General features: G+C 37.5%; 1 protein-coding gene across 2 annotated transcripts; it reads right to left on the bottom strand.

The window, feature by feature from the left end:
- Nucleotides 1-49,028: 49,028 nt before the first annotated feature.
- Nucleotides 49,029-105,026, bottom strand: KITLG (KIT ligand). 2 transcript variants are annotated; one of them, XM_005519410.3, is made up of 10 exons: nt 104,796-105,026; nt 79,373-79,486; nt 70,354-70,416; nt 65,729-65,908; nt 63,755-63,917; nt 62,794-62,889; nt 56,209-56,318; nt 55,624-55,700; nt 54,120-54,204; nt 49,029-52,940 (listed from the first exon to the last, which is right to left on the bottom strand). In XM_005519410.3, the coding sequence occupies exons 1-9, from the start codon at nt 104,808-104,810 to the stop codon at nt 54,165-54,167; spliced, it is 858 nt and encodes a 285-aa protein (XP_005519467.1). In that variant the 5' UTR covers nt 104,811-105,026; the 3' UTR covers nt 49,029-52,940; nt 54,120-54,164. The 2 variants fall into 2 exon arrangements, with proteins under 2 accessions (XP_005519467.1, XP_014104560.1); XM_014249085.2 differs by lacking the exon at nt 62,794-62,889.
- Nucleotides 105,027-144,179: the final 39,153 nt, after the last annotated feature.

The following is a 144,179-nucleotide window of genomic DNA, read 5'->3' as shown; positions in this document are numbered from 1 at the left end:
TTTAGAGTACAGAATAACGCAATATATTTTGGAATTTCAGTAGTGCCTTTCTACCACTGTTACTACTAAAAATGTTCTTCAAGGAAAACAAAATTTCTTCTCCCTTCTCTGTTACTCTGCTGTGTCTGAATCCAGTCTTGTTTCTGGAGATGTCTCAAGTCATGTGAATGCTTTTTTTTTGTAGTCATGGCTGCTCTTACACCCTGATCTTATCTTTCTCTGATTAATTCATGTTCTTAGAGTATTGAATTACTAACTATGAGTAGAAGAATAGCAATCATTTCTTTTTTTGAATTAACACTGAAAAGTATAAAATTGTACACCAAAACCAGACTATCAATAGAAGTCTGGTATTTCAGTGTACTTCCTTATCATATCTCAATTTAATTTCTGTTGCCTAAGTTTAAGAATTACAGATTAAGGGGAAATTCATCCCAAGTTTGCATAAGTTTTTTTTAAATTTCTTCCAATATTAAAACTAAAAACTAGAACTTAAATAGTTGAAATTATAGAGTAGTTCATTGGATGTGTCATATTAGCTAATATCTGAATAAGATGATGTGCAGTTGACTTAGAACTTCTATAGAGCAATACTAATACACTGATATTCCTAAATCAGGAACAAAATAGTTTCTACAAAATCATAGGCAAGTTAAAGAGGTTGGAAGACACTTAAAGAGGTCTTTCTTAAAACAGGGTCAGACCACATTGTTGAGGGTCTTTAACCAGTCTAGGTTGAAAATCTGAAGAATGAGGCTACACAAGCTTCTCTGGGAAACCTGCTCCAGTGCTTGACTATCCTCATGGTGAAAAGATTTGGCCTTATACCTATTTGGAGCCTTTTTTTGTTTCAAGACTTGATTGAAAACTGATTTGAGCCTTTGGATAGATGGCAGCATTACACATAAACTATCACACTGTTATTTATTCATATGAAAGGACTTAAATTGCTACCTCAACATAAGTAATCAAGCTGTGACAGATGTCATCAAGTTTTATTATAAAATGTGGGTTTCCACTTCTTAACTGAATAACTTAGCAGAAACAGCAGTTTCCAAAAATCTGTAAGTAGCTATGAGCATACCCTACAGTTCTACTGATCACATCTGCCATAAGAAACCTGCCAAAAATTCTAGAAATCAATGGATCTGTCAAGAATGGAGAACTGCTTTTTCAATCCTTTATTTATAACCAAGTAAAGCATTTGACTATAGCCTTCTCCCTGCTGGGATCTTCTGTCACTAGAAAAAATCTGCAGCTGACCTTTAAGCCTCTGTCTGATGAAAAGGCCATATTATGCCTTACTGATATGCTAGCAGATGAGCCCACTGAAAAATGCTTGAGCTGAAGGACATCTCTGCTTTTTGAGAGCTATCACAGAGCAAAATGAGGAATTTTCATCTGAGATACAGATTTGTTATGCCATTCAATCAAACATTTCTTTCCCACTTAACAATATGGAAAAAGAATGTCAAATACAGGATATTTTGCAGAACTATTGAATATAACTTTCCTAAATCATTATGCAGCTAGAATGAAACACAAAAACAGAAACTTGAAGACTGAGAAATTTTCCCATATTCTGAAATACAGCATTTTGGAATATCTACAATTAAAGGACAAACTATTGTATTTGATCCAAGTACAAATGTCACTTGCAGCAAAGATCAGCATTGCTAATCCCTACTTATTTTTGTCAATTCATTTAGACAGAGAAAAACTGGAAACATCTGTGAAAACTTGGTCTTTTTATTCTATCAAAGTAATGGTAAAAGGATATGGTACAGAGAACCCTTCAGCTATCCATAAGAAAGGTGAAATCTCTTAGTAATATCAATTTATTTTTTTTAAATAAAGAAATGATAAGAGATCTCAATGAAGATTGAGTGGGAACATAGTTAAATTGTAAGTTTAAATGACTAACATACAAATAAAATAAAATGAAAGGGCAGTCATCCAGATATTACACAAGTTTCTGAAGTGACTAGGAAGTTTGGAAAAAAAACCAAAAAAACCCCAAAGATGGGATACACACCCATACTCTCTTTTAGTTGTTTTATTCTCTGAAAAAATTACTGTATAAACACATAATCAACTCCCTTGTAAAATATTTTTATGGATGTTTTCTGGAAGCTTGCATCCAAGGCAGAAAACCTCTGGCTGATAAAGCAGCATTTAGATCCAGAAAAGTTTATAAAAACAAGAATTTATTATTCATGCTTTATATAAGAACTGCTCCAAATCATATAAGGCTAAAATAAGATTAAACAGTTTTGTCTGAAGACAGGCCTTAGATAGAATCACTTAGTATGACCAAATTTTTTTTATTTGTAACCTATAGACTCCACAAGAAGCAGTATACACACACACACACACACACACACACACACACACATATATATATATGTATACAGACTTTGAGGCATTGGATGCTTTGCGTTATTGCAACACTATCTGGAGAACATGAAGAACAGCAGATAAAACAAACAAATTCAAATCAATTACTAAAATACGACATAGAAGAATAATTTAATCTAGAAATCTTAGAAAAAAGAATTGGGAATAGTCAGAGCTCTGAATAGTGTAAAAAAATAAATCTGTTTTAGTTTGATGCAAAATGTTTGATTTTGAAATTTGCATATTGAAAAAAAATGAGCTATTAAGAAGTCAACGTTTTCACACTGAAATATTGTGAAAGGCTACTATATGTTATCCTTGTATAAGGTATGACTAATGAGAAGAAAATATTCCATATTTACCATAACAGGAGATATTGTGAATTAAATCAGAGCAGACAGAGAAAACTTCAGTTTCAAATCTTATATGTCAGGTGGGGCAGATTTTGAAGTGATGATGTGCAGGGAATAATGCCAAATACGCCAGAGGTTAGGGAACATGTGGTAGCTGTGGTTTAATGATGGCTGATGGATGTGGTATGTGACTTATTTAGCAGCCTGTGTAACTCCTAGTAAAAATGCAGTAAGGTTTGCCTTACTTGTACTTTCTTGTATTTGCATGCTATTGGCATCAATTGGCATGCTATTCCAGAGTTTTTTTGCAGTACAATGCAAAATGTTTAGTAGTTTAGACAATTCAAGTAATGCAATGTAAGTATTTTTTGGTTTATATTTCTATATCTATATCTATATCTATCTATATTTATGTGCACATTGGTCTGTAATGAGAGTCTGTGAGTTCATCAGCATTTTCATTTATTTTCTATGACAGGTTGTGTGTCTCTTCTAGAAGCTTGAAGTCTGACCAGCCTCTTAAGAAATTCATCATAAATACACCTTTTGTTTTTGTTCAGACAGATGGATCTTTCCTAAAACCATATTAAAGAAGTAACATTAGCTTTTCTGTTGCCTGTGTAACTGGTCCAACTTTGGGATGATCAGCTTTGGTGGATGTACACATGCTAATTTAAAAGCTCGTTTATGCAGTTAAACGCCATAGACATGGCATGCATTCACTTACATGGGCTTTATACAGTGTCAGGCTCCACAGTTTGAAAAACTTGTGATTTTATTTTACAGGGAATGACAGCAAGAAAGGATACATGTATTTTACCTCAGCTCTTTTTAGAATTATGGAAAAGATTAATCCACAGTTCTCTAGTCCTCCAATAGGATGAATATTTGAATATTTCAGACCCTGATTTCAGGTGTCAGGACTAGAGGAAATGCTTTTTATTTTTATAAAGCCCTCCTGAGGGCTGGATGTTAAGTTGGCAATAGAAATTGTCACACCTTCATCAGCTGAACCATTTTGCGTCTGAGAAAATTTTGATGTCTCTAAGCCTTAAAAAAATTCTGCTGCAATAACAGCTGAAATTACAAATTTGCCTAATCTGAGGAAGAAGGAATTGGTGTTTTACTTAAGGTGTTAAATCTTTCATTCTGTATATTTGAACATGGTTGCAGACATGTTTGTTCTCAGGTATGGATAGTAGTTTAACAGTCCTTGAAAGAAATCATAGATCTCTTGCAAAAAAACAGTCAGTTTGAACCATGTCAGTTTTGTTTACATGCAGAAAAGCAACATTCAAATTAACATTTCTCAGAGTTAGGACCACCCTGCCTCCTCCAATAGAAGCCAGTGACATGTTGTTTCTTTCATTTTTATAGATTTATGATTAAAATAGCCTCTGGAAATAAATATTGAATTCTCTTCTAATTCTGCAGGGTTGTACTAATTCAGGCTGGGATGGAGCGATTTTCCCTATGGCACCCTCATTTTTCCAGGGTGTGTGTTGGTGCTGGAGAGGTGTTGATAACACACCAGTGTTTGTCTACTGCTGAGAGGTGCTGGAGCAGCACCAAAGCTGTCTGTGCAGCACTGTCCCCCCTCCAAAGGACAGTAGGCTGAGTCATGGGCAAGAGATTGGGAAGGAGCACAGCCAGAACACCTGATCCAAGATGAGCAAAGGGATATTCCATACCATATGGCACCTGTTCAGCAATAAAAGCTGCATTTGTCTTCTGGAATACTAAAACCCTACTTGCCAGGATGTGGCTGGTCATCACCTGCTGGTGGGAAGTAGTGAATAAAATCACTGGGTTTACCTCTGCTTCCATGCACAACCTTTGCTGTATCTTTATTAAACTGCTTTCACTTTGACCCACAAGTTCTTTTTTCATCTTTTTTTCTCCCCGCCCATGCTGCTGAGGAGTGATAAAGCAGCTTGGTGGGCCCTTGGTTGTCAGCCAAGGTCAACTACCACAAGGGATAAAGAATGATCTAATGTGTTCCAGCTGGAGCAATCTCATCACGATCAGTAGAGAAAGTGAACTGAAAAGAGGATGATTTTCCTTTCTTTGTGCCACTACCCTCCCCCTCCCCCCCAATAAACCTCTTCTTTTGGAAATCACAGAAAACAGAACCTTATATTTTCCAAGTTACCTACTAGACAAAACTATTTCCCAAAACATAAACTCTTCTCCTCACACCCACATAACACAGTCACCATCCAAAACATATCTTCTCTTTTAACACCTTGATTAGGTAGGATAAATGAACTCTTCCTTAGTCCTAGTGTTTTTTGGGAGATCCTCTTTAGCCACACCTCAGCAATTTCTTACGACTTAGTTAAGGACTTAGTTTAGTCCTTAGTTTAAGGACTTAGAGTTAACTTAGATATCATCACATAGTTTTCTCTTGTAGTTCTGTCTTGCAGTACTTAACCATATTCTCTAATAAACAACTTCACAAATTATTTTTCTTCTTTTGTGTACACGTGTCTGTCACGTTTTGATATCCCACATTTCAGCTGTAGAACCTGCAAAACCCCAAAGTGAATGTAAATATTAACCCTTGTAATTCAGGAGTTAGATTTCTTAAATCTTCATGCATGCCTGCATCAAAGTACCTTGTGCAGTAAGGCAGGGATGATATATTGATAAAATTTGCTCTGTATTATAAAATATAGACATCTATGGAGTTAGACATATGGAAAAATGGTGTAGTAACAATTTCATGAGGAAAAAAATCCTGAACACTTTTCTTGATATTTTTGTGATTGTCAGCTGTTTCTTTGGAAATAGTACCAATAGTACTATAGTACTATAATACTATAATAGTACTACCAGTACTGTAATACCTCTGAAAAGTGGAATGCTGAATTCACTTTGAAAATATGATAACCCTTGACAGCATGGACTGTACAGCTATCAGTATAAAACCTCTATGAAAGAAAACACATTTTCTTCTACTTCATTGTAATCCGCATATAGAAAGTTAAAACATCTTATTAGTTTTGATTCTGACATGTCCTTTTCCCTTACGTCTGAATACTGCTTCAGCTTTACATTTTCAAAGGGCTTGCTCTGAAGGTACAATTTTGTCATCAGCTATGCTCTCTGAGTTCAGCCTACTAATAGAGAAATGCTTTGATCCACAGAGATGACAACAGGCTTTACTCTTCTAGCCCATAAATTCAGAAAGTTCCAAGTCTACAAGCAGTCATAAATTAGATGCACATTTTAGTGTTTATGTAGGGAAGCTATTGTGTTTAGAGAATGAGACTAAGCAGAATGGTCACAGAAAACTGAATAGTATATCCCATGCTCCCAGGAAAGCCCTAGATCTCTAAGACATGAAAACAGCAATCTGCCCAAAGCGGGGCTGTATTGAAGGTAAGAAATAATACCGCATGTTTTTTGGTAAAATATCATGTTTATAATACTAAATTACCCTAGTGAGCTACTCAGTGGATTCTTCCTCTAAGTTCACATCTTCATTTTTCACAGTACTCAAAATTTATATATGCAAAAAGATAATCCCATCTACTTTGTTGGAAACAGAAAGAAAATGTCAATACAGGGTTCAACTAATGAGACATATTTAACAAAGTAGATCTGTGTTTATATGTAAAGACAACATTTTAAAAGCTGAGTCTTTCCTATAAAAGTAAGAATGCATTAAAAGGGTTAAATTTATAGCTATTATTGTCAGGATTTGATTCTTAAGAATTTGATCTGAAATAAGATTTACAGGACCCCTACTCTATTGAAAGAAGGAGAACATACTGCAATTCTATTTATGAAACAAATTTCAGGAGCACAGAAGAACAGAAGTTCCTAATTGCTTAGTTACTGTTAGTTGTCAGCTTAGGTATTCTGGCCAGAAAATTTTATAATACAGCAAAAGTAATTGCTGTACTGATAGGCCCAATTTAAATGATTGTTTCTAGTTTTGAACATAATCTCATTACCTGCTAGTCGTATAGAAAGTTTTTATACAAAAGCACAAATATATTGATTTGGATTGTTGAACTTAATTATAACTATATTATTTGACTAATGAAAAGGAATAATTTTTATAAAAATGATAAAAAGTTAAATAGTAAATAGCTAATATGCTATTTAAGTATCTCCTACTCCTAGGAAGAACAGTTTTGTTGGTTCTGCCTTGCCTAAAATTGTTCTTCTGTCAGAATATGATCATGTTCTGTCTGAGACTGAAGTGGACAATGTATCATAGAATCATAGAACATCCTTGGTTGGCACCCACAGTGGTCATCAAAGCCCAACTCCTGTCCCTGTACAGGACACACCATATTCCTGAGGCTGTTATCCAAACCCTTCTGGAACTCTGTCAGGGTTAGTGCTGTGACCACTTCCCTGGGGAGCTTGTGCCAGTCCCCAGCCATCCTCTGGGGAAAGAACCTTTTCCTGATATCCAACCTAAGCTTCCCCTGAGATGATTTCAGACCATTCCCTCGGCCTGTCACTGGTCACCGCAGAGAAGAGATGAGTGCCTACACCTGCTCTTCCTCTCATGAGGAAGTTGCAGACTCCAATGAGGAGTCTCCTGTCTCCTTCAGGCTGAACAGACCAAGTGACCTCAGTGACTGCTTGTATGGCTTCCTCTCAAGGCCCTTCATCACGCTCATGTACCTCCTTTGGAAACTCTTTAATAGCTTGATATCTTTTTTATATTGTGGCACCCAAAGCTGCCCCCAGCACTGGAGGTGAGGCTGCCCCAGCTCAGAGCAGAGCAGGACAATCCCCTCCATTGCCCAGCTGGCCATGCTGTGCCTGGTGGCCCCCAGGACAGGGCTGTTCCTCCTGGCTGCCAGGGCACTGCTGGCTCATGTTCAACTTGCTGTCAAACATAAGCCCCAGGTCTCTTTCCACAGCTCTGCTCTCCATGATTGAATTCTCCAGCCTGTCTGCTCATCCAGAGTTGCCCTCTCCCAGGTACAGAATCCAGCCATAGGAAAAGCCAGATGAAGGTGGTACTAAACTACATTTGTTTTCAGATTTTCAAATATATATGAACCACAGCAAAAGATGTAATCTTAGGTTATTTATACCAAAAGTATTCTACATTTCTCAACAATTAGAATAAAAATAGCTGCTTACAGCAACTTAGAGGATCTGACCCTGGTTCCACAGTTAATTTAATCATGCTTCTGGCAACCTAACATGGTCAAGTGCAAACAGATGTTCCACAGCAGTGAGATGCAGTTCAAAACTTGGACACATCAGTGTGGGTTCTGCCCAAGCTAATTAGCTGTGGTGAGAAAAAATTCAGTATTTTATTAAAGCCACATGTTTTTAATTCTTATATCAAGAATTTTAAAGAACAAACTGAATGCCATAAGCAGTGAACAAGGTATAGTAAAGAGTTTTATTAGAATATGATCCATGGCATTTCACTACCTGGAAAGGCAAATGCTGTAGGTCATATATGCAGACACAGCTTTTTCTCTTAAGTGTACCTACCTGTGCTTAGGATCTGAGCCCTCACCTAAGACAAAACCCATCTGGAGCAAAACATGAGGATGTTCCAACCAAACATTAGATCATTAATGAATAAAATAAATTGTTTGTTGTCATTTATTTTTATTTACTTTTGCTTTCTAATAATTGAGGATACTTCAAAGTGCGTATGAAAGGGATATTTTGATAGCATGAAAATCATTGTTTTACCTTTTTGGTATATTTTATCTGTAAGTAACTAAGATATTTGATATTGATGGGACTAATTGTATGCAGCTTTACTTTGGGGTATAAATCTTGATAAGCTTTGCCCCTTACTATCTTAGATAATCAGACTCATAAATTATAGAAATAAAAGGCTAGAAGGAATTAGCTTTCTTGTAGCAATCTCTGATTGCCACCAACCCTTTAGCCTATTTGCTATTAATTTTTAAATTTTTAAAGATGTTTTGCTTTTTGCTTATTTATTTTTAGATTTTTGCTGTTCCTTTCAGTGGATATTATAACATATGATGTTCAGCTGCAAATCATCTACCTGCTCAAATCCTGTCTCCAAACCTCTAGTTGTAGACTAACAAAGTTATTACTGATTACTTTAATAGCATACGGCTGATGAACACTACTGACAGAGCAGTACTGACTGTTTAAATACTGTATAAATACAGAGAAAAACATTGGCAACTTCTGAAGGCGGTGCCCAAAAACAGAAGAGCAGAGATATGAGTTCAGCACTGACAAATGAGTGGTGACGTAGACGTCAATGTAAAGGAGAGTTTTAAAGAGGAATTTAAAGGGAAAAAGAAATTGGTTTTGTGAGTAGTTATGGAGACCCCAGGTTGGTCTTACTGCGCTAAATCAGTAAGAACTGATCTTCTAGGAGTAAATGAGATAAGAGGAAGGGTAAAGACAATCATGGTCTTGATTTTATAGCTTTTATATAGTCATACAAGTAGCTACTTCTAATGAGATTAAAGAGGGAGAAGGTGGAAGGATACAGAGTTGCAAAAAGAACTGAGAAATGGACCAAGAAAATTATCTTTGAATTAGCATTTTGCTTCATTTGTTTTGATCAACTCAAGCTGTTTGTTATAAAGAAAAGCCATTGAGATGATTAAAAAAATTATTCTTAACCCAGCTGTATCCTCTGAGTTGATGCTATTTGTTAATAATAATTTTTAATAGGAATTTTGTTAATATTCCTACTGAAATCTCTGGAAATACTCTGACTGATACTCCTCAGAAAGGGGTTTCTCCAAGCAAGTAAGACAGTATTAGCTTAATCACACTTCCTCTAGACCTCTTCTTAGGTAAACTATCCTTTCACATGATTAACCCTATAAAGGCACATGAATGTAAAAAGAAACTCATAGAGTTTGAAAATATTTTAAATATATCTTCTTACTTTAGACAACATATATAAGAATACCCCCCCCATGAAAATATAGGAAAGATAAAATGCACTTTTGTATCTCATTTTTCTAAACAATACTGAACAATGCACTAGTCAAGCTACCCTGAAAACAGTATTTCATGCATATTATAAGACTTCTTAATAGAAAGTTCCACTTCTACCTCTAATCTTACATCCCAGTGGCTTTGACAAGAGGACCTTTGTAGCAGGATTCTTCATTTATTTTGTATATCAAATATTTTTTTTCTGTCAACGACTATTAGAAACATCTCCTCAGATTCAAATTTCTCTTTTTTTATAACTTAGTTAGCCTTCTATCTTCCTAATAAACTCTCCTGTTGTTGTTTGAAGAAGTCAGTGCTTTTGGAGTTTTATTTTGTTCTTTGTAAATGACTTTCTAAGAAAATAGGCTGCAGTGTGAGGCACCTTCCTCAAACCATTTACTGAACCATAATGCCTCACTATGAATGCTAATAGCATTCAATCTCTCAAATATAGTAAGAGTAAAATCATCCACCCACTAAAAATACCAAAATTCATAATAGCCTATCTCTCACTGGCTAACTTTCCAGACAGCAGTAAGATCTTACAGGCTGAAGCAATTTTTTGCCCTTCCTCTAGAGATGTACTCTGAGTGACTTGGCATAATACATTGAATTTAGGCAGGTATTTCAAAGGCTGAGACAGGGAAAAAGAAACTTGAGTTTCCATTTGATTGGTGTTTTTGAAAAGCCACCTTCCCACAATCACTGAAGAAGGAAGAACTGTTACTTTTCCGCTGAGGTGCATTTCCTGTAACTTCCAGCTTTACTTTAGAAAAAAGAGTAGAAGAAAACTCAACATTACCCTATAATTTTTATTGAGGTTAGGAGTGACTAATTGCATAAATGCAGTAATGATGGGCATTACTACTGAGAAGACATTATAGTCATCTGAACACTGGTTTGAACTCATATGTGCTACCTCTTGATCACAGTACTGCTGGTACCTTTAAGTAATAAATCTCACATCTAATCAGTTCAGTTCTGTTTTCTGTATTGGGACTAACTAGCCTTATTCATGAGAGAATTTACATTAAATTTTCTTGATGCTAGAAAGTACACTTTTAAATCTGATCAGCAAGGGTCAGGATTTACCCCAAAACTTAGTTTAGATTCTTCTAGATACTTGCAGTCTCTCTGGTATCAATAAAGCTGCAGGCTGTAAAATAGCTTTGATATATTTTCTAATCATGGTTTATTTGCTTCCTTCATTTTTTGAAGGAGGAAAGTTCCTGATATAACTTTTGGGAACCTACTGCAACAAGTGTATGCCTATGACAAGTACATGATCAAAGGCATTATATTATCAATTGTCACTGTGGGGGTATTGCAAGAGATATCAATCACTCTGATCCCCGTAGTTATCATTGCTTGAGGCATTTCAAAAGGACAAAATCTAGCAATTAGGTGATTTACATTTGGTATTAGAACCTGCTGTGTAAAAAGATAACAAAATGCTAGAAATCTCCTTTATTAATTTTGTGTTTCCATTGCTTTCCTGTTATTCTTTTATTATATACTGTTTTCTACTACTTCTATCTCATCAAAAATAAATAAGGAGATAAAATTATATTCAAAGATAATTTCACAACATTTGAATATAATGAACTCTTTTAGATGTTAAATGTTCTAATTCCTGGTTCTTAAGTAATTACTATGATGATACTCTGTGTTAATGAGACTCATTTGACAGATTAATTAAAAAAATATATTTCTTTGTTATATAATCCCCATTTCATCAGAGCTTGAATGCTGGCAGAAATGTAACCCTACAAAGTACTATGAAGACTGAATATGAAAATGTTGCTAATAATTTGGTTGAAGTCCTTGCGTAAATTTCAGTTCACATCTTTTCTTGTATACTGTTAGGAAATTTTTTAGCACATATTTCACACACCCTTGAAGCAAAAAGGAAAACACCCAGCACAGCAGTTTAATGCAGACCTTCACTTTGCACTGTTAGCTGCCACAGAGTCCAAACTGAAGTACTTTTTTCCCTGATACTTAAGTTTAACCTAATGTTGCTTACAACTGAAAAAAATAGCTGGAATGCTTAAAAGCATCACTTAATCAACAATTGATCAATATTTGTTTCATATACACTGTGTTGTTTCAACTTTTGGCTAAACTGAACAGAATGGAAGTGCGATTTTGTGGAATTCAGGATAAAAATAGCCAAATTTAACCAAATTTCAGCTAACAATTGTACAATCATAAAGGAGAAATTATACCTGGCTAATATGATAGACTTCTGTGATAAAATGACTGGTTTGATAGATGAAGGGAGAGCACTAAATGTTGCCTATCTCAATTTTAGCCAGGTTTTTAAGACTATCCATTAACAAGCTCATAGAACCCCTTATAAAATACAGGCTAGAGAAATGGCTGGTAATGTGGGCTGAGAACTGACTGAACTGCTGGGATCATAGAATTGGTATCAACAACACAAAGTCCACGTGGAAGACAGTCACTAGTGATGTGCCTTAGGGGTGAAAACTGTCACATATTGTGTTTAACACCTTCATTCACGACCTGGATGATGGAAGACTGATCTGTCAGCAGATTTGCAGCTGTCAAGAATCTGGGAGCAGTAGACATTATGCCAGTGGATCATGCTGCCATCCAGGTGGACTTGAGCAGGCTGGAGAAATGGGCCAGCAGGACTTCCATGAAGTTCAACAAGGGCTAGTGAAAAGTCCTGCACCTTGGGTAGAAGGAGGAATAACCCCAGGCACCAGTGCAGATTGAGGCCAAGGAGATAGAAGGCAGCTCTACAGGGAAGGCATTTGGTGTCCTCGTGGGCAACAAGCAAACCAAGAGCCAGCAGTGTACGCCCTTGCAGAAAAGAATATCAAAAGTACTCTGGACTGCATCAGAATAAGTGTTGTCATCAGGTCAAGGGAGATGATCCCTCTGCTCAGTGCTGGTAAGCCCATGAGTGGCTGGGTCCAGCACTGGATTTCCCAGCACAAGAAATATATGGACTTAGCAGAGTGAATCTGGTGCATCTTGCATGAAGATAAGGCATTGCAGCACCTGACAGCCAAGACTGCTGGGAGTGGTCAGCCTGGGGAAGAGAAGGTTCAGGAGGATCTTATCCGTGTGCACAAATCTGGGAGGAGGGAAAGAAGAAGAGGAAGTCACCACTTCTCTCAGATGTGCCCTCTGAAAAGGGCAATTGGCACAGATGAAAACACATGAAATTCTATCCAAAGACAAGAAAACACTTTTGTTTTTTCCTGTGCAGGTGGTCAATCACTGGATCACGTGGCTCAGAGAGGCTGTGGAGCCTCCATCCTTGGAGGTACAGAAAACTGGAGTGGTCCTGGGAAACCTGCTGTGGACTGGGGGACTGGACAAGATGATCTCCAGAAGTCCTTTCCAATCTCAATCATTCTGTGATTCTCTGATTGTGTATGTCAAACCATCTAGTTTGAATTATTGTCAACATTGTTTCAAATTCTTTGAAAAATGTCTTCTAGCATTATGATAGACATGGGAGGATGTTTAAAACAAGAAAAATATTCCGGCAGCAACCTTAATTTTCTTGCTTTTGCTAACCAGTATTTTGTTGGTTTTTTGCTTTTCTCTATAATTTCCAGCTTGTGAGAAAAACTACAATTCAGTGTATGTAGAGTACAGAAATTTACTATGATTTCTTTTGACTCTGGTATGCCTACAGAAATACTAGAAAAAGTGATTTAAATGCATCTATAAGGACTAGATATTTCTGGTTTAAATGTTAAAATATAGACATATCTTTAGTTAAAGTTATTTATGGTTTCTTGTTTTGCAGGAAGGAATTCTTCAATCTGTTCTAGAAATATTTTGGATACATAAAACACTGATGCAAATCATGTAAGAGCTTATTTTGTCAATGTATAGTGAATGCAAAGATAGTGTTGAAAAGTGAAGGCTATTCATATTTGTGTACAAATGTGTCGCTAAGAAACCAAATAATACTTTCAATTTAATGCCTATAAATATTAATAAACATTTAAGATTACATTTTGCAGCACAACAAAGTTGCATCCAGGCTAGTGATGAAAAGTTCATCTTTTCATTTAAAAGAACTACTGAGAAAAGTTAAAAAATGTAACTCAGACATAAAAAAAAAAATTACTGGAGAATATATGATGATAGCAGTACTTGAAAGATTAGTTTATGGCATAAGCAAACTACAAACACCTGCAAGATACCAACAAGCTGATAATTTGTTACTGGTGCAATCATATAACATAAACAAATAAGACAATTAGCAACATTTTTTTGTTTTGCATATACAAATAAACTTGTCATTAATTATCAATTACTAAGTCTTGCAATCAATGACAGCAAACATACAATAATACCACTGGGAAATAATCAAAACAAGTTTCTGCCATAGACCAAAAAGATCTTTCATGCATTCTCAAAATGCATTAAAACAGCAATTTCTTCACAGGAACAATAACATGCGTGCACTATGAATAAATTTACTCTAATATTTACTAATATTATTCTAAATTTCTTCTTGGCAAAGTGCTGTGGAACAAAAGAATCTAGAAGAGATGTAAAACCATTCAGAAGTGAAACACAATTTTTCATGCTTTAGTTAAGTTTATTTATGTAGTTAAAATGCCACAATATGAATCATTGGTTTATAAGACACCTACTTTGATGGGTAAACAGCAGCTGAAGTCCCAACTGCTTTCAAAGTTAATCAGACTTTGAGTAGAGATTTTCCAATGGGTCTTTTCTCCTATTATCATCATTTATTTTCATGTATTTCTGTAAGAATATGCAAAATATAGAGAAGATATTAAGCTATAATATTTTTCGGGAAGTAATTTCTTTGTAGTTCACTGACTTGAAAAAAAAGCATATTCTAACTAAAAGCCATATGCAAGTTAAAACATTTTATATATTATTTATATTTATACATATATATTATTTATCTATCATTTTAGTTAGCTATCCCATTTTTAATGCAGGAATTTGTGTTTTACTCAGCCATACCAGTGTACATTAAAACTTGCTTTTCAGAAAGCCATGCAATGTTTTCTAATAATTTTTAACAACACTCAAAAATGAACAGACTAAAGCTAGAGAGAGTATCTCAGCACCTCAGTAAGTATATATACAGATGTAAAATGCACTTTATTTATGCTGTGGTGGCATGCATGATAAAGACATATTTTCAATGGAAGTGCCCTGATAGACTAACAGGAGTTAGAGGGCAGAATGTAATTACTAAACCCCAAACACACATTGGTGTATCCTGCTCCATTAGTGATATCATATGAACGCTGTATTTTTCTTTCTACCAGACTACCTCTAAAGAATACACAAACTATTTAATTTTCCTTCAAAACAATTTAATCTGAAAATTAAATCTATATACACTACCTAATGCAGAGTCATAGACAACAAACTGAGGAGCTATCTAGGTAGCCAGTTCTTTTTCCTGCAGTTCTTCGTTCCAAATTCATTGGTTTAGAGACTTTGATGGTTATAGATCATCTGTGGGAACTAAGGACCTGACTCTGCAGCACTACAACTACAGTGTTGTTTTGTGGTTGTCTGAATCATAAATTATACCTGGAGGTTTCACAGTTTCCTTTTAGAGCAAAAAGAGTTTCCTTTTAGAGCAAAAAAAAAAAGTCTCAAGACTTTGATGATCCTTCCCTTTCCTTCCCTCTTTTCTGCTTGTTCAGAAAAACTTACTGTCTTGTATCTTAGCTCTAGGAGCCTGCAAGAACTCAGATGATGAATAATTACACAGGGTTGGGGGGGGTGGTTCGGACTTAGCCATATATGCTATGAAAATATCCTAAATTCACCAAAACATTGAGGTAGAATTGTCCAGTCCTTTTTCTTACACAAGGAGAGAAAAATTTAGAAGCAATGTCTGAAGCTTGGTACTACTACAACACAAAATATGAAGCATCCCTAAGGTCATTATGCACAAAGGAAAATCTCACATCTCCTGTGCAAAGGAGACTGAAATTAGAAGTTTAAAACAAACCAGCACCCTCTCAGCTGTGCTCTTGCAAGAACACAATTTTCTTCAGCTTTGCTATTCTGTTCAGCAACTTACAGTAGCTTTCCAGGTTTCCACCAACTCCACACAGTTCCTTCTGGGTATCCTGCTTTCTTTTATTCTAGGTCTTAACTTTGGAAGTCTTCCTTCATAAAGGAGCAAAACTTCCTCCTCTCAGGAGCAAAACTTCTGTTTATCTTCATGCTTCATGTTTCATGCTCCCATTCTGTCTTTGGCTGCTTGCCCTATGCTGCTGTTCAAGGCCTTCTCTGCACTTATGCTGTGTTCAGCCTACCTCAGGAGAAGAACAAACTCCACTTCCCTGTTCCTTCCTAGAAGAGGTGGCACCAAAAAGCACAATCCCAGCCAGCTCTGGCAGCCTTTCTCTCCGCTGCTCAGCCACAGTCTTGTTACAAAACACACAGTTTGCATTTATGTAACGCAGGGTTATGTCAGTTGTCACACACAGGCTGGAAGATTGTCACGGTGGGATCTAGTTTCAGACAGCCGGAAAATAAGAAGGGAGAGCACAGAAAGTAGATTCTAACTGATATTGCTAAAGATTAATATAAAATGTTTGCGCAGACAAAAAGAAATACAGACAAAAAGAAGCACAGTCAAAAAGTCCAAGGTGCAAAATGAATGAGACACAGGGATCAGTTGTGACTCAGAGATGAAGCCTTGTTTCTGAGGCAGGACAGAGAACTATTATCTTGATTTTTTTTTTTTTTTTTTTTCTTTTACTTAAAAAGTCAGTTGTAGTCAGCCGATTGGTAGAGGTTCAGCAGTGGAGACAAAAATGGGTTTACACTGCTTCAGTAAGAGAAGAATGGATTACGAAATAGCTGCATGAGTTGCAAATATTTTGAAGACCTAACAAAATCATCCAAATGTATCTAATAAAAGCAAGGAACTAGTCATTGCTAGGCTAGCCCATTTAATTTCATCTCCGAAACAAACAATATGCTGAAACAAAAAGGCAAATATTTTGTAAGCAAATAAAACATAATAAGAAGTTAAGTAACAATCAAGATATACTTCTCCAAATATGTTATATAAAAAAAATAATAATTTTCTTCTATTTGGTAGGTATCCAATTTTTTAATTTTTTTTTTCTTTTGCAAGAGGGGAATTGGCAGATATTTTGTGTCTTACCCACTTATTCTTAAAATGCAGACCCATGACGAAGCTAAGGAAATGGCAACTGGATGAGGCAACTGCACCGCTCATCGGAAATACATACCTAGAGGAACAGTCATTCATGTTCCACAGTCAGACAGGCAGCTAAATAAAGGAGGTTTCTGTGGGAATCTCTCCTGCACCTGTGAGCGTTTGACACTTCTGTTAGTGACTTGGAGGAATGGCTGCGTACATTTTTGAGGCAAATTTAGAATTCAAGATCGTCTTGGCAAATGAGAGAATCGGTCTGATAAAAACGTGCTGCAATTCAATAGGATAAGTGAAAAATCCGACTTTACAGAGAAATGTTTGTCTGTGCAGATATGGCACGGGTGGAGATACACAAATACTTGAGAGCAGAATGTACAGTTATACTAAATCAGATGATGAAAATTAAGTACATCTCTCATTATTAAAAAGGACAAAAGCCATACATTACAAATGAATCAAAGTGTTTTCTGTTAAATGAATGAAATAGGTCTGTTCTATCTGGTGCAGTGTGATCAAAGTTTATAAAAAAGATCTGCATTGAGTTCTTGAAACAAAATTGTATATTTACTCCAGAGGAAAATAAGTAGAAGGAAGCAGTAAAAAAATAAATAAAATGAAAATTGTTTGTTTGTTTTTATATAAACTATAACAAACTATAACAAAAATATTTTTGATGTAGAGACATCAAAAATAGTCTCCAATAGTAAAAATAGAGTGAGGTGCAGGAAAGTTCACCTCAGGTTATTAATTTTCCATGGTTGCAAGATATTACAGAAATGTTGGACAAATGTTTGGCATAGCTGTTTTTATCTCTGGTGGTGGAAGACTTGTGAGAAGGTGAGGAATAATTAGAGAACTGGGCTGCTTTCTTTTCCTTACCACTCCATCAATAAAAACATGGGCTGGGAAAAAATATTTGTAAATATTGTGGCTTTTCACCAATCAAATCCTTTTTGTGCAATATTTCAAATTTTTCACACACACTCACACCCTCCCCTTGAGTGTATTTTGAAGTAGTATGCAAACTTAATTTGAAGATTGAAAGGGGTAGAAGCTCGCTAAGTACAGACCATCACCCACTATTTGTAAGGGTTTATATACACATAGATTTTAATGCCTAATTATAAATTTGTGACAATTGATTCTTGCTCTCAGAGCTCTGAGTTGAACACTTAAAGGACATTTCAAGATAAACATGGACTAAATGGGAAATGAGTCTCAAAAGACTTTTGGAATCCAGCTAAACACTAGCAAATTGATGTTGAACAAGCAGGAAATTTTATATTTTTTACTTCAATGTATTTTTTATTATCAACATTTTTTGGCTGCTACAATCCCTATTGTCTTTAACACAAATGATATCCAGTTTATTAAATTTTTAAGTAGTTAACTGTTAAGTCAACTGCAAAATGTCAACCAAAAAAATGCAAATATTTTGGGTTTAATTCAGTATCTCACGTCCTTTAAGCTGAACATAAAATATCTAGCAATTAAAAAGGTGTAACAACTGTACAGGGGGAAACTAATCAATATATATTAAAAAGATTTTAGATAACAAGTTTTTCAACATCATAAGGAAAATCAGAGTTGTATTGTTATTTGTCATACATTCAGGCCTGGTTTTGCTCTCTTCCATGTATGAGTTTTAGCTATTCTAATAAATCCCTTTGAAATAAAAAAATGTTTTCTGTTCAACAGTGACTCAAATTTCAACAAGCTTCCTGTTTTATAGTCTCACTTTGAAGCCTTTCACAGCCTATTAACTTGTTATTATTATTTATTTTTTAAAAATAATTTTACTGGAAAATATCATTAATTAAGCCAATAGGGCATAAGTATCTTTCTTATTCCTAATTGTATCATACATGTCTCTAGGGAATATCTTTTGATCTCATCTTTCTTTAAAAAGATTCAGTTTCATTCTAAAAATTCCCGCATGTACAAATGATTAAACTAACTTCTCTAGGGTGCAATAAGAACTGAAAAAGTGATATTTAGCATAAATTTTATAGAACAGTTTCTTGTAACAGCAGGAAAGCAATAAAAGAACATTGCGTATGAAATATTCCATGTACCATTCTTCTACTTAAAAGCACACATGGGGATTGTTAAATAATAATATATTATTAGGTGTTCATCATACTGAATTCTCAATAGAGACAATTACCCTTTTGTTTCCATCAGAAAGCAAATTATTCTTTGTGGTGATGAGTCTTGTGCCTTAGTTATATTCCCATGTCTGATAAAATTTTTGAATAATTCAGTTTGCAGCAGAAGTTAGGAAGAATAGGAGTAGTTTTTGCATGACACTACAGTCACTTATTGGGAAGCAAAAATTTCCTGACCTGTTTTACTGACAGTAGTCAAAATGGCCAACACAAACAGCTTTATAACATCTCATGCCTTACTTTTCTATTGTCTTCAATCTCTTCACCTTGTTTTTCACACAAATATTTTTGATCAAACCCTGTTGTGTTTCTTGAAAATACAACTACGCTGAGATTTAATTTGACAGTGTTGTTGAATATCCTTCAATATCCTTCAATAAGGACGACTTGAAACCGAAGGTAAGGCACAAATTCTTGTGACCTGCTGTCTAATCCCTTAGCACCTGGAGTTAGGTACAGTCTCCTTTACTGTTGTGTGGCTTTTGGCCTTGTGTAGCAGGTGCAGTGCCAGTCACAGAGGGGAGCAGGGGCAGGGCTGCAGAGTCAGAGAAACACAGAATCACAGAATAGATAAGGTTAGAAGGTGGGGTAATGTGCTCCCTGCTAGAGCAGAGCCATCCTGGAGTGCCTGGAGCAGGATTGTTACCAGATGGTTCTTGAGTATGTCCAGTGAGGGAGGCTCCACAACATGTGTGGTTGTACATACTCAGAAGCACCTCTCCATTTACTACATAAGAAATGACATGACAAACCTTGGCTGAATCTTTTCTGAGAACTCTTGGCTGTGATTTTCTCAAGAGAGCTGTTTGCCTTTGCAGGGAAGTATTCACTGAACCAGAGAAAAATTAAGTCCAGTTCTTCTTGTTCCCAGGTGAATTCCCTCAGGATCTGACTCTTTCTTACATTGTTTTGTTTCATGAATGTTTAATTCTACTATCTAAAGTGGAGCAGATTAAATGGGTGATGAGAAACCTAATACCTGAACATATAATAACCATGTTTTTCACCCAGGATGGTAGGTACAACCCAAACTTCTGAAAGTGCAATGAAAATGTAAATGTAGCTAAATCTACAGAGCAGTGAGAGAGATGAGTAGGAAGCAGCCCTGATCAGGGTACAGGAAAGTAAAAAGCAGAAATATCCACTCTGGGATGATCATAGATGGATCATAGAGCACCAGTTTTCTCTGTGATTTTTTGCGACAAAAGGCTTGAAAATTGCTTCTTTGGAGATCCCTGTGTGATATAGTGGGTGACATTTAATAGGAAAAGGAGATCTTTACTTTTCCATCCCAAAGCACCCTGAAGTTATTTGGCATGCTTCCTGTCCTTGGGCCCATTGGGGTGCAGTGAGGCTGCCTACAGGAAGCACAAGGGAGAAAACCTATGTCATGTCTGAATTCTGACTAGTTTTAGACATGAGGCAGATGTCTAGAAAAAGGTGAGATACACCACTCCTGGTCATTTCCAGAGGCTGGACTTCAAATTTCTTATTTGCATACTCTAAGTGTCCTTAGTATTTTAATGCCTTAGGAATTGGGCAATAACTGAAAAGTGATTTAGAGGGTTTTGAACAGGGTGTTTACTTCCAAGTTTTGCCATTTAGATCTTTTCTGGATATGGTCTTCGTGCTACACTACAATGTGTTTTCCTTTGTTTCAGTTAATAGGAACCAACATCTCTATCTATATGCCTGTAAAATATGTTCAAAAGGATTAACAAACATCAACTGCTTTGAAATGCCCTGCTCATGAGCTATTTTGATAAGCGTCATTTAATTAAATCATTTTTAAGGCAAAAGACTGATGAAAAATAGAAACATATCTGGCTTGTCATATAAATATTTTGTTACTATATTTACATGGTAGAAAATTCTGAAACTTAAAAATCTTTCAAAAAACGTTGTTGTTATACCAATGAGGGACGTTTCACTTGCTCTGACAGAGTTGTGTTCTGACATGTGCTGATCATACTGAATATCATTAACAACCATAATATTTTGCATAGCTTTCATAAGAGAGACATCAGTATTCCACAAAAAAAAATTTCTTTTTTTTCCCCATCAAAATGCTTCAGTCATGAAGTTGAAGTGATACAAAAGTTTCTTATATACATGAGATCCTGTTGGCAACAATTTTCACTTATAACAAATTAGAAACAGAAAAATTTGAAACAATTTGATCAAATCTCTTTTTCCTTTTAGGCATACTTCTCATTGCCTACTTTGGGAAAAGGGCCAGTAAGGAACTGAAGCACATCTGATCCTTGTTTTGCATAAAAGAAAAAACAGTAGAGGTTTTGGAACATCAGAACCTACAATTTTAAGTTGCTTGGTGAAAGTAGGGCTCTCTCATCTTTAAATGTGGCTTAAGGGAATTTGGTTGTACTCAGTATAACTGAAACTGATGCTTCTGAAATTTCTCACACCTCCGCAAGAAGAGAAGCCACTGAATAACCAAACCATTCATATAAAATATGTTATGGCCTCTCTAATTTGGAGGTAGAACTTGAAGCTGGGTCTCCGACTGAAGGAGCAGCCTTGCCACTAGTTAATGAAGTCTTTTATTTTGTGTATATGAAACAGCCAGTCATGAAAGTGGAGAATCCAATTATCAGTTTTAATTTGTAGAAAATGCAGATAGAACAAATGACTAAATGTAGGAGCTGCTAGAGTCCAAACATTTTCACAGCTATGTGCTGAGCTGTTGCAGTCCCTATAGGGCTGCTACAGGCATGATCCATTCTAGTTGGACTAGTTGTCATCAGCTATCTCATCCCAGAACTGAATAACTTCATAAAAATTTTGGCTCCAGTCAATCAGCATCTTTCAACAAATGTTATTTCACAGGAAAATTCTTCGGTCAATTTTAATTACGACAGACTTAAGTCTGTGAAGGTGTGATACTTGTTTTGTTGACTAAGTGAAAGAAGTCAGAATGTCTGGTAGATTTGAATTCTGCCCCAATTATCTGTAGGATAAGTTACAGGATGTGTATGCAAGTTTGGACAAAGTTACACAGCAGGCCAAGACAAAAAAGGAAGGGAGGAAGGGTGGGAGGGAGGGAGGAAGGAAGGGTTTTTTTTCCAGGGAGAAAGATGACAGGGCCAAAGACTAATTATATTTTTGTACATTCTCCCTACAGCAAAATAGGGGACTCCTAGAAAGCAAGAAAAAAAGAGGTTAATAGGAAGAAGTTATTTCAGATGACAATTCAGAAACTCTAAGATGTTCTGAATTGCCCCTCTGGAATAGCTCATCTCTTTCCATTAACTAAAGAAAGAATGTAGCATGACTTCTCTGGAACTAACCTCTGTGTACAGTCACTCAGCACTGCTGTGCAAAGCAGTAATGCATACATTTGTACACAGTGTCTCTGACTTCTGGAACTCATCACACATTCAAAATGTTCCAAGTTTCTATAGGAAAAAGACAGGATTTGTTTTATGTTCAATTTCTAGGCAAAAAAAAAAAAAAACCAACAAAAAAAACCAAAACCAGAAAAAATCAAAACTATTTTACACAATTAGACTCTTCCAACTATACTGGCCTTCCAAAATATAATCAATTTTCCTTACAGATTGTCAAAACTGCAAGTGCAATCCTAACCTGCTATAAAATCCAATGTGGGAACCATGGGCACTTTTTCAGCCTTTCTGTTGGAGCTTGGCAAGTTCAGCAGACCAGAAGCCAGTGGGCTGCTGTGGGAAGCTGGAAGACAAATATCTTTCTCTGGCATCAGTTTTCCTTCTTGGTTGTGCTCATGGCAGGTGAAGTGGTAGATATGGGATGAAGATATGGGTTCAATATTTTCACCACTGACCCAGAAAAAAGAAACTTAGATTTATCAAAAAAATGTGCTAATGGAAATACAACATCCTCATAGCATCACAAAATATAACATCTCTTAGTCACATTGTGGGGATGAAGTGGATACACTGCTGTTCTCTCTTCTGCTCAGAGCAGAAGGAATAGTCATTTGGAAGCCTGGTGTGTCCATGTAGCAAAGTCTGAGAAGATTAAATTGTATTCCTACAGAATACAACCCAGTAAACAAATCTCATCCAGTTGCTTAAGGCTGAAGCCCAGCAGCACACTGCCATCTACAAATGCAGCAGGGTTGATGGCCCACAGGGCAGCCCAAGCAGAACTGAGCTCAGCTGACCTTGCTGCAGGGGATGTTGTTTATCACTGGTTTCCATTATTTCAGGCTGGGGCCAGGAAACATTGGCTGTGTGAGCATCCTCAGCATACTGCCTTTGTTCCCAAACACCATGTGGTGTGGCACGTGGGAACAGTCACCATACCACCCCCTTCTGTGGGGAAACAATGTGGATGTGACCTGCAGGGAGTGTCTGGCATCTTAGTTTTGTTCCTGGTGGTGAACGTCTCTTTTGTCAGTAATATGCGTTCTCTTTTTTTGTATACTTCTGCTATTAATGTTGCTGTTGTTATCGTGCCTGTCTTATTCCACTGCTTTGTGCTTCTAGTAAACTGGTATCTCAACCCATAGTCTCTCCTTTCTTGTTCCTCCATTACCGAGGAGGGGTGAGGAAAGGAGAGTGGTTTACTTGGAGTTTAATTTCCTGCTGGTGTTAAAACCAGCACAGTGAACTACTGGGAGCTACCCTGATCAACACTCAAAACAGCAGGAAGCCTTCAGGCATTCTGAAGTCTTTCAATGTATTATGGAAGCCCTGAGTGCAGACATTTCAGAGAAATAATGGTGATAATGGTTTTTTTTAATTGTAGACTCCAGGCTGTTTGGTTAAAATGTTCTTACATTTGCAGCATTGTTCATTGGGTCTTACTCTCACCTGGTATAAAACAGCTACATGCCTTTAAAATCAGTGGAACTGTGCCAAGTAATACCTAGAAAGGATCTGACTCATCCCTTTGTAAATACTTTAATGAAATTTGTTTGTTAAAAACAAACAAACAAAGTACCTTTGGATTCTGAGAATTCTCTGACAGATTTCACAGAAATATAACCACTTATCTTGTCTGATATCAGTCTGATTCATAGTCTTAAGAAAGTGTGCCAAAGGAGCACCCAAACAGCCAAACTGTTTGGCTCCTCTATAACCGTTAAAGGTGTGTTCCTCCTTCCTGCTGCTCTCGCATTCATCCCTGTCCCACCCAATTTACTTCCCACTTTGTAAAATGTGTACTTTTACTACTATATTTTAAAATTATCCAGTGAACACACCATTTCAGAATAGTTATATTTCAAGAAGTAAAAATCATGAGCCTGATTTACTAAAGGCCATAGGTGTCCAAATCTCAAATTACCATCTGAAATACCCAGCAACGACCCAAACGTGAAAGTAGATAAATATATGATCTCTCTCCCATTTTGACTTGACAGCTCTCTTTTTTGTATTTAATGACTTGTTTTGTGAACATATTGCATTGTCTATCAAGGCAACTGAGTGGAAAATTTCCAGCATGGGTTTTCAAAAATTGCTTAGAAGGAATACAGAGAGGGAAAACATAGTAGTGTTGCTAATGTGCTTTGCTAAAATTCGATTCTTCTCAAAATGAGTTTATTGATTACCCCTCACCCCTTTCTCCCTCCCCCAAATAAATATATTATGGTACGAAAGAGTTTGCTTCTGATATCTAAAGACTTAGAGAGGAAGTGAAAAGTCAAAATTTAATTATTTTTCTTACTTGAGAGAAATTGTTCTCTGTTTTTTCAGAAAAATCATCTTCCTCTACTCTGAAAATCATCACAGGTCTTAAAAAGAAAACATGTTTGCCAGGAAATTTAAGTAAATATTTATGGTTTTCCTCAAAGAGTTTTCTTTCTAGGTTAATAGTATCAACTAGAAAAAGATAATCTTATCAATATTTCTAGTCAAAGTTTTAACTCTTACATTTCTAAGTAACTAGACAAGATTATTAACCAGATATTCACTCTAATCAGATTAACAGTCCTACCATTATCTTCTTTACTCTAAGAAGCCCATTAAAAAAATGAAGAAACAGCGTTATCATTCTCAGCTAAACACCTTTGACCCAAAATTTCCCTCACTTTTTACTTCAGTTTTGATATGATTTGCTGGAAATTATTTTTAACTCCTTTGAACTGTATAATTACTGTGAATTTCACAAGTAGGCTGGTATGTGCTCCCTAACTACCATTGATAACTCTTAGGTTGGTTCCTAACATCATTGGAAATATAGGCAAGTCCTTTGTCTTCTAGCCTAGCTATATCAGGTAATGTAAAGCCTCAAAAGATGACATTTTACCATATAGGGTGAGTATTCTATTCTTTTAGCTAGTTTTTGTAAACATTAGTTGCACAACTGCTACATTATAACCATTCTTTCTCAACAGAATATTTGCATTATGTATTGTTCTCTATGTGATCTGAGAAACTCCAGCTGTCAGTTATCCATAAGATTATTTATTCCCTAAGTCAATTGGGGAATAAAATACTGTATGATATTTTAATGACTCAGATGCTCCATACAGAAGTGGAGTAGGTGATTTTCTTTCTCTAACACATTTTGTCAAAGAACATACTTTAATGGTGTTTTAGAAGATTATCCATATTCATTTGGAGCTAAGCTTATTACTAAGACAATCTTATAAATCCTGGCTTCTATGCATCTGATAACAACACAGATACAGCCCCTCAGTGTAAACAGTGTTCCTGTTTAAACATAATCATCATGATGCGCTGAAAGACGTGTAGGTCCTTCGTCTTCTCTTCACAATGTCTTACCCTATTGAAAGGATATGGATTGACCTAATCTATAAATAATTTATATAACCTTCAAATTAAAACAACACAGTCATTCTTTTTACTTCCCTTGACTTCAATACTTAGACATAAAACACTGGATTGCATACAGAATTTGTATTCAGCTTTTTGTGATGTATTATTCAAGAAGTCTGCCGTTAGCTACAGTATATATTGCAATACCAGCTGCTGTTGCAACATAAATAGGGAACTGCCACTTCTCCATTCTGTGATCAGGAGTATATGGTGAATTAGTTTATGTAGTGAAGAAAGCATCTGGCAACTAGCTTTGCTCAGGTCTCTTCTAGTGGGGCTCTTTTAAACTCAGAAATTATCTGTGTGATAGGCTCCTCAGCTGAAGTGCAAGGCCTTGATTTCTCCTGTGTATCACAGACCTGCAGATCCAACTGTCTGACTCATGTAAATGGCAGAGCAGCTGTGAATGTGAGAGAGAGACACACACTACCAGATTGAGATTGCTGCCACAGCATGGAGGTTGTCAGATTAATAAGTAGTACATGAGTAAGAAGGCAGCAGACCTCTTAACTCTTGACATTAACATCATATTTATATATCCCATTTCACAAAATCAGCCAGACATAAGCGGCTTGTGCTCCACTGATCTGCACCATGGCAGCATAGTCATGCTAAAGTATAAACTCATTGACCATCTCCACTTCCTAGCTCTTGGAATGCCTTTTGTAATATGCAAAGGGCTAAAACATCACCAAGGGTTAGATATTAGGACCACTTAGCTGTTATGCCCTCTGAAGTATTTTTAGAAACAGTTTGGAAGATGGATACACAGTTTTGAATGATACCACTTAAATTTAACAGAACTCATTGTAAATGGACACAACTGCTTGTTTTGAATCTTCAAGGAGGCATCCTGGGAAAGGAAGTATATATGGCTGAAAGATTCTTTACAGCTGTTTACATCTCTGATCAGAAGATGAGCTGTGTTATATGAGGGTAGGAAATCAGTGGTGAATGAAGGAGAAAATACTTCCGTCACAAGATCAAAGATGGGAATAGCTGCTTGGTGGTGAGAGAGAGCAGAGGAAGAACAGAAGAAACTCTTTTGTCTCAAACAGGACAAGGTCAAGTAGACCTGTAGCAGGAGACCTGAGGGTAAAATATCCATAGAAGTGACATCTGTGACAATACATTTATGTTATCCAGAAGTTTGGAAAGATAAAGGAAGTCCATTCCATTACAGAGAAGTAAGGAGGAAACAAGAGGGGAACAAAAAACTTCTGACTTTGATGTGGAAAAGGGATTGCATTGGCCTCATGTTACTGTGGCACTAAACTGACTGTAACATCCACTAGACTGAGTAGGTACATTATCCTAGAGGTCAAAGTTCCCTCTTTCCATAGACATATAACTTGACCTTTTTTTATGGCAGCAGCTTTTCTTATCACCAAGGCAGGATAAAAACATGCCACAGACATGGTGAAAAGTGACAGTCTTATCTCACATTTTTAAAGGGCACAAGAGCTGGGAGTTAGAGGGGTTTATGACTCCACAGGTTCCCAATATTTGGCAATCCAGCCAGACCAGAGAAGTTGTTCTCCCTACTCAGGACATACAGGAGCCATGCTTAAGGTTTCCCTAAAGAGGAACTCCGTACATATCCATGGTCATGTCAGTCTTGGCATTCAGTCAGAACAGTAGTTGTGCTGCCAGAGGCTTCCTGACCTAAAGAAATAGCTTTTGTGGCAGGCAGGAAGAGACAAGGGAGTGTTTGGGAATTATGCCTGGCAGGATGCATCCATAGGACAATAAAAGTCCAACAGATTTCTCTGTCCTCTCCCATGGACAATTTTTACTGATGGCTGTCATGGATATTCCAGTTCCAACAGAGGAGAAACAACTCTATTTTTATAAACTGCTCTTTGGCCCCAGTTTACTGCTGTAGGTGAGACTTTATTCCTTATTTGCCTTGAAAGGCCAAGCAGTAGCATTGCATTTATGTGTATTCCATTACTTCCTCTGATAAAACTCCCTACACCATAGCCTGAAAGAGGGCCTCTGGGAACATAAATCTCAAAGGCTTTGAGAGAGTCCAGATGGCCCTGGTAGGAAAGGGTAGTTTTCACTGATGTATTCTCATTGCACCGTGACTAATATGTGCTGGACAGTAGGAAGGCCTGGCCAAGATGTAAATATTCTCTGTTGTTTTCTATTAGCTTTCCAAGAGTGCAGTCAGTCCTTGAAGATGAAGTCAAGCATGGACCGGTTTTCAGGGCCAACACAGTTTGTACTCTCCAAAAGAAAAAATATTTTCATATTTGACAATAAAATATTTCTTCACTTCAAAACACTGTGTCTGTTCTCTTGACTTCTATGGAGAACTCTTAGCTGTCTGCCTTCCACCTCTCCTCCCCACTTTTGGTGGAGTCCAAAAGCCACTGACCTGCACCTTGATCTAGGCAAAGAGGATCTCTGCTCCTGTGGGGGGAGGACTTCATATGACCCTCAAGTTGTGTACTTAGGAGAATAAATACAGAGATAATGAGAAGCTGGGCAGTGAGCACCAAGGGACAGGAGGCAAGACTACCCCCACAGAATTGGGTTTGGAGGAAATTTGGAGGAAAGTGGATGGATGGTTATATTTTAGTCACTTATAAAGAATTTTTTTTTTCATATATATATAAAGAAGAGAACAGGGAAGACCTGCATGGGCTGAGCACCCTTAAAAAAATTTTATGCCAACAGAAGGAAAGCCTCCACAGGCAAATGAGACAGAGAAAGGAAAAACTGTCAGAATGAGAAATGAGAGTTGTCTTGAAGGAGTATGGAGGGTTATGTGGTATGCATGGTGCACATGTGAGGAAGAAGCTATGTGATGACTGTTGGATGCTACCATACTCATGGGTGCCCCAAGAGGAGCTCGGTGTGAACATGTCCATCAAAGCTGGAGGGAGCTTGCAAGTCTGCTAAATTGCAAGGAAGGAGCAGCAGTAGAGGATGGTGGTCAAGCACAGCACATCAGCTGTGGATGTGCTAGGGGAGGACACATATGATTTTCACTGTAGGTTAACTTCAAAACCTTATTTTAAATTTCTTTTCCTTGGTACAGTTTTGGATGCTCCAGCAAAAGCAACTAAATATGTCTCATGAGCATTAAAATGAAAGGGGGTGGATAATTGCCTTAGAGCTATCTAGTTATCTGTATCTAGGATATTTTTATATTGTATGGGATTAATAGTAAGGGTAGTATAAAAATTTTACATTAAATTTGGTAACCAAGTTTAAAATTAGATGTTATTTTTTTGCACATTTTTATTTAAATGTATTAATTTAATTTATCTTAAAAATAAGTATTTTACTTTTGTAACACTTGTGGCATTTGTTTTTTCAGCCACAATATTTTGCAAGTCTTTTTGAAAATTTATGTCTGGGACAAGCTTCTCAGATTAAGGACAGAGGTCTTTGGGGTACAATTATTTTAATGCTGGAGAGCTGTTCTGTGCCAGTCTCTGCTTGTTTCTCCAGCTTGATCAAAACCAAATTTAAAGAAAACCCAACCCAGATCCATACATACAGGTGTTATGTATGTCTTATTTCTACTAGCTCTTCAACTAAGTTTTGAAAGCACTGTTTTAAATTCAGGATCAAAGTGCATTATGTTTACTGGGAAGCAGGGATGATAACTAGCTCTATTGTCACTGAAGAGCATTCCCTGGTGGCTCAGAAAGCAACTCCCGTATATCTGGAAAATGAGAAGCAGAAAGTTATTTATGATTATGATGATTTCATTTACAGCAACTGGAGCTTTCTTCAGCCATGTGCAATGAAAGCAAAATGTATGGGGTTTATTTTATTAGTTCTATTTATGGAAATAAAAATATGGTATGAGAAAATATGCAATGATAAAGGGAAATTGAAATTAAATACAGTGCAAGTATTATTAGTGGCACCTTTACTATATTGCATTGACTGACTAACTTGCATTGCTACACTAATGCTGCATTCAATAATATTCGTGTTCATCACAAGAAACCTGAGGTGTAATTAATGAAAGAAATTAATTTTTGCTAGAAATGAAATTATATTAGGACCTCACCAGAAAAGTCTCTTTTGCTCTCAGACATCTGCATTAACATCCTTAAAAACAGCTTGTTCAGCTTACAAGGCAGCATGCTCTTTCTACTGCTCTTCAATCCTTTAGTGAAAGGCACTGGGGAACTGAATGTTGTTAGCCTGGACCAGGACCTGCTTTTAAGCTCTTCATGTAAGTAAGAATGGAATGCTCTGGGGTCAGGAAATGCACTTAAATCAGCCTTTATCTCAAACTGGGCTATGTAAGAACAAACAAAAGAAGTATTTATTTACCAAGTATAAATACATGGCACTGTTTCTCAAAGATTCAGAAATAAAAGGAAGTAACATATATCTATGTAGCATTTTAGCTTTCAAGGGCCATTTCACCCTTCAGAGGTCAGCTAGGAAGCTGAAAGATGCTTCACAGCTTTCATGTCTGACGTCTGTTTTGCAAACAACCTGACTTAGTCTGACTAAATTTGTGGAAGAAAATCCTGGATTTGCTGTTCCTACTTCACAAATACCATAATTCTCCTGATGAGGTTAAACAGAATTAAAGTTCACTCTGCAAGACATAGGAATTTTGGGCAAAGTTTCAACTTTGCTGCCACCAGAGAAGTGTCTGCTTAATCTAACCTGGAAAACTTAATGTTTCTTGGGTATGATCCAGGGCTAACTTTATTTTTCCATAGAGCAAATGAAATATTATTTTCAAGGTAAGCTGAGCAAGAAGCTAAGTCATTCATTGTAGGGTAAAAGCATTTCCTATTTCCAAAATGAATGGTATTTCTTAACGTTGACCCTGCTATTTTCTAGGAATAGCATTTTCACAACATTGTTGCAAACAAAGCATGTTGATTACATCCCTAGATTTTCACAGTAAACAGCATTAGCCTAGTTTAGACTACGTCTACATGAAAAAGAAAGGATCATATCATACGAGCAGGTAATATTTGTAAACATTGTGGTTAAGCAAAAATAGTTAACATAATTTGTTTAACTTAAAAGTATCAGCTTGGGTGAGAACCTTTTCTGCCTTCACCAACAATTGATCTCCACATTCGTCACAGTGTGTCTCAGTACTTGGCTACAGCCCTGAGTTTAGCAGCTTATGCATAAATATGTTCCACAGAAATGAGAAGTGGCAACCTATGCAAAACTCGCTCCTACTTTTCCATCTGCTTTTCTTCTATTTTGTGTCTCTTTCCCTTCCTTACAAGGGCCTAGCAGATTCTGCAGAACTTCAGGAAGAAAGCAATTTGCATACACAAGTGCAAACAGAATAACACCGGAGAGCAACAGAGCGGCAATTCGATTATCTCTCCTAGTTAAAAGCTGAGAAAATCTGTGATCCAAGGGGATTACTCAGAACATCTTAGGAGGCTGTAAAAACTTTACCCTGATGTAAGTCACTTTGAATATATCATGTAACCTTCTTGTGTGAAAAAGTGTTTCCCTCTCCCATTCTCCTGCTAAATTCTGTCAATCTCCTTATAGTATCTAAAGCCACTGGGATTTCTGCAGCTTCAGGAGACAATCTACAGAATCCCAAGGAATCTACATTAGCATCTCTGGGTTTTGGCTAGGTTTTGTGTTCCTTGTAGACTGCTCTGGGGATTGTATATACTTTATGCCAGTGTGTTGATGGATGTTTCATGAGGCTATATAAATATTTTCTTACTTTTGTGTTATATTAAACATTGCAGGTGGAGAGTAGGTATTTCATGTCTCAGCTAGGGTGATTGTGACAGACCTTATCAGAAAGGCCAAGTTAAAATGACTCTTTACATTTTAAAATTCACTTCCATTTAGGACACCAGAAAAATGCTGAGCATGCCACATCAACTTATTCTTTGTTTATATACTTTGCAACTGCGCCACTTTCTCTAAATATTCTGTTATAAAAGCATATGGACATATTCAGAGAAATACATGTCACACTACAGGACACAGCTTTGTTCTAGCTCATTTGCTATAGGGTGCCTGGTGTAGTAATTTTCAATTTTAAAAAGGCACTATGTTCTATTTCTGTAGGGCATCAAGAACAGGATTTTATAAAGAGCTATTCCCATGGGCAAGCCTGTGGGAAAAGTTGTATTAAAGTGCCTCCCACCATTGTATTGTCCAGCAGACAAAAAACAAACAAATACATGTCTTCCTTTCTTTTTAAAGAAACATGTATCATTGCAATTCTTTTTTTAATCTCCATGTATTACGAGTAATGTACATGAATAAAAACCATTGAAATCTAATTGCAGACAGTTGCAGGATCACCAAAAATTAGACTGGTCTCTCAGAAAAGAAATAACACAACACGCTTCCAATCCATTGTCAAAAGGTCAACAATCTTAATACCATTGAAAATCTTTTTGAGTGGCCTTCTAGTACTTCTTTTGCTATCACTTTTCTTTAGTAAAGCACCTCTAATTCAAGATGACCACTTAATATCGCATCATTCAAAGCTAATGACACATTATCTCATTTACTAGAAAATCATACAAGTGAAGAAAGAGAAAAAAACACTAAATTTTTTTCCACAAGCCACAGTTTTTATAACTTTTTTTATTTATATTTTTAGTTTCTTGTATAAAAATACCACAAGAACCTGTACAGCTACCAAACCTAGAAACACTTGTAGCTGTTTTTTGAGAAGGATTGCCTGCTTGAGGAAAATTTCCAAAAGGCATTAAAGCCACAGTCTATTTTGGGGAAGACAACAACAGAAAAAATATGGCTCAAAGAGAGGCAAGGCTGATCCCCAACCTAAACAGCATTTCATTATTGTGGAGAAAGCACAGAACAGGATATTTAGAGGATTTCAGGCACCTCGGCACAGTATCACCCCTCCTTCATGCAAGAATTGAGAAAGAAATCTAGTCAAGGAATATGATTTAGGGAACCAAGCTGTAAACAATGCCAGGGCTTTCCTGAAAACCAGCAGGCTTGGGAACCCTTGGCTCACCCACAGTAACCTTCTGAGGTACTGAACCAGGATGTGGTATCATACCCTTTCGGACAAAATTCTCTTGGATAGCCTTTGTTCCCTTACTAGGTAATAAAAGCTTATTTAGTTGTAGCTAAATAAGACAAAACTAAGCCTACCCAAAAATTATTCACTGAAAATAATTTTTCTATTTAAAAGGATAACTATTTTTTGTATTTTCTTTGGGCAATCTCAGAAGACTAATCTTTATGAAAAGTTCCCTCAAGCAAAGAAAACAGCAGATAGCAGAAGCCTGTCTGCAAAGTTTGTTTTTGATATAAAAATATAATCCTAAAAACAGAAACATAAACAGGAACTGTGACAGATGATGCAGACTGTGTTCTTCAGTGCCAGGTTTGGGTAGGTGAGTGACAGGTTCACAGATCCTCTTTGGAATTTGAAAAAGACAAGTGTGCCTCCAGCTCAGAGCAAGCAGACAGCTATTTAGGAAGACAAGCTGCCAGTGACTTCACTCTGCCTTTTCCTCAGCACTTCTTTAGCACATAATAAACTTGATAATTCTTTACTAAATTCTTGTTTGGAACAAACTTGTCAGTTCTCACTCTGTGCTGGAGCTCAGGAAGTGCTTTGATCCAGTCATGATTTCTCAAAATTTCTCTGGACAAGGTCTGAGTCTCTCTGTTTTATCCTGCCTTGAACACTGCCTCAGCTAACTCTCTGCAACTTTACTCCATACTTTAGTGTATGGCATGTGTACCATGGCCATCCCACCATCCTGTTGGGCTCTTCAGCAATCTCAGTTTGGTGCTTTCAACAGCACCATCACAACAAAATAACACAGCTTTCAGCAGGATACTGCCTCGGCATGCATGCTCACCATGCATGCATGCATACAGCTTGTGTGCCTCAAAGAGCATCACCATCAGCAGTCAGAATGTGGCCCTGGCTCAGCAACCTGGCCTGGCCTTTGGGGAACGCTCCCAGGGGACCCTGTCACTGGCAGCACAGATGAAGCTATGGCCCAATAACCTCTGCTTTCAGTGCAAACTTAAAACTGCTTAAAAATCTGGGTGCTGTTCCAGGGGCAGCTTCAGAGCTCCAGCTGATATATGTTAGGGCTAAATGAAGGCATGAGAGAGATAATTTTATTCAGTGAAAAACATCACGTAAGCTAAGGTGAATAAATGCATTTAATACTTCCTTCCCAGGCATTAATGAAATGGATTTGGGCCAGCCTGTTCTCTCTGTTTTTCTCTCATTTTCAGTACCACTGATGTGACATTTAATTGTATAAAACTTCTAGGGATATCCACTTTTTAGATTTAGCTCAATGCATATGTGAATAGTTGATGCGAGTTCTGAGTTTTCATAAGATTATGAGGGAATTATTTCCATCTGGCATCCTCAAAATAATAGCCAACATACTTTAACAGGAAGTACATTTTGCTTTTGAAATGCAGAATCACTCAAGCAAGGACTGAAATGCTGCATACTTCATAGCCTGTGTTCATATCACATGGCACTTCTGTGTATTTCAATGCTATTTCATGTAGTGAAAGATGATGTCAGTTTTGATTAGTGTGATATGGTGATTTTTTTAGTATTCAGGTGAGACCCTGCAAAATATACTCCTGATGAAAATGATCTGATCCAGCTTGTTAGCAGGCAATGCCTGAATAAAAAAAAAAAGCTGCTTCTATTTGAGGTCGAGTTATTTTTAGTTTGCCTCCCCTCAAATCTAAGTTTATGCAGCTTCATTCACGCAAGTGTTTTTATAGATTTTTCTGAGGGGGGATGGGAAAGGGAGGGTGGGAACAGTGTAGTAGTAACTCCCTAGTTATTTGCAGGCATTCTGACTAGGATATTTTTACTCTTTATCTGTAGAGATTCCTCCAGCTTAGCGCATTATGGATTCAGATAACCATTTTGTTCATTTAAAAATGGTCCTATTATGAAAACTGGCAAAATTGCAGTTTTATAAATAAAAATACTTTTATTGTGTTGACATACCCAATCCTTGAGTTGAGCAAGGGAGAAAGGAGTTAACAAGCTAAACATATCTTAGTGGCTACTGTTGGCTGTTCCTCACAGTATTTCAGAAATATTCCATATGGAATGAAGCAGATTTGATAAGGTTCCTCAAGAGGGAATCAAAAAATAAGAGGATGAAAAAAGACAGAGAATCTTCTGTCATAATTAGAAGCATTTGGTCCCTCAGTTTTGACAAGTTTGCCAAGAGGAAAAGTAAGTTTCCTAGGAAGGGATGGTAAAGAGGAAAGAGAGATGACAGAAATTCTCAGTCTGAGATACTAAAATCAGAAAAATAAAAATATGAAGTCAGTCTTTGACACTAAGATTTTTGAAGAATAAATACTATTGTATGTGTTTGAGGTCTTTTTGCCTTTGTCATGTTTTTAGGGTTTTTTTTTTAAATTTATTGTGTAGTATTTCTCCAATGGAATTACATACATCCACATTTATGTGTGGAGCTTGTAAATAGAGAAGTAATTCCATATGTAAATAGTCCCCTACAGACAATTGTCATTATTATATTAATGCCATATCTTAAATTTGAATTCCATTGTAAAAGAGTTTGGTTTGATTTTGAACAGAAGACTATGTGTCACAGTCTCAGTTAATGGCTCTTTCACCTAGCCTGTCATGGTTCTTTATGTTTTTCATCACTGACCTGCTTCTGTCACATACCTCTTGCAATCCATAGAAAATATTGCAGAATCCTACACTCAAGCTTTATATTTGCATCCCCCTAGGGTGAAGCTGCATACTTGCAAGCACCTGACTTGATCTTGTACTCTGCCAGAGCAGATGGAAGTCAGGTCCTGCCTCACCAAGTCCTCTTCCTCATTCCCAGCCCTTGTGCTTGGTTCTCCTCACATCCTTCCACTTACTGACCCAGCTGCTCCTTTGTGAGAGGAGGCAAAGATTTCTGGGAGCTATGAAGAGTTAAGCAGAAACACATAATAGAGACATGGTGCATTGAACAGTTTGGTGGGGATGAGCAAAGGAGGAGAGGGCAAGGGGAGATTTTGGCACATGCAGGATGTGTGTGATCAAAGGCAGCAGCAGAACAGAATGAGGGCTGGGCACGCCTCCACTGAGGACAGGACGGAGGATGGTCGTGGAGGGCCAGGCAGAAGCTCTCTGAGACTTTTCTGGTATTGTTTGTGGAAGGAGCAATGCTGGGGGCTTGGGGCTAACTGTGATGCTGCCAGGGGTCCCCAGGGGCCGAGAGCTGTGCTTTTACCCTTGCTGTGCAAAGCTTTCATTTGCTCTCAACTTCCACTGAGATAAAGGAAAGCCTGAACACTATCTATGGATTTACCTTTCTGTTTGAAGTCTGCTAACTGCTAAGCTGCCCTGAAATGTACTTTTGATCCTGTAAGCTTAGTGAAGGCAGAAGATAGGGCAGGATTATAGAAAGGCCTTGATTTTCTCTTGATACTTGGGTGTTACCTCACTAAATAGATTGCCATTTTGTAGATTCCCTGGTCTACAACCTATGTCACCCATAAGAGTACTGCTGTTTTGGAGTTTGCCCTGCCTCAGTGCTTTTTGTGACTTCTAAAAATAGATGATCATAATGTATTTTTTATTTCCATCAAAAAACAAATTTTTGCCTGAAAAGTTTCAAATTTTAAGTGAAAAATTTTTTACATGGTTATAAATACATTAAAATATGAATAGAGGGAGCAGCTCCAAATATCTAACCTGAGCTTTATATCAGGGTCTGCTTTTCAGAAGTTATGGAGAAGAAAGCTACCTACAGTCTTTGATGGCTGTTTTTGATGCTCAGTAGCTAATAGAAGTTCTGAGTACCTAAAGAATGGGTCTTGTGATCAAGTTAGGCAGTTAATTTCTGGCAAACAACTTTTAACCCAGATATTGTAATTTCTACTGTATCTACAGATAAACCATATCTATAAATGTATTCCTATTTCTCTTCAGTACAATATAAAATAGGTTAATTACATCTTTTGTGAAATAATATTACACCTGAAAATTTTGCTGAAATTTTGATACTAAGAGGTTAATTTTTTCAAAATATATTGATATTATTAAAGGCCAAAATAGAATTCTGCTACCTTTTTTTTTTTTAAATTAAGCTGAAAAGTTTATTATATGAAACACCTATGTTTTAGTAAAATTTTTATTCACAATATAATCACAGTGTTTTGCTTGCATAACTAGAGAAATAAAATTACAACAAGTCAAAACTACCAAGAAGACACTTCTCTTGCTCAAAAATATTCAGGTATGACACCTGAGTAAGATTTTTGTTGAAAAAGCTTTGGGTTTTTTTCCTTCTTATTAGTGTTATGTTTCAAGTCCATCTGCTTTGCCCTCTCAGAAACCCACAGCTGGTGTTGATACTGCAAATCCTACACTGGATCCTAGATTTGGAAAAAACTCATGATGAAGTTCTTGAACAGTAACTCTTTTCATTTGCATCTTATTTTATTCTGGGCTTATTGTACAGACATGATGGAATACCACACTAAATGGAGACTTATGAAAATCCTCATTGAGTGTTAGTATCTAATATCTCAGTACTCTGGCATTTCCTTCCAAATTAGTTGTTGTTTTAATATTCAAAAGAGATTAATTGTTCTTTTGTTGAGCCTGATGACGTGTGGCTGGGAAATTCACTGTCTGGATCAGTTGTTCCTTTTGGTTCAAGAACCTGAGTCAAATTACAGCTGTTTGCCTCCTTCTGCAAAACAAGATGCTGTAAATAAATATAGAAATACAACTCTGAATCTTAGTAAGTTAGTAAAATTGATCAGGATATAAACTTTGGTAAGAGCTCTTCAGTGATGGTTGACTTAGCATGCTTTTAATTTAAAAAAAACTTGATATAAAGACTCTCTATGAATATTGGTAACTCCATTGTTTTCCAAAGAAGAGGCAGAACATTCACTTGTATATGAAATACATGGAATTGCTGGCATAGAAAAGACAATTTTCTAGTGATTATTCTAGGAAAAATTCACATCTCATATGCTATATATTTTTCCTTTTTTCTTCCCTGGGGATCACTCAGCCCAGGTAATTTTTGTTTGCTATGGGAAATTACTAAATAATTTCACTTAGCTCTTCCTTTTTCTTCCACATATCACCTATCATAGTATTTGTTTACAATTGTCATGTGGATTTGTGGTTTGTAGTTTCAATTAGGCTTTTTTTTCACTGTCCAGTACTAATAAGGAGTGGATACTGAGTTTCACAGAGATTAAACTTATTGAAAGCATAGTGTGTGAGTAGATTTGAAGTGAGACAGAATATAGATTTTTGCTGTAAGTATACAGAATTAGACTTTTCTATGCTTTTTACACTTTCATGATCCAGAAAGGAATGCTTTCTCCTTGGGAAAATAGAGGCAGTAACTGTAAAATCTATAGTGTCCAGGCTCAGGTTTCTGATTCATTCACTCATCATACACACAGCACAACACTTTACCGCAGTGCAATGTAAACTCATTCTTTTAAAATGCTGAAAGCTCTTTCTCTTCTTAGTTTCCCTAGTTAATGCACAAAATTATTTTATGTCTTGGTGCCTATGCAAAAACAAACAAAAAAAAAAAAACAACTCTCACAGAAATTTGAGTGTAAAGCAGATTGTGCGTTGGGTCTAACAGTTCTTCGTCTGAAGGGTGAAGTGAATTTATGCAGTGCTTTGTATTCCAACAAATTTCCTGTTAAACAGAAGGAATGTAATCACTGAGAGTACTTAATTACTCTCTGCCTTTAATGAAGGGGACAGGGACTCACAGTATGAGGCAGAGAGGAACAGACCCTAAAAATCCACTCAGTGTGGATATTGTACCCTTCTAAAAGTATGCTAAATATTGGCAAGCTTTGAACCAGGCACCCTCCATGCAGCCCTTCCAATCTACATTCTCATCCTGTATTTTTGGTCAGATACTGTGATTTAAGCATAGACAAATAAATACTTACTTGTCAATTCTTCCACTTTGGGGACTGAAGTGTCCCTTTTATAGGTCTATTACTGGCTTTGGGATTTTTTATGTGTGATAACACATGCCTGAGAAAAGATATCCACTTGCTTCCCTGCTAATCTTTGAGCTTTCTTAATGTGCTGTAGGAAAAAAATCGAGAGGAAAACAATTCACATCCCCAAGCACTCTCAGTATTCCTGCTAACAATGGAGAACTTGTCCTTTCACCCTCCCCTAAAACCCTCTACATGGTACAGTTAGCCCTGCCTTTGCTTGCCTTTGGTTGAGACCAGCCTGCTGTGTCCAGGCATTGGAAGCTGGCACATGCACAAGAATGTTTCATGGGGCTGTGCATGTTCAGATGAAATATGTACACTCCAGTGTGTTCTGCTGTGCTCGTGTATCTGTCCTGCCCAGTCAGGAGGACATGAGCAGCTTCCCAAATAATCTGTTCTGCAACAGCAGAAAGTCCATTTGGGGAGCTGTGTTCCTGGAAATGCAGTGAAAAATAGGGAAGTCAGAAAGGCATGTTCTGAATCAGACTACCATACTAAGCAACAGTATCATTAATGGTGCTTTCTGCCAAATGCTGTTTCATTTGCCTTCAGAACTGTCTGCATTAATGACTACTTCCACTAGCTAGTTATTTACATAAAGTATTGTTCTCATGTCACAGCTAGCAGCTATATAGCTGCTCCTTGCTAGGTGAGATGAAAAAGCAACAGATAGACCAAGATGCAAATGAATTCAGAGAAAGCTGGGTTTAATGTGTTGTTAGGAAAGATGAAATGTTCCTCCCACAGTGTCCCCACCATGCACAAGGTGAAATACATCAACACTGGGAATGCCCTTACAATAGACCCTCACCAATAGATGAAGGGGATAGAGCAAAGGTAGTTTGTGTTTCCTTGGATTTCATCATTTAATGCATTTACTTGTTTCTCAACTTTTTCTGGCAAAAATGGGTGAATTTATGGTGACCAAAAAAAAAAAAAAAAAAAAAGAAAGAAAAAGAAAAATATCAAGATTCTTGAGGACAAGTCATAGGAAAGAAGAAATTGCAGACCTGCTCAGTGTCCATGCTAGCTAGAAGCTTTCCATGGTCTCTGGAGGACAAGCATGGTGTTGAGCCATCATGAGCAGCAGTCATACAATTAAAGAAGTCACCAGGCTGTCTGCCAAGTCTGCTGTTGCCACACTGCTCCCACCCAAGTTTTGAATGAGCTTCAGGTTCCTGGTGGTGGATAAGCAAATGCAAATCAGTCTGAAACTTTAAATTCCTCCCCTGAACTTAAGTTTCTTCTCAGAGAAAAGGAGACCATTCAAATACATTCATACTATACAAATTATTACAAATACACTTTGGTGTGATTTAAATTGTGCTCAAAAGGAGCTTCTTTTGTGCTTTTGGCATGTGACACAGAACTGGCTATAGATTGAGAGGTTTTATCTGAAAAACAAACCTTACCATACATATGTCCACTGATAATAAAAGTCAGTTACAGACAATTCTAATATACTTTGAATAAGTTAGAACTCCAAATGGTGCTGTATTGATATTGCAACTTGATAGTGACTCTTCATCTCAGCAAGAGAAAAAATGAATGTAAAGCCCATGTCCAAAACCATAGGTTTTACTGCAGTTTGCTGCTGAAACGTCAGAGCCAGCTGATCTCATTCCAGCGTGACCCAGAGAGCTCTTCATTGTTTTGATTAATCTGCCCAAAAATATAAAAGCTCATGACATAAGATGGCTGTAAAGATTGGAGTCCAAAAGTTCAGAGCATTTTGACTTAATTGAACAGGTATTTGGAGACTATATAATTACTATGTAACTTATCTAATGTGACTTACTGAAGGCAGTGAAATAAAATATATCAATATTTTGAAAAATTCCAGTAATAATCAAATACATTAATATCTTGAGTGAATAATTAGTTCCCAGAATAATGTGTGTTTTCTAGCTTTGTACAACCCATTGATCTAAAGCATTTTGATACTTTTCCACTTTTGGCATTTTTATTGCACCAGAAATGTGGTTGTAACAGTGACTTAGCTGCAAAATTAATTCCTATCAAAGCACATTTTAAATTAAAGCAAAAAAAAAACTTATTAACCCAACTTAATAGACTTTAAATGTACAGAAGGCTTCTGAAGAGAGAAAGGTAATAGTCTGTTCTCCATGCTTTAGGAAAGCAAGTAATGCAGCAAGGGAGCAATAAGTAAGACACTAAAGGACATTATTTTAAAATAAAGACTGCTGTTACTTGAATAGACCCAGACAGATGATGAACTCTTTAGCACTGGCAAGTAAAAGTTACTTATTTCAGAACTGATGAAGACAACACTGACTGTACTGGATAAAGGATGGATGGGTTATTCTTCTAGCCTGTTTTCCTAAAATACTAAAGTAAGAAACTGAGCAATTTTAAAGCTTTACAACATAGTAAGGACTTTTGAAAGAAGATTTCATTTTATATTTCTAGACACGTGGGAGAGGAGAACTTAGAGACAGTTATAAGCAGGGGAAAGAAAAGAAGGTGGTATGTCAAAACCTGAAATATCTGTCTTTTATTACTTTGAGGCTTATTAATATTTGTATCTTTGTTATGCTACCTACTTAATATAATGAGATTTATCTAGACCCACCTTATCATGCCAAACCTGAGTTAGATCCACCTAATATTAAATACGTATTCAAAAAATTGGTTGATTTTTTTAAACTGAAAATTCTTTAATATTTTTGAACACTTTCACTTGAAGAAATGTTCTAGCTTTTCATTCCTAGAGGTAGGCAGATAAGGTCAAAGATTTGAAGACACACGCAGTCAAAAGTGGGTTGAATTTAAGAGAAAAATATTTCAAACTGTTGTGAAGGAGGGGAAAAAAAGGAAAAAAGGAAAGTCTTTGGAATAAATGCAGATACTACGCTTGGCTGAATCCTAAATGTAAAATTTTTGTGCACAGTAATCAGTTTCAGACATGGTAAAGTAAATATTCCCAATAGATGGATAAAATGTAACTGATGTTATTTTCTAGGGCAAAAACTGAGTCTTTGTCCTCAAGGTTACTGCAGGAAGAAAAATCTGCACATCAGTGCTTGCAGCAAACAACCCAAGTGACTCAAAAGCTTTTTTTGAACCCAGAGTTGTAATTTTTTAGGAAAAAAAACACACTTTAAAATTAATTTCCATTACATATCCCTTTCCAGCTGCAAGAGCCAGTAGGTTTGGTTATTTTTGCCCCACTGGTGCTCTGAAGTCCTGTCTGTCATTGAGAAACTGGAATGAGTAAAGTGTGCCTCAAATAATGGGAAACTAGGCAAGAAGGGAGAGTTTATCTTCTTTATAATTGTAAATCTAGTTTCTAGGGAATAACTTCAAAACTGGAGCATGTCCTTTGATGTTTCTGAAGATGCTGTAGTATGACCAAGTATCAGCTTTTGTGTTGCTACGCTCAGTTTGTTCTCAGGATGGCTGATTTGCCAGCCTACTCTGTCAGCATTTTTGTGTTTATTTTTAGTAGCAGACTGCAGACAGACAATTGCTATTGGCTGCAGTGTGATTTCTTCACATTTTCAGGTGTCCATTATCAGTCCTTTGCTGGATGTTGCCTCTCCCTCCAGAACTGGCAGAATGTATGATGAGGTCTGTCCCCAACCCTTGTAGTGCTCTATCACCTACCTCAGCTTCATTCATTAAATAGCAGCAATTTTTAAAGTGTTTCAAGTTTTCCTGGTTGGTTTGGTACTGAAACAGTGAGAAAGGCTTACCTGAGCTGTTTTGCCAGCTTTGCTCCGAAGGCAGTAACCTCAGGCAGAGGAGCTGTGATAAACGGTGGGAAACTGTAACACATACAACCACTAGAGACTTCTCTGCAGGTAAGTTTTCACTAGAACTGTAGCTTTGGTTGATTTCCAAAGTGCTAAGATCCAAAACATGTTGAAACACAAAGAATCTTGTAATGAGACTGGAAAAAATTGCAGTGGAGTTCAGTTCAGAAATGTGTTTGGTGGCTGTGAAGGCAAATTGCTGACCTTACTGATGGAGCAGAGAAGTATTTAAGGTCATAAAAACAGTTGTCAACAGCAGAGATATCTTGCAGTCTTCAAAGAAAAAACCACTTGAGTTCTTTTACTGCTTCCTCCTCAAACAGATTTTTATTTCCATGAAAAGTAACACCTTATCAAGTAGATGGCATGTTCTGATATTTCTAACACTTTATTTAAGTGCCAGAATCAAATGATACTTACCTGTATGTCCTGCAGTTGAACTTTGCCCTTACTAGAGCACTGTTATCACTTTATAGAACCTCACAGAAAAGTTTGAAGTGGAAATTATATATTTTTTTTTTTACATAATGACACTTAATACTTTTCCGCATAGTGAAATTGCTTTCTTATCACTTTCAATTCAGATTAAATGGTTATTTGCAATGTAAAATGTCTATTACAAGTTGGCAGATTGAATTCAGGAAACCCTGTGTGAAATTCCATGGTTTATTCCATGGTGCAAGAGTTTCATATAACTAACTGGTAAATATGAATTAAGAATTTGCTATGATCTCCTCTTCTTTTATGCTTATTCTGCTCTCCAAAGAAGTCACAGAATTCCAGAACCTGGAAGTAATTTTCTTTAAATAGTGAATGATATGCACTCCTCCAAAACCTGATCTCTTGAATGCATAGCTGCTGTATATGACTTATTTATTGGATGTTGGCTTTTTTAAGTTTTTGGGTTGCTTTCTGTTGCTATTTACACAGCTAGGCAGACTTTGTTGAATTTAAAACATTACCATTTTTTGTAAAGGCTACTTAATTTTTTTGCTGATGTACAGTTTCTCAGTTATTACATTTTCCTAATTTTAAAAATGTAGAAAAGTCAAAGTTTCCAGTTTATTTTTAAGACACTGTCATGATATTTAGAAATGATATTTAGAAAACCATCAGGGAATTTGGCAATAATCTTGGACTTCATTCAGTCATACTGACTTCCTGGATTGTTGCTTATCTTTACGTTTTCTTCAGAAATGGTGCTTTTATTGTGCTGCTTTCATTTTTAATGTTGGGAATGAGGGACCTGTTCCCCATCCTGCCCCAGTCCCATCATTGCACACAAGGAGAATATATCCCTCCTATTGCTCAATAGCTAAATCCCAAAAGCATGTCTGTGAAGGAGGGAAAATTAAAAGCCTCCTCAATCCCCTGCTCACCAAGCTGGGTGCATGGCCATGCTTCTCTCCCCCTTTGAATCTGGCTTGCTGTGCAAAATGTAGCACAGTACTCCTGAGACCAGGGCAGATGGAAACCAAAGACTGGCACTGCACAGCTTCCCACAGCCTGTGGAGCAGCTCTGATGTTGAGGTGTGAAGAAGCAATGGACAGTGTTTGCCTCCAAGGACATATGCCCTTGTGTCTGACTAGTCAGAACATGCAAGCCCTGCCTGGATGGCCATAAGAAGGTGTAGAAGGTGCTGGAATGGGTGCATTGCATGTCTTTGGTCTGGAAACACGTGCCTCAGTCAACACAGCAAGGTTTGGTAATGGACACGGAGTTTTGAGTGGGAAGAGCACAGAGCTTGAGTTGACCCATGGTTGGATAGGCAAGGGCCACAGGAGGTGATGGGGATTCAGCAAGCTGAAATCCAAAATGAATGCAGTCAATCTGAGTAAGATCAACAAGAGGGTCACCAGAAGGAAAGGTTAGACTTCAGTCAGTCTGTTCAGGAAGTTCTATCAGCAGGAACCCTATGAGACGGGACTGCACAAAGAAACATCTGACTAAATTGACTAGTTTTTGCTGTCTTAAATCTGATGGGCAAATATTTTTAGAGGAAAACAGGGTAAACATATTTATTCAGCATAAACTGTTTGTTCCTCTGAGGAAAATTGTGGGAATTCTTGTGCTCTCAGCTGGCACGCATACTGCTGTGCAGTGCAGTTTGCAGTCAGACTAGCAGTACCCCGGTTATAGCTGACCCCAGAAGTCTCATCTTTTGCTAAACATTTTGAAGTGTTCTCTTCCTAAATACTAACCCAACTGTTTACTGTCTACATAAAAACTGCTAATGGTAGGGCTGCTAACTACTACCAGGATACATGATGCTTTAATTGCAGAGTATGACTCAACAGGAGAGCACTGGGAGTCTGGGCGGGGGCTGAAGGAGGGACTGGATAATGACAGGACACAAAGGTGTGTATATGCAAGACAGGAAAACTGGGGCTTTGCCCAGTTTCCAGTTATAGTCCAGGCTGAAATACAGAAGATCAGTTATGCAACCCAGAGCCATATTTTTTGCCCTCAATGAAATAATGTTGGTGGCCTATATGGGAATATAAATGGATTAATTCCCTGAACCCCCAGGGAGCACGGTAGGTGTGTGTGCTTCTGGCACAGGCAGCCATGGAGCAGGAAGGGAGATGGTACTGAGCTGCCAAAGGCTGGGGAGCACAGCACAGCGTGGGATGCCCAGCAAACCTTTTGATCAGTACATGGAACTTGGCAATCCCAATGCTCGCTCTTGCCAAGGGTTGGATTTGTGAAGAGATTCTGTGACATGCAGCCATTCCTTCAGGGTATATGATTGAAGTTCATGGCAGTTATCTGATTTGCTAAAAAAATTTGCTACATTCAAGCACTGCCCCCTCCTCCACCCCCACCAGCACCCCTCATCCCACACACGCTCACACTACATTACAGGTACATTAGGATGCCCACTTAAACTTTGCTATGTAGTCCTGTTTCTATTTGAAATGCAGTGATTACCTAATTACAGTGTTTAATAGCATTCTTCATCCCCACAACTCTTTGTTTGATCCAAAGGTTAGAGCATTTAAAATATCATCAACAAAACACAGTGCTTACTGACTGAGGCAACTGGATTCCTCTGGAACAATATGAAACAAGATTGAACAACAAACTGCCAAGTGGTACCACTATGTCAATGAGATACTTTCTTCTCAACTTCTGGCAAAGGAGTAATTGCCTCTAAGAATTCATTGCTTTATTCTCAGGGATGATATTTAAAAGATTTAGATGCTATGCCTCTGCATTCACTGATGCTATTAATTGGTTTTGAGACACATCCCCATTTTGTCATTTCTAAAGGTGAAGGCTGTTCTGTGTTTTGTTAATGATGACAGCAGTGCTGAGAAAAAGGAAGGTCTAAAATATTTGACTTTAAGAACATGACAGATTAAATAACCTGAGGGGTCCTAATAATCATTATTCACAATGTAGGAGATGACAAGGGGAAATTTCTAAGATGACATTTTGTCACTTGTGGTAGTCACTTAAAATGACAAAAGCTATACATTCTGCTCTGCAGCTTCTTTACTCTAATTGGGCCAATTTTGCTATCATGCTATTATCCAGCAGAGCAGAACTGGTGACAAACAAAGAGGCTTTTGTGATCTCAGCTGAATATTTTTCCATGAGCTCAAGAAAATATCTTGCCAAAAGAGAATGAAAGTTGTCCCCACATTTTGTAACTGGCCAGAAATCTAAGGCTCATGTCTGTCTGGAGAAAGTATTATCTGTATTTTTAGTTCCTGCTTGCTTATGGAGGGATTTTGCAGAAGTGGCTACAAGTCAGAGGAACTATAATTGCATTTGGGATTTTTCCCAAGTGAAATAGTGAATTAGGTGAAATAACTTACCTTGGGATATGGCGTGAGAAAAAGAGGTCTAAACTTCCCTTCCACACTCTCCGCAATTTTGGCAGCCTGCCTTAATTCAACCATATTTTCCACTATGCACCAGCACATAATAATTCCCTTTAAGTATGTGATGACACAAAACTTGATTGTGTTAGCACATGCTTCTTTGTAGCTATTGGGAAACTTCTAAAAGCGTTTGAACTTTGGGAGAAAATTTATCATCAAAAGCTACGTTGAGAGTAGTAAGGACATGGTTCTATAAGCTGTTAATGTAGTGTGAAGTCCTGAAACAACCCATCTTGTTAAGACGTGAATATATCTATTATCATTCAGAAACTTTGGGCCAAAATATATGTAGTAACACATATTTGTTAGCATGGAATAAAATTATACTGGAGTGTAACATGGAGTGTATGTGGAGTGGGCATATATCCAGCTCATCTAAAATACAGTCATTTCATGGGAGTGTTAAGCTGTTAAAACGTATTGCTACTAAGAAACAGTTGTTTATAATAATAATAAGCATTGTTTTTCTGCATGACAGAAGTAGGAAAATGTCATTATTAACACTGTCCATGATTTGAACAAAGATAGTCTTTGTGTCTGTCTACTGAACAAGATATTTATATTCATTGTTTTTGAGAAACTAAACTTGGAAAACTGAAGGTAAATATTGCTCTCAATCTTTTAGCACATTTAAGTCTGCGGGGTTCAGATTAAGCAGTGGTGGTGGTGTTGTGCAGTTAGTCAGCACTATGTAAAGCACCAAATATTGTAAAACAGACTACCAAAAATATTATGGTGGTGTCACTTTGGCTGAAGAGCTGCACATTTTCCCAGACTTTCTCTCTTGCCCTTTACTCCATCTGCATATGCTACAATTCATAGAATTCTACATTAGCTTGGGTTGGAGAAGCCTTTTAGAGACAATCTAGAACAGCCTCCCTGAAATGAGCAGGGACATCTTCAGCTCAATCAGGCTGCTCTGAACTCTATTCACCCTGACCCTCAATGTTTCCAGAAAACCTCTCTGGACAACCTGTTCCAGTATTTCACCTTTCTGACTGTAGAAAATTCCTTCTCTATATCTAGCCTGAATCTATTATCTTTTGCTTTAAAACCATTGCTCTTTGTCCTATTGCAAGAGTTCCTCCTAAAAATTCACCATCTTTCTTGTAAACCCCCTCTAAGTACTAGAAAGCTGCCATAAGCTCTCCCCAGACCTTTCTCCTCTCCAAGCTAAATAGCCCCAACTCTCTCACCCTTTCTTCATGGAAACATATTTCATCCCCCTAACCATTTTTGTGTTCCTCTTCTGGACCCTCTCCAGCAGGTCCATGCCTCTGCTCTGCTGGGGCCCCAGAGCTGGATGCAATACTTCAGGTGGAGTCTCACCAGAGTGGAGCAGAGCAGAGGGCCAGAGTTACCTCCCTCAACCTGCAGCATGCCATACTGCCTGTTTATGCAGCTCGACATACATTTGGGACCAGTCAGCTTGGTGTTGTCTGTAAACATGGTAAAGCAGTGCTTGATCCCTTTCTCTGTGACAGTGATGAAGATATCAAGCATTACCCTTCCCAATACAGACCTTTGAAGGACACCTCTCGCCACCAATCTCCATCTGGACATTGAACCAGATTGAGTTACCAGCTCCTGACTTCAGCAAGTTTTGTTAGCTAAGAGTGCTTGCATCTCATTTCTTGGTATCCTACTGTTACTTCTGCCTCCTGAATTTCAAGGTCAAACTGGAGTTTTGTTGCATTAATGAAGCTTCCTCATGAAGTATCCTTGTTTCCAACCCAGCAGCTACATGGTACTCATGTAGCCTTAGATGAATTGAGTGCCATCCTACTGCTGACCCACCTGAGCCTCCAGTGCTGCTCCTCAGGGCATGACTCCTGCTACACCATCAGGGAGGGCTGCTCCATCAGCTCCATCAAGCCATCAACTCTGCGCTTCTGGCTGTGTTCAGATCAGCAGCCACAGCTTTCATTCATAGCCATACCCCAAATTCTGACATCTCCCCTGTTCCCCTCTGTCCTAGTCCATTAATCCTGCTCTACTCTTCCTCATCAGTCCTGTTTGTACTTTATCCTTATTTACAAATCCCCCTGTATCTACCCACTGCAACTTCCCCTCTTTCTTCCTCTTTCTTCATTAATTCTCTCTGAGGCAGGCTGAAAGTCTCAGCAGGTTTACTTCTTTTAGCTGGCATCTTTTCATTCTCTCTCAGGAATGGAGAGGTGCCAAAGCTCCTTGAGGAGCTCAGGTTTTTTCCTCCCAAACCCATACCATCCCATTCCAGACTTCTTACGGAAAAACCACAGTAAACTGCTGAAAACTTACAGGAAAGATGCCATCCTTACAGGATAACCTCTGGTTTCTGCTGAAAGATCCTGGTAAATGCCCCTCACTTCAAAAGAAGTGCATCAATACAAAATGTCTGCATCAAGTGATGGAGTCTATATCAAATAGCACACGTTCTGACAGAGAATTCTTTCAGATGATTACAACACTTAAAAATGTCTTAACTGACACATGTAATATACTAATTATTTGACAGTGCATAATATCTTTATTTAGAACAATAAAGCATATGTATATAATGTAAATTCAAAATCTGAACTGATATAAAAAGGGATCTGGGAAAACATCTATCTTTAAGAGAACACATATGTACATACACATCACAATTTATAAACTCTGTTGATTACCTTCAGTCAGAATGTAACTATGCAAAACTGTGCTGACATTTACATTAAAATAAATGAATCTGCCCATTATGCAACCAGTAAATGTCTGTGTCTTATCACTAAAGAGTCTGAAGCTTCTGCGTTCCATTAATTTGATAACAAAATAGCAACTTGACACCATTACTGTAAATCTGCATTTAAGACAATTGAAACAGATTCCTGAATTGAAAAATGTTGGATAATTCTTAAATATAAATCTAACTCAAAATATCAGTATTTTATGAGTACAGTTAAATTTTAAATTTAATAATTCTATTTTGTGTACTGAACAGTTTCATCATATTATGTAGAGCAACAGAAAAAACAGAGCTGCTGCAGATGAGAATCTAAAAAATGTGCAGGTTTTACAGATACTCCATAGTAAAGCACTTGTTTATAAAATGACCTTGTGATGAAACAAGTACCATTAACTCATTCAAGTAAACACACATCTAAAGTAGAACAGTTACTCAGTATGACTATCTGCTTTTTTATTCTCACAAGGCCACTAGTAATTGCATGCAAATTCAACTATTTCAAAGGAAACCTAAAAATGTTATGTTTCTCACCAAACCACAGATATCCAAAAGCCAAATCTGGTTGACTTTTATATAAAAAAAATATAACCCTTTTTTCCCCAATTTTATTTTAAGAGGGAGGGTGTTGATTTTCCAACAGTATTAATGCATGGGCTCTGTCTACCCAAAAAGAAGACTGAAAAACTGATCACTCTTTAGAAATTAAACTTCTTTAGAAGTTGAGAAGCAATTAAAGGTCTATTTCTGCCACCCCATCTCCAGCTGAAGAGTACCTTAATCTATTTCCATTGATTTCAAAGATATCTCACAAGTCAGTAGTCTTTCAGAATCTCACTGATGTCCCAAGTAAAGATCTCCTCAGTGGGCACAGAAAGTTCCCAGTAAATTCACAATTCCACTTCAAAGTGCCATGCCATCTGGTGTATCCACGGCTGTCCAGAAGTCTCCTTCTGCTTTGAGAACACCCAATCAGATCTCTCCTCTGTTCAGATCTCTCAAAAGGAGGGCACAGAATGGGAAAATCATGTGGTCCAACAACAGTTCTGCTACTCCAGGCGTCATATGACTTTCGAGCACATTCAAAGAACAATGTTTGTGATGTAAAGTCAGAAGTTTATACATGAGCTTTCTTGTTGTTCTCATATAAATTAAAATTTATCTTGCTCCAAAGAAGAGATTAAAGTATGACATTATTTGGAAGTGACTTACTTTAAGATGTTTTTGCTCTTGTTTATTGTATGTTTCAATACATAATTGATATTTTCTATAGTGCTGAAGATTAAGAAGCCTAAAATATTGTGTTTTTGAATATCAAAGTATAATTTGGGGCACACCAATATGACCCAAATTATCTGTTATTATTTGATTTTCTAGAAAGAATTCATTTAGAAAAATGAACATTTTTTATCAAAAAGAACATTAATAAATACAAGATTTTGGTTTTACTGAATCTAAGAAAAAAATCCCAAACCCTCAAATGCATAAGCTAGCCTCAAGAGTACGTTGTATGAAGTATTTAAGGTTTTCATACAATGTATAAGGACAATCGCTTCCATTTACTGTGAATAGTTTTCCATTCAGTCAAAACCAATACACAGTTATTCTCTGCATTACCAATAAGGTGCAAATTTCCATCAGTTAGGTCATGCTGACATTTCTTTTAGGGTAACTCTTAAATAAGTTTGAAACTCAGAGTCTGGGGGCTTTTTGAGTAAAGAACTACACAGAGCCAAAGGACACTCAGCTGAGGAATTCCATTGTTTGAGGAATGTACTTGCTTTTTAGAAGTGATGAGCAACCCTAGTTATTAACTGGTGAGTGCTTCAGCATCTTCAGAATAAATGTGAAGGTCTGATTCTGACACTAAGCTTCTTTTGATCCAGTCTAAGAGAAGTTGCTCAGGTGACATAAACCCCAAAGTTATCCTTAATGGAACTATGATAATTTATACCAGCTGAATAGGACTTGAGGACCCTTTTCTGACAAACATGAAGTGCAAAAAGGGCCTGACTATAAATAAAAATTCTACATGATCAAATCCTTCCATCAGTGAATTTATGAGAAATTTCAACATTGATTGCAGTAGGGTCACAATTCCACGCAGTGTGGTTACATGCCACATCATTGAGTATGGTAAGCTTCTGAGATTTTTTTCTTTTTGTAAGTATGAAAGACAGTTTTACCAATAATACACACACACATACATACACACACACACACACACACACACATGTATATATTATATGTATGACATATTCTTTTTATGCATGCTTCTCAGAAAATTGAGCAAAAGATTAAAACTTTCACAAGAACTCTTAAAAAATTTAGTAACTATACATTTTAAGGAGAACTCCAACTTTATGCAAAACTGTAAAAGGGTTGTTTTTGGTTTTGGGTTTTTTTTTTAAGTTTTCAAGTTATTTAACCTAAAACTCTTGCTGACCTGGTCAGTATCACAACAGATGACAGTCTGTCACTTCATGTGAGCCTCTACCCTTTACCCTTCTGAATTGCCACCCCTAATACAGGTAAATAATTCATATTCATTATCTGGGAAGAGAGAATATGAAAAGATGCACAACTACACTTATAGCTTTTACCACGGTATTTTTAGGATTTACTTGAAAATGCACATCTGTACATCAGTCCTGTTCATATTCCATGGATACTGTAACAGTAATAGATGCAGAAGACAGGTGGGAAACAAAGCCTTTCTCTTTTGTTTCAAAAGAATTAACTTTCAAGAGTGGAGAATGCCAGGATATTAAAGCTTACTAATCACTTAAAACACAATGCAAGCATTAATTACAGCTGATGTAAGTAAAAGCTAAATACACTCTCAGGATCTTTCAGGTTTTCTATGCTATACATTTAAAGACAAGGTATCAATGGCATGCATCTTCAGAATTTAAAATGCATTTCACAGGTTTGTCTTTATTGTGACATTTGAACGCAATTCAGACTCTTTGCCTTAGCAAGACTGGAAATTTCACCAGTGTTCACATACCCAGCAGTTACTCTTAATTCTTCGAAGCTCCATGAAGTACATTCACCTCCTTTTTACTTTGTGTTCATCCAGTATTTGCTTCTCCTGAACAGAGACCACCAACGCTGAAGATTTCTTGAGGCTTTCTGGGGTGGGCAACCAGCCACCTGGCACCCGGTAGAGACCACGTGTCGCTGTACACACAGCCTTTGACAGGCATGAACACAGCTCCTTATAAGTCTAAGTCTAGAACAAGAGCTCATGGCATGACTTTGCTTTCAAGTTTTATATACAATATTGAAGAGTATGTTATCTGTATCCATTTCTGCATTTTCTGTCAGTTCAGAGACCTTCATCTGAAGACATCAATTTAAGGTAAAGGACACAGAGTTTAAATTAAGGATGCAAAGGTATTTATGATTTGCAATGATTACACACAGTTGGAGGCATTTGAAAGATGCGTTTTTTGTTTAGGACATAGTTTGTTTGCCAGAGTCAGATGAAAGTATTAATGCAATTTTAAAACCTCAAATGTCACACAAGGTAGATATTCACATAAGATACAGTCCTGCTAAGTGCACACTCTTCTTGTCATCATTCAATTCAGTGTTGGTTTCACAGTAACAAACACAAATTGTCCTCATTTCTGTATCATGTCTATGGAGTCATGGGCAGCAACAACAGATGCAGACTCAGTCTGTCACTCCAGAAGGAATACGAATGTGCTTAAAGCTGCTTCATTTATGAAGCGAACATGGAACTGTTACCTGCCTGAAGAGAAAAAAAGAAATTCTGATTTTGTCCCTTTCTGTATTACTAAGCAGTAGAGCTTTTCACAGAGATAAAACATAGATACTTTTTCCTTACAGTTTTGGAAATAAATTTAATGACACTTGCATAGAGATTTCTTTACTCAGAAAGAAAAATGTTATAAGGTGTATTTTTCTGGTCCAAGAACACACTTGCCTGCAAAAGCTGACTGATGTCATCTATGGTAATGGAACAACCCTCATGGTTTTACAGAACTGCTATGTTTGGGCATTTTGGTATCGGCAATCTCTGGCAGCAAACTTCCCTTTGAAGTCATCTGGACAAACCAAACTGAGAATCTTTGGAAAAATGGAACAATGTGTCCCATGCAGTGACAACTTTCCTTTTCAATGAGCATATGGTAGAACAAAGCACTTAAGGACACTGAAAAAACTCTCAAGCTGTAGCTAAGGCAATCGTATTGAATACCTGAGAGAAACTGCTACAGGATGAACTGCAAAACTGAGATTGTCTGTTATGCTCTTGGCCTGCTCTTTCCACTTATGATAAAAAACAAAGAGTTCAGTGCTGTCTGAATTTTCCAGACACTTACATAGATGCCATGGGCTAAATACAGCACAGTTTCTGTAACAAGAAGCATTTTGCCAGAGAAGTGCTGCTCTGTAGAGGACAGCTGGGACTGAGAAACCTCACTCACCTTTGCTGTTCCCTCTTCCGTACTAAAGCAAGACTTATGTATCTGATAAGACTACAGAGACTACAGAAATGTGCTGACTAAGCTACAATTAATAAAAGCTCAGCTCTACTTGGCATACTCTCCTACACTCACCTGCTAATTTTAGCAGATTGTGTTTTTTAGTTTACATTGTTTTGCAACAGCTGAAGTGTAATAGCTGAAGGCTTCTCTGTATCAGCTCTAACACCGAAAAGGAGAAGTAGTAGCTGTTCTTTATTCTGAAATCCTTGTAAATTTAATTTTGAAGAATTCAAGTTAAAAATCAGAGGTCTAAATTAATGATACAGAATTAATTAAATTAGCTGCTAAAGATATTATACACAAATGACACCTACTGATAGCAAGACTTCTTTTTTTCCTGAAAACAGACTCTGAATCACTTTATATTGCAGCAGCTGAAAGTAGTTAAGTCTATGGTAAAACTTTCACCATCACCAACTTACCAGTACACGAAACAGTAACAGTGTAGAGGGAGAAAAAAGCAACAGCTACACTTGTAGATGTTCCTTTTCTTTTTGCTGCAACACACTGGAAACAAAAAGGTACTTTATTACTGCAGTTATAGTCTTTCAGGGAAATAGAATAGAAGGGTTTGTAAATTAGTTAAAATAAAAAGGGAACCCAAGGAATTATAATTTATATTTGATATTAGTTCTTCCTACTTATAGATGAACATTTCTCAGGGAATGTTGTAATATTCATCAAAACACATGCCATACATTTAAGAAGATAGAGAATGCAATCTGTTTCAAGTTCCACAAAGGCTATCTCCTGCATTTAACTGTTTCATCTTTTCTTCATATAGAAAAAAATTTTGTATTTTCTGTGAAGTGAAGTTGAAAGGAAGATGTATGTTCCATTTCACACCAATAACATGTATAAGGATGACATCCAGAATGAGCTATTTGTAGCAACTAATATGCTTGGTGAAATGAATACACAGTCATCTATTCTATATACTGTATATGAAGTAAATTTGTTTAAAGAATTGATTATTTTAGCAAGCTTAAACACTGAAAATTTCAGCTCCATTGACAAAACTGCTAGATCAAAACCTTGCCTATTTGTCCCTTCACCAATGGGCAGCACCAGGCATTTCACTCAGTGTGAGAACACTACAGGACATGTCCTTCTGCCACCTGCATCAGATCTTTCCCTAAGTCTAAAATAGTTAAAATCTGACCAAACATCATGAAATACGAAGTCAAACAATACTCTCAAAATGCTTTAGCATAGACTACTTTTACTTAAAATTTCCCTAAGTCATTTGCTGGATTTCACAGAATTCCTCGCCCAAGTCATGTCCAAGGAACTTCAAAGCCTTGAACTGTTATTTCTGAGGTATATTTGATTGGCTGAGAACTTTTTCTCTTTAAAAATCAGATAAATGAATGTATAAGTAGGAAGAGAGCTGTGAGTCATTTCAGGATGACCTTAAGAAGTTATTAGCATTTGAACGAATTGAATTAGCATTGAAACATAGTACCCTGGGGAATGTAAAAAAAGTTAACTTAAAAAATGTTATTGTAAGAGGTATTTAAAAGTCTTTAGGAGCACAACCAGAAAGACATTGCTTTCTATTTATTTCCATAATTTTGACCTAGCTTTACACCACAGAGCAAATAACAACATTTACTTTAATTTGCTCCTTTCCCTATAGGTCTCAGCAATACTTTCTCACAGTGGAAATAAAGACAGACAAAATAATGTCCCCATAATAAAATGCTGTATGCAGAACTATCCTCCATATCAATTTCTATGTTTAAACCAGAAAATCCTTTAAAGGGAACACTCTAAGCACATATTTTATCTCTGCAGCAAGAGCTTGTTTGGGCTGTCCCAATAATGTTTGGGGCTTTTTTTGTGTTTGTCACAGAGCTAAACAGGAAGTAGTTCTCAGAGATAAAATTACATCTGTAAATACAAATTTTAAGTGAAAAAATATACCTTATCTCATTTTCCTCTTGATAGTCATGACACTGTGTAGTTTCATCACTTTCTGGTCTGGATTTGGGATGTATTTTCTAGGAAGAAAATGCACTAAATATAAATATTGTAAAACTATAAATATTCTAAAGCTTTCTTTAGTAACTAAACAGTTATATGTTTTCATTTGCTTCAGTTTTCAATATCAAAGTCATCTTCCAAAATGTAGGCCAAATCTTGTCCTCTAACATACATCTACTACTGATATAAATTTTGCTGTTGAAGCTTTTATATTGTAGGCAGGGGCATAGCAGCCAAAAGCAAAAAAAATCCTTTCTCAATATACAATAGGAGAAATGGAAAATGGGGTGAATCTCACGATTTTTGTTTCCAATTACAGAGCGATCATTCTGATAAGGAAGGAGTTGCTCTTTGATGGTGGAATTCAAGAATTTGAAACACAGATTTACATCTGCAATTCACAGTTAAGTGAAGATCAAAAGGGATCTTTTGCTTTCAAATACAGAATGGTTCTCTTATTCCCACCTCCCCACAGCTAAGCAATGTAGCATCACTATGTAAACAATTATATGTAGTATCTCTTACCTTCCAGTATATGGCTCCCAAAATAAAGCCAATAAGGAGAGACAGCAATGATGTCAGAGCTATGCTGATCCCTTGCAGGCTGGAGCTGCTAATGAAGCCAAGTACTTCTTCTGTAATTAAAGATACTCTCATTAGTGAAGACAGATTTATAGCAGAAAACTGTCTTCATGGCAACACTATTAGCAAGAGCATTTTCATGCACCACCTACATAACAGCATCTTAAGTAGCAGAACAGATACTTCAAAGTGCAATGTACATGAGATGCACGTCATACAAAATCTTACAGGAAATTTTTGACCACAAGGACGCTCCACCTACTTCTGAAAAAACAGTGATGAAAAGTACCAACACCAATTCTCTTTTTACCATTTGTAGAGAATTATCTCTTTCCCACACTTCAAAGTTTTGTATTTCTTAATTTTTGAAAGTCTTTGAAACACAAAGAAACTATTTGGAAAAGAATATATGTTAATTCGTGAATTTGCATTAGTTCCATCAGAGATCTCCCACTGACTGCAGGCACTTTGCCTTGCCCCTAATCAATGACTAACATGAGAGCTCTCAAGAGAAGTTAATTTAACAGAATAAGCCCGATCACTTCTAAAGCTTCCTGGAAAGTTACTGCTGACTTCAGCAAAATCAAACCCTTGTACCTTGAGGTTTAACCGTGTTAAATTAAAAACCGTGTCTTATTTGTTTATAAGTATTTCTTGATGGCTTTTAACGTTTTGTACAGAAGAGCACAAATCCTATTATTTTATGTAAATGAACAATTCCATTCCCCTCACTGGGACCTGCAAGCATGCTGAAACTAAAATCTGGCCCTTCAGTTATTTCATCAAGAGCAGGATGTGGAAAGTCCTACAGAGTCACCTGGGGACCCTCCTTCTGAAATGCAAAGTGAACCTCAGGAGACTAGTATTTTAGACATTGTCCACCCAGTTTTGGTTCATTTCAAATTGGGTGTCTGCAGCTCCAATGGTGGGTGCACTGACAGATTACAGGAAAAGAACCAAACTGTAACCACTGGAAAAGTGTACGTGATTGGATACACAGAAATGAAAATGAACTGACAGCACTCAAAATGTGTGGCTCATGCAAACAGTAAATGTCTAAGCACATACAGGATGATGTACTGGGTCAAACAATACGTGTTTAGTACATTATTAAACAGCCTTCAAGAAAATAATTTGGTTTAGAAAGGAGTGCTCTTATAATGAACTAGAGATTCATTTTCAACTCTCAGATTTTCTTGTTAAATTAGTTCAAGTTTTAGAAAAATATTCTTTTTATCTCAGAAATTCAGCTGTGTTTTCTAGGCTCAATGTAGGTAGAAATAAAAAGACAACATAAAGTCTATATCTTACATATACTACATATATCTCTGTGCCTCAAACACTGTTTACAAAGCCTAGGTTCTGACTGTAGCGGCTTGAGTTGCACTTATATCTGGTAGATTTGGCACACTAAAAGGAAACATCAGTCAAGCAGAACCAATGCTAGCTTACCGTGAAAGAAATCTGTCTACAGAAGGGAAAGATAGCAGACAAAATTCTACAAAGGTGAACATCAGCTGAAAAAGAGAGGCTACTGATTAGTCTGCCTCTGTCTGCTCAGACATTAAAGCCAAGAGCAGACATTAACTGGGGGGGCATAACCTTTCTAACTTTCTGTCCCAGATTAGGCACAGTGGATGTTTGCTTGCAGAACTGATCATCACGAAAACTGGGCAAACTCGAGTGGGTGGAGCCAGCCTGACCAACTCCAAAAATGCTCTCCTGTTGTTTATCTGAATTGTATTCTCAGAAGAAAATTCCGATATTGCTCTTGTGCTCTATGCAGGTAAAAAGCAATCCTCATTTGCCTAATGCCATTCTTCTCAGCGAGAGACTGCTGAGCTTTACAACTAAATTATGTAAATCATATAGGGATAGCCATGTTTTCTGGATTTCACCCTGCAGACTTCAGAAAAAAAATTAAAAAGTGAAATAAAAATCAAAGGAAAGACTCTTCAGGTCATGTAGAGCAGAATGTGTTTGATAACATGTTATGGTAGAGGTTAGAGTTCAAAAACTTCAAAAACCCTCTGCCTACCTCTGCAGTGCTGGGCAGCATGTCATGGCAAGCATGCTGGTTTTTACATGAAATACTAGAGAAATGTTCTGTATGCAGGGTAATCAGTGATAAATCTGTACCTTTGTTTTTAACAGCATTTTTCACAAACTCATGCAATTTAAGACAACAGAAGAGACCCCTTTACAATGAGGTATCTAAAACTGGAAAAATATGATTTCTGAAGTTATCTCCAATGCAGATGATTTCTTCATCATCTATGGAAAACTGAAAGGAATTTATAATTATCTTTCTTTGTGGGGACATGCAATCCAGGGACTGAGCCTAAATACAGTCCCACTGTGACACTCTCCTTAGTCTCCTTACATTTTAAAAATCACCACAGAGTTATTTTTTTTTCCAAAACCTGGCAGTGTATGAATTAACTTGGAAGTTGAGTAACCCTTAAAAAGCAAGCAACAGATTACTTAATTTCACTTTCAAGTCCAGAAAAAATTCTCTTGAAAGATCTGGGTAGAATGAAATGAGTCATGGCAGGTTTCTTCATGCGCCTTTTATTTTTATTAAAATTTATAACAGAACAGGCTGAAGAATTTTCAGTCTGGACCTCTCAGGGACTTGTGTCTTAATGAAGAATAGGGAGAGAAGGAAAGAAAGCTGGCTACCACAGGAACCTTTTCCTCTGTTAGAAACTTTGGATCTACACAGAAAGATTCTGATTCCCATCAGTTGTAAAGGCAGCGCAGGATAAGGAACAGCAGGAACCAGGTGTACCAATAATTTTATGAACTCTTTGGGCAATGCCAAAGGAACTGCTGACTCTATCCGGAAGAGTGAAAAAGGGGAGTGAACACAGGCCAGACATCTTGTGGAAGATTCCGTAAGGAAGTGAGCTCATTTGATGCTGATTTATGTATAGTCTTCATGGACATTGGGATGTTAAGCTGTAAACAAAATATTTTTACATTAAAAGCCACTCAGCTACACAATGAAATTATTGAGCTGCTTCCTACCTTGAGCCATGTGTGATTATGATTGAAAGCACTGGCTTATTTTTTTTTTTTTTTGCCATAAATATCTCAAAGGAATTTTCAGTTTACCTCTGCTCAGTTCCAACACAATTACCACAAGATCTTATCTGTAAAAATGCACAGCAGCTCTCACCTTTTCATTAGGGTTTTCCATTAGCTATTAATTTGGAACAGAGGAACAAAGACACAGAAGGCAGCACCAATTGCATTAAGCCATGAGTGAACATTTTCAAATTGTTGTGCAATTACTGAATTAAACTATGGTATTTTTTTCTTAATTAAAAAAGGAGACCTTCTTCCTAAAAACAGTTAAAGACATCTCTGTGTTTACATGTTCTTTGAGCTACTCAGTACTAAATAATAGGGCTAAATTATTATGAGGAAATTACAGACAAAAATGGAAGGAGGCAACACTGAACTCTTCATGAAATTATGAAGAACATTATGGCATTCAGCTGAAGAAGTTTTAGTCACAGCTGGTAAGTTCAAGCTTTGATCAGAGCAACATGAAATTCATTTGATGGGTTCAACCACTGAACGAAGAGATTAGGACTCAAGACTTCTTATGCTGACACTTCTTCTTTACATAGGAACCATCTCATCTACATTCTCTAGATTATGTGTGATATAATCATCCAGAGAAACAGGAGCAAGACTGGAACTTTAACAGCTTCAGTGGACTACAGTCAGGTATCATATAGAGGAAAAACCAAACCAGTCCAAATAAATTTGGGATGGTAGCAGTGGTCTTTTGAGAATTTTATGGGGGAAAGATGAAGTGGAAACATGTTACAAGTCTACATTCAATATTACAAGAATGAAAAAAAAGGACAATTACCATTCAAAAACCAATTAGAATAGCATAATTGTTCTATTTTTCATTTAGCTGGGCTAAGACTTTTTGTGTATATTTAGTTGAGATTTTATTCTTTCATTGTAGTTTAATTTTTTTGTTGTGTAAGAAAAATGGAGTCATGAAATCTGACTCAACAAAAGTAGCAAAAATAAAAATCCATAACTTAGCTCATTTACATACAATTTCTGTGATAAATATTTCACACATTATTTTATTAGATTATGCACTTCAGGTTTGTCTAACTTAAATTCAGAATTGGGGCAGTTCAAGTCATCTGACTACATAGACTTCATTAATAGTTTCAAAATATACTAATCTAGAGGGGTTCTTTTGCAAACACTGAATGCTTCTAAATGCCCTAGAAACTATTAAACTGAAAAATAACACAAAACTGTTTAAAATTAAAGGATTAATTAAAAAAAAATACTGTAGTTTGTGTCTGAATATGCTTTTTTTCAGGCTTCCCCTCTTCTCAAGGTTTTCCTTTTTGAAATTTGAATCTAGTGGTTCTTTTATGAGAACAGTACTAAAGCTAGGGGAATGCTGTGCTGGGGAGTCTTCAAAGGGGAAGTACTAAGGTTTATTCACTGTTGTTCCTTCCAAGAAGGTAAGGAGTAGCTTAAACCAAAATTTCCTCAGCAATAAAGTCAAGATAAAACTAAGATTGGCACTAAAGGCCATTTCAGGGAATAAAATAGTGATGTCAATAAAGATTCCACAGCTCCCTCCCTGCAAAAAACCTCTAAAGGAGTAACTACAATGTAACCAGTCAGCATCCAAATTAATGTAATTTAATCTGATTATGTGTTCAAACTGTCCCCAGATGCAGCCAGACATGCAGACCTCATGTCATTTCTAAATAAGGCTGTTAACTGATATCCAATTTTCCAATAAATTGCTTAAGAGAATGATAATCAGTTAAAACACACCTGTACAGCATATGGTAGCCAAGCAATTTACTGAATTATTTTAATTAGGCTTTTTTTACGACCTGATTATCAGTTCCAATTATAAAACAAGATTAATAATCCTGCTTCAGCACTCTCCTCCACAGTACAGACATAGGTGCCACACTCCAGTGAACTGCCCAGCACCCCTCCCGTTACTGTACTTGGTCAAACTCCTTTCATCTGAACTGTTCCTGTAATCTGTCTCTCTTTTGGCTTCTTGATTCATTACCATTGCTTCAGGCTGTGACTGAATATTTTTCCTCTAGTAATGACAGCAAAAAATTATCACATGTTCAGACCTGAGAGATAGAGACAAGTATGCATTCTTTAACCCCTTCCTAGTGCTTCAGAGTTGGCCCTGGGCTCATCAGGTTATTTGCAGACATCTCTGTGACTTCCTGGCAAAGAATCTACGGCACTGTCTTTTTTCCAAAGACTCAGCCTGGCAGCCAGGAGTGGAGGGTTTTTTTTAATTCCTTCTGAGGGTTCTGGGCTATGATGACTTAAGACTTACTCTTAATTAGAAAGCAATCAAGAAGGGATTCAAATTTGATAGCAGTTGTCAGCCAACTACAAGGTAGCATGTATGGTGCTAAAAGCCCAGAGGGTAACTAGATTATACATTCCAAAGAGAAGGAGCATGAGAAAAAACTCAGGCCTAGTAGCAACTATGTCACCATCAGGAGCTACCATTGTGACCTCTAGACAACATCAGGCTGCCCCTCTGCACGTTTCCTTAAGCACAGGGAGTACCAGTCACATACTTCATCATCACACATTCAGATAAAACAGATGTTTGTGAAGTGAAAGGGGAAATAGTAAAGAGAGCTAGATGCACATTGTCATCTTGACGTGTCTGGGAAACAGGAACAAGGAAGCAACAAGGTTAAACTTTGATCACCATTTCCCCTCTTGTTCACATGGGAAGCTCCAGATAGTGTTCACCTTGTTGTACATGATGTCACTAAAAGCCCTGAAACTTCACTGTTTCCTTCCACTTCAGATTCCTGTACCCTTTCTGACCTCGTGCAAGGCAATGTTGAGGCTCTGACAGCCACCGTTCTGTTCTCTTATCAGAGAGTGGCCATGTAGCACAGTGACCAAGACAGATGAGAAAGATGGACATGAGTATGCCAGAGAGAAGGTTACAGCCTGCCAGAAGGGTACTGCCTTTATCATTGACCCCAAACAAAAGCATGCTGACTGTGGAGGTGGCCCTACTGCAACTAACCCAGGGACTGTCCTCAGGGCTGGGGCAAAGCTTGGGATGCAATGTACAGGTATCCTCTTTGTTCACGTGAGAACCCTCATCCGATCTAGGATAGCTATTCTGTTCACTTGGAGCAACTTCATTTTCTGAGAGTTAAAATGAGGTGTCTGGCCAAATTTGCTGAGGCCATATGACTAGTGAGACCTCATGACAGCCAAAACGAAGAGGCCTGACCTCTCCAAGTTGTAGAGAGCTGTCACATAATTGTAACTCGATAGCATCTCTACATTTTGATTAGATAAGTTCATTGCATTTCAGTATGACAGCTGAGAAACACATGGTACACCATCAGGAACATGTAACTTCCCATTAATTTGCACAATTAATGACATTCTTTTCCTCTGAGCTCTCACAACCAGCTACCAGAACAAAATGGAGACATATATTCAATCACTTGTACTTACTGTTACTGTTAGTGCTACTGCCAATGCTGTCATTCCTAAGAGAGCTGGCAGCAACAGGAGGAAACAAAAATGTTTTTGTGACAGCGACTCTGGAATCTAAATAGAAAATGAATGTGTCAGAATTATGAAATTTAAAATACAGTTCCCTCTATATAAGATGGTGGGTACTGGACTATTGTGATGTGGCTATGGAGCTGTTTTAAAAGCTGGCCGTAGGATGGTTCATAAAGTGGATTAAGCTAAAAAAGGAAGTTTTATTAGGAGTTTTATTTATTTTATTATGCTGAGCTGCTGCTGAATAGCTAATCTAGAAAAGCAGTTGCTGCTTACAAGTTCTTAGGTTATGGCACTGATCTGCTTCTAGTTACTACTGATGTAACTCTACAACTGGACACATTGCCCTAATTAAAAAGCTAGTATCTGTCACTAGAGAGAGTAAAAGAAAAGGTAATATAAACCCTCCATTTATATGAAAGGATAAGGAAGAGCTGCAGGAGCTTGACCTGAGCTCGTTAACATTTTTTAATGAAGTAAACATTGCCCTGTTCAGGAAAAATGGGATGAAATTGAACGTGACTTGAGGCTGCTGCACTTTACAGCTTGTCTTAACTTCCTCTCCTTTCAGCTGTGCAATCTTAAGCTCTTTTACCACTTTATAAAACTAAAGCATTAAGAGAAGATAAGAAGAACAATGTAAAAAAGACAATTCAGGATATATCTTGGATGAATAGAAACAGAGCAGCATAATGCAAGGTTATTTTGATTATGCTGAGAAATGATGTATCTAAGAGTGATGGCACCAGAACAGAAACATAACCTTCAGTGTCAGTAGTTACTTTAATTTGCAGTAAAAAGGTGGCATGGAGGCATGGTATCAGATCCTTAGCATCCCTGAAATCCAAGGAAAATCACACATTTATATCTGCCTAGATTCTGCTCCCCAAAAAGACACCCCTCTTACCATTTTCTGGTGTTCCTACTGTTGAAGGCAGAATGCAGTCATTCTTATCCAATCTGTCTGCAGACTCTTTGTAGACCTCAATGGTACTATTAAAGTGCCTAAAAAAGTCCTCAGGAATGAAGTGACCTTCTTCATAAAGGTGACCATTTTCTTTTACAAAATCCTAGAGTAAAATATAGAATTCTGCTTGAAAGAAGGTCAAGGGAGATGCTCATTTTGACACCTCAACAAATGATAAAAATATCCAAAGATGATACAAAATCGTTTAAATTTTTAACCTGCAGACAACCAGATTAGCTGTATAAAATCTTCATAAAACATACAAGCCTTCTGATCCGAGGATTTCAAATTAGCTTTGCAAATAGAAATGAATTATTAATACAGTGTTGCAAAATTGCTAAGGAATGAAAGAAAGTTTCCCATCCTATACTGAAAACCAAGAGACCTTTAAAATTCTCCTCATTAACAAAACCACCCTTGGTTTCACATTACTTTGGAAAGTTTCACGAGTCTTCTAATCTGAAGTCATGAACACAACAATCACTGGCATTGTCATTAAGAGAATGGGGAAGAGAATACAATAGCTGGGATACACCACTGCTCAGAAACAGGCTGAGATCCCTGATAACGCACCTAAAAATAAGAGCCACTACAAACAAGGAAGCCCAGTCACTCTGAGGTCTAACAGACAGGTTTGTTATGCCAGACTAAACAACATGATTGAGATCCATGTTGATTGATGGTTTTCTTCTTTTTTTTTTTTATGTCAGCAAGTCAAGTTTGGCCTGGGGTTACTCTGTACTCCCAAGAAGGAGGACAGTGGTTAGAACATGGTCTAAGTATGTCCTACAGAAAACCTCCTGGTTTTGGCTCCAAAGTTATTTTATGTTTGATGCTGAGAGTACTAGACTTAAGATCATTATTCTCTAAGGAAATCAATAGCTAGCTGTTTTGCTGAATTACAGGATATTTACTTTTCCATTCTACAAAATAAAATTCCTCTTCCCCAACCACATCCCAGATGAGTGCTTTGAATCATCAGGACTGAAATAGAAAAGAAAAAAAAATATATATATACACTGAAGATTGGAGATAATTCAGTTTGAAATGGATTTAGGGAATATCTAAATACTCACAACAATGCAATGCAAATACATGGTGAGCTTCCAAGTTTATTTCATTCTAAATGCACCTGAGTGTTTTAGCTCATTTGATTTATTCTGGCTGTTGAAAAGGTGCAATTACAACAACTAAGGACTTAGCTAATAAAAATAACTGTATATGAAGATAAAATACTTGCTATAAAGAACATAGTGGATTTTACCTGTTTTATTCAGTGAGACAAAACTTTCCACTACAGAACTTATTTTTAATTACTGGTACTGATTTAATTACTGGTCAGATCTGAATAACTAGAAAATTAATTTATTCCCCTCTTCCCTGCCTGCACAGAGAATCAGACATCTCTTGAGTGAGAATCCTTCCAGCAGCTAGCAGAATCCAGAAACACGAGGAAATGGACCAAAAGCCTCTGGTCTTTGCTGTGCCTTTGTATAAAAGAGTTAATTAAACCACGGAGAAGCTTTCACACACTGTGGTACATACTAAGGGTATATTAATAACTTCAACTACATCATCTTTAAATTTACATTAAGATCACTAGCAAAATACACAAGGAAGATTTCTGCTGGTTCTAAAAAGACCAGAATGAATGAATGATCTTAAAGAAGATTGCTGCATTTCTGACTTTAAATAACTGCATACAGGTCACTGTAGATACTGTAATTCCTTGTAAGCCATTTTTCTTTGAAACAGTGCATTTCTAAACAAAGCAGTATTTCATATGCATGGTAATAGAAATGAAAACAAATCTAATAAAGCCTTGGATATTTCTGAACTATTACTGAATATTGTGTAACAGAAAGTAAAAAAATAAATATCTGCTACAAAAGCTGAAACTCTGTATAAGATTACCTTATTTTTATCAAAAGCAAGGCATGCCATAAGATCATTAATTATCCTTGTGAGATTGTTGATGATTGAATAGTTGCTTAAAACATCCGACATATCTGGAATATCTGAAAATTTCTGGAGAAGATTATGCAGACTCCTCGAAAATTCAGGCACCATCAAATGCAACCAACAGTGATTAGGCTGACAGAGGATAAAAAGAAAAATTGATGTATATTAAATATCAGACATTTGTAAAAACTAGTTAAACATCTCAATGTGCAAAAGTAAATTAGACTGTTTTTTCCAATTTAAACTGTCTCAAAAGTATAAAGTACAATTCTTCTTTACTGTGGCCAGTTTCCTTTTCAGTCCTTTTGGTAATATTTCTGTTTTCACTGATACTGACATATTTATGGTTGTCAAAAGCCATCCCTTGATTAAATTCTCAATAAATGCCAAGTGTGATTGTGTTGAGCATTTGAGCCCTGGAACATGTTACTATGAACCATAGTCCATGCTTTCATTAAGCTACTTATTTTCTTATAAACTCTTACTGCCTAAACAATTCTTTAAATATCAGTTTTCATTTATTGTTGTTACCTTACATGACACAGTTAACCCCAAAGATCCTTAATTTAAATTTCTTATCAGGAGGGTTTTCATAAAAATTTTGCATGAAATCCCTGTGTGCTTTTATCCACCTTTAGACTAGTTAGATGGGTTAATTCCTTATCTTCAGCTTTTTCACTAAATGCCATCACTGGGAACAGTTTCTGGTTCTAAAAACCTTTCTTCTTCCTGAGTCTTTGATAACAAAAGTGTTCTGCACAGCCTGCCACTGTACACTAACACCTATGCAATTAGTTTGTGGGCAAAGTTTGTACATGACTCACATGACTGAAACCTGGTAATTCATCTTGCAGTCTTAGAGGAAGTCATTAACTTCTTTTACTTAGATATATATAACAGTAGTCAAATAGAGAAAAAAGTCACCCAGCCCAGGAAAATCCCTAATTTAGTATGATCAGCAAAAGTACAGGTAACTCATTAGTCAGAACTGCAACTTGTACCTTCCCAATAAAAGATAAATTTTTAACGGCAAAGGTTATGAGAATTTATTCCATACACGACATTATTTTTCCAATATTGAAAATGTCTCATTAGAGCCTTCCAGATACAAAGATCTTGGCCCAACAAGCCCTAAGTATCACTAAACCAGTTTCCAATTGCTGCCCAGTGGATAGGCAGCACCCACTGAATCCACCTTCTGCAATACACAGCAAATGTTTGGCAATGTACACACTTTGAGGCTTAATCTCATTTTACTCAATTTTTTCAACCAATCTGCATTTTCTTTATTAAATCCTTAAAGATTCTTTATTAAAAATAAAAAAAAAAATCCACAGGTGTTGTTCTGCTTTGATGTGTAAATGTTTCTGACAAGAAAAAATACACTTCACATTTTTGAAGACTAATCTATTAGGCTTCCAGGCTTAGAGAACCAAATGTAAATACATTATTCAGCTCCACCTGAATTTCCACTTCTGTGTACAACTCTCTCACAAAATGATAACCTGTGGCAAGTCTGTGATATAACCTTTTGTAATTACCTCAACAATGACTTAAAAAAGAAGGAAACAGAAAGAAAAATGGATAGCATTTGGCTTATTTGGCTTGAGTCTGCTTCACGTTTTTCCTTCCAGGACAACAAGTTGAGGGGGGAGGCAGAAACAAATAAATCAGAGAAAGAAACATATTCTGTTCAAGCAGTGTATATTGTGCCATGTCCCACCACCCCCATGAGACAGGCAATGCATTTTTCTTTCCTCTGCTTTTGAGTAGGAACACTGACCCAGAACTACTGTGCTTCCCTGAACTGGAAACCTCCAAAACCTTTTCCTTTGAGGTTTTGTGGATGAGCATTCTCCTCTGGCAGGGACTAGCATAAGCTTGCTGCTTCTCCTAGTGAGCATTTGGCAATTCCAGCAGGGAGTCTATTTTGTTGCTCCTGCGGTTTAGCATGCGTGTGGGAGTCTCCTCTACTGAACTGCTCTGACCTACAAAGCTGTATTTCACAAAAGCTCTAAGTTCTCTTTTCAGAAATGTCAAGCTGTGCAAGCACTTGCTATGTCAATACCTACCAAACATGGGGATAAAACTGCTCTAATTGAAAAATATGGCATTATTTGTAAGGAGAAATTGACGTTTAACTCTGATATTTTGTGTAAACTCTGACCAAGATTTACATTTTAGGCCAACTGCAAACGGGATTTCCCTCGTACTTCTCATTTGGCTTTTACTTTCTACATCTATGTAAAAGTTTGAATGTTATCTCTTCCTCTGAATTCAGCCCTTTGCTGTCAGCTCTGCCTTTTAACCTTCAGGTTCAACTACACAGTTCACTCTATACAAGACTTTTAAAGCCACTCAGTTGCCTTGAGCTAGTGCATAATGCAATAACCCTTCTGTTTAATGGATGGGTCAGTCTGTTCTTGTTACATGCACTACACTGCTTTGCATTCACCCTGCCTTCCTACCTTTACTTATCTACATTTGGGACTTGCTACCTTGGGTACACTTCCCACTTTATTAAGCACGCACTGAAGATTGTAATCTATTGAAAAAAATTGCAGAGCACCATTTCAAACCCGTCAGAGTTGAGCAAAGACCATTTACTTTAGGCAAAGCCATGGATTTCCCAGCTTGCATGGACCAAAGAAAAGCCTACTTATTCAGCAAGCCTTGCTGTGGTATGCATAACACAACCTGAAATTCCCAGAGAGGAATTTGGCAAAGTGGAATCTGAATACTGCTGAATACTTCCTCCTGTGAAGGCATGTGGCCAAGAGCTGCACCTGCCATTACTGTGACTGAAAGTGCTGTGCAAAGGGAACACGGAAATCTCAGCTCCGAACTTCTTCCTTTTTATTTCTTGGCTGCTTGTTGTAAATGTAGACTAGATCTAAATTTCTGGATATGATGCACCAAGATGACATAGAATGGAAAAGAACCTGCATACTGGCAATCAACACTGAACCATGGAGAGAGGCAAGAGTGAGAACAAACAAGACTCATTGCTCAAGCAGGTTCCCTGGCCTTCTTCATCTGCCAACACCCCAAGAGAGCAGTGTAGGGAACAGCCTCAATCCAGCTCAACAGCTGGAATGGGCTGGAAGCTGGGGAAGCAGCACTCAGGCTACAGCTGTCCTCCACAGATGTGAATATCATCACACCAGACACCAAGATAAGTGAATTTCAAATTCCCTGCCCAGCATTCAGGGAACGGTGGCAGCCAGTCTTGCTTCCTTTTTCTCTAAATATTGGCTATTATAAGAAATGGAACATTTTCCATTATATTTATTTATAAAGGATCTAGTACCTCACTTCCATAGCATTTGTTCTGCAGAGTTTTCCTGTCTAAAGAAACAACTTTAAACTGGGTTTTCCAAAGTACTCTAAGTTTTAGTAAAAGCCTCAAGCTTCCAGCAAAACTCTTAAAAACACGTCTACATCTGACATAACCCTTCATAACCTCACAACTCAGGGCCTTTCACTATCCTGCAGCCTCCTTTTCCTCCTGCCATCTTCTTGTTTTTCAGGACTGAATGTTGCTTTTGGCATCAATTTCCAATATCAATAGGGAATGTTGCTAGATTTGCCACTTTGTTGTAGGGTAGGATGCATTTTTATATGTGTATCACATACAAATTGGATTCTTACAGTGAAAACTTTGTACAGACACAAAAATAGCTTCTTACAACTAGCAGATAATTTTCAGCTACTGATGTATGTATACAATGATTAATTCTAATACAGGCACAGTATTGTTCAGTTTAACTGACAAAATCATAATGTTCTTACTTTTTTCCTTGCCTTAAAACAACACAGTATTCAGCATAATTTGTACTTTCACCTTCTTCCCTTTTCTAATTTTTATTGCAATGTATGCAACAACCAACCTTTCAGTACATAATTTCAAATTTTCTTTTGTTAAATTGAGGAAAAACAAAAAATATTTAGTAGATTGAGCAATAAAATAATGAGTTTTAAATAAAAATATTATAAAATTTTAAAGTGTATAAATAATGTTTATTTGAAAGTATCACTATGTATTAAATATGGGATTATATAGAAAGAATAACACAAAGCATGTTTGAAATCCTACTGGTTTGTTTAGTTAGTGATGCTAACATTTGCTGAATTTGAGGTTCTCTTTACTGGCTACTTAGTATTTGTTGTGCTCTAATGGCATTTCCATCAGCTGAAACAGGAAGGACTTCTACTTCCAAAATACAATTACAGAGAACCTATTTCTTTAAGAAAACAGTATTTTTTCAATTGATACAATTAAATAATACTGACAAAATAATAGCACAATGAAAATTTGACTTTTCCTAGAAAAAAAAGTTAAAAAATTTAATATGAAGAAACTTTTTTCTAGAATTCCTGCAATTAAAATGTTTTAAGGGACTGCAGGAATCTCTCTACATTTCTTTTGAATAAATACTTGGGAACCATATGAAAAGTGAAATAAACATTATTTAACAGTAACTTGCCAAGATATAGGACTAGGTACAAAATGTTACAGCCACCACTGGTTACAGTGGGCTATTTTATTGGGATTAACTTGAAGTGGTTGTACATACCAGACTATCCATCTTCGGGACATATTTAAGGGTTATCAGATAATCATTTGGGAGATTTCCAACCTAAAATAAACAGATAATAAAAATGTTATTACTTACTACACAAAGTAAGACTTTATTTCCATTACTGTATTCAACAAAATCTACCAAACATTCAATGCTAATTTTCAGTAATTTACCAGTTTCAGGCAAAAATGGTTACTTACACACTTTACTGTGGAACTGCCATTGACACTTATTTGCCCACAAGTGAACCATCTTTCCACAGCTCTGTAACATGCTCAGATCTGATCTGATCATGTTCAATGCTACTGCTTCCCAGCAGAATTAAAGTGAACAATGAGTTGAGAAAAGTGATCTGATGTTTTTTATTACTGCAGAAACTCCACTGCCCTTCCATCCTTTAATGCCTTGAAGTGTTTACATGACAACTTCTACTGTAGACAGTAGAGGACCCAGAAGAGGACCCTTTTTCCTTCGACATCCAACTTCAACACGCATCTGAACCTAAATATTTGCCTGTCTTGTGCTTAGTTATATACCAGGTCAGAAAAACACTTGAGCACAACTTCAGCTTTGGAATTGTGCTTCTTACTAATGATGAGCAACATCATTATATCTGAGCAGTGTCCTGGGGCAAAGGAGAGCTTCCACACACAGGCTGCAACTTTGCAGATGTGGGTGAGCATGAAGTGTGCTGCAGCAAAGGCAAGGAGTGGAAGAAGGGTTCCCACTGGATTATACTACACAATCTGCCACAGATGCAATCCAACACTACTGTGAGACATGGTTGAACATCTGGGGAATGTGCTGAATTGGGAGATGAACAGTCCAACCGTCACTGGACTGCCACAAATCCACAGCCTTTTGAAGTATTTTTCCAAAAGATTTAGCTACAATATGAGGCTTAATGATACAGTAAACCTATTTTCTATCAATGAAAGCATCAATTGATATTTCTGATCTCGGTTTGAAATACACATAGTCAAAAACAATATGCACAGATGTAGCTCCTTTGGTGGGAAAGCATGTCTGCTTCAGGTTAAAGATCATTCTGTTATGGCTGCTTTTGATTCTGCTGCTATAGCAACCAGCACAGGGATTTCTTTTCCCCTTGAGCAGTTTTTAGGTAGTATTTTGTTTGGCAAAACATAATGTTTTGTTTCTTAATTAAAATTTTGTTTCAATTAAAAATTAAACCAGTTATTTAAAAACGTTGTGGTTCTAGAAATGATCAAGGGTAATTCTTATACACAGCCAAACACAAGTGAATTCCAAACATTTTTTAATTTATGTGGGTTAAGATACAATTTTTCAGCTCAATGACATCTATCTTTCTCCTGCTTTAGAACAGTTACTATATAAATGATATATAAATGATCCTTAAAAATTCCCTCACACAAATCAGTTTTGTTTCTTCTTTTATTCTTCTTTTATTTTTATACCTACACATTCCTAAAGCAGAAGTGCCACAAAAAATCTCTATATTAATTTCTATTTATCTGTCATTTTGATTCAAGATGCTATAAATACTGAAAAATATTTCAAATTATTTCAAAAAATTTCAAAATATCTAAATTCTTTAGAGCATCAGATTTATTCTAAATCCTCCTGTAAATTTTTTGTCTATTATTCCTTTCTTTAAAACATCACAGCATCGTGGCATACCAATAAGTTTTCCACTTTTTTTCTAGCTTCCTTTGCATGCCTGGAGAGGTAGGATTAGCAGCACTTCAAGCAGCACAGATAGTGAAGATGCTACTCTATGTGAAAAGTTTCCCTTACTCACTCTAGAGGGATTCCACACTTAGCAATGGCTGCAAAACCACTGTTCTATAAGAAAGGTCACTGGAAGATTAAATTTGTTCCATATCAATGAACACTACAAGAATTGATATGCATTATGTATACGATCTACTTTCCTGGCATCAGAGCACTTCAAGCACTTTTCACGCACAGTTAAAAAAAAATTAAGTGCCCAAGAGCTCTTATACCTTCTCAATCAGAGCTGGAGCATACAGCTCAGCCTCAGATATTTCTCTCCTTGACAGACTGTGAATCAGATAAGATATTTTTGAATTTACTACTAAAAATGAAGATCACTGGGAGGAGGGTGTCAAAATACATGCACTGCCTCAAGACAAAACTTGTTAAAGCTTTGTTGACTGAAGTCCACACGTCAGATGCAGTGCTGGTAAATGATGGATCTCAAAGTGATGAAGTTACATTTGTGTCTCACTTGGACTTCCCAACTCACAAAGAAAATAGGGTAAAGCCCCTGATGTAAGAGTGAAGGATATGTCTATACTAGGTCTGCATTTTGTACTCTCTTGCTTTGCTGAAATGTATCTCAAAATTTTGTTTGACCACCAAGACTGAGCCAAACCCAACCACTCAATTTTCATCTGCTGAAATGATCCTGAAAGGAATGAATGGACTCTGCACACCCACTCTGTGCAGGGTGCCCGGCTGCTGTGGCTTCCAACAAGGAGCAGATGACAAGGCAGCTCTGACCTGCCTGAGCACAGGTGTTTGGAAAAGAACTGACCCTTCAAAATACCTGAGTCCTGGATGGCTTTTTATTAGTTCCTCTAATCAGCTCCATGAGTACAGTGACAAAGCTGGGGGGCCACAAAACACCTGCCTGCATGATTTACCTTGGTTTAAACAGGAGTAAGTTTTGATTGATATAGAGAATGTGAACTGATAATCTTGCAAAGGAATATGTAGAACCAAAAGCATTGAATTGCAATTAAAATGTAACTAAAGTTTCTCTGACTTAGTGGCTGTGTGTGATTTCAGATATCCTAACCTAACAGGCTGAGAGAAGTTGAAGAGCAGGGAATCTAGACTTACGTCTTTAAATCCATATAAAACCAACAATAAGTGCTATATTCCCAGCTGTAACAAAATCTCAAACTGGGGAATGTAAGATTGCTTTTGGCATAGAGAGGTCTGAATATTTAATACAGTACTGTTAACATTGCATAACCCAAACATGTTTTAAAAAATGCTCACGGTCACATAGAGGGGGAGATGAAAAAAGGAGGTAAAAGTGATTTGGGTTCCATAAACTACTCTTTCATCCCAACAGCAGACATGAGAGATGACCTATCTGCAGTCACGCTTTGAAATGAGCGCTACTGCTCTTGAAAATTCCCTTTATTGCGATTGTTATGAAAATTGCAAGGAGACAAGCACAGATATAGTTTTCATACACATATAAAAAAATAAAATATATTAATAAAGTAAAATATACCATTTTGCATTTTCAGTGTTTTCTTTTTTACTTTGAAGCATATGATGGGAAAAAACATACTCTCCTTTTAGATATTATTTCAACCCTAAATTTCTGTCTATTTGTTTCCCTTTTCCTGTTCTTTTCATAGAATAATAGAATGGTTTGGGTTGGAAGGGACCTTACAGGTCATCTGGTTCCAAACCTCTACCATGGACAGGGATATCTTCTGCTACACCAGGTTGCACAGAGCCCCATTCAACTTGGTCCTGACTCTTTTCCAGGGAAAGGCCACTCACCACTTCTCTGGGCAACCTGCTCCAGTGCCTCACCACCCTCACAGTAAAGAATTTCTTGCTTTTGCCTAAATTTCTCCTCTTTCAGTTTAAAGACATTCCCTCTTGTCCTAGCACTACGTGCCCTGGTCAAAAGTTCCTCTCTAGCTCTTTGTCACAGCTTCTCTGGCTTTTGTTTTCCTGCAGGAGCTTCCACTGTCTCCTCCATCTCTGCAATCTACTCCATCTCATCTGCTAATGAAGCAGTTAATAAAATCTTCATCATTTGGCTTAAGACAACATGCTAACAATTTCCGTTCACACTTTTTACAGTCATAGTGGCAGATTATTTGCAGCATAACAACTCTGGATAATTTTTTATAACCCCTTCACTCAGGAGAGTTAGATCCATTTAAAAATAAAAATCAAATGTGGCAGAGAGTGTAAAGTACATATTTACAGCAAAGATGTAATGTGAAAGCAAAGTATTTGACAGCATGTCTCAAACAAGGAACTGGTCAGTAAATCCTGATTATTGTTTGGGCTTCCAACATTCAAAAGAAGAAAATTGCTTTAGATAAGTAGTTCATGGAAGAAGAGGTATCTTATATTTTGATAATGGACGAATAAAAATATGTAGGTATATTCTGTACATACTGCACAGCTCAGTGAAAATTCTATTTATATGTAGGTTTTGATGTTCATATTTAACAAACATATATGAAACTGATTCCTAATTCTTATGCAAAATCAAATGCACAATTACAGCGATGCAGCTTTCTGTTGACTTACTGTGCTGAAAAGAACAATGGGGACAGACATTATTGACAGGTGCTGCAATTACAGTTTCATAATACGGAACATTTGCTCATCAAGTAATGTGCTTCCCTCCAGACATCTTCATTACAAAAGAAGCAGGAGGTCATGTGATGAGTAGTGCAGCATGAATAATCTCTAGATACTTTAATTCTCTATAGGTATGAAATTATGCCCTTTTAGAGTTCTTATCATTAAAAAACAAAAATTACTATTCAATTGTTCTTTGCCTCTTAAGATCGTTTTACTTAGGCTATATTCTTCATATGATAAAATTATATTAGCTAGATGTGAATAAACTTAATCTTACAGAATACACAAGTCATTTTTTATGAAGACATACCAGTCTGGTTTGGTCTTACATTGATTAATGTTCAGAAAACTAATGAATTTATTTCTTTCTTTCCAATTCTTTCTTCTGGTGTGAGTCTAGAATGATTCTCATGAAAAAATCCAGATTAAGACCACTGAAAACAAGTCGTGCCACACATCTGTCCTTATTTTATTACTCAAAACAAAGTTGATTAGGCAAATAACCCACATTTTCAGGCACTGCACGGCATGCCTTACTTATTCTCCAGTAGCTTAGGCTTAGCAGACATCTCACTATATTCACTGAGGGTCTTGACTGAGGCATGTTTTCATACCCCTATAGCACAATAAAGTTGAGCAGAACACAGCTACAGTCATGCTCAGGAGTTCTCTACAAGGGATGTAGAGGGTTTACAGTACTTGAAGCAAGCCCAGTACCAAATAAACAAAGACAAGGAAGGAAATTGTGGCACTGTTTAGCAAGCTGTAGGTTCACTGCAGTAGAATTGTGTGTGTGGCGGGGGGAAACACGCTGGAGAAAAAGCCAAATGAGGGATATAGATTCATACTGCAAAGAATTTTTAGCATGAGATAGGAAGAGGATGGGAATCTGCGTGGAGTTCATCAAGGAGCATCTTTCCTGCAGCCACAAACAGTGTAACAGATACCATGGAAATAATGAGGAGAAGCTGAGGGCAAACTCAGCATGTGTTATGACAACACAGGCAGTGTTAATAGTACCTTTGAAGATAAACCCAAGAAGCTTGCCATTGATAGTGGAAAAAAAAAGGAGGAACAGCTTGAAGGAAATAAGTAGATGATAAAGGGTCAGAGCAGCATGTGAACAGACAGAAGAGCAAAACTACAGAAGCTGAAGCTAGAAAAAGGTTTATCATAGACTAGAGTTTTATCCACTGAGAACTTCGAAGAAAAATGTACTTGTTTGTCCAGATAATTACAGACATTTTTTTCTTCTATTATGACAAGAAAGACAATGAAGGTTTTAAAAGTGAACTTTGAAGAGTGGGGAGAGATGGTAGTGTAACTTTACAGTGAGAAATGGCCCAGGAAAGGCTAACATTTTGGAGAGATGAAAGACATCCCACTCTGACTCTAAGAAGGATTCATACCAAACTAGGCTCTAGACTAGTTATGCCTGATAATTTGTGATGAGACAGGAGGAAGAGAGGCCAATATCCTAAGGTAAGTGATGGTATTTGTGCACTACCGCTGAACAGATAGTTTATTGCACACAGAGATGTGACTATACTCATAAATGTGGAAAAAAAGGGTTAAAGAACATGACAGTCTGGCTGAGAATAATGCATTTCGGAACAACTATTATATCACTGTGTCCAAATGTGACAGAGTTTGTGGATAACATCATAATAACTATGAGCAATAACTGTACATATAACACTTCTGTGAAATCCTCCAGGCTACAATTTGTTCTCAGTGTGAAAGGGGAGCATATTTACTAAAAACCCTATGTTCTACAGGCACAGATTCTTTGGATCAGTGAAGAAATAAAACTTTTAAAGGCCGATAGGATCTCCAGACAAAGGGAAAGGCTGCGGGTGTTGTCTACCTGGATTTTGGTAAAGCCCTTGACACTGTCTCCCACAGCATTCTACTGCAGAAGCTAGCAGCTCATGCTTTGGATAAGTACACCTTTCACTGCATAAAAACTGTCTGAATGGCTGGGCCCAGAGACTGATGGTGAATGGTTCCAGAACCAGGTGGTGATTAGTGTTCCCCAGGGCTCACTATTGGGGTCAGCCAGTATCAGTTTATTATCTTTATTGATGATCTGGGCACAGCGACCAAGAACACTCTCAGTCACTAAGTTCTGTGTTAGAGTTGATCTGCTGGAAAATGGGAAGGCTCTGCAGGGGGAGCTGGACAGGCTTGATCGGTCGACTGGCACCAGTTGACTGAGGTTGAGTAAAGCAAAGTGCCAGGTCCTGCACTTCTCACAAGAACTCTTCCCTGTGCTACAGGCTAGGGGAACAGTGGCAGCCTGGAGGAAAAGGACCTCAGGGTGCTGTTGGAGAGCTTGCTGAACATGGTCCAACATGTGCCCAGGTGGCCAAGAAGGCCATTGGCATCCTGGCCTGTATGAGCAATACTGTGGCCAGCAGGACCAGGAAAGTGATTGTCTCCCTGTACTTGACACTTGTCAGGCCACAGCTCAAGTCCTTTGTCCAGTTCTGAGCCCCTCACTACAAGAGGAACAGCAGAGAAAGGCAGCAAAGCTGGGGAGGGGTCTAGAGGGTGAGTCATATGAAGAGTGGCTGAGGGATTAAAGATATACATCATCAGAACATCCTTCTTTAATTAAATGAGTATATTGTGTTTCAAAAAGCAGAAATGGTACAAATTTTTTGCTTCAATTTGCAAGAGTTCTAGGGTCTTCTGAACCATATTTTTAAGTAATATCATGTTGGAGTCCTTTTTATATGTGCTAGGGATATAGTTCACAGAGCATAAAAAACCTGTATTTGCTACAAAGTAGTATGATCAGTCAGTATTCTTTGTAGGCTTCTCCCTTCTCATATTCACACTGTCAGCTAACGAGGATTTGCTTTAGAAGTACTTATTACGTATTTTTAAAATTTTGTTCTCAGTGTCTAGTTGCCACATTGTAGAATTTCAAAAGAGAATGATCAACATGCAATATAATCATATTAATTAAAACAAAGAGTTCTTATACTAAATTGAGGGCACTAAACTTAATTTTATCTTATCCTTTTAATTCTCATATGGTTTGATTGAAATTATTTCTGCAAATATTAGCACAGAAAAAATAGGGAGATAGACTTTCCTCAAAACATTCTCAGAACTCATGCAACTCAAAACAGAGAGAACCAATGTGTTCAGGGCTTTGCACTTTCTGATCACTCTGCTATTTCTCCAACCCAAAGTATCTCTGAATTTGCTTGGTAACTTGACCTCAATTTTGCATTCGTGGGGTGATCTGAAAGCCACGGGTCCAAGTCAGGAGAATGACCATACAACATCCTAATGGAGGAGTGTCCAAAGAAGTGCCCAACTCCACTCAAGCTTGGCAGTAGCAGAAGAACAGTGTAACGTGGACAGTGTGATTATTCAAGATGTTTGCACATTTATTTTTTTTTTTGTAATCTATATTTATACAATCTTGATGTTTAAATTGTACTAAAGGGAAAGTTAAAGTATTTGTCCTCAGGACACATAATTGACAAAAAGTTGTTACTATCTCTGCACTACACAATTTCACCAGCCCTCACAGGAATTCTGTTGTTCTTGCATGCTTTATACAGGTTTACATCAAAGCTTAATACTTTTCCAAGAGATGAAATATTATCTGGAATAAATATGCCAATACTTCAAAATTCTGCCTAAAGAGATTTGAAGCACTAAACATTTAAATAGGACTAGAGTACCCCTAGAGATTTATACTATGTGCCAATGCATATAAAAAGGACCAAAGAAAACAAGTTAAGAGCACTGCACAGGCAGCAAATGCTAGGGGCTCCAATTTAAGTGTATGATAATAATAACACTGATGTTGCAACTGTTTTCCCACAATAAAGCTACAATTTTCAACTAGATTCAATATGCAGATGAAGATATGCTTGTTAAGTGCTCAGTACATATTATTTCTTAAAAACTTCAGTGTTATATCCTGCGCTACTGCAAAATAGCCTAATTATTAACTTAGGTGGAGCTAAAAAAACAATTGACTTTACAAGCAGATGCAGTTTTTCAGGTTAATGCAGTGGTCAATTAAGTAACAGTTACAACTTCCTTAAATGAATTTAGTTTTTATATGAAGCTATGAGTCCTTCAGACTTAAACTTCTGGGTACAGCAAGTAGCGAAACATAGAATTCATGTAACCCACTCACACCCAAAGATTGCTAAACCTGTTCAATTGTTATTGCTTTGATTCCTACAATGATGTTTGCTATCACGCTATTTTTATATATGGCACTTATCTTTCATATACCCGCAGTAAATACTTCTGCTTCAACTCAGCTGTGTTTGCTGGCAGTCTGCTATGGAGCAAGTCAGTAACACAAAGACAATAATCTTTCATCTGCATGGGGAACAGTCTGCTCCGAAAGAATGTTTAAGGAAATAAATATTTTTGACAATTTTTATTGAATTTTGGAGTCAGGAAACTACATATGTATATACACTCAATTTTGGTCAAGGTAATCTCTTCAATTAACACTGCAAAAAGGGGTTTTGTTCAAGTGACAAGTGTTGATGGATTTTCTTTTAATATTCCCCTAGTTCTAATACAGATTTACTAACTTTGCTTAGAAATGTAAGTGCCCCTAAACACTGACTATTTTTAACATACAGAATAATGTACAATAAAAGGTACTTACCAATTTTGCAATGTCATTCACATCATCTGTGACTGGATTCCCGCAGGAACTCTGGGCTTTGACAAGAGGATTAAGTAGGAGTAGTTGAAGACAAAAGCAAGTGATAATCCAAGTCTGTTTAGTAAAAAAGAAAAAAGGAAAAAGAAACAAGAAACCCCAAGTGAGTAATCGCCAAATATGAAGTAACAAGAGATTGTGGTAATGTTTTTCATATGCGAAGTCTAGAGGCAACAATACTCTTTATCCTTCATGAAGGCATACTTGTACTATTACAATATCATCTTAATGGAAGGAATCCACAAAAATGCACTGAATTGATCTTTTCTGGAAGCAAATATCTTTAGAGTATTAATGGAAAGCCTAGTACCGAGCCATCAGTTACTTGCACAGGATCACACTTCGCTGGGTTTTTGCAAAGTTTACGGATACCAAAGAAGAGGAAGACACAAACTTTGCAATATTCTTTATCATCAAAATACAGTTAATTACACACTTGTCATTCACCTGATAGATCTGCGGTTGTAATGTGATAAATGATAAAGAACAAAATTATACCAGATTACATCAAGACAAAAGGAGAAAGTTAGTAATCACAGCCATTTTGTTTGAGTACTTAGACTGCAAGCAAACCCACAACTGGACTCTGCCCAAATACTGACATCTCAAGCAGCAGTACAGTACATCTTCTCCAAGTGACGTGCTCTGGCCTCTCAGAAGTGCCAGTTTGGCTTTGGCACTACATTCCCCTCCTAAATCCTTTTGGAAACAGCAATGCAATGTACTCACATAGCCTTGTGAGACTCACACAGAAAAGCACCAGATAACTAACTAGCTGCGATGCACCTGGGTGTCTCCTTGGCTACACTGCCTGAACTTCCTCGCCTTCTGTTGTTCCTTGTGCTTCACTGGTTTCCCACAGAGCCCTGTGCCAAGTTTAAGCTGCAGATCTTTATTTCCAGAATGCTAAAGCATTTAAGTTATGGATAATCAAAAGTTGCCTCAGGTTGTGAAGCTTCTTGTGCCAGCTGACTGAAGCTGTCAGCAAAAGCCGATGATGGTGTACATTTATGGCAAGTATGGAATTTGCCTGTGCAGGCTCCTAAGCCTCCATAAGGGCAGGACTGAGATCAGAATTTGCTTTTGCACAAACTAAGACACAGCTCAGCTCTGTCTGTTCTGTGTGACAGGTAGAGAACTCCAGCCTCCACCCTTGCCTTCATATGCTCCCCAACCTTTCCAAGTAAGACCAAAGGAAATGAACCAACAGCGACACAATTCTCCAGGAAAACAAGAGAAAAATCACGGATTAAAAAGATGAACTATCATTAATCTGGAGGGCCTAAGAAAGAATGATAATAAAGATTGTTCAGGAACTTCATAAACTTGACAGAACAGTGCCAGGCACTTTACCTGAAAGAGCTGTTAAATGACAAGAGTAATATCTTTCTTGTATCTTTTATCTCTTAAATCTTGTATCTATCCTGCAAGTAAAACTGGTCGTTTGCTTTCTTAGAATACAGCTTCCTGACACATTTAGGTAACATCAGTGTGGGCTGCTGGTAGAAAAGACAATCCAGCTTCCTCTCCCTGCCTCTGGCACTGGCACTGATGGTTTAGTCAGTTGTACTAGGCTGACAACCTCCATTTTTGTTTTCCTGTAGTATTCTTCAGCTTTCTGATCCAAGTAACTGACACAGTTGAAATGCTCTGTCAAAGATGAGACAAGCCAGGACTGCAGATTTCAGTGGAGCCTGCACTTGCCTTTCCCTAAACTGTACTCTCAGACACCACAGAGAAAGAAATCAAAAGTATTCTGAGCAAAGTGAATTTACAATATTCAAGATGTCTTTCGAAAATGTCTCTTGCTTCAACAAAACTAAGAAATACTTTTACTTTAATATTTGTACAAATAATTACTGAACATATTTACTAATGCAAAGGATTGAGAATAATGAATAGTTCATCTTACAAAATTTCTGTATTTTATGCTACACAAAGCTTTGCAGTTACATATATATATATATATATATATATATGAACAATTTGAGCTCTGGGGAAATGCAAAGATGCTGTTAGTTTCAGAAAGAACCTTCAAGAGCTCCTTGCAGTGTATTAGAGCTCAAAGATATTTAAGAACTGGTTTTAAGTGAGCAAAAGAAAGGTCTCCCTTTCCTACATAAGCTCCAGAATCACAGAAGAAACAAAAGGTGACCTCAAGCTAGCAGTCTACTTCTTCATTCACAGTTTTTGGAAATAAATTGCTGCAAAAAAGGCAAGAAGTTAATGACAACTAGCTCCAAAATGAAATAACTATACTGCTTTCAAGAACAAAAACTCAGTAGTTCAACCTTTGGAGTAAAACAGTGCATTAGCAGTGACACTGGCAGGGACCCTTCCCTGACGTGTTCATTGGAGATGGAGCTCACACCAGGAACTGGCAATTTCTTTATTGGATTCCTCAGCATTGATTAGTATGTAAAGATGGAATTTGTTCACTGAACTGTGTCATGGTCATAGGATGACGTTCAACCTAACAGTCTAATAATCAAAAATATAACAAAATTCTTTAACTAGAATTTTAAAAAAATCTTCAATTAGAATTTATCTATTTTTCAGCAGATCAACTAAGTAATATTAATAAACACATTAGCACACTCACACAAATAAAACCAGAACTTTGAAGCACCTTGTAAATTTTTGTACTTCTGAATATAAAGACAGCCCATACATGAAGCTTAAAATCACTGTACATTTTATTATTATGTAAATAAATAAGAATACTTTCTTATGTAAATAATGGTATTTTGAACAATTTTATAACTGCTATTCAAACCAAATGATTTTTAAATTCTGAGAGTATTTGAGGTTTTTCTTTATTATTTTCTCCCTGTGTCATCCAAAAGGAACTGAAAATCTTCAAAATACTGCTAGTTTCAACATGCCTATTATACAAAATCTTTTAATTATTTGCACTTACAAAATATTTATATTACGCATGCCTTCAGGCACATTATATGTAAGGACTGTACAGATCAAAGTGTTGAGCTATTTTTGTGTTATTTACTAATGACCAAACCTGCTGTTTGAGCAAAACTTGACTAGACTGAATTAAATCAAGGACAGAACAAAAGGGAAGCTTAACCAATCGCTTTATAAATAGAGATGCCCATTTTATACTTTACTAAGCATAAATAAAAGTTACCTACACAGCACTCACAACAGATTTCCATATTTAATTACCCCTAAGTTAACATGGGATTTTTCAAAGCTGGCCTCAGAATTTAATCACACATCATCTACTAGCATCAAACTGAAGACATATAGAGACAGGAGGCAGACCTGTACACCAAAGCACCTCTTCCTATTTTCGGCTCAAAAATCATTCAATTGTCTTTAGATTCTGAAATCTCTTAAATAATGAATATTTAAATTTGAGCAAGGGGAAAAAAATAACGATTAGACTCAAAAGGATAAACTAAAGATTTCAAGTATACACATTTGTTTATTCTGCAAATTATTTGCGCTATTGCTTGTAAGCCATAATCTAGAATTTCAGTAAACAACATTTTAGAAGCTTAGCTAGTGATCCAATGTGTTGAAGACCATCCTTTCAGTAGTAAATCAACATCCTTTTCATTACGTTCTTCGTTTACAATCTGAAGTGTTGACAAAGGCTGCTGAGTGAGTAGTTTAGCATCTCTTTCACTATGTATGCTATGAAAGATAATCACGTTAATGTTCAGCCAATTCCTTAAGTGGAAAGCAGCTAGGGGAATACCACATTGCTTTATAAAACAAACTTTGGAAAGTCTGGACATTTCCAAACATCTAGTTTGTCCTGGTAACAATTCTAATCACAAGTAGGAAGAAGTCATCAAAAAAAAAGGCAAATAACAAACCACAAGAAAACATTAAGCACAGGGAGAGGTAGTAGCTACACAGATGAATGGGTTTTCAATTTTAAAATTTCTTGTATTCAAATCATATTAGGCATGGAATTTTTCAGCCCAGTTTCCTGAGCAAATCATCCAATTAACCACTACCAAGCCACACCTGAAGTAGGTTAGCTGACAATATGGAACAATATTCACCCTGGGCCAGGCTTCCCAAATTTTTTTCACTTCTGTTAATGTTGGAGTAGGAGCATCTTCCAATATTGGCCCCTCAGACAGTGTTCACATGCTGCTTTGCTGAGACATGGCTCGTGAGCTTCTGCCACAAACAATATTGGTTGGTCAGTCATGGACAGCTAACTTAATGTTCATACTTAGACCCAAAAAGCCTATTGTAAGAAGGTTTAGAGAACATGTAAATAGCAAGAAAATATATTTCTTGGTTTTTTAAAATTTTTTTTTAAACCACACAGCATCCAGATGCATAGAAGCACAGTAACTCTTTCCTATGTCTGTTTGGTTATTTAGCTGTGATAGAAATTAAATAATTAAAGTCATGGAAGATCTGTCTTAAACCAATTAAGAAATTAACTTCCAGAATAGAAAAATCTTTAAATGAAAGAAGAGAATGTATACAGAATGTATTCCAATTGCCATTTTCATGGTTTTCAGTGACACCTTTACACCTGCAAATTGCTGTGCTAACTTGAATACCCCACATGGCTATACCCAAATACTGTTTAAATGGTAAACACTGCTCAAGCCCCCAAAAAAGTGAGTTAAGTGTCTAAAAAGAAGTCACCCACTCACAACTAGCTCTTTCTGGAAACAGTGAAGTACTTGGTAAGCACATTTGGAACTGGCAATGTCCCCTGCACACTCTCAAGCACCCAGGAAATTACATCAGAGTAGCTGAAGGAAGCACAGCGTTAACTCTGAAAAACGCAGAGTTAAGTTTAGTGTACATCCCCTGTCCATCCAAACTGGCACTAGTCTCACCAGATACAACAGCCTGCCAACTAGGGTGCTCTCTAAGCGACACATCTGGCTTACATTTCCTGTAACCAAGGGAATTCCAGCTCACAGGAGTTGAGCTGTGTTCCTCTGCTATATCTACCTTGTTATTTCCATGGAATCATACAATCATTTAGGTTGGAAAAGACCTCTGAGATCATCAAGTCCAACCATAAACCCAGCACTGCCAAGTCTACCAGAAGACCATGTTCTTAAGTGCCACATCTACCACTGGACCTGATTTCCAGTCTGTTTTGGCCTCTAGGCTAAGAGGGGAAAATGAGGGGTACACTGGTACTCCTGACCCTTATTTTTCACAACATTCATGTACTTCACATTGTCAAGACAATATGTAGAAAAATAGACATGTTCACTGAACAGGCATCAGAATGTGTGTATCCTTGTCTCACACATGCTCTTCCATCTGGGCACCCTAACTTCGGAGAAGCTTCCCAGTCAACACGTGGGTTTTCTTGAACAACCTTTTGGCAGTCCAACGAACAAAATGCCTAACTCCAGCTCAGTGAGTCACTCTGCAGGGGTGAGACACCTAAAAATCTCTGGATCATGCCCTCCATGCTTTGTTATGATTACAAAATCCAGATGCATATTTTTCTAGTGACTGATACCATTCTTCATTTTTTTGAACAATGATGTGTAGTGAGGAGTATGATTATAAAAGTAAGCAACAGAGAGTATAATTTTCTGCGTTTTGATTTAAACATAGACTATAGAAATACTAATCACTCTTTTTCTGAGTAAGTTTTAGATTGTTTTGGACACAAAATATTTGAACGTATATTTGGTTATTTACAAAACACAGTATATTTTGTACTCAGCTTTGCATGTATCTAAAATACATAATATAAGGGTACTTCAAGGGGTTAAGGGCAAGGAAATTAATAATTTCATACTACAAACATGAACAGGAAGAGGTGCCATTGCTACCTACATTCAAATTAGTTCAACAGGCAACCTGCTTTCACAGCTGCTTGATCTTTTTGTGACAACAATATATTTGCCCTTCTGTGACTTTCCCACACCTAGAATCTCTTCCCCCACACCTTTGCACTCACTTGTGTATCCACAGGGGACTCCTAGAATGACAAGAACGGGAGTTTTCATCTAACTGTTCATTTGGTGGCAGAATGTTAAAGTGGCACTTGCTGGACTCCACCAGCCATATGTGCAAAAGCAAAGCCAATTGCTGTATTCAGATGTTTATAGGCCAGTTCCCTTCTATGGTACACTCTTCATGAACTGGAAATAATTCTATTCAGGTCAATGGATAAAAGGTAGTCCCAAACCTGTTAAGTGCTAATGCAGAACTACTTTTTCTCCAATATTTTTCTTTTTCAGCTGGAAGGAGAAGCCATTCTCTAGTTCTGCCAAGTTGTGCACATCTATTTCCTGAATCAGACAAATTTAAGATACGCAGTCTTAACAGTGCTGAGAAAATGGTGAGTCACACTATTCTTTCCCACCATCCAGACCTTGGGAAAACTGGGAATCTGCTTAAGACTATATGCCAACTTCATTTCATACAACCTCAGGCCAAATGCTATTATCCTCTACCCCTTGCAGCTCTTCTTGACAGAAGCAGCTGGCTGCTCCAGCCAACGTGCTGCTGTTGCACTTGGTATGGAGCACCCAAACTCCAACTGAGGTTGGTTTGTGTTTCAGCTGAAACCAAGATGAATGTGATAAGCAAGAAGTGTAAATTGACAAACAGTTTGCCTTGCAAATCAATGCAGTTCAGGTATTTTGCAATTACATTCAGTAAACTACAAAAAGGTCTTTTTAATGTGTAAATTAACATATTTATTTTCAATCTCTATAAGGATACCATCGCAAAATATTTGGCAGTTTTAAGAATATAAGCTCTTGTTTTTTAAAAGTGTTATCTGATCCATAATAAATTTTGTCCACTCTTTAATCTCACTTGACAATCAGGGATTCAGGCAGTTTCCATGCATCCTAAACTTGTCCTGGATGACAGCCAGTTTGTGTAGTTCCCAAGTACTGGGAAGTGAAGTTACCAAGAGACAGGTAATTATACATGAATGTTGCCTCTGGAACTTGTGTAAAAAGCATCTGAATAAACATTTACTGATAATAATCCATCAGGCGGCATTCTAGTTCTGTAAAAGACGCAGGAGATTTAAAGGACAAAAGTGTTTCAATTGGAAGAAAGGATAAAACATTTTAAAACTTCTATATTTCTAAAGAAATCTTCCTGTTAAATCAGAATCAGAAATTATGAGGATCTCCAGAGGGTCCTGCACTTAGCAGTCTTTAGGACGTGTGTACTGGCAAGAAGAGATTTCCTTTTCCACTTCTTGTAAAATTCCATAGCACACATCCAGGATCAATACTGAAATTTTTCATCTTTCTGTCTATAGAGAGAAAAAGGTAAATACTTCTTTGGTCTGTAACAAAGTTACTGAGGTCCAAATACATGCCCAATCAAAACAGAAATAAGCAGAAGACCAATCTTCAGTTGACTTAACAAAACCTCCCACAAACTCTAAAGAGGAAGTTGTTTTTTCTTCCCCTGCTGAGAACTTATGGAAGAGTTTTCTAGCACAGATCCAAAGGCATTTTAAAGTAATTTAAAGGGGAGGGCAACATAAGATACAAGATTATCTTTGCAGGGGGGACAAGGTCCTCTCACTGTATGGAGGTGGATGATCTGACTTCCTCAGGGAATGAAAAGACATTCTCTTAGATAAAATACTTCATTAAAGATTTTTTCTAAAGATCTATTTCAGAGGTCTTGTTTGTTTGCCAAGTTCATGCAAAAAAAAAGTCCACTATATTGACTATTCTTTTGAATTATAATGAAAATATATACCAAGAAATCTCCTTTAATCTTGGACTTTCAAACACAAGTAAAGGAAAGGAAATAAGACTTGTTACAGAAATTCTGTACTGGATCTTTAATTCTTACCATCTGCTACAAATTATATGGTGTTTGGGTTGGAAGAACTATTACTCCGGCAAAATAAATTAAAATAAATAAAATCATCTAGAAAAGTGAAAACAACAGCTATTTTGATACTTGGCATATGCTAGAACCCATGTACATGATGAAAATGTCCCATGTATATCATTCTTAGTATGAACCAAAACATGTTAAGTGGATTCTTACTCTTTCATGCACAGAAACTTTGTTAGAAAATAAACTGCATTATAAATCTGAAGAGTTTTCAGTTCACACTTGAGCCTGTGGAAAGCAAAGATCGGGGAAAAAAATCCTTATATAAAATGAAAAGGAGTTTAGGTGCTTATTTTTTTTTTTTTCCCTTTTCAATCCTTTTATACTTCTTTGTATAAAAGAAGCAGAGGATGATTTTTGAAATATAAATCATAGAATCATCAACTTGGTTTTAAATCAAAGACATGCTCTCAGAAAGATACTGTTCTGTTTCTGGACTCTGAATTTTTGTGATAACATCCCTGATAGGCACTGTATCATTATAAGGATATAAATCCAGAGTTAAGTTCTCTGACCTGCTTGATATGAGACCTTGTTAAAGGATAATTGCTGAACACAGACTGAAAAGTAGATGCCATTACAGTTGAGACTGTGTTTCATGCACCTACCTTAACTGTATTACATTTTTAGAATTACAAGCTTAACTGTGATTAAAGAACACTGTTTAGAGCTCTAGGATATGTCAACACCAATATAAGCTTTGACAGTGCTGATGGATGACTATTTTTCACATCAGTATTGTACTACATATTGTAAGACTTTTCATTTCCTGAGTTTTTATAGTTGCTGTCTACTTTAGTTGTCTACAAGAACACTCAGGATAAAGTGAGGAAATAGAATTTGCATTAATGATATGATTTTTATTATGATAAAGATCATAAGATCCAGCCCCAGAAGCTTTCCTCAGTACCTCCTCTCATTGTGAAGGTCTCATGACCAATATCAGGCAAATGTAGTCCTCTGCAGTCCATCCAGAATGGCTTTGGCATCATCTGCTACTAAAGGCAAATGATATCAGACCTGAATTCCAACATAGGTCTAGCCAGTCCTCCTTGACAGACATTCAGAAGATTGGTATTCTTGGAGCATAAATTTCTTCAGTAACTTTATCTGCCCCACACCACAGAGGTATCAGTTTTCAAAGTCACTGTGGGCTTCAGGTAACCCCTGGGACAGGTAGGCTTCAGTTAACATTTTTTTGTCCCACTCCTTTGATACTTACATTTTTAATAGCACTGGGTAAAAACAAATAGAAAGAGTGGAGTAAAGTGGGATTGGAGGGAATAATCACAGAACAATTAAAGATGGAAAATACCTCTAAGACCAAGTCCAACTATAAAGTGAGCATTGTCACCACTAAACCATATCTCTAAGCATCACATCTATACTTCTTTAAAATACCTCCATGGCTGATAACTCAAGCTTCCCTGGGTAGCCTGTGCCAGTGTTTGGCCACCATTTTGGTGAAGAAATTTTTTCTAATGTCCAATCTAAACTCTCCATGGCACGACTTGAAGCCACTTTCTCTTGTTCTATTGCTTGTTACTTGGGAGAAGAGATCAATTCTCACCTGGCTACAAACTCCTTTCAGGTGAACTCTCTTTCTAGAGAGTTTATCATTCTCCTGAGACTCCTTTTCTCCAAGATAAACAGTTCCCCAGCTTCCTTAGAAGTTTCTCTTAAGACTTGTGCTTCAGACAGCCCTGCTGCCTTTCTCTGGACACACTCCAGCACCTCAGTGTCTTCCTTGTAGTGAGGTCCTCAGGACTGAACAGAGGATCTGAAGTGAATCTTGGGAAATTATCCCAGATCTTCACTGTTCTGAAGGTTAATAGCCTGGTACTGTCCCATGTAAGTGACAGTGGTTTATATCAATGCTGCTCCATTGCTTGTGTATTTATCCTCCCATCTTTCTGGTGTGTTGTCTTCATGTATTTATGAAAATCAATCCTATTATTTGAGTCTTTGCTATGTATAATTAAAAAGTCCATTTGACTTTCTTTGCTTCATGACAAAAGAGCAACATAAACCCCTCCCCCCAAACCTCATGGAAATAAAATTTTCTCTCTTACCTCTTCTCAATTACCAATATGATTTATTTGCTTTCTACAGTACCTTAGTTTCACACTCCTCTCTAGAAAGTGTAAATGTAGGATTGCCCTGACTCTTACTAAGTATTGTTACAACTGTCACAATGGGTGCAGTATCCAAACAAGTGGTTGCTTCTGAAGCGAGGACAAGCAGACCAAAACTAAGTCACGCAACCTTTAAATGGGATCCTTCCCCATTAGACAAAGCGGTTTCTTCCATTGATAAGTAACTGTTGACATAAAAAGTATTCCAAATTTGCTTTTAACAAAAACTGGCTTCTTTGGATATATTCCAGACAGCAGCACCTGCATCAACTTAAAAAGGTTTGAGACAGGAAATAAAACATTTTCACTTTGATCCCCAAAAAACCCCGGCTGAGAACTTTTCAAATTATGAAGTAACATGTATGTTGGTGAGGAAGGTAATTTTGTATTTTGAAGAGTGCTGTGGTCTAACCCCAGATGGCAACTAAACACCACACAGCTGCTCATTCGCTCCTCCTCCCCAGTGGGATCTGGGAGAGAATCGGAAGAGTAAAGTGAGAAAACTTTCTAGGTTTAGATCAAGACAATTTAAGGGGATGTCAAAAAAAGAAAATAAGGGTAACAATAGTAACAAAATAATTAGAATATACAAAACTAGTGATGCACAATGCAATTGGTCACCTGCCAGTTACTTACTGAGCTGCCAGTTCCCAAGCAGCAGTGGCCCTCAGCCAGCTTTCCCCCCAGTTTATATGGTGAGCGTGATGCCAAATGCTATGGAAGATCCCTCTGGCCAGTTTGGGTCACCTGTCCTGGCTGTGTCCCCTCCCAGCTTCTTGTGCCCCTCCAGCCTTCTCACTGGCAGGGCAGGAGAAGCTGAGAAGTTCTTGACTTAGTCTAAACACTGCTTGGCAACAACTAAAAACATCGGTGTGTTATCAACATTATTCTCATACTAAATCCAAAACACAGTGCTATAGCAGCTATTAGGAAGAAAATTAACTGTATCCCCACTCCAACCAGGACAAAGAGATCTAAAAAATAAAACAACAAACTGATCAGATAGTTAGCCAGCCCTGCACTGAAAGTTCTCAACACCAACTACAACACTGATGAAAGAAGGTCATTCTGCTCTGCAGTTGCATTAAATCTTGGATCTTTTGAGAAATAAATAAGAGATATTTTAGGTTTCCTTCTATCATCAGTAGTGATACCTAACATTTTAAACATAAGTAATAAAAACTCTTATTCATTTTTTTTCAAAATTCAAAAGATATTTTTATAAGCATTATTCTAAATCTAAATAATTTCTTTGGGGTATGTATGAAGGGTGATAAGTATTTTGAACACATTGATCTCCTGTAGCATGAGGGAGTGTCATTACACATTTACTCAGCTTCAGAAATGGGGCAAGGTTATGGTCTTCCATAGTGAAGCCTGCATTTCTGCTCCTTTTCACTATTTTTCATCACAAAATTTACTATATCACACATAATGTCTGTTAATGATGTGCTACTCATGATTTAAAACATGACTTTACAGACTGAATGCTATGTTTCATAAGCACCTTGCACACTGTGCCATAAAAGAATGAATGAGGAAAATTCAACAAAACAGTGCCTTGTTTGTTAGAAACAGTTTGAGATTTAAATAAAATACATAATCCTTTCCACATCATGTTCTGTCTGTTTCAAATAAAACATGTTGTCTGGCAATGAAGTCAGCTTCTGGTCCCATAAACAGCCCCTGTGGACATTTTAACAATTATCTACAGTCAATTTTTACAAAAATTGACAAAGGTTTTGTCAGGGGAAAAGATTAAAAGCACCTACTCTTAAGCAAGCTGCTTAAGAGCCAGCATACTAAAATACAAAAAAAAAGTGAAAAATGAAACCTGTATCTCCTGTCCTTGGTGTTAAGTTTTCATCTTCCTTCATCAAAAGATACAAGGAAACCTCTGAGGAATTTCAGCATGTTGAACATCTTTGTCATAACAAAACTTCTGCTCTTTGTACAGAGCCTTTCTTGGTATATTGTAGTTACCTGGCCATTAGCCACCATGTGTGCAAGGTATTTCCCTGGGAAATGTGTAAGTTTAAACCTCACCATTCAAGAACTTGGGGCCATTGACATATGTGCCAATAACCAAGCAAAGTTTAATGAGCTGGTCACAAAAACACTGCTAGGCTTTGACTCCTCCTAAAAATATACATTTCTGAAGTTTCACTGTATCTTGAATATGTACTTCTTATCAGTTTACCTAAGAAGCTGAGCTGCACATACTAATAGTGCTCCAAGAAAAGTTTGTGAGAATCATGCAAGTTTATCTCAGCTGTTTCCAAATAACTCAGAGTAAGACAAAATCAGGTTTAAAACACTTTCAACAGGGAAAAAAAGCCCCACAAAATGCCATAATGTTTTCCAGATCCTGATTTCAACTCAGTTCTTTTATATGTCAGATAGCATTTTATTTCTCACATAATCTGAGTTACATGTCCTCCTATACATATACAAAACTGGAGTGAACAATTTGGCTTTAATGTAATGATCTGTAAAGGGATACATTACATTTATGCTATTATTAGACTATAAGTACATTAAGAATGGATCTATATTTTTTGTAAAACGAATATTTATCCAAAGCAATAGACCAAAGGATGAGATTATTCCCAAATGCCTTGAAGCTTGTGAGACTGCAGGCAAATCAGGTAAGAACCACATCAAATTAGAAACTAATCTTCAAAACATTTAAGTGTGCTTGCAAGACAACGTAAGTGCTGGGCAGCCAATAAGCCATTTACCTCAGCAAGCTGGAATTACAAACACATTATGCCTTGTCTTAAAGTAATTACATTAGTATATTAGTAAGAAAAAATCAACTGTATTTTTTTTTCAGGTTTTTGATCTCAACTGAAACATTTTCATATGCCAAAAATACTTTAGTTGTTATCATTATTCTAACTGCAAATTTTACAGTAGAAAACAAGCATTAATTCCTTTTTCAAGATGTACTAAAATTCATCATGCCATTGTTAATTTTAAAAATTCTTTCTGAAATTATTTCCTGAGACCCTATGTTGGGTTTTTTAAGAAAGCAAATTGTCAGAATGGCCATTTTAGAATTTCAACCTACATGTAAGGTTTTTCCAGGAAAATTCAAGTTTAAGATGGCAAAAATGGGATGAGACTGATCAAAATGCTTCATTTAACACAAAAAAATACAGCAACTGCATTGCTGCATCAGAAACTCAAAGATAATTTTAATTCCCATGCACCTCTAAAAGCAGACACACTTTTAAGTGCTTTTTCCGGCTAACACTGAAGTTTTGTACAAGAATATCTTTCAGGGATGGTGCAGGGAAACTCCACTGGTTTTCAATGGCTAGAGCTGTGCAACAACTTTACATAAAATTTTGAGTTCTCACCATTGATAGTCGCATGCTAAAAGAATGATCGTTCAGTATAAACATCTCAGCTGTCATTACTTTCACATGTAATTGAAGTTCAGCTACAATATATCTTAAAGTGTTTTCCTTTCCTCTAAGCTAAAGGCTGAATTGTTACAGATGGTGATTTTGGCAGATGGTTGTATATGAAACTGAGTTTATAATTAGGCCAAATCTGACTTGTACAATTAAGGCAATGAAGATTTGGAAAATAAGAAGTGTCAGATCAGCACAAGATTGGTCTGGTGCCCACTGAAAACTGAAGAAACCTGATCATTCAGATTTACAGAATATATTGCCTATATGAAAATTTCTTCTGAATTGCACAAATTAGAAGATAAGAAAGATTTCACACAGAGAGTGTAAACTAAAATAACCATGGCATTTTACCTGCTTAAGTGTATAATCCTTTTTTCTTCAGCCAAGCCTAATGAGATGGTCTGAAGCCATCTAACAGCTCCCTGCTGCTGAGAGGGCTCCTTCTCTGCAGCTTCCCTCCCTCTGACATTCACCCGACCCCTAAGCAAGCCAGTAAATTCAGACAGTGACTAGCCAATTCAGCTCAGAGACAAAAAGTAATCCCTGAGGAATGAGCAGAGGAGGAAATGAGATGTGCAAGGATGAGAAGACTAGGACTACCCCTTTCTGAAGCGACCTCTTGGGTTCACTCTAACATATATCAACCTGCGTTTCAAGCCATAATATATCTAGTGTCAAAAACCTTTCCAGACTGGTAATTTTGTGTTAAGGCAGCATTGCCTGTTTTAGCTTCTTCTGTTAAATATTTATTTATTCTTGTACCAAGAAAGGATCAGTAATGTCCAGCAATCATTCTCTCTATTACTTCCTGTATATCATTCAATAGTTTGTTGCAATCAACTTCCAGTCTCTCTTCATATGCAAATTGCTTCCTTGTAATGCTTTTGCCTGTTCTAAGATCCCTATTTCTGTTATGCTCTTTTTTACAGTGGGAAAACCAGAACTTTTTTCAGAATGGCTGATGATCACTATCATAAGAGTACTCCCCTTTCAAATTTCTCTTTCTGCTCCTACTGCATCCAATATGCTGTCTGATTTGTTCTACTATGGGCACAATATAAGGATTTTTCATTCATTTTCCTGACCAAGCATTGTTACAAGAACAGAAATAAAAGCTTGTAAGGAGCTTTTAGAAGTAATTGAAACTGCCGTTATTAATTCTGTTACAATTAGTTCAAAACATTCCTTCCAAAATGCATTCCCCCTTGCTCTTCAACACAACAAACTCCACTTGCCATCATGCCATCTGTTCTCCCATCTCCTCTAAACCTTTACAAAGTTCCTCAGAATCTCTTTTAGTTTCAATTAACCTGAGTAATTTATGTAGCTTGCACATGTTGTCATCAATCTGTGAACCCTATTACCAGATTGAACTATATGAGGTTACTGACAATTAGAGAACATTACCTTTTAGGTTTTTGCCACGTTACAAATTAATGACTTGTTCCTACACTTTGCTTTCTGCTCTACATATTTTTTTTCCTCAAACTGTTTTGATAAGAGATACACTATGAAGCTACTTAGGTTTTTTTCTTAGGTCTTTCTTTTTTAAGAATCTAAATAATTAATTTACATTCTTTCTCCTTGTTCATCCATTTTGAAACACAAATATATTTCGTGTATTGAGTGCACTTCTTTTACAGGAGCTGGGCTTTTCTATTCCTTTCATTGAACTCTATTAATATGGAGTTCCCATCTGCCTTCTACCAAGTGAATTAAATAAAGCAAGATTTGCTAGCAATGCAACAATAGAGGCAAGCTGGTAAGAAAAATTCTTTACAGCTATGGACATATTCATTAATTCTAAAGACAAGAATTAAGAGTTAATGTGTTAAGAGGTACTATATATTCAAGAAAATGAAAAAAACACCATGCTCACCTATTTCTGTGAAGTTATAATCACCTTGTCTTTACCATAAATTTAACCCAACTTACAATTTATATCCTGCCCTTAATTTTACGTGTGTTCACACAAACTGTATTTTTAATATCCTGGTGGTTTGTGGGTGGCTTTAGAGGTTTCTTTGGTGGGGTTTTGTTTTGTTTGTTTTTGGTTTTGATTGGGATTTGTATAGACTAACAACTACAAACTCCATCAAAGTGTTTCTGGTATTCCAGTGTTTCCCCACAATTCTCCTATGTGTCCAGGAAGAACAGGCATATTACTATGATATATACCAACATGCAAGTGCTCTCAGCTTACAGTTAAGAGGGACAGGATAAATCCCAGCTAACTTCACCATTACAGAATTGTGACTACAGAATTAATATGAATGTCATTCACATGATATCTCAATGTTTTTGTTTGAGTTATACTAACTGGAGAGAACTGTAAATATCTAATCTTAAACCTGAAGCTCCACCTGTGGCTTTCCTTAAAAAAGCAACACAGAACTTGTGGGGTAAACATTCCAAAATGAGTTTAGTCATTCAGCTTACAGTTTGGTATGACTATGAAAATGCACACATAACTGGAACAAAAAAAACCAAACAAACGAAAAACAAACAAACAAACAAATAAAAAAAAAACTGAGGAAAAAAGCTCCCTAACTCTGTACAGTTCTGAAGAAATAAAAATACCTATTAGATACAGATGCCTATAAAACAAAACTCTTACACTAGTAACACAGTATTATGAATTTAGTTAAATAACTGATATGAAATATTAGGTATTCCCACAGCTTCTGCAACAATACAACAGAAAACACTTTTAAAAAACAGCTATTTTACCTTACTTTTACTGACAACTTTCACAGGGGTTTCTCATTAATGGAATTGTAAATTGCATGTAGTGTGATACAGAGCTTTACATTTGGTTAAAAGTATTCATGTGAATTAGAAAGAATGGCAGCTGTCAGTAGTGAAATTATTCTGGTACATGTTCAACAGCATCCTTATTACAGATGTGCTGATAGAAAAACTCATACAAATATTGACAAAATATAATATGATTTCTCGGATTATTTTCACACCTAGTTCTCAAATGTTTCCTAGGATCATTCTTGTTAGAGAAGACACTAATTAATTTGCCTGGCCTATTATGAAATTTCTTTGGCTTCCATTAATTAATCTCACAGAAAATATAACCCATTGTTGAGAAGATTAGTGTAAATCTCCTCAGAGCATATACTTTTCAATGTCTACACTGTAAAATTCCAGTAAGACTAGTTATGCATTTTCATAATTGTTACAATTTTTTAGCAAATTTACTTGAGTAACACATCAATTTTTACAGGAAAAAAAAATCTTCCCAGTTTTATAGGGGTTTTGCCATTTAGTTTGAAACATGTAATAGAGTATGTATGTTAAGAAGACGATTTCATGTTAGTGAATGAAGCCAAAAAGAACATAATTGTTTGACAAATAGTAGTTTGAACAGGTACTAATTCAACAGTAACTGAAATAATGTTCCTGGATGCAATGGACTTGTTTCAATAGAAATAAACCAGAGTTTAGTAGGCTAAAAGCAGATTAACTTCACATATGTCTCAGGCCATTTGAAAATGTCAACAACATTCTGTTACAGTGGGAAATGACCAAGAGTACTGTAGAGAATCTGACCATTACTGACAAAGGTTCAGCTGATTCCTAAAACCTGAATGTGAGAGGAGATTTTCTTTTTAAATGCACCAAGGAGAATGAGAAGATAGAAATTCACTATTATTTAAAGAACTTATTAGTCCAGAACATTTTAAAAGTAAAATAAAAGCACTAAATCAGGTATTTCCCACTTGGTTAGGTAACAGAGCTGAGAGGCAGAGGGGAAAGCAATAAAAAATTCTTCTGAAAGGATTTCCTTTGGTCTCAATAAGTATCTGACCATTAAAATAAAAAAAAATTAAAAAAAAATGAAAAGCAAGAATTTTCTTACTATATTAAGAAAATTACCGACTTTACAGAGAAAAAAAGATATTGTCACTTCTAGAAATAGCAGACTAGTATTCCAGAGGGCTCTTCCTAACTGTAATAATAGCTTGCAAGTGTTGTATAACAAAAAACCCAACACATTCCATGGAACAATTAATTCGTTCTAATCCTGTCCAAAGAGACACTTTGTTTCTACAGATGATATAAAATAGAGTAACAACAGGTTATTCAGAGGACTAATATTTTAAGTGGGTCCCAAAAACTAATGAGAAACAAAAATGTAGAGAGCATGCACTGGAGATGGAGCTTAAGCTGTCTGGGAGCAAACAAGTTACGACAGACACACCTTCAGTACTGTGGATACTAGAAGTGCAGAAGTTCTGTTGTCAGAGGTGAGAACACTGACTTAAACACAGCAGAAGCCAGGAAAGGTATACAAAAAAAGGAAGGTAGTTTTCTGTCTTAAAGGGAAGTGGAGAGAAACTTGCAGTCATTTTCAGATGTGGCCTTGAGCTACAATGATAGAAAAAAAAATTCAGAAGAAATGGATGGAGTATGATGAACACCATCTGTCTTGAGATTGGAGTAAATTTTAAAAATAGCAAGATTTTCAATGATTTTAGTAGCCTGAAACACTGCCTGTAGTATTACACTGTTAATGGAACAAACACTGAAGAAATATATCTAAAAAGTTTGGAACAGACTTACAATTATGGCCAGAATTTTCAGAGAGTGCATGGTAAATCTAGGGCACATTCTTTGCCAGGGATTATGATACATAAGATCAAAGCACCTTCAGTGACAGTGTTTACATTTACAGTTTATAAGAAAGGTTTGCATTTCCTAGAAAATACAGCAATGCCCATCAGAATCATTTAAACTGGTGACAAATGCAGCACTGATGGTTTTTTGCTGTTAGAATAGAAGAGCAATCCACACTTCACTGAACCACAGTAACTTGAAAAAGACACCAATTATGAATACTGGAGATATATTTTTTTCCCTCCTTTTTAAAATAACCACCAAAAATCTTTGTTTATTCAGGAACATGTTTTTTGATCCAAATGAAAGAGGGTGCCAAGCAGTGTTATACAAGCTTCCTAAATTCATTTGGCTGACTAATGTTCCTATTCCTGCATGCTTCAAAGTAGTAAAAGAAAAACAAATCTCAGGACGAACTGACATTCAGATCTGTATCAGTTTAAAGACATAATGTATAATGTTGTCTGCTTGCTATTTAATGCAAAAGATATATTTTGCTGAGTTTACTTAATAATGAGCAGATGGAGGGTGGAAATTAGAGGGTTGGAACTTAAGACTTTTTTACAATAGACTATTAGCATGTTTAAATTTCAACCTCCCTAAATTTCTAAGCACTTCTTTTCATTTACTGAATTATTTTGCATATATACAGCATATTATTAATTTAAATGTATCATGCCTGACTCCTTAGTGTCTTACTTCAGTTAGACCACAAAAGCCAGCACCTTGATATCATACTCCCATTTTATACCATTATGGAATCTCCATAAAGAGGCAGGAATTTTTTTGGACCAACATGAAATGGAGGAAGAGACTTTCCTACACACTTGAAACGTTTCACATTTACGGGCACTTTACAACATTAAATATTATATATTATTTTGTATCAGCATTATATACTAATATAATATTTAAAGTTTAAATATATTATATTAATTTATTTTAAATTAAATTTTTATATCAGTATTGATATAAAAGCAGATATAAAAGGCAGTATTGTGGTATTACACCACAGTCACTGTATGTTTTGCACAGAGTTCATTTTTAATTCATTTGTGTTCATTTGTGTTTTAAACAGAGACAGGTTGCCAGGACATGCACAACTTGGTTTTACAGTCTGACTTACACTGCGAGAATAACTTTTTTCCAAAAGTAATTAGAGATCGTGTGTTACTAAGCAGAGCAAAGAATCCATCCAGCAATGATGTATCATGCTGCAAACATAAAAGGAAGACATACCTTAGTCTGCTGCTATGAAGCAAGCACAAGCTAATGAGAAAAGTTACAAAACAGTGTAATTCATTTAGGAGGAAAGACACTGGCAGGTTATCAGTACAAGTCATCCTGACTCTGCTCATCAAGTACAGAGATTCCAGCAGTACCAAATGTAGAATCTAGGTCCACAATAAATACACCACATACACTTAGCATATCTCTAAAGCCATGTTTAGAGTGCTTCTAAAAACTTCTCAAAGTATAGCTAAGAAGAGATGACAGAGCTAATTGGACTAAATTTATCCTTGGCCTTAACTGTCAGTGAACTGATGTCCCTGAAGCTGATGGTAGCAGAACAAATGAAAGGCAGAAGGCCTGCTAAATAAGACACTGGATAAGGGCTTATTGTCACTAAGACTGTTAAGGTGATTGAAGCCAGGTTCTGTCACATGGGATTGGCCAAGCCACAAGAACAGACATGACAGACAGACTGATATTTTCAGACTCTGACTTGAAAATGCTTAAATCTTTCTGAATGGAGGTTCAGAGGGTGGCGTGATTCACAATCTGTGAATTAGGACTTGTGGTCTGAAATACAGTCTCCCCCACATTCTCAGCTCATGTGTAAGCCACCCTCGAGATTGAACAAATAAACCTTCAACAGAACAGCTTCAACAAGACAAACTAGATAGTCAGAACCTTCCCAGAGACTTAGGATGCTACCCAAGAAAATATGTGAATGTGTGTCTCTCTTGCTCTAGTGTGCATGCTCATGTAAATTTTTCTAGATTAGCTTTTCAGACTGGATTGAATCAAGGTTGTTCGCAAGCCCAGAGATAATTGCTGTAGACCATACATCCTTTTGTGACAGCTCAGACTAAACCTGCAGACTTTGCAGAGCATCAGTCTAAGCTGAAGAGTGTAGCCCACTGCCTGGCCCAACTCCAAGGCTGCCAGGACACAACACCCCTACCTGGCTTCCCAGCCCTGCTGCCCAAAACCAGTGAGAAGCCAGTGAAGGTAGAAGAGGACTGAGATACCCAGCTGGACTCCTAGAAGTTCTTCACTGGAACATTAATAAGTACATGTGAATGACTGTTACACAGGTACCAAATCACAGGTGGGAGAAAGAGTGGCTTTTGTGTCTTGGGTTAAATATGATCTTGAGGGTCCTGAACTTGATCTTCTCCATTGAGCAGGTTTGGCAGCAACAGTGAAGAAAAAGAAAAATAACCAAATACTGCAGCCCCTAAATACAAGTATTCCATAGCATCAGTGAAAGTTTAGGACTGTGAGGTAAGTGAAAGGTGACCTTTCAGACCTGCTTGAGAGATCCTTCGGAGCACTAACCACTGTGAAGTAGCAATCAGCTATTGGCCCAGCAAGAGAGGAGCCTGCACTCGGTCCCCCAAGCCTGCACCACATGGTCTCATTTTTACTGATGCTTCAAGTGATGATGAAATAGCTCAAAGCTAAGGATTTATGTGACCACTTTGCAAAGTGTGCTCCACAGTATGGCTGCAAAGCAGTGACAACAGTAAGGGACTTCTTCAGGCAGTATCTGAAGTGGTATCTTAGACCTGATGCTCTTTTCACCTTGCACCAAAAGTTAAGTCTGCTCCACACAGCAACAATAATGGCAAAATACACACATAGCAGAAAATTCCTAATGAAATTTAAGATCATTACTGTATCCATCTACCTTGTATAATTTAAACACGGTTTAAACAGAAAGAGCAACCAATCATTTACCCAGTGGTTATTAGATAAGTGTAGGAAATTAGATGACGATTATTTCCTATACTAATATGATCCAAAGTATTCATTAATCTGAACTCCTTAACTGGCTTTTTTTCAGACATACAGTAAAATTAATGTCTTCATTATCATACTATCAATGACCTCTGACATGCTACCAGGTTTAATAAAATAAAATACTTAACACCATTTTTGTTTTCTCATATTTTCATTTACATACTAACAGATGTGTGATACTATTTATATTTGTCAATAATTATAACCATCCAGCAAAGAAATCTGTATTTCATGTGTTCCCTGCAGCCAGTTACTTCAGCATGGGTAATATTTACGAAAAGTCAGTTATACAGGTTTACATATGACTGAGTAGGCAATACAAACATGGGCCAAAAAATAAAATTAAAGAGAAGCGCTACCCCTTGCCACTCACCTTACATTCATCCATCTCCTTTTCCCACAAACACACGGAGAAAAACACAACCAAGAAAAAACAAGCGGTTTTACGGTGTGTTTAAAAGGCTGACTAATCTCAGGTTTGGCACACCAAAGACCAGGGCAAGAACAAGCACTTTCGTTTTCATGTCAGCTCCCACAACACTCAAATGGAATTGCGTAGGGAGATTTTTCCTTCCTTTGCTTCTAATAAATGGGTGTTGTGTTTACATACTGCATACTGAGCATTGCCCATCCGAAGCCAAGGGCTGCATCTTGCCAGCTCTTAACTTTCATACAATATGGCGAGTACATGAGCCAGCATACCATTAAATCACATAACAAAACTTGGAGAATGGCACTGTCAGCTTGCAGAACCGTACCTGAAGGACTGACATGCAGTGCATAAAGGCAAAAACTAGATTTCAGTGCAGTGGCAGAACTGGGTCAGGAGAAGACTGGGTTACTGGCCTCACTTTAAACGACAAAGCCAAGTGCCAAATAGTTCACAGAGATAAAAACTTGCAGGCACATAATAAAAGCAGGTGAAAAAAAGAAATAAATAAAAAGATCACTTAACGTGCCTTGCAAAATGCTGCCCCACCCTTGAATCTTTCAGGTCGTCTGCCTTTTATTCTCCATACAACTCTATTCCAGCTGCAGTACTTGCAAACTGGCTTCCCTTGAGCAGAGTCAAACCCAGGGGAATAGAGGAGACCTTAGTCCATTGCTTAACACGAAAAGCACATCATATGTCTGGCTCCAGCAAATTCTCCTTTTCTATTTAATGAGCAGCAGATCTATACCTGCCATGAGCTCCAAATGTCTTCCAGTGCCTAGTGTTCAATTTTTTTGCAGAATAACCAAGAAAGACTGATCAGAAGTCACTATTTCCCTTAAAAGCAAGCTCACACCAAGGTATCAGGTATCTGATTTGCATTTCTGATTTACCCTGCTGATATGACACTAGAAGTGCCAATTTGAGTACTAATTCTTTTTCCAGGTACCTGTCCACAATAATTTCTACAGAGGCTTCCACTTTATTGACACAAACATACAGATAGGACAACCTAAGATGGTAATTTAACCACCAACAATAATGCACACATTCAAAGGTAGAAAACTGCGCTGAAATTAAGACCCTTTTAATACTGCAGTTTCTAAGAGGATGTGCATCTAACTCACCGCAGGAGATCAAGTGCCTGAACCATGTATCTGTGATACCTTATCAGCCTTCAGAGCTACCCCACAGGTGACCCCTCTTTGCAACATGTTTCTTAGTAACTTAATCCTATTTAGATTGTCTTCAAATCACACAAAGAAAAAGCAAATCAGAAATCTGCTAGGTGTTTTTGCAAGATCATATCACACTGGCATCACTCACTCTGTTTTTTCAAACTGTAAAAGGCTGTCCAGGCTTCACTGACATTTGTTGTCATATTAGCATGCAAAAGGACATAAACTCACTTCTGATAATAGTTTTAATTACTAAGTATATAAGCCTACAAATCCTCTCATCCAAGTAATCCCTCAATAAGATTAAATCATGGGAATAGCCTCATTGAAAAAGGATTTGTATGACTGAACCCTAAATGCTTAATCACTTCTTTAAAGAAATCAAGATTTAAAAAGAAAAATCCAGGTGTTGGTGTGTTTAGAACAGGGGGGTTATATATCCATCAAACCACAGAGTTTCATAAACATCACTTCTAGGACTGACACTGCTGGGGAATGTGCTTCTGCAGTTCCTGTGGTTTCTCGGGTTAAGACTGATTTAAATAAACGGACCAACTTGCTCACGTTGAGTCTAGTGCTCAGCGCGACTCTTTTCCTTCAGCACTTTCGTTGTAAGTATGACTCAGCTACCCCTTCAGCTACACTAGTTACATATTATCACTGTACAACATAACCTCAAAGATCAAAATCCCTGATTTATTTTAAACATCTAGGTATTACCAAGTGTTTGCTGGGCTCAATGAATGTGTGGTTCTTGCTTTCTGTACTGTCTATTGCAGAATATTTTATTGTAAGAAATATTAACTTATTTCCTGGTTTTCCAATCTTGTTCTTTTCACTATGACGGTTACCAGTCTAGACAATGACAGAAGAAGCCACAGGAGAGCATATAGATTAAAATTTACTTTAATGTGTCGAGTGCCCCCATGTGCTTAAGTCCTCTTTCTTGTACCCACTTCACTTGTTCTCTCTCTTTGCACAGGGTCTTAATGGTTTTAATGGCAAATCTTCTTGAAGTATCTCCTGCTCTGATCCCTTTGGAATGATTAATGGTATCACTTTTTTTTTTTTTTTGCTACTCCTAAAAATATAGGAAACAACCCTTTGGAGAACTTGGAGTCTGTCAGTGCTTCCAAAAAGCAGGAAGCATAACTGCTTGAAGGCTGACAGATGCTTCACCACCACGACAAGAAGCTGTTCCACAGGCTACAGCTTGTGAGCCCCTGAGTCAAGCCATATGGTCCTGAATGCCAAGACTGCCTGTCTTTCCCAGTTTACTGAGAGAGAGGGATTGTTCCTGCTTTGCTCTGAATTTGCAAAAGTAGTCTGTTGACTTTTATAAGTTTACAGTTCAGAGGTAATAAAATGCTTGACTGCTTCCACTCATAAATCCTCATTGGTAAACACATAAACACGGCTCTCAGACTTTAAGAGAGCTTCCACAATTGATAATCTATTCAGCACATCCAAATAATTATGTATACAGGGTCTGAAATATCTTTGTTCAAGGCATCTATAGTAATCTAATGTGAATAACAGCAATGAATATATATTGCTAAAATTCAGAGCTGATAGTTTAGGACAAAACCCCGGTGTACTTCAGCATCACAAAAATTAAGCCTCCAAGTTTTAAGTTCTTAAACATGGGTACATTCTCCAGTGCTTTGGCCAGGTGAAATTTAAATATTTCAGAAAGTGAGTATTTCTAATTCCTCTCATCTCTTGAAAAAATATTTAACTACCAAAAATACTTCGGTAAGTTTTTAATTATTTTTTTTAAATATGTTTTACGTCTTTTCCAGTGACTGTATTCTGAAGCGTCTTCAGTGGTGTGTAGGTGACCCAGCAACTGCCAAGAAACAGACGAAGGCAAAAAGTATCTCGCTTCTAACCCAGAAACGTAGGAGGAGGGAAAAGCCCCCAGCGCAGAAGCAGCGGTGCGCGTGTCCATGCATTGTTCTCTCCCGGAGCAGTCCTGGCTCTCGCTGGGTCTGCCAGGATACAGGGTATCGGCACCTTGCGAAGTCCAGCCTTCAACTTTCTCCCGTTAGAGTTTCCTTGAGCCGCTTCTTGATAAAATTTTCCACTCATGTCTGTCCCTTGCTTCCTTCTAAATAACGCACAGCATAGTGACCACAATCTCTGCAGAACCTGCAGAAATAATGGCAGGAGCCCCCGCAGAGGCACTGAGCGGCACTTCCCGGCGGGATGCGGGAGGACGAAGGGAGAAACGCCGGGGTTCCCACAGCACCCGCCCGGCGCAGCGCGGGGTGCGGGGAGACACCGGCAACCGCAGCCACTGCACTGCTGCCCGCGATTATTTCACGTTCCCGCACCCCTCAGGGTAACACAGACAACTGATTGACTACGGCAATTTTCCCGAGATCTCCCAAGGCTCGGCCGCCTCTCCGGCCGCTTGCCTGCAACTTTTCCGCGGGCTGCGGGACCGCCGAGGGCAAGACCGGGCGGCAATATGTTTGTCCCCTTCACCTCGCTCCCGCAGCCCGTTTCCCGGCGGCAGCGGCTCCCACCCCCGGCGGGTACCCCCACCTCTCTCTCGGACAGCCCGGGAGCCGCCGCCCCCGCGGACCCGCACTCCCCGCCCGGCGGCCGCCCCGGCCCGCGCCCCCTCCGTGCCGGCGGCCCCCGGGCAGGTGGGTGCCCCCGCCGCCGCCCGGCCGCACTCACTTGTGCCTTCTTCATAAGGAACGGCAGCGCTGCAGTCCAGCCCAGCCGGCCGTGTGCAAACTCCCTTCAGCGGAACTGTAGCTCCAGCATAATGCAGCAGCCGATAGTCCACGCATTGGGGTTGCCCACGGCGAGCCCCGCGCTGCCTCCGCCTGTCCCGCCGCCGCTCCGCGCGTCCCGCTGCGCCCCCTCCCCACGGCCTGAGCGTCCGCGCTCACTGAAGCCACCGCCGGCCCCCGGCCAGGTCTTTTATATCTCCGATCTGCCTCCAACAGCGGCGGCGGCGGCAGCCCAGGCAGGACACGCCTTTCCCCTCCCTCCCGCCCTCCCGGAGGACCGGGAGCCCAGGCAGACCCTGCGGGGCGGGGGAAACCCGAGTTAACTTGGGGGAAGTTGGAGGCAGGAACAAGCCGAGCCTGCCCCTCGCCAGCGCCGGAGGGGAGCGGGGCGGCGGGCGGGCCGCCGGGGGGGAGCGGCGGGCGGGGATGCGGAGAGAGAGGGGTGTGGGCATGGGGGCGGGGGGCGCCGGGTACCGGCCCCGGGGCGCCGGCTGCAGAGCGCTCCTCCCGCCCGGTGCCCGGGACAGGCGATCCCGCCGGCGATCCACCCAGCGGGGCGAGGGTCTCCGGCCCTGCCCGCGGTGGGCTCTGGCAGCGTGCGGGGAAGCCGCCCGCCGCCGCGGCATTTGAGGTCAGCCAGGCTGCGGGCGCCGAGCCAAGCCCTTGGGCTGGGTCCCCTCACCCACGCTGGCGAAAAGCGGGGTGGCCCCCGGCTGAAGCCGCCGCCGGGCGCCGCCTGGGCCCGCGGCGGGGCGGGCAGCGGGCTCGGAGGCTGGCGGGGCTCCCGGCCGGTGCACGGTGTTCCCAGCGCAGCAGCCGCGGCGGCGGCGCGCACGGCCGGGGTGGCAGCCCCGGCTTTGCCCTTGCCATTCCAGGACTGCTTTCCCATACTCGGTGAATGCAAGTTAAACATTGGGATAAGCATTAGAGCTGGAGCTTAGAAACTCCTTTTACCTGCTCCAGACACAGAAAAATTGTTGAGCAGTGCCTCCTAACGCTTCTGCAAAGGTGATCCTGCAGGTCTTTTCACATGCTATTACAATTTGCATCCCGTGTAAATAATGCATTAGTGTTGGGTGTAGAAAAGCGACTTACTGCTTGGAGTCTTCTGGCCAATCCATCCCAGCAGTAGCCGCAGAATTTGAGTCCTCTTTAGAAAAGGCAGCTCCCAAGGTTAATATGGATTAAATTTTGGGTGTGAATTAAATGGAATGTAGAGCAGTTTATGGAACTAGTATCTCCTGAAACAGCCATACTAGGTGAAAATTTAAAGAATATTAAAATGAAGAAAGAATAGTCTGCCCCAGTCAATGGTCATTTCCTAAAGGATATTAGGTATGCTCAGAGTGTACACTAAGAGATTTCATTGGAAAAATCTGTCTAATTTTCACCTAGAATTAATCATAAGTTTTTTAAAGACTAGATTTCTGCCAAAGTAAAGGAGAGATCTTCAGGTACAGAAAGGTTCTGACCTCATCCCTAACTTTGCTATATATTTGGAGTTCATCAGCTAAACATCTAATATAATTTTGAAGATAAACATCTAATATAATTTTTCTTCTGCATCCAATCCAGAAAAATGGATCAATAATTTTATTTTACAGCATGACAGTACTGATAGATTCATTCCCTTTTTGTTGTTGTTTTTTTTCTCTGCATTTCATAATAATTACTGAGCTGAATTTGTCAGACTTTTATATGCATATATTAATAACATCTTCCTCTAAAGCAGTAGACAAGCAGTGAAAGGGAGGAAGCCTTTAACAACAAAAGAAATCAAGGACCTCATTCACTGAAAGGCCAGTTTGTGTATCATCTAACAGTGATCAACCAAAGCTGCTTTCACTGTCTACATATTTAGCAAATAGGGCCAGGAAATTAAAATGTTATGGCATATTTCCTCCTTAGAACAGATGACCAGTTTAGTCTCCTGGGGAGAGGGCCTGGAAGATCTGAAAGAGCAGTCTGTCACAGCACTTACCTATCTTATGGAAAACACTTCTGGTCTTTCTCTGTGTTGAACTCTATCACAGTACATCATTAGTCATGACAGGAAAACTTTAGTGGACACCCTGTATGCAGTTATCTTACTGGTAGTTCTGCAGAGACAACACTCTTGGGCACAATTAAATTTCTTTACCACCCTGGCATCATGCACCTTTTCTCTCCATCCCCAATCTGACTTACTGAACCTGCCTTTGTGTTTAATGCCCAGCTACAGAGGAGTAGTGACCTTTTCATCTCTTCCTTTTGCGTTGGCAATTTTCAAGTGCATTATTGTTGACACTATCCTTCCTCAGTTTGGTTTGGGAAGACTTTTCTATGAAAATCAGAATTTAATAGTTTAAAGTCATTAATATCTTATGCCTGTATCCCATAAGAAAGCATGGTTTAATTAGTCTTGCTCAACAGAGTCAGAAAACCAACTTTTGATTTCCCAGGTGAGAACTGATTAGCCATGGACCGTTAGAGCACTGACTGCTAGCTTTCCAAAGCACATCTGCAAACCACGTTCAGTCTTCTATGGCCTACCTTATTTGCATTTCTGGATGCTTGGGGGTAAACACAGGCCCTGTCATAGTTTTGTGAAAACCTGTTCCTTCACAGGGAAGATATGGAAAAGAGCATTAGTTATCCCAGGTCTTCTCAGGATTTAGTTCCACCCATTCAGCAGGATTGTCCTCACCAGGAATACTGTTCAGCCTGTATGGAAATACCAGCAACTGAAAATTAAGCCTTTCCAGACTAACATGAATAAAAAGGCTTCACCATTTTTGCCAGCTGAGAAATGGCTCTTAAATGTTTTTTTATTCTGGAATTTTATGGAATATCTGCTGTGCTTTCCATAGTTTCAGCTGTGTGAAGAATGTCTGCACTCAGTCTGTTGATAGCTTGGCTGCTGGCTGGAACAGCTGGAATTTGGGAATATGTAGGATCACATCCAGCCTCAGCCACTGAGATTGCTGGATTAAAAAGAGTTCTGCGTCAGCTTGGAAAATTGAAAAAATTTCTCCTATGAAACCGTTTAAGCTGTGAAGGCAAGCACCAGTGTGTGCGTATTAGAAAGATAGCACGCTAATTCCGTCTAATCGGTTACAGACTGAGCCTGTGAGGGCTTTGCTGGCACAGAGGCCTGGCCTGTAGCATCAGCTCAGTTAAATCCCCTCTCACCAGCCTTTTTTAAGGACATAGAGTACCAAGTACACACATTCCTAACCTACTTCAGACACACAGAATTTAAAAAATTGTATTTAAAACTGAGGTATGTAGAGCCAAAAAACTCAAAAGATGGCCTCGGCCTTCTTTAGGTTTTATTTACAGAAGGACATGATTGTAGAGGAATGACTTTCTACAGAAAAGACAAACCTTGCAAGCTTGCAAGATTTACAGTAAATTACATTAATTACTTTGGCTATGAGGAAGAACACTGGGATACCTGTCTCCTTGAGACAAACAAAACATTCCAGGTGTTATTTTATGATTGTGAACTTGTGCATTCTGATTTCAAAGCACAAACACAACCAATATTTAATATTCCATGAAAGTACGTATTTTGAATTTTTAATTGAGCCTTATGCTCAACAGTTACCAAAGGGACTGTTAGTTTCTTCCAAGCATCATACATCTTTTGTGCTGTGTACAAATATAATATATTACAGGGGGAATTTCTGCAGTTATTCAATATCATTGGTCAGTGAGTAAACAAATGACTCAATCAATACTTAGTCCATGGGGACATGCACGCCACCACAGAGCCACTTTCTATTTCATTCAGCACAAGAACACAGGATTCAGGTGAATTTTTTTTATTCACATGACCTGCCTCTAAAGATTGATTTGCAAGAAGCAGTTTCCATGGAACTGATTCTTCATAATATATTAGCACAGACTTGGATTTTAAGGATAATGAAGTTATTATATGGTAAAATCATAGTTCATTTAGAAGAGTATCTGGCAGACCAGCTGTAAGGACTTAAAAGAGCACAGTTGCCTGTCTCAAACACTGTTAGGGCCACAGAAAGACTTTGTCATGAGATAAGCACAGGATGAAGCAACAGGATGGCACTAACTCCAGGCCTGGTGGAGGCAAGACCCTGGTAAACACTTCCAGACAAAAATTCCCACTGTGGCAAACTGTGTAAAGAGGCAAGTGCTCCTACACATATCACCAGCCAAAGATCACCCCAAGTTACGGGACAGATGGCATCTGTGACCACCACCAATCACTGAGGCTCCCCTGAATCTGCCTCCATGGATGCTTGGAATTTAGACTGTAAATTAAGCCACCACAGGGAACTTGAGATAAGCAAAAGATGGGTTTATCTCAGATCTAGGGGGAGGTTAACAGGCTGGGGGAGAAGAATCTATCACTGATAATGGACATAAGGAATGCAGAACTTACAGACCACAAGGAAAGCCAACACAGCAGCTGTGCTGAAATCAGCTCAGACTCGGTAAAAGTTAATTTTGGCAGAGGGAGATAGTGATCACAGACTCACAACCCATCAACCCAAGAAACCCACTGACTCAGAAAAAAAGTCTGAACATGGGACTAAATAATTTTAGAAGTGAGAGAATAATTTAACCAATAGAACGAGAGAGCTTTGTAGCCAATGAGTATTAATTCCTTTGCTTGTTAAAACATATAAATAGTGAAGTTTTGAATGACCTCAGAATCCCCTCCACTGAGAAGCCCAGAGTAAAGAAGGACAAACAGAAACACTTGTTGGATCCATGGGTGGTGATTATCTTCTGCTTGAACTGTCTCTCTCTTATTCAATGATAAATAAAATCTGTATTAATGACTTTCGCATATGTTCTCATTTGTACCTCAGTTCAGGCAGGGGCATGTCTCACTAATCAGATATTAACACCAGCTGGGGGAAAAATGCAATATTCTGGATGAACAGAGATATCTCCAAAGGAAAAAAAAAATTGGATTGAAATTCAATTATTTATTGAAATGACAGAATGAGTATCTCAGTATCTCATTATGATGCATCTCCAAAACCCATTGAAATGAAAAAAGAAGAAACAAGCAAGTACATCATAGGAGTGGAGCCAGGGATCTTCAAACTATTAGAAATCTGAGAAGTGCCAGTAAAGGAGGCTGGAGTTATATGATTGTGTGAGATTTATTTTCCCAGAGGCAGATATGGAGACAAGCAGGTAGAATAAGCTAGAGGGTAGTCTTTGTTATCAGTAGAAGGAAGGTGGTCTTTGTTTATTTGAGAGTGATCCTGGTCTGAAGTAGTGATGGAGAGAAGGAATGATGGATTTCTATTGAAAGTTTAAAAGTGCCTTTGTCTATTGGTGTCTCTACTGGTTTAGTTCCCAGTAAAATGACAGTTTAATTAGCATGCAAAGGATACTCTCTTTTACTAAGAGAACTTTCTGGCAAGGAAGACAATCCCAAAATAGGAAGTTGTACTGATGCTATTAAAAGTCAATCAGAGCCTGTAAAAATATAGTTGTAGATGCTAAAAAGTAATCATTACCTGACTTACAGGAAATCTTATTTCTACTATTCTTTCAGTATGCCACAGTTTTAGCCTCTGAAGGTCTCACTGGTATGGGTGAATTCTCAGCTAACAAAAAAATGGTACTTGGAGAACAAAACCTGGGAAAAGCTGATGCTGCTGAAGTTTTGTGATCCTTGGCAATCCCCTTTTGGCTTCTGATGACCCTCACAATGTTCACAGATGTTAGCAGAAATGTGAAGCTCCTTGAAACTCTTGTAAAATTTTGCAGCCACTAAAGTTCCAAGAAGATCAGAGGACAGCAGCATTTCAAATATTTTTTTGGTCTTAACTCCCAGGGTTTTCTTCACATGTCTGCCAAGAGGGGTCTGAATCTGGGATTGCACTAAAAAACACTATGTTTTCTTTTGAAGAATTATTTATATGTGTGCTCCTGAAAGGTCAGGGAGACTGATGGCATGCCTCTGCTTTCTTCTATTGGGGGGCAGGGAGGTTGCAGGAATAAATGGTGCCCATACAACTCTGATTCTTTGCATTCAAAAAAAGACTGGAGTATCCCTGGGGATGGACAGGTCAGCTGTTTTCCAAGCCTCCAGGCTGGAAACACCATGCTGTGGTAGTTGTTAGTGGTTATGTTCAACAGTGTTCAGCAAGGCTCAGTTTACCAGAGTACAATCAACACCTTTTTTCTTTATCTGAAATGAAGGAATACCCAGCCCACAAGGACAATTTGCTCTTCCTTGCAGAGTTTTTTGTGTTGGGTTTGGTTGGAGTGTTGGAGAGCAGTGTTCACATATCTGACCAGCAGATGCAGTTATAAGCCCTAACTATGAAGAATATTCTCTTGCTGAAGTTTACCAGCCATCTGCTGTGGGGTGTCCCTAGAGATGTTGAATGAAAAAAGAGCAGTTATTGTATTCTACAGATAGAAATTTCTTCAGAGTGCTGTAGTTAATATGACTACAGCTCATGCTTCCAAGGAGCATATCCAAGGACAATGTAAAACACTCTGCCTACAGCAATTGAAAAAACTTATAGTTACTGTATTAATAATCATTATTTCCCCAACATTCACATGATTTTTCACTTTCCTGACATTTTGCTCATTTTCCAGTTTGGGAGAAAAAGAAGATAATTACGCACTACAATCACCAAGCCAGGCAATATTGGAGATAGGCAGGTTCAAGCTGATACATCCCCTTGAACAACTACAGTGCAACCAGGTGTTTATTACAGGACAGGACCACTGCTAAATTAATTATGCATTAATTATGCATTAATTATGGTTATACAAGCTCAAAAAAAGTGTTACTTTGCTTGTACAATTCTTTTCCCAAAGAAAATAACAGTTTATTATTTGTACCATAATTAAGTAGCTCCTTCTTTTATTCGCATATTGATTTCAGTAATTTGGAAGTGATAAATGTATGAGAAATAAATATCTCTGTTCCTAGATTTGCTGCCTACATCTCTTGATTTGCATTAGTCTGTCTCATCCTAGTCACAGTAATTACAACTCTAGGGAGTTTCACAATAAAATGGGTTCATTTGGAAACAAAATGCTGTGTAAGTGGTATCGGATATAAATATTCCCTGTTTACAAGGAAAACCGAGACTTCCCTCTTCAATGAAAAATTGACATATTTTTTTCAGAAAATGCTTTTAGTCTGAAGGAAGGGAGAGTCTGAATATCAGGTACAGTGACTTCACAGCCATATTATGTCATCCCTTTTCTCTTTATTTTATAAAGTCGGGTTGTGTTAGGACTGTAGCAAGGATTAAAACATAGGAATAGAAGGACTTCCTAGGCTGAGATACATGCCATCAAGAAGAACTGTATTATTCACTTCTTGATTTGAAGGTTTATCCATTTCCAGCACAAAATGAGTTAACCTTCTTGCTCTTTCTCTTCTATGGGAATGTTTCTTTAGAATTTGACTCACCTTGTGGTTGGAAACCATATTTTAATTTGAAGCCTAATATATTCATTGTTAATTTATACCTGTTTGTTCTTGGGCTGAAGTTATGCTTTACCGTAAATAGCTTTTTCCTTTCCCTACTGCTTTTTGATCCTCCTCCTCCTCAGACTACTGACAATATGTACACTAATAAATGAAACAGAGACCAAGCCTGCGCTCAAGTACTGGCATGCAATGGTCTCTGCAGCTTAACTTTTAGCACTCATTTTGGCATGGGTTCAGTCCAGCCAGCATTGTGATCTCCAGGCCTGAGCTCAGAGGAAAAGTACAAGCCAGGACCTGTTTTGAGCAGGCAGTTTCTGGGGAAGGAAGAGTTTTGCTGGGTGGCTGCAAACCATCCTCTGCCACTTACCCTGGGGCCAGAGAATGTGTCCAGGCCTAAAGTTGTGGTTTGGACTTTCTCTTCTAGTGCACACACTATAAATAGTATTTTCAAACTATACTTAGGGAAAAAAAAAAAAAAGGTTGGTAAAACAGATGTTCAGGAAATAACCAGCCACAGCACCTGTGCTGTAAAAGCCAACCTTAATGCTGGAATTTCCTCTATTTTGAGGTTTGGAAATTCAATCAAAGCATTCTATCAACAAGAACGAAGAGAAGAATGCAGCAATTACCTTATGCTGAAGTATTTTCTCCCGCACTAAAGTCCTCTGCTCTTGGAGCTCACTAACAGAAAAGAGGTCTTGCTGTACCAACAAGATGTTATGGTGCACTGAGAAACTTTCACCATCCTGTATTATTGCAAGGAAACACTCAGCTGAAGCTTCTAAAGTGCTGAAGAAGGGAGGATGGGGAGACCAGTCAGTGGGTCCACAGACTTTGCAGGATAAAGAGACAGGAAAGGTAGAAGGTTAATGACTTTTTTTCCATTCATAAGGAGTCAGTGTCAGTTTTCAGTGCTGCTCTAGAGAAGCACCCTGTTCAAAACAGGAGTCCTGGTAAGAATGATGATAAATGCTTGAAATTATTTCTTTGTGCAATAGTTTAAATCCCCCAAACTGATGGTTCCACTTACAGCATAAGGAAATACAGAACTAAACTCTTTTAGTTTGATTTTCATTTTCATTAAGATGGCCTTAATCCACACAGAACCCTGAGATCTGACAGGATACATCATCAAGAAATGTGAAGATGACATTTTGCTCCCACCTTTCAGTTTTGGAAATAATACAAAATGTGGAGCTGTGATACATGAATTAGCCTAAGTCATTCCTCAGATGGATTTCATGTAGGGTTAACCAATATATTTCATAAAAAAAGTGCCACCTGTATTTTGAAAGGATAGTGTATTTTCCTGTTCATCTTTCTTAGGATTTTGTGTAAAAGTGGTAATTCTCATTTAATACACTCAATCTGTGAAAGTTATTCATTTAATACATATAATAAGTAATTCGCTTATTTTAAAAAGTGGTTAAAAAAACAGAAATGTAGTTCAGTCTGTTTTAATTTATAAAGTGATATTAATTCAAAGTACTATTGTTATAAGGACAGAATCATGTCACAACTCTTTCCCCAGAGTTTACATCTCTGTATGTCTGTGTTAAATGACTTTCACTTTTTTCTTTTTCTCTACATCACGCAATGCTCTGACAGTCATCACCCTCAGCTGTTTTCAGAAAGGCAGTGTTCCATATTTTCTTCTATAGTCATAGATTTAGTAAAGGGTTATTTCAGAAAGCATTAGGAAAGCATGAGTTAAAGAGAGAGGAAATATAATGCAAATATTTTTGTTATCCACTTCATTTTAATCTTAAAATTTTCTGAAGTTATTCCTCAATTTTTGTATTGATATCAATTTCACAAGCTGACTATGCATCTGTAATATAAACATATATATTATATTATTAAAACAATATAAACACCTTTCTATTTTAATCCAACTGTCTTTCAATATAATTTAGTTACCTTGTATTCTTTAACTATTGTAGAATTTACAGAAGTGCACTTAGTATCCTTTTGGTGCTTCATTGTTACACTTCTATGTTTATATTTTCTCTAGACTAATAATGTAACCTTTTTAGTGCCTTTTTACAGGAAAATCACACTATGACTTTGATAAATTCCATTTTCTACCTTTTATCATAGCTTACCCTCTTAAAAAGAGGCTGAATGAAGGCATGCTTTTTCTGTTAGACAGGAAAGGAGGTTATGTAGTGATGCAGACAGCATACTTCAGGCTGGTACTGGAAATTATGTGGCTAAATCTGATGGGAACCAGCAGCTAAAAATTGCCATCTACAAATTCTGCTGCTCCTAATGTCAGCCTTTCCTCAGGAGGTTTGGCCTTCTGTGTTTGAATGGCCTTTCCTCCTCCTCCTTCTCAGACTCAGCCCTAGCTGTCCCCGGTACATCCATTTGTACAGGAGAAGGAGGAGTGTATCCTTGCCAACTTCTTGCCTCCCAGCCCTGGCACTGAAATTAGTTGCTGTTCCCTTGGCAGTGTGTGATCCTGGAGCTCTACAGCTGTATACTGCAGCTAGTGACAAATAGACAGCTTTGAGCTGCCAGCTTCAACTTCTCTGAGACATTTACTTTCTCAACACATTTCTTTTCTTTGTAAAATGAAATATTAAGTCCAATCCTAAAAGACAAAAATCAAAAATACAGAAAGCAAAGGCTTTCCTTAGCATTTGAAATAACATTTTTCAGTGGAAATCAAAGCTTTGTAAAGGAAATAAAGAACATCTGAGCTTTTAAATATTTTAGAGCCACTTGTAGATGTGGAAAATGTAGATAAGGTAATTGGTCCCCCCCATACACCCTGCAGGGGTATACTGCTGAGGTATGAGGCTCTCCTGAGTTCTCACCTTTAATAATGGGTGAAAAATTCTGTTAATACTGTCTTAAGAAAAATTATTAATTTTGAATACCAGTAGAGAAGGTTTATTTTGGAGACATAAAGACATTGAGGTGCTGGAGCGAGTCCAGAGAAGGGCAGAGATTTTGATGAAGGTCTGGAGCATTTGAGTGATCTGGGCTTGCTTAGCCTGGAGAAAAGGAGGCTCAGAGGGGATCTTATTGCTCTCTGCAACTCCCTGAAAGGAGAGTGTAGCCAGGGGGATGTAGATCTTTTCTCCCAAGTGACAGAGCAAGAGTAAACATCCTTAAGCTGTGCCAGGGGAGGGTTAGATTGGATATGGAAAATATTTCTGCACCAAAGGGTTTGTCAAGCACTGGAGAAGGCTTGGGGAAGCGATTGAGTCAGCATCCCTGAAGGTACTTAAAAGAAGTGTGGATAGCACACAGGGTCATGGTTAACTGGTGAACATGGTGGTGCTGGAATAATGGTCAGGCTTGATGATCTTAGAGTTCTTTTCCAACCTAAATGTTTCTCTGACTCTATGAAGGGGACGATATGTTGTGCTGGTAGGAAAGGATTATAGGTAGCAAGAGCTAGAGAAACATGCCATCTCTTGCTGTCCTGCCAGAAGGGTAATAATCTTAACTTTCTGGTGAATATTAGAGCATGAAATTTGGTTTTTACCATTTGGTTTTTACTAATAGCCAGTATGCCTTTATAGGGTGCTATGTAATACCTCTCTAGAGTGAGAAGCATTTCCCCCTCAAACATTGTCACTGATGTCCTTTATAGTCTTTTGTTTGCTCTTTTTACTTTTCTGTAGAACCACCTGATGTGATTTTATGTGGGATGTAGTGTGATATAAAGGAGATAAAGTCTAAGAGAGTTTTCCCTAGCCTGCACAAGGTAGTGGCACATCTCTTGGTTGCTGCAAGGATCAGTATGTGTTCTAAGTTCTTCATATCATATGTTGCTATGCAGTGAATCAGGATAAATATCTAATCACATAGTAAAGGTAAACTAGAAATTAAATAAATTGTGTTGGAAGGAGTTGGCAATATCTTAAACTCGTCTTTTACAAGACAGTAATGCCAACAAGAAGTGATCTTTCAAAACATGTAAGAATATGTCCATATTTTATATAAAGAGACATTGATCCTTTGCTGGTGCTGTGACATAAAATAGATCCTCAGCCATTTAAACCCCTTCTCTCTGTGTTTTCCATTTGTCTGGGGGAGACGTGACATGTGCCAGGCTTTGGATGTTTCTGACATGTTCAGGCATCCTCAAGCAGTCCTGCCAATTTCAATGCTCTGAGAGGGTAGAAGGGTACTAGAAACTGAAGAGCTAAGAAAGGTGCTGGAAATGGCTCTTATCTCTGATCCAGGGTAAAATGTTATGGGGCAGATTTAGTAATGGGTCTCACCTCTGTTCATTTTAAAAAAGCCTTCAATAATCATTGGCCAAAGTACAGGATTAAAAGGGACCCCACTCAATTCTAAAACATAGTTGCCAGTTATCTTGGATTAAGGGAGTAGTGAAAAAACTGCAAAATTAAACTAAATGGGCTACAGCAAAGTATATTCATCCTATTGAAAAGTTCCTTTAGCCAAATGAAGTTTTTATTTGAAGCAATTTAGGCTTGATTCTGGATTTTCTTGTAAACTATTGCAAAATGCTGTCATAGTCTTTATCTTTTTCCATTTGCTTTTTAAGCGAAATCTAATGTTACAGCAAGATAATGTTATATATTCTAGTCACTGTACGTGTGTCCATGTGTTTATTTTTAATTGCTATTTCCGTGAATGCCACAAGAATAAATTAGATCTTTGGCCAGCTATTCCAACAATTTCATCTTACTCAGTGGAAATATTCTTTATTTATATACATAGTCACATGATCAGAATTTGACCTTCTGTTTAGAATTTTGTTATGCTGTATGAACAATAACAATATAATGAACTTCTGCCATTTCAATGGTTGCTGTGACATTAACAAATGATCCTGGAACACAGCAAAGATTCCTCAGCAAGATAAGATACGATAAATTTAGCTACTAGAGCACTGCAAGAGATGATGCTGAGGTTTGATTTTTAAACAGAATAGCTGTGTTAATCCAATCTCCATTGAATGTTTAAAGGAAGAAATCATGGTAATTAGGAAGAGACAAATGGCAGCATTCAGTTCTGGAATTCTGGGCGCACATGAGCATGCAGTAACCACTTTAGGTCTTTAGGTTTCTTACTTGGCACAAAAGGAATTATATACAAGGGGAACTAACATACTGGAAGGAGGCTCCACTCTGTCTCCAGACATACAGAACATCTACAGGATGTGTGGAAGCAAGTTTATAATAATTATACAGGGAGATGAAAGCAGCTCGGTTGCCTACTATGTTCCATCTTCATTTTGTATTTGTGTTTGTGTTAAATGTTCTAATATCTCCTCTAGGGATGCTGCAAATCAACAATTAAGCCTATAAAAATGTGTTTTCCTTTGTTTCATGAAACTCTTTTTGAGTTTGTCTGAATTAGAAGCTGCAAAAAACATGCAGTTTCTTTTCTGGGACTGGTATTCCCCAGGAAAACCTTAGCAATCTGGTAAGGTGTTAGCTGAACATGAGCAACCTGGAAATGAACCTGTTCTGTTCTGTAGAGGTACAGGCAGAACTGCAACTGCCCTAAAGCTTTTGGAGTCTTGATAATGGAAGTGCAAGCTAAAAGAGAAAGATGGGTTAATTATCTCTGCTTCCCAGCCTCAACAAAGTACAAGAGTCTAATTATGGGACAGAAAAGGAAACAGGATGGACTTGGCTTTCAGGAATGGTAGTGGTAGTGGAGGCTCATTTTCTGATGTGGAGTAGAAGCTGGCCTTGGCTGCTAGCTATTGAAATTAGACTGGCAGCTCAAGCTCAGATCTGCTTGTAGGCTGAAGGATTGAGTTTAGGGGTTTTCCCTGGTCATGTTGCTTAATTTGCAGACCAGAAAATTCTTCACCCTCTCCTTTTAAATTAAAGATAGGAAATTTCCTACAGAAAGTGTGACCACTAGACTGCATTGTATTGAAGTTACAAAATTTAGGGGTACAGGCCAGGATACAAGTTAGAGTACAGGTGTACCAGCCCCCACCACACCCCTAACCCAAACCCTAAAGAGCACCCCTAATAACACCCCCATTTCCCTGAAAGCAGCTGCAGGCTGCAACCCTGATGCAGGACAATTCCAGAACCCCCCCAGCAGCAGGCAGTAACCCTAATGCTAGGGCTAGGCAGGTGACAGGTGGGGGGTCTACAGGGTTATGGCTCTCAGGGAGATCCATGCCTTGGCTCACCCTGGGACCCCTATCCTTCCTCCACAGGGAATACTCTGGTCCCTTGTGGAGGCTGTGGTCTGCAGGCTCAGCACCACTACTGCCACAAAGAGTTTGTCTCTGTAAGCCTCTTTTTTGGGGCAAGGGTTGGGTTAGGGTTAGGGTTGGGGTTGTATTTCGGATTTGAATTAGGATTTGAGTTAGGGTTAGGGGTTAGGGTTATGGTTAAGGTCATGGTTATGCTTACATTTAGGTTTATGATTAGGGTTTAGGCTTAGGTTTAGGGGTTAGTGGTAGCATTAGTTAGGCTAGTAATTGTCCCTAGTTGGGTAATAAAGTGTTCTCACATTAATATTCTCTTTAAATTCTGCAGTGATTACAGCATGAGATCAGTGAGAAAAAGGCTTATTCAAAAATCCTTGTCCTAGAGCATCAAATGTCTCCTTGTGAGGTACTGGCAAATTTTAATTGCAAAAATTTTTTACAGGGAGCTACTCATTTTATTCCTGCAGTCTTTCAAGATGCTAGATGTCGCCGCTGAAGATGAATAGATCACGCGGACACAGGTTGAGGTGTGGTGAAAGAAAGAGCAGAGTTTATTTTTCCCCCCAGGATTTATAGGCTTTTTACCACGGCCAGGGATTGGATGGTCAGGATAACACTTTCTCACTGCACTGGCCATGAGAGATGCCCATCACAAGACGTGTAACAGAAAGAATTACACATATCTATGTTTACAGTTACTATCCTGAGAAAGTCCTTAGAAAACTATGTTAGCAAGCTCAGAAGCTGAGTTTTCAGGGCGACAGCTAGGTCTGATGGAGCTTTGAGAAACCTATTTTAGTGGAAGTTGTCCCTAAACACAGCATGGGTTTGGAACTTGGTGATCTTGAAGGTACCTTCCAATTCAAAGCTTTCTATGATTCTCTTATTCTGTGATTCTGTGTCTTTTTCATGAGGAATTTTAAACTTAATAGAACTTTTTTATGTTGTTGCCATTGAAAATTTACTTCCTTGACTTCCATGGAAACAGGATGAGGCCAATAGCATTGACTTTGTTTTATTGATTACGTCTGTCATTAGTTTGATTATCTTTTGGATCTGGTCCTACGCATCCTTTGGATCTGCATGACTGGCAGGAGAGGTTTGGGATAACACTCTGCTTTTTTTTCATCATCATGGCAAGAATCAGCTAACAGACACCCAAGGAATGAATCACAACTTTTTAAAAAAAAAAAAAAAATTACAAAGTTCTTCTCTGATATCCCAGAAAAAACATTTGGTAAACATTACGAAAAAACCAGTATAATTAGTGCCATATTCTAAAGCCAACTTTGGGCAAATCCTGATTTAATTCTTGGAATCTCTGGACTGCTGATTTGTTTCTTCTGTCCAGGGAATGCCAACAGGGCTTGTACAATATTTTAAGAGAACTTTTGTGTCAGAGGCATATGTGATTCTTTTCTAATGACTAAAGCAATATACTTATTGGAACTAAAGGAATCCTCAAACTATGGTGGTCTTTGTGCCTCAGTAGAGAGCTCCTGCATGCACAGCCTGGCTTTCTACTGGAAACCTAAAGTAACAATATACCTGTCGTCACCAGAACTGGACTTCAACTGCCTGCTTTCATTCTCTTGATTTATGTTCCTTATGAGTTCATTCCATCTGGCAGAAACTCAAACAGGGAAATCTGTCTCTCCTCTTTCAGGTTATATTTCTTTTAAAAACATTGTAATGTTTTCCTCCCGAAATGTTACAAAACAGCAGCCAGAATCTCAACCAGAGTAAATTGTCCTTTTGTGTTGAATATGATAAACTTTGCTAGTTTACATTCACTGATGATCTGGCCTATGCTTTTTAACTTTCAAAATGCAGAGAGCTTTTTCAGGGACCAAAAAAGCTGTCCTTGACCTTTAAAATTACTTACATACAAGTGAAACAAGAAGAGAAATGCATGTGTTTGTTCTTAATCCCTTACTGCTCTAAAATTTAAACAAGGGCTTTAAAAATAGTTAAGGCCAATGTTAAGCGCTTTGGTTGGGCTAACAACATTCTCACTTTTTTCATTTTTTTTTTTTTCTGAGACCTTCTCCAATTTCATTTTAGCCAAGGTTAGACCTGTAAATGCTGAGCTAACTTTACTTTAGAGAAAGTCATATACCAAGAAAGACATTTTGGTGTTTTCCTTGTTACTGTCTAAGGCTGTAAGTCAACAAAACATTAGAGCAGTTGACCCAGAAAAGAATTCACAGATAAATTATAAGTTTTTCTAATCATGGTTCTCAACCTGAGAAACAAAACTTCTCAACAACCATACTGTCTTTCTCTTCCTTAGCTTTCATTCCATCAAGTCTTCCAGTTACAATTGTTTTATTATATCTTTGGCCTTTAGCACCCACCATTCTTCCTTGACAGTAGCAGTGATGTGTGTCAGACAATTTTTGTTGCCTGTTAATATAAATCTAATTGCCTGAGTTGGAGATTCAGGGCTTTCACTTCATTACCTTGTACAGCATTTAAATTCTCCTCCTGGTTTCCAGGTCAACACTGCTCAGCCAGGATCAGTTGTGCCCCAGGTTAATTTTGCCCATGCCTTGTTTTCACACCACAGTCATCTCTATGCAGGGCAACTTTTGAAGTCCAAAAAACACAGAATTTTATTGCATAGTAAATTAACAGGAAACACCCTTACAGTGGTTTTAGGGCTAGGTGCCTGAAGCTAAGAGAAGCAGGAGTATAATGGCTTGCTACAGTTGGTGGTTTTCCAGGTATTGTCATCCTTAGGACCAAGTGGCTTTTCTTGTTCCAGTAACAGTCAGCCATAACCCTGTTGTTTGCGAGGATGATCCTGCAATTCTCTTATCACTCAGTTTCACCCTGTCCTCCATGTGCAGGGGTAGAGAGGCTGTGCAAACAGTGAGGACCTCCAGCAATGGAAGAAGAAACATTAAGCATGGAAGACGATGTGTTTCCTAGCCATAAGCCCTCCCTCCTCCTCCTCCTCCTCCCCTACAAATGTCTGCATTGCAGCCACACCAGCCCTTTCAGCAGGGTTTTGCTTACACCCTCCAGGAGGTTGTTGTCAATGGAGTATGCCCATTTCTCATACAAAATTTGCTGCTCTGAAGATCAAGGTAGAATTTGGTTTCACTTTCACAGATGAAACTCTGAGCTAATTTTTTTATCAGCATAAGATTTATTTTGTGTGCAGCTAAATCAGAAGACTGTTGACACTCCTATTTTGGAGGCAGGCTTTATGTGCCTGAACGTGTTGATTCAGTGCAGTAGTGTAGTTTTGAAACTAACTCTCGGTCATCCCCACTCAATGCACATTGACTTGGCTACAGAGCAGCTTTTGTGTACATGTGCTAGTTTTTATCTGTGTGAAATTCATGCAGAATCTTTTCTGCAGGAACGTTAGATGCGTTCTAACCCCTAGTGAGGGTCCAAACAACTGACCAGTCCTTGGAGCAGCTGTGAATCATGGACGTGATAGGGATGTTCAGTTCAAGACATCAGACCAAGTCTATTCTGAAGGATGATCCCTCAAATGCACAAAATGTGGTTGTGGGGACACCAGTAGCTTCAGTCTGCCAATCTACTCTTTGCTAAATCATATGTTAATGTACATGTAGGCTTAGATGCCTGAAGAGAGATTTATGGGCTCTTCAGACTTTCTGTGGATGTAGCCCAGAGCTAGAAGGAAGAAAATTAAATAGTCTGTGGTAGATGATGTCTATGGGAATACCTAGAGGCTTATGTTTTATGAAGTTGTTTGGTGCAAATGCAAACTCTGTGCCTTCATTTCCTGGGAAGTAAAAAGCACTCTACAAAACAGATGCTCTGTTTTCAGACGCTCTTCTTTCCTTCCATGTTGGAAGCTTAAACTTTTATCAGTTCTTGAACTTGCCAGTGGACATAAAAAGCTCAGAGGCATAGACTCTATGTAGCTTTTGAATCTTGTTTATTGGCTGAGCTCAAGGTGATGAAAGTGAAGAAATCCATGTCACAGAATATAAGAAAAAATAAATCCTAAGATAATATTTTTATTGACTTCTGCTTGGTTCCTGAATGTCTCTGGTGCTTCACTCCTCAATACCTATATGAATAATGCCATTTTTCTATCCCCGTCTATGGAATAATTTTATTTATTTTTATACAAATGTATTAAACATATCCTGTGTTTGTCTGGTGCTAACAAGACCAGAAGTCTTTTTTTTTCCTAAACTAGCTTAAACAATTCTGTAGTTTACAGTACTGCATATTTTATATTTGAGTGAGACGTTAAAGGTCATTCTAAAATATGTTATCATTTTTCATTGTGACACAATAGCAAGTTTCATGTGTATCAAGGAGGTATTCAGAAAATCCTCAACTTGCATAAAACAAATGTGAATGAAAGACTTCTATACACCCATGAAGTAAGCCACATGTTATTGAAACATATTCATGGATATGACTATCAGTCTACAAAAAGAATCTCATAATTAAAAGTCCTGTAAGTAAAAACAAAAGACTGTTGGATTTTTATAGAGTCATTCCTATATTGGACTGAAGTTACTCTGGATGCAATACTGCTGCATAACTTTTTTTGTGTGGCCTTCCTTAAGAAACCATTTATGTGTGCAGAAGTGTCTGTTTCTGCTGTAATGTGACAGTATGAATGTTCTTCAAGACATAGATGCAAATCACACCATCACTCCTCCCACAGTATTCCCAAACTATGCTTTTGTCCTTCCTGAGGACTCCAGCTTTCAGCCAGTAAATGCCCAAAGGGCTCATCACTGAATGCAGTAATTTCTGTGATGAACATATTCTAGCTACTCACCAGCCCAAGCTACTTTGAACAGATAATTATTCAGGGGAACCCGAGCCAGATTATTTCGTTTACTGTGCTTTATAGGTGTCAAGTCTGACTGGATTTACTTTCTGCACAAAGTGACACAAATCCTGAAAGGGTATAAAAATGGCATATCCTTAATATGGCTCAGGTGTGCAGTTTCTATACAGGTCCTGATTATTTCCCATACCAGCTCATATCCTGCACAAACAATTTTCTGTAGGCTTGGGAGCTGAGGGATACAAACAAGGACACTCTTTTGGCTTCCATTTAACTCCGTGTTGCTTTGTCTTCTAGCACCCTGCTAATTTTGTTCTGTTCTTATCCAGCTCTCTTCACCTGCTACTTCCCAATGACTTAACACTTGATTTACCCCATACACTTCTGGTGTTCCTTTATACTGATTCTTTCTGATGTATATTTTGATGTGTTCCACCTCTTGTATGATTTGTTTCTGCTTCAGTTGCACCTAATGAACCAAAAGCCATTCCTCCTTTCTTCTTTGTGCTTCAGGTTAATTGTGTTTCACAAGGTTTCTTTCAGTAAGTACTTGCTTCCATGCATTACTCTTCCTTTTATCTACCTTCCCAGGAGATCAAAACCACACATGCCTGAATTAGATTATAAAACACCTGATTTGCTGCCATTGTTTTGTTGCTTTCACTCCATCCCTTCCTTGCTCTTTTTAGAGTGGTACGGCAGTATTTTCTGTTCAATTGCATGCAAATTATTTTCCATTTTCATATCCTCAACCACTTCATTTATCTATTATTCTTCCTTAAGGCAGCAGCCCCCTAATAATTCCCTCTACCTTCCAGATAAAAATGTGAGCCTGAGCGTATTTCTATATCATGCTGGAGTCTGGGAAACAAAACTTCTTTCAAATTTTCTCTTAAAGAACTCAAATAGGATATTTTAATCTATATAATTTACGAGGACTTCAATATTATTTCTTCTTGAAAGCATTAAGACAAAACTCAGAATGTGAGTCTTATTTCTTAAAGCTGGAAATGAAAGTGACACATCCAGCTCGCAGAGGGGGTGAGTTCCTACTGAGCTTGAGTTTGACCATGAGTTTTCAATAGTGTTTATAATGCATACATATGGGTAAGATGCAAACTGGTACACTGGACTGGACTGAAGCCCAGATATCCCAGTACCATGTTTCTAGCAGGGCTGAAACTTAATGCATCATAGAAATACAGGAAATCATTCAGGTTGAAAGGCACATCAGAAGAACTCTAGTTCAATCTCTATCTTCTCAGTAGCCTCTTCTTAGGTATTGGAGGGAAGGAAGACTGCTATTAAGTTTGTCCTAAGTCTTCTCTTCTCCAGGGGCAACAAATAAAGAACTAAGGAGAGCTTACAGTATTACTTCCCTGGAATACTCTCTGGACTTTCAAGAATTTGTGGCTCAATGCCTAAATTGCTGTGTCAGGGATGATTTTTTTTAGTTGCCCTTGATTGTTTTGTCTTTTATTAGCTCTTTGAAAATTTCTGGCATAAAGCTTCTTACCTCAGCTACATTATCTTGTTTTGACCCAGCAAATTATAAGTTTTATTTGATGATTTCTTTTGTCAAAGATGATACAGTCTATTCAGTAGCATACTGATAATTTCTGTTTTCTTAATACTTTTAGACATTGCTTGTTTTTCCTGACAGTTACTGAGTACTGAGCACAGAAACATCTACATCCTTGAACTCATTCCATCAGCAATTGTGGGGTCCATCAGCATTTTTTGTCTTCTCTTGTGCAGCACTTCACTGAGTTTTTTCTGCCATTTTAACATCCAGCCATTATGTCTCATGTTTCCTTCTACACTTCATTGCTAATGCTTATTTTCACTCTCCTTCAATAATGAAGTAGTCACATAAAATACTGTAATGCTATTTTCTAAAAGCTTGGGCAGCACAATCTCAGCACACATACATGTAGACCTTCTTCCAAAGATCAAATTGATCCTACAGTTTTCTATCTTTACCTTGTCTTTAATTCATGTGTAAATATTAACTCTCATTCTATGTCCCCACAGAAGCTTTTGATGGAGCACCTCATTCAATGCTTTTTGAAAATTCAGGTAGACTTGAGCAGCTGTGTTGTGGTTTAACCCCATGGCAACTAAGTCCCATGCAGCCACTTGCTCACTCCTCACCCCTCATAGAATGGGAGGGAAGAGAGCTGGAATGGTAAAAGTGAAAAAAAAATCAGTTGAGATAAGAACAGCTTAATATTATTATTACTATTATTAATAATAATAACAATGGAAAAAAAATAAAAAAATACAAGACAAGATTCAAATTAAAACAATTGCTCACCACCAAACAACCGAAGTCCATTCAGACCCCAAGCAGCAGCTCCCTGGTCAACCCTCCCACAGTTTTTAAGCTAAGCATGATGCCATATGGTGTGAAATATCCTTCTGGTCAGTGTGGTCCATTGTCTCAGCTGTACCCCTTCCAGCTTCTTGAGTATCCCAGGCCTCCTTGCTGCTGGGGCAGTATGAGGAGAAGAAAGTGCCCTGATGTCACTCAGCAACAGCTAAAAGATCCCTGAGTTATTGACACCTTTTCCAGCACAAATCCAAATACAGGCCCATACTACTATATCTACTAATATTATCATACTAATATTTCTACTGTGGAGAAAATTAACTCTATCCTAGTAAAAAACAGCACAAGCTACATATGGCCCATGAACAAGCTTATCTCCTTTGTAGAATGCCAGGAGGCTTGTAAAGTAAAGCCTTCCTCACATGCCTTGAGATGTTCTGCAAAATGTTGTATATGTTCATGCATCTGCTGATTTCTGTTTATCGCTGCATTTACCAGCAATTTCAGAGAATGGCTTGGGTTGTAAGAAGCCAATAAGATCATCTAGTTCCAACCCCTCTGCCATGAACACAAGCAATCTCCACTAGACCACGTTACTCAGAGTACCATCCAACCTGGACTGGAACACTCCAGGCATGGGGAATCCACAATTTCTTTGGGCAACCTGTTCCTCTGCCTCACCACACTCAGTAAAGGATTTCTTCCTAACATCTACCCTAAACCTACTTCCTTTCAGGCTGAAGCTATTTCCCCCTTACCGTCACTACATCCCCATGCAAGAAGTTTCTCTCTACCTTTCTTGTAGGCTCCCTTCAGGTATTCTTAGATTACAATTAGGTCACCTTGAAAGCTTTCACTTTTCCAGGCAGAACAATCACAATTGTCTTAACCTTCCCATCCCTCTGATCATCTTGGTGTCCCTTCTCTGGACTCTCTCCAGCAGCTCCATGTCCTTCCTGTGCTGGGACCTCAGAGCTGATGCAGCCCTGCAGGTGGGGTCTGAGCAGAGCAGAGGGGCAGAATCCCCTCCCTGGCCCTGCTGCCCACGCTGCTTTGGATGCAGCCCAGGACATGTTTGGTGTTCTGGGCTGGGAGTGCCCATGGCTGGCTCGTGTCCAGCCTCTCACCCACCTGCACCCCAAGTCCTTCTCCCAGGGCTGCTCTCCATCTGTTCATCCCCCAGTCTGGATTGGTACCAGGAGTTGCCCTGACCGGTGCAGCACCTTGCACTTAGTCTTGTGTAACCCCATGAGATTCCCACAGACCCATTTCACCAGCTTTTCCAGGTCCCTCTGGTGGCATCCCATCCATCCTTCAGGTGTGTCAACCAGACTAGTCCAATTTGTCCAGTGAAAATGATAAGCTTACTAGTCATTAACTCATTGGTTATGTCATGGAACCCATTTCAAAAAATGGTATCACATCTGTTCCCTTCCAGTCTACAGGCATCCAGACATTTCCAATTCAAAGACTGTATATCACACTTACTGGCTGAACTATTTTATTCATGAGTTCCTTGGTGAATGACACTTGGTCCTGGCTGTTATCCTTCTTTTTATCTATTCCTTCCATAGCTAGCACTTAAATTTCAGTCAACTCTTCTATGAGTCCTCAGTAAAGAAGTTTTGTGGTCTGAAAGTCTTTTCATGTGCATCCAAAGTAAGCAAAAAAAAAAAATTAAGGTTCGATTTAGATTCTTTTTTTATGTCCCTGTCTTCCCTCAGTGCTTCTTTTATCCTTTGAATATCTGCTGGCTCTCTGGACTCTCTGACAGATTTCCTGTGCCTAATATATTTTAAAAAATATTTATTGTTAATTTTTGCATTTTTTTTTTCCAGTGGTCTTCTGGTTTGTCTTACTCTGTTTTTTATATTTAACCTGAAAAAGTTTCATCCTGTCTAGTTTCCATATTTGGACACCACTTCAACATCTTCAAACTTGCCTTCTTGCATTTGCTAATCTTTCTTGTACTGTTGTTTAGCCATGCTGGCTTCCTTTAGCTTTTCTCAAATCTTTCATGACAGGAAGTATGCATATCCTTTTTACCTTCAGTGTAGTCTCTAAATTGTCCTCATTCTGCTGGCAGGGATTTAACTCTTTTAGTCAGCTTTTTAGGTAATTCTTTTGAAATTGACTGCAATCATTATTATTTTTCTACTTTGTTTTGTTTTGTTGTTGCTGCCAATGCTTTAAAGCACATTGTGGTCACTTTCATAGAGTTGTTGTTTGTCATTAAATCATGATGAATATAGCCGAGATGAATTGATATAGAACATACCTCCAGAGGGTAAAAATACACCAAATTTTTTTCGTGTTTCCTAAGTATAATTATTTCTTCTATAAGTTTTCCTAGAATTCTTCATTTTGGACTCAAACTTCCCTTTAAGCTCCAGGCTAGAAACAGGCTAAACAATTCTGTGTAATGCAATCTATTGCATCAGCATCTGTTTAAGAGCGTAAGTGGAGCATACAGGCAATTATTTTTAAAATGTTTTAGTATATCTGGTTAGACTCTGTTGCAGAAGCATCCTGCCTAGGTCTTGGCACAGTCATATGCTAATAAATGTCAGAATAGCAGAATAAAACGGGCTGCTTGGACCCTGGAGATTCACTTAACCTGGAGGAATCTTCATGAGACTCTTAAAAATACAGTTATAGCCCTTTTGTTTCACTGCATTCAATCTCACTAATATAATTTAAATTTAACAGCATATGTTCAAAGTACATGAAAAGAGTGTATGCATTTCAAAAGGACTGATCAAATGTACCCTTATCCTCACATTATAGAGCTTCTCTTGTCTTCCATAACTGACTTGAAATAACCTGCTGAGTTTACTCTAGCAAGCACAATGGTATCCCTCAGAACATCAAGTTTCACTATGGTCTCCAATGAACCAAAAAACAGTTGGGTTAGTAGTGCTGACCACCCCTGACTGTTTTTATCAATATGGGATGAGATTCACTGGTCATTAAATATATGGTACAGAGTACATCAGCTTGTTTTCCTGCTGTTTCTTACAGATTTAATAACTCCACTATTTTTCTTTAAAAAGTAAACTGCACAGCATCATCTTTTGTTGTGGTGTGTGCCGCAATGAATCCCTGAATGTGACCCCACACTTCCAGGGCCTGGAGCACACCACCAACAGAACCAACTGGCAAAGACAAAGGAGCAAGGGATGGGTCCTTCTTTGGATATCCCAAAAGGTTTAATCTCCGAAGGGGCCATGGGACATAGACAAAAATTATCTGAGGACACAGCATTAAATAGAGGGTGACAGGGGTGGAGCTGAGGGTCAGGGTCCAATTGGAACAAGGGAAAATGGTGCAAAGGCGTGGCTAGGGACCAGGAAAACCAATAGGGTAACAGGGGTGGGGCAATGCAGCAAACTGGGGCCAATAGGAATCAGGGAAAGGGAGAACATTCTGGGGATTAACCATAAATGGCAAATGGGAGCAGAATGGGGATTACATCAATTTGGTGAACCAATAGAACATCGAACCTTGAGAACAATTTACATGTGTCTGCAAAGGTCCATGGGAGGGAGGCCTTTTCTCACTCTGTCCGAAGGGAGTGTCTGCCCATTTGCCTTTGTCTCTCTAGGGCCAGGGCATGACTGCCCTGGTGGCAGGCTCCTGGACATCCACAGTCCTTTGTATTCCAAATAAAATAAAATCCACATAGGTATGTTAATGCTTTTCTAGTGCTATTATGTCTAAGAAGTTTTTTCTTCAGCTAATCCAAACCATACTTGCCTATTTTTAACACATTCTTCAGCCCAGTTGGACTCCTTGCTTAAATAGCCCTGTATAGCCCCAGGAATGAACAAATGATAGAGTATTTAAATTAAACTGTATTAGCCATTTAATTTGGAGGACCTCAAGCAGGAGCATAAGGCTGTAACATAATTTTTAAGCTAATCTACACTGGCATTACCAGGTTTCTATTTGCCCACTCAAGCTCCATCCTGCATTTCAAGTCAGCATTTGCAGTCATCTAATTCCACAAAACAGCAACAAAAAAATGTTTAGTTGAACAATTTGGGGGTTTTTATTTAAAGGAATTAATTTTATGCTGGGCTGGCTTTCAGATCACCATGGAGTTAGAAAATCATGGGAACTGGTGGTAAACTCAGAGGAGGAAACAGTAAAAGCAGAAGTTTCTGAAGTTATGTATCCAATATATACAACCTTTACTTCACTTTTAGCTAGAGTTTTGTGACAATGGACGTTTATTTTGAAATTGTTAACTGCTGTCTTCCAAGGCATCATCTATCTGTACTTAATGGCAGCCACTACAAAGGAAAAGAATCTGAAAAAACAAAAAATATCTGATTTGTTGCAGTGACTGCAGTAGAAAATTGTATTTTTGAAGCGTGGAGAGATATTTTATTTTTTTTTACAAGAAGAGGAGAGGACTAAACAAGAGTTTTCAAAATACCTTACTCTAAATTACAGTTTTTCCTACTTGCTTAATAAAACTGTAATTTTTGCCAATTTCTACATTCTCTCACAACCTTGAGAACTGCTATATTCAGTGAGACACTACAGTTATTTTCCCTGTAATTACAATTGGCAGAAGACATTTTAGAATAAATCTGGGTGAAGGGATTGGCACTACCCTGGTTTACACTACATGTTGTATTTTTAGGAAAGAAAAAATAAGAACATTTTCTTTCAATGAAAGGTCAAACTATGAGAAAATTGCACACCAGAAGTTGTGCAATTCAGATGATTATGAAATCCTCACATTTTTGTCCAGGATGTGATGTATTTAGCTGCCAAGTCTGGAACTTATGTCTTTTTGTCACAGAGGAGGCTAACTCCCTATTTACCACAGAAACTATCCCACAATGTACTTCATAAAATGGAGGCTGTTTACTAAAATTGAAAGCTCAGAGAGTAGATATCAGATCTCTCTTATTTTGCATCATGCACTATCTTTGCAATTGCATATGACAGTCCCCTAAGTATTATTTCAATTTATTGCCTATTGAATCTGTCCCTTCCCTTTTTATGTTAAAAATAAAAATTGTTAATTCTGTTATGTTCCCAGTTTCAGTGGCTGGGCCGTATTTGATCAGAGCCCATTGCAGCTGCAGCTACTTATCAACAACACATCATGTTTGAGAGAAGAGTTTGCAAGAAAAATTCCTTTCCACTATATCCTCACATGAAGAAGCATTAGTGTATGTTGCCCTGCTCTTAGTGGATGATTCCTCTGTCTTTCTTGATGAATGGGACTTCAGCTGAATGACACTCTAGTGATTGAAGAAGACATGAACTGGTTGAATTAAAAACACTGTTGGCTGTACAGTGTCTCTGGTTGGGGTATGGAGCTGTTAAATAATAAACCTGTATGTGAGATAATTAGCATCTGGTTCACAGCATGTGTATCTGGATAGGTTTTGGCTGCTACCACTCCCAAATATTTTGGATTGGATCTTCATATGTGGTGAAGAGAGAATATGAATATTTAATTTACTGATATCTTCCTTTCTTTTCTTTTTTTATGTATAATAAAACAGCTTGCTTTAGCCTGTTGTTTTTAGAACTGGAAATTCACATTAGAGGCCAGTTTGCCATCAAGATGTCTATGGGAAACGTTTCAAATATTTTAGTTTGATTAGCTTGATGGTTTACCCCAAAAGTAGTGTAATCTTCTACAATGTTAGTTTGCAATGTAATGCCAGAAATGAAAAACTTTTTAGTTTTCAGCTAATCTACCTTTCTGGTACTTCTTTTATGACTGCAATGCAAGGAGTCAGAGAGTATTAAAAGAAGGAAACTAATGGGAAAATGCATTATAATGCTTCAAATATTCTAACAGGATCCAATTAATTTTATTTTGGAAGCGGGACAAAACTGTCAATAGAAGACACAATATTTTTTAAAAAACACCCATGAATTCTAAATTGTAACAAACAACAAGTTTTCTTAAATTTCAATCAGCTCGAAAAAGGAATTTTTTTCTTATGTTTTTGAATTAATCCTGCTAACCTCAGAAGGAATTCCTTTGCCTCATTCCTCTGAAAAGAAAGAAAGAAACTGGCATGGGGGTTTTAAGGAAGCAGCTGGAGATGAAGGAGACTGGAGCACTAGTGCATAGAGCTTGGGGCAGACCTGAGAGGTAGGAGCCTGGTAGATTGGAAGTGGGACTCCTGATGTGGCTGGAAGAGAAAAAGGCCTGAAATAGAAGGGCTTAGTCCTTGTGAAAAGCAATTTTGCAGCCTGTTAATTGTATGAGCAATCTTGCTAGTGAGCTATGTTTTCAGGTTGATGATGTCGTAACTAGGAACCCATCTCTATCTGTGATGTCATCACAGACTGAGAAAGATGGAAAATATTGAAAATGTAATTAACAATAAATGATGCTGTGAATTTAACTAATGAGATGTAACACTACAAAGTGTTCATTGAGAGGTTGTTTTTCTGATTAAGGTTAAAAGTTTGTTCTAAAATTTCAGTTATGGATTCCCTAATGTTACCACAGAATTACACTGACAATAGTTATGTTTTTTTCCTAATCATCTTTAGGATATTGGTAATTGTATTGGTAATACAGAGTCCTGGAAACTGGTGTTAGAGAGATTTGTAATTAAAATTAGACTGTAAAAACAGCACACTTACTCTGCATCTGATTTCCACATATTAGAAACTAATGCTTATTTCAATGTCAAAGCTGTTTTTTTAATGTGTTTTTAATAAGTGTTGCTGCACAAGTTAAGTATCTGATTTGTAAATTCAGTGATGAAAATTTGAATATAAAATCACATATATTAACATTTTTTTCATTTTCTTTGCCCTCCACATGTAGTTCTTCTACAATTATAAACACTTCTACACAGGGGCTATGGATTGGATGGCACCCCAGGCTGTAGTGTTGTGTGAGGACAGTCAAGGCAGCTCTGAAGATAATGGCATCATTCTGGCACAATGCTCAGGGAAGTTAAATCTCTGACATACAAAGTACAGTGGTTTTCACTGCATCTTGTGTCTTGGCTAGGTATGTTCTGACTCTTGTTTACTAGCTAGCTCATGGGTCACATCAGTACACTGCCATCTGTTTTGTATGTCAGACTATTTTTCTGTGTTTGTTCTGGACACTTGTACAGCTCATTGAGATCTAAATGGATCAGGGAAATGACCATACTCATATTTGATATTTATCTTCTCTAGTGTGACAAAAAGAAGTTAATTCATATTACAGTGTGAAAGTCTGGGATTGTTTAAACCTATATACATCACTGAAATTACTGGTATTTAGATAAAATTTTTGTCACTGGAATCTCTAAGGCTAGTCTTAAGCCTGTTGAATATATTTCAATGCATATATTCCTACTAACTTCACGTCTCTTTTGTGCCAGGTCTTTGATATACACATGAGAAAGCCCACAGTGTGACATTTCAGAATGAGTATGCAGGTTTGGCAGAATTACAAGAACATTTATTATTTGTAAACTAAACAGATACAACACACACACACGAAACTTGAAGCATGATGCCAGTTCAACAATTTATTTTTTAAGATCATAATCATAATTTTAAAGCCACATATCTACCTTTATGATTAGATAGGAACAAAAGCAGTCTTTCCTTTCATGTGCAGATATAAGAGGTGAGTTTTAACAACTCCTGTCCTTAACTTTCTTTTGAAAAGGCTAGATTAAGATTCCTGATGTTGTCAGTGTAGGGAATTACTTAATTTCCTTCCTCCTAAGACAATAATGACAAAAATATTATATATAACCTTTCTATGTTTGAGAGGAGGAGGAAGTTACACCTATTAGAAGTGTAATGAATAATATATTCATCCTTGGCTGTTCTACCCTGGATATGACTTCAGGGTCAGAAAACTGTAAAAGCAGCTATGACTCTCCTTTGACCATCTGAGAGATTAAAACAATATTTAGTTCTACCACTGTTACCATGCTGTTCACATAGAGTCATACATTTTGCAGCAGAACTAAAGGAAACCTTTAAGATGCATACTAGCATTTACTGTGTAGCCACCAGAGTTCTGTTGCTAGAACTGAGCCACTTCATTATGAGATTTTATTTAACTCTGGCCAAGAGTATAGCAAACCAGATTGTGCAGCATTCTGTTTTTATGGTTTCTGTTTAAACATATTAAATAGATTTTTAAAAAGAACTTCATGATACAGTCATTTATTAATAAAAAACAGAGAGTTATACATCTGATTTGTTATTGACTTTTAGAAATTCTGAATATAGGAAACTTGCAAGATTAAACCTGAATATTATCTTTCTAAACACTACCAGGATTAAGTTGAGTGAAACTCAGGCCATGCCAGCTCCACTGAAGTCTTTCAGAAAAGATATCTCTTGTGAATACATATGTTTTTGCCCATTCATTCAAAGCCTGTTCTCTTTTCTTTTTTTGTGTGTTCTCTAACTTGAAGCCAGAGCCATTCCTCTCTCTTTCCCACCCTTGATTCTCTTCCCAGTTCCATTTTTCTGGCACAGAAAACTCTACTTCTTTCTGGGTTTCTTCCAATCTACATATCTCTTCCTTTCAACTGTCTTCTGCTTACAGTCTTTCTCTCTCCAGATTAGGTAGACTCCACATTCTACCTCATCAATCCTTCTTCAAGTCCTCAGATTACCTTCCTAGTCCCCACCACATCTTGTCTTGTCCCCACTGCTTTGAGAGTTGTTGCTCTCCTAGGTTCTCAATCATTCCCATCTCTGTGAGCTACGCTCCCCCAATTGCAGCTGTACATCTCAACCGGTCCTAGTGGCAGACTTATCATTAAACCATTAAGGTTGGAAAGGACCTTGAAGATCATTAAGTCCAACCTTTGACCGAGATCCACTATGCCCCCTAAACCACATCACAAAGTTCCATGTCTACTCATTTTTTTAATACTTCCAGGGATGGTGACTCCGCCACTTTCTTAAAGGAGCCTATTCCAATGCTTAACCTGTGTTTCAGCAAAGAATTTTTTCCTAATGTCCAGTCTGAATCTCTCTTGGGACAACTTGAGGCTGTTATCCTTTGTTCTATCACTAGTTGCCTGGGAGAAGAGGCCAACCCCCACCTTGCTACAACTTTCTTTGAGATAGCTGTATGACTTCCTTTTGTGCAATTGTAGAGAGTGACAAAATTTCCCTTAGCCTGCTTTTCTCCAGGCTCAACAAATCCAACTCTTTCAGCTGCCCCTCACAGGATTTATGTTCCAGCCCATTCACTATCTTTGTCTGCTTCTCTGGACACACTCAAATGCCTCAACAGTCCATAGGGCCTGCTTTCGGTTTTCCATTGTTTACTCAGAGGTTTGCAAAAATGCAAGTACTTCACCAAGAACTTGAGCCGGTCAGCTAACATGGTTTGATTCAATGCATAAGCAGTGTGCAGAATGGTAGAATTTGAACTCAAATGTGAGCAGGGAGCTTGTGCTAATGCAGCAGCATAGAGGTACCTACTCAGTCTCTCCTGTTACGTCTTCCATTTCTAAGGGAACAGTTATATTTACAGGGGCTGAGAAGTAAGAAAGTGAATGAGTTGAAAAACTTGTGAGTCTGCCAAATGGAATGGCACCATATAAAAGAGAACATAATAAAATTCCTAAATGACATGACTATGACACAGAGAGAGTGCCCTCCTTTTAGCACATGCCAGAATTAAGATTGTTGTGAGCAACAGTACTGCTGCAGAACACTTCTTACAGGTATCAGACAAGACTGTCTAGCAGGGCTTTAAAATATTTTTGCTGTAGTTTTCTAAACTATCATTTGGTTTTGTTTGTATAAATGTCAGAATAATAATTTCAGAGACTATGAATTGGTGGTGCCTATTGCCGCATATAAATGTGTATAAAAGTAAGAACACATCACAGCCTAAAAATCTTATAATTTAGTCTTTTTGTTTGCCCCCAGAAATTTGAAACAGGGAAAGAAATAATTACAGTCACATTGTGTTGGTTTTCATGTATGCCATTAAGAATTGCAATTTATGATGCTTTTCACTTTCTTAATTATAGCAGTCTCAATTGGTCAAATACTTTTGTGAATATGCTCTAAAATGTAATGATTCTTTACAGTTTGGGTTTTATTCATTATATTCCACTAAAATTATCTTCCTTCATCCCCTTATCAACATATATTTTGCTTCTTTAATTAGTGCCTTACCCTCCACTAAGTAAGTGGATAACATATCAACATAACTACTGCATTCTCAAATAAGCTGCACAGATTTATTTGAGCTGAGGTTTTGTTTCTAACCATTTAGACATAAATAACAACTGTGAATAATAATTTTTTCTCTAACCATATCTTAATAAAGAAAAAATAAAAGCTCTATTAATTTCTTCTTGTAAGTTCCTTCGTTAAGCACTTAAAAAATTTGTGGTTCTCTGAACAGTTGCTAGTCTGTCCATGTTTTTATTTTTTGACACACATTTTATTACACATGTAGTGTCACCATGTGTCTCCAAACTAATAGAGAATAATTCCTTGTAGTGTGACAATTCTTCTCTCTGCTTTAGATGGTGCCAGTATTTTTGCTGCCAAATCTCTCACATTTAATTTATTGAACATGGCATCTTTCAGTCATACAACACATCTCAACAAGTATTTTGTCTCTGTATTTTCTTCTCCAAATTTATTGTAGTTGTTTGCTTTTGGATTAGATTCTGATAGTTCTAATAAAGCTGGTACAATTGGCATTTTATATCAGAAGATTTGATAGTAATACAAGATGATATAGATTGTCAGAATGTGTAATGGTCTGTTTCTTGAGATATTCTGCTCATGTTTATACCCTTACTCAGGACTTTATACTAACCAGTTATTTTCAATTGTGTGGAAATTTCTAAATTTTTATAACCTATGATTTTTGTAATTTATTTTATATATTGATGATATTGCAGTAAATGGTATTTGCAGAAATCTCAAAAGACTGAGAAGGATGTAATACACAAAATTAAAGAGAATTCAGACAATAGAAGATACTTTTTATGTTGATTCATGGAAAAATATCATATGGCTATCCTTTCACCACTTTGGAGTTCTTCACTACCTTAAAGATATCATGACAAGTGTTAAGGAAAATACTGATGGATTCTTTAATGAATATTGGAGTATTGTAATGAATTAAATACATTTTTAAAAATGCAATTTTTTTAAGTGGAACTGTAGAAAATGGAAAGACATCTAATCAAATGTTGCATTTCCTGAAGAGCAGGTGTCTTGAGACATGGCTGAATAACTTTCAGGACACTAGATAGGCAGAGAGAATAAAACCTTTGATGCTGAGAAGCAGCAGCTTGAATTTTATTCAATACAGAATTTAGAATAGGCATAAAAAGGTCACAACCACAGGGAAAACACAGGCTTGTTCTTAGAGTGTCTTGAGTCAAAGTACCTTGACACCTACTTGTTAAAGAATTTCAGAGATGAAGATTTGAACAAAACTCTGTGCATTCAAGAAGAAATAAAACTCTCCTCAAAGGTAATTGAAGTCACTGTGCAGTAAAAGAATTAAAAGATTTTTAATAGAGCATTGGTTTCAGTTGAACTAATAAATTCGGTTAATAATTTTAATACCTAAACTGACAAAGGTACTATTCAAAAGGTGTGATTTTATAGATGCAAGAGTTCCTTTGAAATTTAATTCACCATTTTCTCCCTTTATGACTACATGTTGAACAGCATGCCTTTCATTCACTTGTTTCTTGTCAGCTAGAGGTAAGGACTCCTGGAATTCTGGCAATGAAGAAAACAATCCTTTATTGAGGAATGAAAAACTAAAGTAATATCAGCATTATTATATTTCCTGGAATACTGTAAGAAAGATTTATTTGTGTTGCAAAGGTAGAGTGATAGAATCATAGGTTTGAGTTGGAACATCTTGTTCCAAGTCCCTGCCATGAGCAGGGTACTTCCCCTTAGGTCAGGTTACCCAACGTCCCATCCAACCTGGCCTTGAACACTTGCAGGAGTGGGGCATCCACAGCTTCTCTGGGGCAACCAATTCCAGTGACTCGCCACCCTCGCAGTAAAGAATTTCTTCCTAATATCTAATCTAAATGAACTCTCTTTACCCTCTTTTAGAAGTTGAGGACAAAATTATATTGAGGAGTGTGTGTGATTGGTAGTGTCGGGCCTCCGGCTTGCGGCTGAGAACAAAATGGTATAACTGGCTGTCCTGTCATCACTGGTTTTGATTTCTGGTGGTACCTAGCAAAAGAACAGGACTTGCTGTAAGCACAAAAGAGTTCAACATTTAACAGATTAACAGATATATTATATTTAATAGGCAGTGGAAGAGAAACCATGAGCAGTAAGGAAGCTTTGGGAAAGAATGTAAAGAAAAGTCTTCAGAATAAAAAAAAGTCGAAGATTATGATTATCATCACAACCAGTGATGACAAAGGTTTTCTTAGCGTGAATACCTCACCCATACGAAGAGTCTGAGTGCTTCCTGCCCCTTTCTGCTCAGCCATTTCAATCCCTGTCTTTTATCTGCCTTTGGACACTACAGCAAAAGGTTTCTATCAATGAGAGCTGGAAAGAGAAAGCTGTCTGGCATGCCTCCTACTCAATCTCTCAGGAAGCGGGGGTAAAAATACCAATAACACAAGTTAGATTGGAAAGCATTCAGCAGTATTTGGCATAATCAGCCAAGTGTAAACGATGGCAAAGCAGTTACAAGGGTAAATTGGCTAGAAAGGGCATTGCTGAACAACCTCAGAAGGTGAACCAGCTTCTCTACAGGGACCAACTGGGGACTGCTCATCATTTACTAATCACCATCCGTGGTGACAGATTAAAGAGGCTCAGGAGAAGACAAGGACAACCTAGAACATGAATGTCTGACTTCTTTGATTATGGTACTGGGAAAGGCTTTGATTTCTTCAATCAAGAGTGAAATTTTAAAGAAGGAACAGAGGTAGAGAATGCCTTTGTGCACAAATTAGCTAAATTGTATTAAAATAAGACTAGTGCTTTCAAATAGCACCACATCATCAATGTTAACAAGGCAAATTGGTAAAGAGAAGAAGTAGGGGACATTTGAATACTTGTAATATGGTCATAGAAGACACAAAGAGGAAAATAGTATGATAATCTGAAATATCCTCAGTGTTCAAGCAGCATAGTCAGTAAAAGAAGACTTTGAGATCTTGATATATTATTTATTTTCATTATTATTTTCATTTAATTTATACTTTAAGACACTTTATTTGAAACAAATACTTCCTATAAAATCTAAAGCCTATGACAGTATTAGCAAACAGTCCCAGAAGCACACTGGGACATAGGGATGCAGTCACCTCCTCTTCGAAGTTAGCAATTGAGCAAGTTGGTATGGAGCAAGGTTTTGGCCTTGAGCATGGCTGTAAGTAGAAGCATAAAATCAGTTTGGGGTTTATGTCTTTGGTTTTCTAAAAAAGAAGTAATGTTCCTTATTTCATCTGCACCTCCTCTATAAAGAGATCACAGTCCTTACTCAATTCCAGAGATCAGTGGGTGAGAATTAAAGAGCAGAAAGACAGGGAGCAGGAAAATATTAATTTTTATAAATCCTAGACAACTGGAAGGTTGACTAGCAAAGGGAAAATTTATGTAATTGAAAATTCCCCAAAATAATTTAGAAGAAGATACATCAAGAATATTTTTAAGGATGGTTGGTTTGGCCTTTAAACAGTGAACTGAATTAGAAGATACTTTGGATTTCCTTGCCCTTCTTTGATAGCTATTGTCCTATTCTAAATAAAATGCAAAGAAAAATATAACTTTTGTCCTTATTTTAGCATTATTTTATTTGCACAGTGCAAAAAAAGTATTACCAGGGAACAGATAAGAATACTGACTCCTTCCAGAAAAACCAAATCCTTTTGTGACAGCAACATGAAAAGAGGCAAAAGGGTAATAGTATCTTTTAGTATTGAAACACGTAAAATAAAGAGTAGAGAAATTGGGAAGGAGTTATTTTTTACTATCAAAAGTAATCAGAAGAAAACATTATGAAACAAAGCTCTGAGTTTTGTTTGCATAACCAAAGCTGGCTGTCATGTTCAGGATTATTAAATTAGTAAAAGCTTTTAAGTATATAATATCAACACCCTTTTTAAACAAGTTCTTACAGAACCTTTGTTAAGGAAAGAAGTCAATAAGCCTGTATAAGCCTGTGGACATCTACAATTAGCTAAACCAAAGAAGATTAAATACCTAACGAGGAAAAAAACATTGGAAGTATTTTTATGTGTTTGAAAATAAAATCTGTGTTTATTTAATGTATACTTTTGATGCTAGACTATTACTGTTATCATGTATCTAACATTTACCCAAGCAGAAAATATTTAAACAGAGCAGCATTTATGAGCCCCTGTAAATACAATCTGGAGTAAGGAGTACATAAAATAAGAGGCATTTTTATTTGGAAACAACATTTTTTCAACTTCTTTTGCTTTAATAACTGACCAAAACTCAAGACTTGTAACTTAAATTTCATAGAAGTGTGATAAAAAGCTAAAGCTTCATCTCCTTTGTTTAATTCATCACAGTCTCTATCATGACTTGCAGAAGCCCTGTTTTAATTTTTAACTCATTCTTTGATTATTTGATTCCTTTGCTTATTTGATGAGAACAAGCCCATCATTAAAACTGGAAGTATAATTTTTTGAATTGGATGAAGGCAATGTAAAGAAAGATCAGGGCCTCATTTGTGATATTAAACAAAGACATATCTGGTTTTCAGATGGAAAGGTCAATCATGAACACTGTGAATCTCAGTCTAAACTTGCAAGGTTCTCCATTACATTTTTTGAAAATATGTCTCTATAGAACATGAGGGCATTTCTTAGCCTACAGCTAGCAGCTAACATATGGTAAGCCATATTAATTTTCTTCATAACGATGAGAAATGTATTAAAACAAGAAATATCAGAGATGAAAAAGGCCTTTTATTTATGCAGTTTATGTACATTGTAGAAAGAAGAGTGTTTATATTCAAAGAAATAACTGGAATTTAAATTAAAAATATTTTCTGGATGCAAGTCTGGACAACGTTCACAAAGATATACTTTAAATAAGACCCTCAAACATAAATATTAATGCACTAAAATAATGTGTTGTCTACTACTCTGCCAAGGAATATTAGCACGATGGAAAGTAGATCGTTCTCCTTCTTCTAGGAAGAAACTAAATCAGAACACTCCAAATATGAACAATAAGAGAGACTTGAAGAAAGAATGACCTTGGAACTGTGGTACATGCAGCTGCTTTCTCATGTCACAGTGGACACTGTAGACAAAAGATGTTAGCTTGGAGTTCCATTCTCTACGTCTTCCATGATGTGTCTGGACTCCAGTGATCTCCCCAAAGTGGGCCCTTTGACTGTATTAAGTTAGGAGTCTTTACAGTAAAGCCTCTGTCTACGAGCCTTTTGGCCAGCTAGACAAATAGTTCAGGAAAGTAAGCCTCTAAAATTAGGTATTTAGGTTAAGTATTTAAAGGTCAGCAATGTAAATACTTCCAGTTTAAGCTCTTTTAAGAAGAAGAAACAGGCCTACAATATTAGTGTTTTTTTCATACTTGTAAATGAGTATACATAAAGTACAATTTCAATATGTTTGGTTTAAAATGTGTTGAATGAATTTCTAATTACAATAACTACTGAGTACAGAGACTAGCACTGTCCTGTAGTAAAGAATCTCTGAAGTGCAAAGTCCTAGCCAGTGTTTTAAAACTAAATACAACCAAAATTTGGCACAAGGATGAGTCTAGAAAATAATCTGCTTTCATATTGAACATAACAAACAAGGGAGAATGGGACAACAACAGTTGCCCATCTTAAAATATATCCTTGTTGAAAAGCTGATCAACATCTGCTCCCCTTGCTTTGACACATACAGAATAACTTTCTCTATTTAAACAATTTGATCTAAGAACAACAGATGTTCAGTGAATTGCATTTTCTGCCTATTGGTAATTTGATTTTGAAGAGGAAACAGGAAATATACACTTTTGTTTAAAAGCGAAACACTGGTTCAGCCTCCACTTCATCTTTATATTCAAATTCCACAGATTGGAAATCTTCTCCTGCAGAAAAAAAATTTAAAAACATCCGATATGTGTTTTCATGTTTTTTTTTTTTTTTTATCTCCCTTTACTTTAAGATATTTCCATACAGGTACCTAAAGACCTAAAAAAAGTAGAACCCCAAAACCAAACCAATGCTGTATAGAAAACACTGACATTGATAATTAAATAATTTATTAAAAGTTTTGGTTTAGAATGAAATGAAATTAATTGTAGTAGGAATCTGGAAAGCATCTCCTTATTGTTTTTATAAAATGAGATTTCCCATTCATTTTAGTGGGTTTCCTCTCACTAAATGCCTATCCCTGTATCCAATGTTTTTAGATGGAGAGGAGAAATGACCTGATCAATTTTTAAATACATTAGGGACTGCCAGACTCTCATAAGTGTAGAAAATTATATTTCTGTGTAGCTACTATGGAAATAAATGTACAAAAGTACATTGCCAAGTTCTTAGCTGAGATCATCCCATACCTACTGAGGCTAGAGACTGTCCTGAATTCGTGAAGGGAGTGTAATTAAATATAGAGAAATCACTACTCAAGTAGATGTAGAAAAGTTTTGAGCAATGTACAATGACTTTCAGAAGACTGTCAACATGATGGTTTAAAGAAAATCTACCTGTGCTAATAACACATTATTAAAATGTAAATAATCTGTTTTATAGCAAGTCTAACACTGAAAATTCTTCTTTGGTGGAAATTTGTTAAACTAAACCTAAGGACTTCATTGTAGACTTATTCACATAAATTCTACAGTATGTCTCAACTTGTTGTGTTTAGCGTGATGTTAATGCAGCAGATCAAAGGTATTTTTACAGCAAAACTAAAGTGAAAATATCTCTGGTATTTGAAGGGTATAATTTGCATAGTTGTCTTACCTTTTGAGCTTTTCTTTCAGTACGGAACAATCTAAGCAAGGAAGGGTCTGCTATCAGTCTTCCTCATGAAAATAAAGAGTTAGACACATAAATCCACCTTCTGGGCTATAATAGGCTTTCTGTAAGGTGGGAGGTCAAATGGGAATATGTTAATTATTTTACAGATTGTCTAATTTTTTGTTTATTATTCAGAATAAAACTTCTTTTCACCTTTGACTGGATATTGTGTTGGAAAGCTTAATAACCTTGTACACTAAAGGCTTAAAAAACTTAGGAGAGTAGAGAGCATACGGAATGTAGCTTAAACTTGTTATTAACTTTCCACAACTTTTCCTTCATCCTTGTTAGAGAGTAACAGTGCTTGCTTTGCATCTATCCAGCTGACCTTTTTCTGTGAAACCATTTAAGTGTTGCTGAAAGATGTCTGAGGTTCTGATCTTTTCAGCATTGGAATGGTGAGCTGGTCAAAGACCAACAACTCACTTTTGCACAGCCCATTGATGTTAACTTGTGTATTCCTCTCCAAATGTCTTTCTAATCTTGCATCTTCTCCCAGCATAGTTTTTGTGAAACCTTTTTTTTGCTCTAAGCAAATGTAAAGAATATTTTTTCTGGCCGCATTGTTTTATTTATATTTCCTGTCTGTGCAATTTATAGTTTTCTTCCCTTACGCCATAGTGATTGATGGTTATCAATATGATGTAGAAGAAGGTCCAAATTCTGGCCAAAGTTCTGCATGGGGGACTCCTACTTTGTCAGTCATTTTTCATTTAGTCCTGAAATACTGGTTATTCATTCTGCTGAGCTTTTGATGCCAGCCTCCTTTGCACTTTCATTTTAAGAGGTAGCTCTTTCTTTCTTGGCCAGTCACACATACATGTATTACTTCTCTGAAATTTCTGAATAACCAACTAACTCTTCCAATTCTCAACTGCCATCCAAATTTTCTTTTGTCATAGACAGAAAAAGGCTAGACAGTCATTCTGGAAGGTCTTGCCAGCATGGCTGCTAGAGGAGAAAAAATATATTTAGATCTAGAGATTAAATAAAAAAAGCAGTAATGAAAAGAATTAAAAGAAAAATTCTGTTTATAGTTGTGCTATAAATCATACTTGATAAATTAAAAATACTCTAAAAATTTGGTAAGGGTATAGGAGCAAAAAAAGAAAATGTTCTGATATCAGAAAATTGCTCTATACAAGAAGTTCAGTCTGTTCACATCATTAAAAATGAGATAAAGTAATGACTTAAGACTTTCCTCATATGGAGGACACTGGTTCAACCTACGCTTGACTGAAATGTGGTGTATTTTCCAAGGAACAATAAGGCTCAAGATTTTAGAAGATAGTGTAATCTTAAAATGCTTCCATCTCTTGGAGTTTTTATTTTCAATTACTGAATGCCTTTATTAATAATTCTCTGGATAAATGCCAGTCATTATATCTGTAATGGAGTTATTAGTTGTGCAGTCTGCAAGAATCATTGATCTAATAAATTTGTATAATTTAGTTAATTTTTGTAACCAAAGTAAAGACTTCTGTAGGAAATATGGAATGATGTTAAGTATTTATTTCTGATCATTGCATGTTCTGTGTCCCAATGGTTTCCATTATGATAAAATAGTCAAGGTATCAGAC

The sequence above is a fragment of the Pseudopodoces humilis genome, chromosome 5 (assembly GCF_049639895.1).
Source record: "Pseudopodoces humilis isolate 2021_Gansu_Grassland_sample_001 chromosome 5, ASM4963989v1, whole genome shotgun sequence".
NCBI classification, from domain to species: domain Eukaryota; kingdom Metazoa; phylum Chordata; class Aves; order Passeriformes; family Paridae; genus Pseudopodoces; species Pseudopodoces humilis.
The sequence above is the reverse complement of the archived record's forward strand: the minus strand, read 5'-3'. Positions and strand labels throughout refer to the sequence as shown.

Coding starts and splice junctions, on each gene's coding strand:
- KITLG (XM_005519410.3), bottom strand. Junction 62,890..63,754: donor AGTAGGAACACCAGAAAATG/GTAAGAGGGGTG, acceptor TTTTCTATTTAG/ATTCCAGAGTCGCTGTCACA. Junction 55,701..56,208: donor TGGGAGCCATATACTGGAAG/GTAAGAGATACT, acceptor TTTTCTTCCTAG/AAAATACATCCCAAATCCAG.